At 38.9% G+C, this 101,787-nt stretch overlaps 1 protein-coding gene across 1 annotated transcript; it reads left to right on the forward strand.

Moving 5' to 3' along the window:
* The first annotated feature begins 41,038 nt into the window (after positions 1 to 41,038).
* LOC140314382 (cGMP-inhibited 3',5'-cyclic phosphodiesterase 3A-like) lies at positions 41,039 to 100,758 on the forward strand. The gene is made up of 16 exons (XM_072392548.1): positions 41,039 to 42,213; positions 70,600 to 70,650; positions 76,941 to 77,186; positions 82,371 to 82,516; positions 82,596 to 82,711; positions 82,801 to 83,044; positions 83,286 to 83,362; positions 83,554 to 83,750; positions 83,944 to 84,084; positions 84,550 to 84,661; positions 87,046 to 87,153; positions 87,516 to 87,715; positions 88,398 to 88,601; positions 88,808 to 88,969; positions 91,889 to 92,150; positions 93,854 to 100,758. Exons 1-16 carry the CDS (start codon positions 41,293 to 41,295, stop codon positions 94,165 to 94,167), a joined length of 3,501 nt encoding a protein of 1,166 aa, XP_072248649.1. The 5' UTR covers positions 41,039 to 41,292; the 3' UTR covers positions 94,168 to 100,758.
* The last annotated feature ends 1,029 nt before the right edge of the window (positions 100,759 to 101,787 follow it).

Genomic DNA, 101,787 nt, shown 5'->3' on the forward strand with positions numbered 1-101,787 from the left:
TTGTGTAATATAACCTGTTGAGTAAGTATTTTTTTTAGATATACATTTCAGCTCCACTTTGTGCTGAGTGTCCCAATTTTGTAACTTTTGTTGAGGGAAAGGCTGAAAGCAGGCTGTGTTCTTATAGCCTCTCATGCACAATGCCTTTCTGCAAAGATGATTTGTTTTAGACTCGGTACATTTATTTATTTCTAACAACATCCCTGCTTAGTTTCCAACTAAAACTCTCTGCGATATGGAATTCAGACATCAAATAGCAGTTTAAATGGAATAGTTATTAATAACCAATAGAAAGAATAAGAAAGATGAAAGGGGTCAGTATCGTTGGTTAAATATATTATTGGTAAGATTTATTTTATTCGGCAAAACAACTGAACCCAAGATTATTCAACAGTTGCTTTAAGAAATCATTTAAAACATTGTTGAAATGTTCAGTTTGACAGTCACAAATAGCATTTAGTGCTACTATGTATAGTATGTCACACTGACGGATTTGATGAAAAGCAGCAGCTTCGTCAACTATCAGGTAGGCTCATGTTGTTTTCAACACTAATTTAATCAATGGCAGAATGACAGAGTCATTTGTCCTGACCATGAATAAATGGTGGTGCAGACGCACAGTGTGTGCCAACATCAGTAAACAAACCTAAACAGAAACTGACAATATAGTAGACCATTGTGTATTTGTTCCACTTTTCAGGGCTACGTCATTCAAGTGAATTAGCTGATGATAAATGAAAACAAATAGCTGTTGCCAAGCCAATGAGTAGAGGATAAAGACAAATGAGTGGCTGCAGGGCTCATGATAGCATCTGAATGCCAGAGTTGAACAGCTTGCAGCTGGTACACTGAAGATCTGAGAGGGGGAAGTTTCTATCGTGCTAATTTACTCAACTTTGCAGTTACAATGCCGGATTGAGACGTTTTCCCATTTGTACAGTAACAAGTAAATTAATGTGGGAAGCTAAGATCACAGTTATTCTACATCAAATCGAGCTTCACTAGACTGAATCCACCCCAAGAGAAAAAAAGCTAAGCTACACCATGATGAAAAATGTTGAATATTGGTGCAGTGTCACTTCTGAACACGTAATTGCTATGTTGGTCCACAGCACACAACACATCAGTTTCACAACAAAGATATGTCGGTAGGTAAAAAACAGAAGAGTTCAAGCCAGGAACACAGTCAGCATGGTAAACTCTACAGATATGGTTTGGGTGGAAACAAAGTCCAATAACAGACCGCTGGTCAAAGATTCAGAAGCAATCTAAAGATATGCTAACTGAACAAGCTGCGGTCAAAAATGAAAGAGATAATACACACGGGAAAAACAGTTACTACAACAGACACAGTCAGTGTGGCAAGAGGCTGTTCATCATCTTGGTAGAGGCCTTTGGGGAAGAGTTAAAAGAGTCATTAAGTTCCAGTACAAGTTCATATCCAGGCGGGACATTTCTGATCATTGTGTTAGGTTTTTGCACAAGCTTGAAACTTGGAGACTGAGGAGACATGCCAGAAGATGAAACATCCAACTGAGCTCTTTGTTGTGTTTTGTCTATTTCATTTTGTATTTTGCGGACATAGTGGTCATACATTTACTTGACACTGTGTCTTTGATTCATGATTTTATAAATGAATTAAGTTAATTTTTTTGTGAAATTTAATATTATCTTGTACTTCTACTCTGAATAAAAATCTATAACATATGTCACTTGTTTTCTCCCAGAAAGGGCTGTTGACTTTTGGAATCCTGATCAATGAATATCCCTCCCACTTCCCCAATTAAGGAACAGTATGGAAATGACACCATGTACCACTTCTTAGCTGTACATCAAACCAAAAATATGTTTTTTTTTTACCTTTGTACCAAAGCCATTTTCATTAAGATTCATTCCCAGTTTTGCCAACATGAGAGGGAAAATTAAATGGGTGAATCATATGAGATGATGTTGAAGTCATCCAGTTCCCTCTTTTGTCTCCTTTCAAATAAAGTCTATAATTAGACAAATGTCACAAGAAATGAGACATCTGGACTGCAATAATACATTTTGCATTGATGAGAGGAGGCAAGAGGAAAAAGATCAATAAATCAACTTGAACTTTAGGAGCAGATAACAGAAATGACTTGATTAGATAAGGTTTGAACTGTGCATGTACTGGCTGTTCGTTGGATCAAAGACCTGTGCCGTGTGTAAAGCCCCTGGAAATTTTCATTCAGGTTGTCACAAAACAAACAGGCAGTGCTGCCTTTGAAGGCCTGACCCTCATCTTTAGGTTTACTGACAACTGAGAAAACGATTCGTTTATAAGAGCAGTAAATACTGGAGACAAAGGAGGCTTGTGATGTTGCTCGGCCATTATTTTGAGAGAGTGGTCTGATATTTGAGCCGACAAATCTAAAGTAAACTGTATAGAGGTGAATTTAATCTCCGGAAGTTGACGTAACAACTTTGTATTTACAACATTGGAGCCATAACGCTAATAACTGACAGTGACAAAATTATACACACACTCCTCCAAAGTTGAAAAGGATTCTATGAGGGTTTTTTTTCACTCGGTGGGGCAATAAAGCTTCAACCATTAAATTCAGATGGAAAATGTACCATCTGGAAAACCCACACGCGCATGCGCACAAAAAAAGTACAATCAGACACTATGCTTTGCAGAATGTCGGGGTCTTCTCTCCAGGAGTGCTGACATAATAGAAAAAGTAGGCTACTAGGCCAAAATGAAGACACTGCCCAGAGGAGGCATTTTACACATTAAATAAATCAGGTTACCAGGCTGAGACTTCTGCTGACATTTACACATTTTCACTTTTGAGGAGTAAATACAGCCAGCACAAAGATGTAAATAAGGGCACAGATGAGATTAAATGACTTACGGTGATATTACAGTCCAATTATGAAAATAAAATGGGATTAAGTCAGACTCTTGCTTGTGCATTTGTTTTGAAAGAATGGGATGATTTAAATATAGAATATGGCAGGTATGACGGAAGTAAACCCGGCTCTGTCCAGGTCTGCCTACCACATATTCAAACCATTTCATTTTAAACCATTTAAAACCATACAGGACTTTACTTGCTTTAAACCATATCATTTTGAATATCTTGAGAAATCAATTCAAATAAGCCAATTTTGTATTTTTCTAAAAATATTTTAACAGAATGTTGAGAGTCATTTGACGACAACAACAACAAGCCTTTATTTTTTGCAGTGTTGTCATTCACTAAGTTAGGCCATTTTGTTCAAATATTGTGATCATACAAAGCTGGTTTATATGAAGCTTTTGGTTTAAATTCAATAAAGAAGATTGTTCCATCACATCTAATTTAATCTCTGGAAATATGGGCCTTTATTTGTCACTCTTTTTATCACCTCTGTATACAGTTTCCCATGCAGTCAAATTCACTTCCCTCTAAATTCTTACATCGCTTCTCTAATCAAATGCTCTTCATACCTCCCTTTTTTCTTTTTGGAGTCAATCAGCCTGATTCCCAGTGGCATGGTGGTCCTTGGAGAGGCAGATATACTCTTTATCTATGTCCTACTTTTTTAAAGTTAGATAAAAGATGATCAACTCATCCAATGATGGCAACTCGCTCCAGCCACAGAGAAGCAGAGACATGCAGGCTGTGTCTTTGCATTCTCAGAACAACAAAAAAAAAGGAAAAGCAGCACACTGCTGAACATGACGCACATTAGACCGATAGCTAAAACATTCACGGGTGTATGTCATTAAAAATGCGTCTATCTTTCAATATACAACTGATGATCCGTCTTTTGCATTTGTATTCCGTTGTTCTGTCCCCCGACTGCCTTTTAACATCTCTCCTCATCCCTGTCTCCATCTCAACATGGTGCCTCAAGGAATCTCATCTGAACTCTCAGTCAGCTGCTAACAGTCAGCTGATAACCATCATTAGCATTTAGGGTGCGGTGGAATAGTCAAACAAATACCTCCCAGTCTCCTCAGAAGAACGCTTCCTCCTTCCTTGTCAGAAAACATGAGGAAGTAAAGAAAAGTTGGAGAGATTCTTGAGACCTTAGCCAAAGATGACCACACTGCAATGACAATCTGACTACACTCACACTAACCTGTGATGGAGATTTGCTGCTGTGAAACTAGAGAAGCACGAGAGTTATTCCACAAAAAGCCTACTAAGAGCTTCACTTAAAGTGTGTGGTATTTAGTAATTAGTAAGGTGTTGCATTACAAAAGTGTTGCCCATAGCTAATATTAAAGATTGAAAGCTAATAATAGATTTTTCTCCATCATGTAACCATGAACTAATGAACTAAAAACAAGCCATTGCTTTTTCAGAGTTTTAGCAGCATTGATCTACTCCTCACTGAACCTTGAGACACTCAGAGCTTGCAAACACTACTTGTCACTCAGGCTCATACTGCATTTCTCTTTAGTGTTATTCTTGTATTTCTAACCCACAAGTTCAAAATAATACAAATCATTTCACATTGTGGAAGCCTTTGCTCTTCATCTGCCATCTATTTAGCTTTGATACAAAGGACTGGAGCCCTTCTACAACAGGAATAGGAAAAAAACCCAATAAACAGTAAAAATGAGTCTGGAATTTTCTCCTCTTTCACTGTGGTAACTAAAGGAATAATTACCGATATAACACTTTAGAATTTATAAATTGATTATTTGGAAAAATTTTCAAACAAGTCGGTTTCTGTCTGTTTTGTTCCAGAAGCTCCATAGAGGTGTGAATATAGCTTTAGCTATATGAAGATACAAGAAGACAAGCTGAGTCCTGGTTTGTATTTTACATTCTTACATTTCATGTGTGGGGTCAGTTTTGAAATCCTGATTCTTCCTGTCTTGCTTCAGAATGAAATGATGTACTGCCATTTTGTGCCTTTATGTATTGATTTTCTCAGACAGAATACTGATGCGTGGCTGTTTTGGCCTCACAGAGTATCCTTGCCCGTGTTACCCTGTCTCCTCTTCCTCCTCCTCTCTTGGCTCAGCCCCTTGTGCAGTGTCACCATGGCACAGCCACCTTTAACATCAGAACAAACAGTGCAGTGACTGTGCACCAGTTTGACACAGATTACAGTAATTCAGGAGAACTGGGGCAACATCTTTCCCCGGACTGTTTTAGGGGTAACTTAAGATGGAGAATTATCACAGTCACCTCTCAGTCAGCCCGCTTAATGGCAACCATATGCAGACTTCAAGCTTTTTCAACCATGAGCATCTCTTTATGTGGTGATGCAATACGTGTCCCTCTCTTGAACCCTGACTGTGACGTCAATCTTGTGTAGACTGACTCATATCTGTAATCAAACAAATGTGGTCCCTTCTGTTGGTAAAAATGTAATGTGCTGCATTCTGTAGGTAAGTTGGACAAACCAGTCCAAATTATTGCACCCCCTTCACATAATCCTTTTAATTATTAACGATTAATAAATCACACATGAAGAGTGTAAATAACCCTTATAAGAGTAAAAGAGAATAACATTTAGTGAATAGTGTATGTTTTTCTAAACTGCAGCGTTGCAGCCCATCCAGCCACAGCATTGCTGTCTTCCCCTCTAACACATGACCACATCCTCAGTAGCGGCCTTCCTGTCCCATTTACGTTTCCGGTTACATGAAATTTAACACTTTACCGAAAGCATAAAATATTTCAAGCTGTCAAAATCTCCCAAGCTGAAGGTGTATGATGAAGTCCACCATGCTATCTTGTCAGAATAAAGATAGAAGGAAGAATATGAGATCCAATAAAAGCCTTTTGGGAAATGCATTTAAAAACTGCTGGGAGTCTGCTTACAGTTGAGGTTTGACTTTGACTATTGTTTGATATTCAGCTCTGTGTGAGATATTAGCAGTGTGAGAGCAGCAAAAGCAGACTCCCAGCTAACTACATCAAGGCAACCACCAAAGCCCTGTCCTAATTTTAAAGCCCATCAACAGGAAAACCAATCTGAGTCTTATTCTCTGACATAATCATTCCCTCAAGAGTGGGACTTCAAATTAAAGAAAAGATGAGAAATTGATTGAGGGACAGAGATAAACTGGTGGAAAGCCAAAGAAGGAAAGGAGGGTGAAGTAAAACAAAAAGAGGAAAAGGGAGGTGGATGAACAAAAGAGAAGCCAGAAAGTGATACACAAAGAGAACATTGAGCTCGTATAAATGACAGTGACAGGAAAATATGCAGAATAATACAGATGTACCCTGACTGCTTTTTTCATTCTTTGACCTTCTCTGTTGTGCCAAGTGAGTTGCCTCATTGAAAAGAGATTACATGGAGATTAGTGAGTCTCTTCTGGAATTAGTGGTCTTGTCTTCTCAAACAAACTGCAAGCCACATATAATTTGGAGAAACCACACCAACCTTTAAATAGAGCGTTAATAGCTTATTATGGTACATGCACTAATGAATGTAATTTTCTTTCATTAGTGTTTAATGATCAGGAGAACTTACATACCTTTATCGTGGTTCTTAAGACACCCGTTGTAGGTCATTTCCTTCTGTTTCACCAACTGAAAACCTCAAGTCTGCACACTAGAAATGATACTTCCAAGAATATTTATTCAGCTGGCACATCATGGTGGTGTTCCTAGCATAAACGGTCTTTGTCAAACAAAAAAACCGAAATATCCAGAAACCCTTTCATTTTCTGGTTCACCTTAGAAGTCAGGTGAAATCCAGCGACATAGTGGAGCACAAAGAGATTGTTCTGACATCAGTGTGACAACACAGTGGCAAATATGAACAAGATAGCAAGAAGAAAGAAATAATTATTTACAAAATTTGTCATACCTGTGTCTGTCAACTGATTGAAAAATCTGCATCTGTAATATGATCAAGGAAGCCTACACAAGACAGCTACAGAAAAACACAGCTGCTCCTGGCCATCAATAAATCATTCATGGCTAGTGTATATAAAGCGTAGTTTTCATCAATTTGAGTGTCCTCCATTGTGAGAAAGCTTAACCAAGCCAAGGCTTCATCCATGCATTGGAAGAGAAATTATGAGATACTACTGTGAAATGTGCTGCAACTGGACTTCTCTTTGGAATTAAGTGTTGTGATCTTATTGTTATGAATGGTCAGTCAGTCGAGAGGTTATTGTGGTCTGTTTATTCCACTGTGAACCCGGCCACATACATGTTCATCGCCTGTTAAACATTCACAGGTTTAAAAATTTCACGACCGCTGAGTTTCCGCTCAACTGACCAGCAAATCTAAATCAAACATTTGAAAGTTAGCTTCATAGACGTGTGAATAAACTATTTGTGAATGTGTCACTGTAAATGAACTGAGTGCAGTGTCATCAGGAGAGTGGTCGACTGTACATTAAAATTTGAGAAGAGAGAGCTATTTAAAAATCTATGTTCAACATTATGGATTTATGGCTTGTGTATTAATATTTTCATTTGCTGTAAAAAGTAATACCAGTCTAAAAAAAGAAAAAAAAAAGGCTAGAGAGATTTAGTTTCAACATCAAGTGACATCTATTATCACTTAAGTTTCATAAAGTGTCATTACTATGTTGATATTGCCTTAACTGCTTGGTTGAGATTCTGAGTCAGAACATACCAGGAGAAATACAGCCGGGGTGAACTATGAGGGAACAACATGAGCTCATAAAATATCAGATGTCTGCTATGTGGGGCCCTCGGCTCAGAGCTTTTTCTTGTAAAAGTTCTGTAGTTTGAGTTCCAGCTTAGCAACAGAGCTGTTTAGTAAAAAACAGACAGCTCTGTCAAAATCCGCTCTGATGAGAATTTTCTTTACAATTTCACACGACAGAGTCCTGAGAGGAAGTCTGTGATGGCAAACATGCGGTAGGACAGTCATCCGTCCTCGGCATTCAAACTGGTAGTTTCTAGTTGCCAAACATCTATGCAATGCATAAACACTTTAATTGCAGTTCTGTTCCTGGTTTAAGGTTCAACCCTCGTCTCTTCAAACTTGGCTCGAATGTTTAAGAAGTTGTCATCCACCAGACTGTTATTTCTTGATGGTATTCCTACTGGAGGTTAGGAGGGGGACCAGCTCTGAATTTCTGTTCTCACAGTGTCACAGTGACCTGACAACCATCACTCAGGATTGACTTAGTACAGAAAAAACGTTTGAATGCTTTTAAAAGGCCTTTCAGTCAGTATGTGTGTGATGTAGTCAGACAGGCAGCCACATGGCCGTTCAGGCTGTGATAAACACTGCGATGTGTGAACCACTTGTCCAGCAGAGGGACCAGATTTTCATTTAATAAAATGGCATGTACAACGAGAAGTCAACATTCACATAATTTACCATGTTTTGTTGTATTGTTGTGATGATAATACCTTCAGAGATGTTCACTCATATAGTTTAGGAGGAATAGATTGTTTTCTAAGGAATTAGTGTAGAACTAATCTTTGGTTGGCTCCCGGATTGAATGATCAACTCAACAGACTCAGAGTCTGCAAAGCTTATTTATCTAACCTAGTTCATACGTGAGGTCGCTGTATCATTTTGAATGAACTTGAGTTTGAAAATCAAGGCCTCATGCTTGGGGTTGCTCTCTTAGTGAGGACAGCTTTTGCCATTGTTCAAATAAAGCTTGAAAGAGGATTAGCCAGTGAGTCACACGAACAAGCGATAAACAGATGAAAAACTGAAAGATGTTGTTCCAACTACTTTCCTCCCTAAAATACAGAGCTGTCAGAGTAATTTTTATCTGGTTGAGAAACAGCTTGGCCGCCTTCTTTTTTTGCCACACAGTTGAACGGGTTGAACTGGGCAGACAATATAAATGCAAACAGGGGAGGAATTCTAGCTGATAGTGGTGGAATGGAGGGATCCGAGTTTCAAAGTGAAAGTATAAATTCAGTCTTATCATGACTGAAAACTGGAACCCTCATAAAAAAAAAAATTAAAAAAAACCACAAGAACATCACCAGAGCCTGGGGCCCTTCCATCGAGCCACCATGACTTGAAGACAGCAGCACATCTACACAAGATCTTAAGCAATCATACAAAATTGATTCCAACTATCCACATAGTAGATGTGAGAAACAAACTAAAGCTGAAGAAAAAGGATGAGAAATAGATGGTTTTCAGTTAAAGATGTGCCAGCGAGAAACACAGTTTGGGAACTTAGAGTGCTATCAAAGCTCATGAAGTCTACTGAAGGCTTGATGTATGTTATACCTGCCCTTGTTATCTCTTATTTCTTGTTTTTTTCTGCCGCCTGGAAATTGTTAATGAAAATAAAAGCATATGACTGTACATATTATACCTATACATATCATAGACGTTGAATTTAGAAATACACCACAAGAAAAAAAAGACAAAATAGAATGATAAATGGCCTTTAAAACAGGAAATATTCTTCTAGATCCCAGGCCATGATTGTTGAATTTACAGAAGTCAAACAATTTTAACTTCAGTTCTCAAGTAATGCCAGAATTGCCCACAATATGCTGCATATAACTCAGTTTCATGCTCTCACACAGAAAGAATCACACTCACGTCACACCATTCTCCATTTAATTAAAGAGAGTTCACAGCTCCTTTTGTTGTGAGATCTTTCCCCTCTTAATCCACTCATTGCACATAAATTTAATTGCAGTACTGAACTGTTATCTTGACAGTTAAGGCTGAGCATGAAGCAAGAAAAGCTGGACTGTCTTTCAGTTTCCCAGCGTTCAACATTAGACACTAATTTCCTGAGGAAAATCCATTCAATTTTGAAGCACAAAAATCAAACATTTCATTCATGTTAAACCAAGATGCAATCATTGTGGCGGGGGAAATAAAATAAATTTCTATTTGACTTCCTTTTTATTTTTGTGAATTATATACTATAACTATTTATAATACATGCTCACTTTTAGGCGCTGGGATAGTAAGCAACTCCTGAAACCTTGGCGCTGGATTTACGCCCGTTTTATGATTCGATCACAGCTGCCTGTATAAACAAAGTGCCAAGATAACTGAAGGTTTGCAGATAAAGTGCATGATAAAAGCATTTGTAGCTCACTGGCACCATCACATTGGATGTGACATAATCCGACATTTGCCTATGAGTCAGAACAATGAGCTCAGAATAAACACAAGCAGCCATTATTGACAGTCAGATACCTTTAAATTCAATCTTTCAGTTACTCAAAATTCTCCAGAGATAACATTGAAAGGGATTATTTTTCACAATGTTTTTTGACTCAATATCTGTGGAACCTATTTGTTTAAATAACATGTTCTTTGATGTAATTCTCTTCCTGTTTTTTATGTTATTTTCTTTTATAAATCCATCAGAGGAGCCTTCATCGGGGTCTTACCTCATCCAATGCACAATCACCAAACAATTCAGTCTTACAGTATTTACAGAGCTCTTGTCAGTAACACAATAATGACAGTGTGCGATGTGCTCTTGAAATAGCACCAGTGACATCAACAGTGAATGGTAGGAAGGAAGTTCAAACACGGCGGGATGAATGCACGCAGAAAATGGCCTTTGACAGAGTCCCACACAGCAATAAAGTCACATGAGCCCATCCCAGCCATGATGTGATAAAGAAAAACAACAATAGGAGTCTGTGCTGACCGGATTCACATTCACATGAGATTTGACGTACAAGAAAAAGACAAGTTTTTTGTTTTATTTTCTGCTGTGGAGAATCTCTGAGAGCACTTTGATGTTTACTTGGTTGTTCCACTGACAGGTCTCACTGGAACAGTGCTGCTTGTATGAAATGAAAACAGTCTTTTGACATGTTAGGTAATATTCTTGATGAATAAATGATGTTCGCCTTTAGGAGCGTGAGAACACATAAATACTGGGAAATCAACTGGGATATCAACCTTTCCAACAATTTATTTTCTCATGTTTTCTTAGATTAATTTAAACTTCTTGACTCTTATCTTATTACTAGCATGGGAAACATTTTTGTAAGATGAGAGGTTTTATTGAACTTAAAGAACATTTAAGTTGAAAAAAATGATAACTCCATCTTAAATGACTTAAAGGTGCAATACCTTAATGTAAGATAAGTCTGTACAGCTTTTTTACTGTATGCTGAAAATGCTTTTTGAAAAGACTTCATGTGTTCTTAGTTGAATTTATAATAATGCATTATATCTTAAAGGAAGTTAATCAAATAGAATATGTTTATTAGATCTAGATTTTATTCACAAAATTTAATATTTATGTGCAAAATACAACAATTTTTCTAAAATCATATCAATAGATGCATGACATCTTTGTAATAAAGAGCAGTACTTGGTGTGTGTTCTGTTACACCATATTAGCATAATGTGAAATAAGAACAATGGAAAATTAATTTCTTTCATACTGATGGACACGACTGATCTTTTGTCTGTGACACAGACTAAAGCTGGTACACTCTTCTTTTGTGACATCTTGACTGTGATCGTATTCTTATGTAGTTTTTGTCTCTGTAGACGAAAAAAAAAAAAAGAGAAAGTCCTTGACCGCATATCAACAACTTATGTTTTGTGACACCAGCTGTTGTAAGACTGTGTTGAACCTCGTAATTTTCTCATGTCTAGAAACCGCTCAGGCAACAGGAGCACATGCCTTAAATGAGGTTAGAAGGGTGCCTGTGGGATTACTGAACCTGCCCAGTCTCACCAGAAACTGTGAAAGAGGAACGCGTGTTCATACATCCAACGTGTAGTAGTTTCACAGTTCAGGGTTAAAAAGGGATCCGATAACACCCTTTTGGTGGGCTTTTTTTGTGTGTGTGTCTGGTGGCATTGTGTCAGGTAATGGAAAACCCACTGTGGAGTCTGTGACAATGTATAATTTTCTATTTTTGAACATCTAAAAGTAACCATGTACTTTTAACTCCCGACAGGAATTATTAGTGCGTGGGAGCAAAGTAGTAAAGTCAGTAATTGTGGTAGTAGAAAAATGAAAAGACTGCGTATAGGACAGGATTCACAGGAGCAAAGTTTAAAAAGAAACTACCAACCCCTCCTTCCACCTTGTTTGGAATTTTTGACCTCATCAGTATTGACTGTTGGCATCTGTCGACATCATTATGTCACAAGCGAAAGCATTGCAACGTGGCGACAAGAGTGGAAACCCACGAGTATGATGGGAGCTATTCAACAACCTTTTGTTTCACTTGAAATTGCAATGTACTTTTCCATGGACCAACACAAATATTTTATTATCTGTCATAACACTGGTTTCACTAAGCAGACCTTTGTTCGAGCCGAATTAGACTCTTGTGGGAGACCACTAATTTTATGTGTTTTGATAGACATCACGGCTCTGTCTTGTGAAAGCATTTTTCTTTTCCATTTTCTTCTGCTTTGGTGGGAATGGACTGCAACAACAACAAAAAAACATGGCTTATTATGTCGAGCCAGAATAATAATAAAAAAAAAGGGCTCTGCAGAGAAAAAGTGAACTTACAGACTCTTCTACTTTTCAGCTTTCTCCGTTAATGACGGACACCACAGCTGTAACTGATCAAGCCGGCTCATCTCTAACTATTTCTTGTCCCGTGGCTAAATTAAAAAACAACAGAGCAGTGATATCATCTGTAAGTCACAGTGACTTGCTGACTGATCTTGAGCGATGAATGAAAAAAACTTATTGTCTTTCAGTAATCTGTAAACCTCTGACAAAGCATCATGTCACAAGTTGGAAAATACTCTGGGATCATTTTGACTAAGAAATACTAAGATAGCACTTTTTAAAGCGGCGCTGATATTGTACATATCTGTGGTTGTAAAGAATGAAATAAAATGACCATATTTTAATCTGGCAGCCGGGCTGTTCTATGAATGCATACTATATTTGGTACGTCTGGTAACATTTTATTTGGAAACCTCCAGAATTAAAGCAAATTAAAGAAATGCATTCCAGAGCTTGATTTATATTTCCAAATTAGGGTGACATAAAAGTCTAAAAATCCTTTTGGATTTGTGGATAGAAACATAACAGCTCAAATATACACTAAGTCCAGTGAAAGAGTCGTGAGGGTTAACTCTGTTCTTTTTGGCATCCTGCCTCGGAAAACAAATTCTCCCGGGCTCTCTACAATGCACATTCTGTCTTCTCATCTCTTATTTACATACACACATCCTGCCTCTGGATACACTGTTTATGTCACTTAGCACCCATTAGGATTTTATCCTGTTGTAGGCCATGAATAAACATTCATGCATTGCACAAATTAGTGAAGGTCATACTGGGAATTAAGTGTTGTGATAATAAGATGGTTTATTCTACTTTAGAATGATGAACACTATAGGGTTTTATAGACTTAGGGAAATTAGTTCTCTACGCAGCTGTTTTTATCTTTAAACAGTCTCCATATGCATTCATGTTCAAACTTACAGAAAGGGCAGGATTATCTGTTTGACCACACATGAAAACTGCAGTGCACGGTGGATTTATTGCTATTCTTGGAGGTCATTCAAATAGATGTCATGAAAAAACAGCTTGTCACTTTTCCAGCTTGAAAAACACTGAATACTGACACATTATCGATAAGGGATGCATGTAAAATGTCTTCCAGCTTTGTCAAAGATAGTTTAGTTGGAAATATCTAAACTAATTCTCATTGGTCAGTCTTTATTAAATGGTTTCAGATTCAAACTTACTGGCACTTTTCAACAGATGTTACAGAACACAAATATAAATCCTGCATGGAAACAGAGAACTTAAAGCAACTCCTCATGAAACTCTCTTCATCTCTTTTCTTTTTGAGCTCTTCCACCAAGCTCATACTGTTCACATGTGATGTGTACCTGCAAGTTTGCCATTTTGTCAAAAGAAAAAAAAAGGGAAAGAGATAGAGAACGAAAGGAAAAAGAGAGCAGAATCAAGAGCTGAGACTAGAGGGTGGCGAAGCATAAGCATCTGCTAGTGATGAAAACTTAATCTACTAATTAGTTTCCACAATTTTAACAGTTTTCTCGTGCGACAGGACAGAAAAACAACTCCAGATACACAGTAACACAGTAACACTGCATTTCCTGAAACAGGCAAAACAACTGTTGCATCATATTTTAGTCCACATTCAGAGGTTTGGGGTGAGGGGGAATGGAGCTCCACACACTGATGTTTTAAAGTAACTTTTTTTTTGACACGTCCTTATTGGATTTATATGCTGTTTGACACATTCCATTGTGTATTGATTCAGTTCAGGTCAGAAAATTTCATTGATCCCAAATGGGCAATACAGAAAAAAAAAACTGAAAATATTAAAAGCCTTTCAATAAAAGCTAAACTCAAATTCGATCAAATATTTATATATATATATATATATATATACAAATATAAATATATGATATAATATAAGTATAAATACAGAGTTCTGATTTTGCATCAAGTGAGTTCCTTGTTGTTTAGATGTCTAAATACACCTAAAGTTGAGGGTCTAACAACAATTTGGACTTCCTCTCTCTGTTAGATGCTCGCTGTCATTTTATCAATGTTTTATTTGTGTATCTTTTCTAGAAAAAAAAGAGAAAAAAAAACAGTACTCAAGTCCTGCCAAAGAGAGCACAGTTTCAGGATCGTGGATCTTTATCACCCTACTGTCCACTTTGATGCAGTTAAGGACATTTTTGGGGTGGAAGAATGACACATCAACATGTCATCAAACTTTGGTCAGCTATCATGTGTGACAAAGAGATAAAAGATTAAAGGGCAGGTCGGGCTTCCTGTGTGCAAAAAAAACTGATCAAACTTCAAAATGCAGTTAAGTGTACATACAGTCGGCAAGCACAGTTACAAAATATATAAATAGTCTATAGTCTCTATTGTCACTGGACTCCAGTGTTCAACTCAGGGACACAGCACCAAATGTTTCCAGAGAGCATGATATTGTTTGTATAAAAGGAAGCCAGTCAAGGCTGAAGCTATGAATAATTAAAGGAAACTGACAAATGTCATGTTTGTCACCCAATGTTTTATTTAAGTGTTCTGAGTGTGACCCTGAAAAACATGGCAAGTGGAACCTTGTGGTTAATGTATCTTATACAAATTACATTAATGTCATAATACTTTCACTGACCTCATCATAGAGTTTAGGAGAACAGCTTTCTTCACAGTGTAAAACCGCAAAAGTGAAAGTAAACATACTGCCATCCACATGAGAATTTGGTAAGTTTTTACTTGGAAAAGGCTTCTGAAATGTACAAAATTGGAACAGTAACATCACAAAAAGGGAAAAACTGTTACGGTATAGTATAACAGAAAAAAATCCCCAACTGAACAAGACTGTAAAAGATAAGATTACAGCTTCCTCTTTTTGTAATGTCAGTGTGAAAATGCTAATAGAGTCAATTCAAAACAGCTGATTCTAAGTTACTATGTCACATCATGGCAGAGGTTCTCTAACCAACCAATGGGCCTCTTTAAAGCATCATAGAACAAAAACCGTGAGGAAGAAGATGAACAAAAGTGAGAAAACAGAATTTGTATGAACATGGATTGAGTGGGAACTCCATACAACCTTACCCGAATCCTTTCCCAGATTTCAGTCAACTTCACCTTGTTTTAACATAAAAAGATTGGTAAATCTTGAGCAGCATTACATCAATTTAGATAAAGCTGCTATGCTAAAACAGAATTGAATTTGTAATCACTGGCTGATTACTGGCACATTTTGGGATATTGGGATATGTATAACCAGCTTTCTCATATTCTATGTTGACACCATGTCCGAAATGTAATCAAAACATGACTAAGACTCAAAAACGTGACACCAATGTGCCTAAAAGAACTGTTGCCACATTTTTGTTTTGGTGTGATTACTACACACAATAGCCCATCCTCAACAGAGACAATGTAGTGATTGTTAAAAGGAGGCTATACTATAATTATATATAGTAAATTAACTGAGTGAGTGATATAAACAATGTTAATTATACAGAAATTTCAATTAAGCTTTCAAGCAACTCTTTGCATAAGTGGTAGAAGTGTCATCGTGAACCACACAAAAATCTACCAACATTGGCCATCATAAGCCTCTAACGAGAATGGCTGTGGCAGCGAAACTCATAACTATATTGAGAACAGCGAGAAATATCTTCTTTGCTTATAAATCAGCCTTTTGTTTGCAAGATGATGAAATTCTTTGTCATTTTACTTTGAATAGCCAAACTCTGACACAGAATCTCAGTTCAGTTATTTTTTAGATGAGTCAGTAAACACTTATATGCAACACAGAAACAGGTTCATATTCATGCATTCAAACAAACGTGTAGTATCACATAAAAACACTAGCACATTGTTTTGCCATGGCTGCTATTTCATTCTTTTAACAATACCAAACTATTATTTGTGAAAAATAAAGAAATCCTCAGCATCTAGCAGGAAAGAGTTTACAGTTCACGCTGCATACTTGATTTATATTACCTTAATTAACTACGGTTTTATTTGCATTGCTCAGATTATACTCTTTGGTACATTGGTTTTGTATCTCATCACATTGAAAACCTCCATTTATAGCGTAACAGTAATACTGCTAAGCTCTGTTACTTGTTTAATGGAGCAGCCACAGATCTAATCGAGAATAAAATAGGTTGAGCGTGAGCTTCCTGGACAGATGGATGTCTAGTTCTCCTAACATCATGCACAATGTGGTCGAGATAATGCAAAAGAAGGCCAACAATAGACCAGACATCCCAGGGAAATCAATATTTAACTTATGTCAAAGGATTTATCTTAAAAGCCCATGATAACACATTCTTTTTTCTAAACAAGACTAAACATGCGTATATTTTGAATGTATAATTAAGAGTTTACTGATTAAGAGATTACTGTATACATGGTTTTTGCAGTGTAGTTCATGGATGAGTTTTTTCACAAACCTACCTTTCACGGTGATGCAACAACAAACCTCTGGTTAGTTAGTGTTACACAGGTCAGGGTAATGAATTGGAAAGGGGCAATAGTTCACTAAGAGCTCTATATGCCAATCGGCAAATGGGCCAGACATCCTCTCTCTGCATCTCCAAACAACATGATAAGGCTCTGTAATTTGTAAGATAGATAGGTATAGTATGAGCCATAGATTGTAAAAACTAATGGACCAAACTGACATCCATTAACAGGCCTTTGGAGGGATTTGGTCTGTGATGGAGTACTGCAGGTCATTTCGAAAAAGCAAATAGGGCCGTAGATGTTGCCAATGTTTTCACAGAAAATATCCAGCAGATGATATGTAAAGCATTGATAACTACACCACTAAAAAAACATACTTTTAATCTTGTTTTTATGATAATTGAGTCAGGCTTTTGAGAAACTCATTTCCATATAAGATATATTAAAGACAACCAGAACAGCAGAAGAGTGAAATTTGGTTTCCAGAATCTGAGGTGCCTTCATTTGCATTAATAACATCCAGTGTTCCTGCATAGATCCACTTGTGTGTGGGTTCAAAGCTCTGATTCTTGTATCAAACTGGGGTTTACAGTTGCTGTTGAAGTAGAACTTAAAACTCCTAAGATGTAAAGAAGTCCTTTAGTTTTGATGTAACTTATACACACAAACATGAATACAGATGTGACTTTAAGCAGTAAAAAAAGAAAATGGACTAAAAGAAGAAAACGGTCTCTGTTTGATGCCCCCCACCCCCCACACCACCCGGCATCAAACAGAAAGACTATGAAACACAGACAATCCCAACCATCAAAGTCCCACCCATTTAGTGACATCAAAGATGAGGGAATCAAGCAGTAAACACAATGACATTGATGATGTAAAATGACAGCCTGTTTACTGAGGCAAGAGAGTGCAAAGGCAAAGCAATGGGGAGCACTTTGGTCTGCCATCAGGGTGGCTGCTGGAGCTTTTAAGAGCTTCAATGAGGATTGGCGTAACTTCATTAGTGTCCCTGGACAGCATTGACAGCAGGTGGGCTGCACTGAGAGACTCAGGGTAGGAGGGAGGATCCCATCTGCAGCCAAACAAGCAATCATAAGCATAGAGTCAGCCACCTGCTTATGCTGTGTTAAATAAAGGCTAGACGAAAATTGCTGTGTAATTATGATGCTATCAAAGCAATCTGTCTGGGTGTTTACGGTGCCACCGTTTTGTTTGTCAGGGCTTGTTGTGTTCATATTTATTAGGGGTTTTAGTACTCTCATGTGTCAGTTAGCAGAGGTGGATATTAAGCAACAGCTGAACTGCTGAACAACAGGGCCACTGATTGATCTGTACATTTGACAAGCAAACACACACACACACACACACACAAACAGAGAGAAGGGAAGTTAACTGTATGAAATGGAAAGATTGCCAATTTGTTACCATAACAACAGTTACATTTAGGTCATACGTATTGAAGAGTGCTCCAAAGTAAAAAAATCCACCGTTATGCTGATGAGAGCAAATATAAGCTGTCACTCTCTAAGATATAACATTATAAAAAAAGCTATATGGACTATGTACTATGTTTAAACATAAAGGGTTAAAGAAGAGCACCACAGAACATTTCAATGATAAAGGCATTTAAAGACATAAAAAAAAAAAAGATTCTATCATAAGAAAAACTCAAATACTCAATGTCAAGTGGATGTAACTCATTTTAAATAATTTGTGGGGAAGAAATCAAACAAATTCATCCTCAAATGATGTGAGGAAACTGACAGCATTTGACCTACTTGTATTTCACACATTTGACGCTCAAATAAAAGGAAAAGGGTATGTGGCAGCAGGGTACTGGTGGCTGTTTTATTTTGTTTTATTTCAGATCTGCAGACATTATTACTAACATTATTGGTCTGTTATGTTCATTTCATAATGGGAAGTTGTATCAGAGGCTACTTTGTTTTCTTATAATGAAGCTCAAGGGTCTCAGTTCTCGGCTGAGACCTTTCTGTTTGGATGTTTTCCTCTGTTCTGACCTTAGGAATGAGTGTGAGTGTGACTGGTTGTTTTTCTCATTTGTTGCCAATGGACTGCTGATGTGTACAGGGTGTCATATTGCCTGTCTGTACAATCTGTCCAGGATTAACAAAGTATCTGCCCAATAGCAGATAGGCTTCAACCCCCTACAACCCCGAACAGGATAAAGTGGGTATGGAATATGAATGAAGTTCAAATGGCTCACTGAAACCTGTGTTTTTTGTACTGTTGTATCAAACAGTGAGGAGTGGAAGTATTGCCACTGCAGATAAATGTCTTTGCCTTTAAGTAAATCACGAGTATGGTTTGTGAATTGCAAAGTAAGAGCACATGTTGTAGACGCTGTGCTCAATGCTGTAATTGGCTCGATGAAATACACAAACACATAACATAGATAAATTAGAATACTTTATAAACCATGAACCGAACTGTTACTAAAGTCAACTCTAAAATATGTTTATGACACGCATTCGTATTATAGTGTGTATGACTTTAAGGCTTTGAGAAGAGTTATCATCTGAGATTACTGCAGTGACATTTTCTTCAGTTAGATGTTCTCTGACCCGAGAGAATGTCACTGCGTTCATGGGTTGTTCCACTGTGACACTGCTCTCCTGGAGGTGGGCAAAAAACAAATTTAATGACAGAAAAGTAAAAACAGACATAAATTTAAAAAAAAGATTAAAAACATTTGTATTAATTACCCAAAACATTTACCCACTTCTCATTGAAATATCTGCTTTTGAAAGCGTTTAGCCTCAAATTTTTTTCAGATTCAATTTAGGCAGAACAAGCAATAATCACTGACTGATAAGCTGGTTAAAATGGACTGGTTTGACTGGAAGGTTTTGATATTTTCTTCAGTTTGCCATTAGAGGGAAGCATAATCCTTTCTAACAGCGAGTAGCCTTGAGGCAGCTCATTTCCTTCACTCTGGCCGAAGCAGCAATTAGATGTTGATCCAAAATCAAATTTAAACCATAAAACAACAATGTTTCCTTTACATAGAGAATAATTGTATAGTACACCGTGTTCTTCTTGCTCTTTATTCTTTTATTGTGTGCATCACACAGTGCTTCATTTTCTCTACATTTTCCTGAGTCCCTCTCACTGTAATGACTTTACATTATTTACCCACGTTCAGATTTAGACACGTTCAGTGTCATCAGATGGGCTTCTTTGTATGAACTCTGCATGGTGGGGGAATTGTGATATACACTTTTTCTTTAAATGACACCAACAGTGCCATCGTGTGGCTGGTTATAAAGCATCCATGGTATACTAAATATCTGCCCAGCAGCCCCAAGATTGCTTGTTTAACAAGTTAGAAAAAATAAAAGGGTCCGCCACTGGACTTGCAAGCCACCTTTGAGTAGGTCTGCTGCGATTATGACATTTTAGGAAAGAGCTATTTGTCATTCAAATAGTCGCAATTAAAGATTTAATCATCTCTGTTTGTGCCAGAATTATATTACAAGTCGTGCAATGATTCAGTAAATCAACTAACTTCCCTTATTTAAAAGATAACAGCCATTTAATGAAGCCATTTATTGAAAAATCAAATCAAGTTAAATCAATTTTAAAAAATGCTTTATCTATCCCAAAGGGAAATAATGCTGTTGCTGTAATTTATTATTAGTTTTCTAATTTATTTTTAAACAATCAACATAAGCTTTCATTGTGAAAGGTTATTGCTGCTGGCAGGAAGGCCCTCCCGTATCTCTTTATGCTGCAGCAGAGCTAGAACGGGTGAAAACAAAAAAAAATTGTGATTACACAGTTTGATAGTCTAATTGCAGATGCAGTTATTATGGGAAACGATTATTTGTTGCATGTCTGCTATTCCTTCCCACCAGGAAACAAAGCATTCTTAAAGACCCACTTGTGAGTACATCACGATATTATCAGATCATTTGTAAAAATCAAACAAAAACAAACCAAAAGAAAAAAAATAAACAACTTTCCTTACATATAACCATACAGTTGGCAGGTGTTTGCTCCTTGGAGGATGCCCTCACCATGTGGCATGCAAACATTTACTCACTTATGCATGGCTGCCGAAGCCAACACACAAGCAGCGCATCTCTCATGCAAGCTCCAGCATTCATACACGCAAAAGCACCAGCACCAACAGCACACACCTGCTCAGTGTAAGTGGTAAACCATGTGAAAGACCACTGATGCTAAATGACCTGGTTTTCCTCATTACCATTTGAAAACTATGGTAACTGAACTATGACACTGGGTCGGATCATTTGATCTGAGAACACACACAGAAATATGAATCAAATTAAAAACTTTGATTATCTCAGTTATTGCTTTAATTATCTCGTATGTAACACTGCCATGACATCAACCAGGCCATTTACAGTAGGTCCCAACTACACTACACCCACTTACAGATGGATTAATGATAACAAATGAAGTGCTTTTCATTGGAGAAATGTTACAATGTCTCAGAGCGCTGATTCATTTACAAAGCAGCCACATATTTTTTGACAAAATAGCTCCCACTGTTACACACAGACACACGGAATGATGTGATCAATATGTTTTTGCATGCAAGGGAAGCATGAACTGCAGTTCCATAAGCCACAGCCACCACCACTGTGCCCCATTCAAAGGCAGTCAGCTGGTTTGAATGGCCATTTGTACATAAAGTAGCCTGGAAATTTGTGGCTGATGAAAAAAAAGATACTATGTCTGTCTGGGTATGTTTGAACATTGCAATTAGCTTGAACTATTTCATTTTTTTCCCAATGTGGTGGATACCTGAAGGTATAAGCAGGTGGTCGGGGTATGTATGATTGCAGACACTATAACACACATAAAAAAATGAGGTTGCTCATTATGATAATAAAGATAAATCACAAGACAAGCATAAGCGGGAAAGTTAATTGATCAAAACAAGGATTTATAGTAAAACTGTGCAGTGCATGGTTATAATATTAAATTAAATACGAGATATAAGGATAAAATAAAACAGAACGAGATTATGTATAAGCATGAAGACTATAATATTAGAATATATGAATATACCAATAATCATAAAATCATAAGACTCTGCAGACTCACTATCTTAGTTCGTTTGCTTACTTTTAAATGTAATAATATTTCATCTCCTCTTACGTCATCTGTAAGGTTGATCCACCATTTTGGAGCTTAATGGCTGAAGGCAACATCGCCAGATGTTTCTGTTCTGATTTGTGGAACCACTGTACAGCATTGTTTAGATCAGCCAATGCTTCTACAAAACATTATTTTTGGAAACACGGTAAATTGTAGAGGAGTTTCTCTCTGCGACTCTGCTGCAAATCTATGAACTTAGCACATCTATAATGCGCACTACACTGATACATAATGCAGTGATTCATATGAGTTCAAAAGGATCTTAATCCTGAAATCTTAAAAGTCTGATACAGTATATTCACTTGCATTCAGTCACATACATATAAACCTTAAGAAAAATGTGTATATGCAGTGAATAACATGTAGAAAGTACAGGATGGGAGACAAATTTTAGTCCAGCATCTCTGTCACTCCATCATGAATCCCTTCCAGTCTGTTAAAACACAGATTACTTTGAGATTCTATGTCAATATGTTACATTGTTGTTTCCAGATACTTGTGTCACTTGTGTCCAAAACCGTGACTGCCTAGATTTTGTGCAAACTACCATGAGACTGCTGAATAACCTGCATTCTTTAAATCCAGAATAATGACCACTAAATTTCACCATGCTACATTTATCCGCTGTTTTATTTTCAAGCAAATAATCCTGCAGTCACAATGAAAATCTTACCAGAGAAATGGTAGATTTATCTCCACTGTACTATAGGGAATAAACATAAATCTCCCAGTGTGAAATGTTCTTGCCTTTCCATTCAAGTCAGTTTTGTTACTCTCCATTTTTACCGTTTCGAATTTCATGTTATTACTCAATCTTCCAGATTTATTATTTCTATCTTTATCTATTCTGAAAAATAACCAGCTAATACTCTCAGGCAGGTTCTTCTGCTTATTTTGCTGTAAATCTGTTCATTGGTCATTTTTTTCTTTTAACTCCTTTCACCCCTTAAGCATTATAATAATATTTTGAGAAATGGACTTCTTGAAATGAAACCAGAGACTGATCAGATGGATCTAGACGTCAGCAAATCAAGACCATGTGAGAGGGCAAGCACCAGTAAACTCATGTGAACACACACTCAGACTGTGAGGAGTGATGTATGCACTTATCACCATCTGTGCTCATAGCAGGCTCTCCTCTGTGATGAGAAGCGGGATATAAACATGGCGAGAACAGTCAGACACACACGCACATGAGTTCTATTCCTGTTTCTGACAGCTACACACATCACTGACCGGTTTTGTCTCGACCAATCAGCAAATGGCTCACTGGGTGTTTCCTTTTACTGCAGCAGGAGGTACGCAGAGCAGTGCAGACGAAAGGCTCAAAGGTGTATGTGAGAGAGGGGAAGAGAGATCAGGCCACTTACTACAGTGACGTGAATTTGTTAATGGTACGTCAAACAGGAGAGCAGTGTCACAGTGGAACAACCAATAGGAGGCAGATAAATGGGGCCACTTATGACATCAGTGCTGGCTTGGGATGAGAGCTAGCTGCATGAGGGAGCTTTCCATTGAGTAGACAGACGGAGGGAGCAGAGTGATACTCAAGACATCAGTGATACAAAAACCTATGGCCATAAGCTTTCTGCGCTTGTCACCTTCAGTTGTGCGTACAAGCGGCTGCTGGATGCTCAGAGCTGGAAGTACATCAGCAGATTGTTGTTCTAGCAAAAACCTTCCATCCTGTGGATATGTAAGCTTGGTAAATATGTTGATGGGGGTTGAAATGACTTTTTATATCACATCAGAGGCAAAAGAGTTTCTGGTAAAAAATCTCTCATGTAAAAATACAAATCTTTATCCTGTACACAGTGCAATATATATGATATATGAGAGGACTTTCATATTAACAACCCTAATTCAATGATGGGAAGCCGTGTAAAATGTAAATAATGATTTGCACATCTCATAAACTAACATTCTATTCACAACAGAACATAGTAAAGATATCAAGTGTTGAAAGTAAGACATGAAAAATATTAGTTTCTCTTTACTTTGATGGCAGAAACTAGTCTAAAAAGTTGTCAGAGGGCCACGTTTACTACTGAGTAACATGCCCCCTTCTTTTAACAACTGTCTGTAAATCCCTGAGAACTAAAGAGACCATTTTCCTGACCTATGTGTGAACAATATGTTGCTTTTAAACCTGTGGATACATTTCAGCATTGAAGGTGCATTTCCTGTGCATGTTTCCATAGGCCCTAATGCACCCCTGTACCACTAGAGATGCAAGCTTTTGTAATGAATGCTAACAACAAGCACAATGGTCCCTCTTTCTTTAGTAAAGAGTATTTATGATTTCCAAGAATATTTACAGATTTAGATTTTTCAGGTTTTGTCTGACCTCAAGAGAGTTTACTACTTTCCACTTACCACTTAAAATAAGCTTTGGTCCATAGAAGATGGCAGCATTTTGGATTACATATGGTTTATTCTTTCCATGATTGAGCTTTAGTCTGTATTTATTGGTAGCACAGCAAAAAGTGTAAGCAAGGATTTCCATCTCAGCCTGTTTTAAACGTTGTGGCGTCGGAAGCCTGTATTTTTTTCTGTGTCTCTTGTACAATGAAGTGCCTATAGATTCTTTGAATTATTTAGATGACGGAATATTCAAATTGGGAGCATTTGGAACCATTATTCCAAAACTTCCAAAATTTACAATTTGTAGATGCAGTCTTTTGCTGCTTAATCTCTGTCCATCTTTTTTTGACTCTCTTTCTCTAAGAAGCTCTTTTCATACCCAATCATATCACTGACCTGTTGCCTATGAACCTTAGTAGTTTCTTTTTGGTACCACTTACTTTCACAGCCTTTTGCTGCCCTGTTCCAACCTTTTCGAAATCTGTTTCTGCAATTAAATTCAAGATAGGCTTTTTTTTTCTTTCATGAAATGGTAATAAGTCTCACTTCGGTTTTTGAAATGTATAAATTGTTGTGCAGTTTTTTACATTTTTCACAACTTCCCAATTTCTTTGAATTTGAATTCATATATTTGTATTATTAACATTCATATGTTTCTCTTCCTGTTGTACAATTTTATAATTGTGTATTTTAAAGAAAACATTAATTGAAAAAAAGGATACAGCGTTACGTGCTACATTTATATGAACAAAAACAAAAGAAAAGGTAGACAATGCGTGCATAGTTGTACAAATAATAATAAAAAAACACAGTTTTACATTAAGGAAGATAAGGACGATGCAGGAATCCAGGTAACCATCTCATGTTTCAAGCCTTAATAAAGAACTCTTTTTCTGTGACTATCTCCTTGATTCTCCTTCTGTGTCACACACAATCACACAAACACTAAAGGCTCCTGTTCATACCATCTATTATCTGTAATCAAGTTACTCATGAGGAAGAGACAAGAATGCAGAATTATCTGTAGGAGATTATTGTCATCAATATACAGAGGTATTTATACAGAGATGCAGTCCTCCAGATGGTTATCGTAACCACAGAACTTATATATATATATATATATACATGCTCATATGTATCATGTATCATGTATCATGCTCATATATTCATTGTTCAAAAACATGATATAATGGATGTGTGTTTATAATACACAAAACATGGTTTCCAAGATAATAAAATATTACTTTATGTTATGTCCAGCATGTTTGTGTATTTCATTTACCTGGTCCTGGTCCTGGTCCTGGTTCTGGTCCTGGAACCTGGTCCTGGTCCTGGAACCTGGAACCTGGTCCTGGTGCTGGTCCTGGAACCTGGAACCTGGAACCTGGAACATGGAACATGTGACTTGGAACCTGGTCCTGGTCCTGGAACCTGGAACCTGGAACCTGGAACCTGGAACCTGGTCCTGGTCCTGGTTATTTACAATGTTCATACTATATATCTAAATGTTGGCTGTACTATATATATATATGAATTTTATTGTTAACATATTTAAGAAATACTATCCATCTTCAGTTAATTTATTTATTTTTCTCCAGTCACATTACACCATAAACGCTAAAAACAGAACATGTTTTTAGAAGGAACTCTTTCAAAGTGAAGGCATTTGACTATGTACCCAATATATATTGCATCCACAAACCCTAACTGGTAGGTAGATTATGAGGTGCTAAAAAACCAAGTCACACATGCAAATTGTGCAGATACACTCTTGGGACTTGGGAAAGGCAGTGTAAGTGGCCTGCATAATCACTGTTTTCAAACCTCTTCCCGTTTGTAGAGGGTTTCAACTTCTTGGACCATATTGAAGAGTGTGGTCAGTGAAAGGCCTCACAGGAAGAGATTCAACAACAGGCAGCTGTGACTCTGGAAACAGCAGAGAGAGAGATTCTCAGACTTACTATAGGAACACCTCTGGGAAATGTGGGAAATTTGTGACGTCATGATGGACTGATGTGAACCAGTCATTCTTCTCAAGAAGCGACTTGCTGAGTGAGAGTGAGACGTAATTTACGGAGTGCACGGGGTGCAAAATGATGCTGGGGAAAAAAACCCAAAACAGGCCCAGAGTGTCATCGAAATGTACAATAACAATGGGGATTTTTTCATGGTTACCTGTTTGAACAAACTGTTAGTAAAGCGAAGGGAATCCCAAAGATTTAGCGGTAAGTAAATTCATGTCTCTGTCTGTTTTCTTTCTTGCTTTCTCACCCCCCCCCCCCCCCCCCCCCCCCCCCGCTCGCTGTTGGCTTGATCCCGCAGCTCCTATGGGAAGGTGTTGGGACGATAAGAAACAGACAGACAGCAGGGAGAGGCAGGAAGGGAGCGGAGGAGTGGAGTGATGAGGCCTTTACAGCTGGGTCTAATAGTTTATTCTCATTCTATTCATGATATCCACATGTTTCCACTATTTTAGTGGAAGAACACATGTGAACACGTTTACACAGACACACAATGTACATGCAATGCCAAGATGAATGGCTCAATGTGTCAGGACTGCATTTACGTGGCTGAAGAGTCTTATCACCAGGAGGTGCATTTTCTTGCATGACTCCTTTCTTCTCTGATTATTCTACACAGAAAGGAAGCACAGAGACTAAAACAGGAGGGCACATTATAGGGACACAGGAAGGAGTCTATCAGGTAATGACATCACTGGCGACTTTGTAATATCTTTCCAAGCCGGAAATAATATTGTTAAACATGACCTGAAAGCTGCTCAGCACAGCCACATTTTTTTTCCTGTTAAGTCAGCGTCACTGTGACGGTAGCAGTGAGGCAGCAGGGTGTGTTGCTCATTTACTTTCTCTTCTGTTGCTTGCTGCTGTTGCTCTGTGGACTCAAACAAACAACCATCTGGACTCAAGCCCACTGCAGTAACTTCTTACATTCCCAACTGGAGCACATAACATCATTGGTCTTATCTGAATGTGCCTTTGTTTATGGGTGTGTACTGCAACATTCCAATACAATACATATGTATATAATATACTGAATGTATTAATTTATTCATTAAAAAATAGGAGCCGTGGAACAGACCTTACATTGTAGCTAATTGTGGGGTTTTTTTGTCCGACATCATGGAATGATTATAGACACAAGATGGACAACATGAAGAATTAAGAACTTATAAATTATGCTAAAACAACATGTATAGTATGTGCAATTATACACTGATTTGTGTACTATGGTTGTGATACATGTGTTCTCCCTACTTGCATAGTCTAGATTTATGCAAGAGTTGCACTTTTCTGGCCTGAGCTGCATAATTTCAGCTGAGAAAGAGAGGAAAAGCAGAAAACCTGGTAAACCTGGGCCTCAACTACAGAGAGAATTTTCACCCATGAGGAAGGTTCTGTTGGGGTCACAGATCAACAATTACATCATGTAATCATATCTTTATCTTTAGTCATCCTCTTGTACTTTACTATACTGCTCTCCTTGTGCAGTCTTCTTCATCTCCTTCTTCTCCACTTTTTCTGGGGTCACATGAAACCAGCTGCCTTAGCCAGAATTCACATTGAGAACTTTGGCTAAGGCAGGTTTAACTCATTGAGTTATAACATAAAATAGATCAATAGATTATTTACTTGATTCTTATTGCTTCTAAATATATTTTAAATTAAAATGGTTTTGAGTGACTAAAGATAGATCTGTTGTTTTTTTGTTCCATTTACTTACTGAGCATTGTGAAGTTACACATTTTCCACCCTGTTATTCATTCTGTATTGATTACCTGTAATTAGAGCACCCTCAAATTGGTCCACATATAGTTTTCAAGGAACTTTTCTCTTCACTGTTCTGGGTGCATAGTACTGGGTTTATGGCTTTACAAATAAAGAAAATTACTCGTGCGCTTGCTCAATGTGAACCAGTGGGATACTGGTACAATGGGGAGATAACGACTCTCCTGCTAGACAAGGAGCCCATGGGGATGATAACTAAATGGACTAGTCTGCTCCTAATGTGCGTATGTTCACCACTGTTATTTGAATTTCCCCCACGGGGGATGAATAAAGTATTTTTCTATTTCTATTCTATTCTACTAACACTCTTTTTCGGATTTATGTAGTCTTTCTTCTAAGCTGTGCATGTGCACACACATTTGCTTATCCTGGAGAAGCATGTAATACAGTACTTGTATGTGCGACTTATCATGGTTAGATTTACTTGAAATCTGCCTCTTGTCACTTGGGGAGTTTACTTTTCATGAATATGAAATGAAGCATTAAATAATGTTATCTCACTGGGTGCAAATGTATGATTGTCGGCATCATTAGAACGGTGCAAAAACAGCACAATTCAAAACATAAATATAACATAGTTGAATAGATATATACTGTAAAAGAAAATTAGAAAAACAGAAAAGTGTTGATTATTCAAAAGTTTCTGCCAGACTTTCTGTAGAAGCACTTTCCCTCCAAAGATCTGATGTTGACCAAAGCCTTGCTAATTTCCCAATAGTTGACATTTATCTGCGGCCATAATCAATGCCATCGTAGAATTGCTCAAAGTCTGGCCCACTGTGGCAGCATTGCATGTGTTTGGAAATCAACTTAATTAAATCCTTCGAAGGGTGATAGCGTAATATTGGTACCAATCCAGAGCAAAAAGTGCTGCAGAAGCCTAACTACAGTACTACACTGGGCCTGAGGGATGGTTTCTATTTGAGTGTAAGTACACTATCAGCTACTGGATATGTATGAGGTGATTAGAGGAGGCTTGTAGAGGAGAGAGATGGGAGTATTTCCTCCCAGAGCAAATCAGTTTGGCAAGTCCTTCTGGCTGTGAAGACGATGTTGTATATTTTAATTGGAATGCTTAGAGTTGAACAGATTGAATGTCCTTTTACAATGAAATTATTGGTTGAATATGCTCAGATGTTAACAACACTGACCTACGTCCACACTATTTGTCTAGATCCTCAAACCATTCGGTCAGATCCAAACTTTGCAACTACCTGGAGGATGATAAGGTCGTTGAGTGAAAGTAGCAAGACTGTACACTGAAGCGTGTTTAATACACACACAGTCTTATGGCTTAACAGGCTGAATAACCCTAACAATTAAGATCACGCTCCACCTTTTCATTGTGTTGGTTATCAACTCAGTGAGTCAACAGTCGTTTTTACTCTGGATAAATGTGCTGATATAAAAGTACTGCTGTTGGCACCAGACGAACAAGGTCATCTTTCTTTGGGATTAATGAAGTGTTATTCATTCAGTTCAATTAAGTTATACCCATGGATCTGGAGCTAATTATCTCTCACAAACAGAACAAACTATAAAGTTAAAACTAATACGAAGAATTTAAAGACACAGTCCAAACATGCAAGCATCCAGGGCCAGATAAAATCAAAACTAATATCAGGATCCCAATGAGGCATATATGTATTTGACCAACCTCTGTAATGCACCAAAGTTTTTTTTCTTTATGAACCTATTTTCCACAAGATTTGATTGGTCTCTTGGTGGTTCTTTTCTGAGCATGATATCTTATTTCAAAGATATCCAGCATAAGTTACCATGGTGATACACCCTGCTAAGAAGCAAATCCCTTTTTTGACACTTAAAACCCAGAGTGAAACCTAGCTTATCTCGCCAGTCCAGAATCATTTATACTGTACAGGTCTCCTGTTTAAAATGCTGCATGCGATGCTATCGATAACATTTATAACATTTGATATAAGACGTTCATGAGACTAAACACTGTCCCACAGGCTCTGTAGATATGTAATTATTACAGACAGTCAATTATGTTAAACAAGCTTCAGTCTGTTTTGATGTCACTTCTCACACCTGCTTCCTATCACATCATTCTGTTCAAGCTGTTCAATTCATGTCAAAGGCGACTGCAGAGGTTCAACATAACTGCTAATAACACCATACCATGATATTTTCAGTCTCTGATTTCTTTAACAAATAAATGTCTATTTTACAGTGTGTGGGGACACACCATAGATATCTTTTGATTTTATTTATTCAATTTCACCTTTCTGTGTTATCATATTCAATATGTGTGGGACTGTAGAGTAATTTTCAAAGCATCAGGGACAATAAAAGAAAAAGTAGAAAAAAAAGTAATTCCTTTGGTTTAGGATGTTTTCTTGGAATTGACTCACAAAAAAGAAAAAAAGTCTTGCATATCTCCTTGGCCTCTGCACTTGAAAACTTTTGTAGATGCGGCGGAACGTAGATTTCCCTTGACGGCTTGTAGCATACCTCAACTTCTGTATTTACTGTGGCAGCCGGGATTACATTTGATTACATTTCCTGCTGTCTCCTATTCAGAATATTAAAAATAATAAATCTTGCAATCGGATTTGTTATGAGAACTGATAACATAACTTTACTGACACAGATGTGGATTCCAGCATTTTGTGTCTTCAGTTTGTACATGGGTATCTGCGGGAGTTCGAGCTAACAGTGTTAATGAAATGAGGGCAGTGTGCAGTAACATGCTGCAAGTGCCGCGGTGCCTCATTGACGGAGTGTGTGATGACGAGGGAGCTCAAGTCATCAGGAAAGACAGATGGGGACATAGAGGGGTCTGCATCATAAATAAAGCTTGGACAGCTCACCAAAGCTCACCAGAGCTTAAGCAGGAACAATAAGGGGAAGGACCTAATGTTAAGAAAGGAGAACTGTGCTAAATAGACAGTTTCTGTCAAACATAGTAAGTCTTGAGTGTCTCACTGAGGACTCAGGACCCCCAAAATAAGGACTTTGACTTATTTTTCCTAATTTATGTATATTTACTTTTATGTCTACGTCTGCATGGATCTTAATATGTGCTTGTACGTGCTGGTGTTACAGTTCAGGCCTGTGCAACCATGCATGAACGAGTACCTTCAGCTGTCTGCCTGAGTGCATCTTCCTTTGAGTATTCTGTATTTGTCGGGAAGTGCTTGAGCATGATGACTGCAGTGTTTCACTGTTCAGATGGTGAGATTATGGTTAGGTTAGGGGAAGTACAGTATTTTCATAAATTTTCCAAGGATTTCTGCACCTTGTTAGGGGATTGTAAAAACAATGATTGGTGACAAGAAATAGGTTTTTATGGCTAAGCGAATCACAGAGTGGTTACAAGTATATATCGCCATTTGATGGCCCAAATTGCTGCAAAACAGAATATAAAGTGCTCTGAGTAAGTGGTGTAATTAAGACTGTATACGCACATGCATGTGATGTGTGACATCAAACTATGAACAAAACCATTCAAAATTCTCAGTTAAAACCTATCAAGTTGGTACGTTTATAACTAAGAATGAAGTTACGTTAACAAATGTTTTTTAACCTTAGGAGTGCAACATTTTATTCCTGGATGGGTTTCATTCCACTCGGTTCATAGTTTTTTTTCCTTTGGTGCTTTTTCCTTTACTTTCTCACCACATCTCTCTTTCATACTATCCTTTCCCTCTCCCAACCATTCTCTCATCTGGTCTTCACCATTTCTCCCTGAAAAACCTTAAAGTATTGCTATTTTTGCATTCCTTTTAATTATATTTCTTTCTTTGCTCTTCATGTTCTTTTGTTTTGTCTAAAAAATAATCAATCAAATGTAGGCAAATGTGCTGCTCTATCACAGTATTATCAATACTGCCTTTTAAATAATTTAAGCAAGAAATATATATATTTTTTACACAGATCAGTTTGAGATACACATGTAGCTCATTATGTCACCAAGCTGTCCAGCTGGGTATCATGACAAAAATCACTGAGCAACATGATTCATTAGTACAACAAAACCCCATAAACAAGTCATTGCACGTCCTCCGCCATTAATATGTAAATGAAAAATTTTGCATCTGTGTGGAACGTGTGTTGAAGTGGTCTTGAACAAAAAAGAAAAAGAAAAAAGAAATCTCAAATGTGGTTAATTTGGGCTGAAAAAAGAGATGACACAGCGGTGGTGCTAAGGGGTCATAGAAGCATATCAAAACAGTATGTGTTTACTCCACAGGCCTCTCCACAGGCCCCTTCTCCTCCAGACAAGTATCCCATTGACGTTCTTTGCCTTTGAACTTTATGCTAATTGTGTCTTTATACCTGTTTGCAATTCACAATAATGCTTTTTTTGTTGTTGTTGCTGTTTTCTTCAGTCCAGACCTTTCTGTATGGACGGCTGAATGAATAACATCAGCACTGCTACCTCCACATTATAATAACAAAGCTTGTCCTTTTTCTTTCTTTTTTCTTTTCTTTTTGGTAGTTTATCTGTAACATTTGTCCCCATCACTCACTTGGACCTCTACGTCAATAGTTAATGACAGGTTTTAATAACTCTGGAAGGATTATTTTTAAAGGTTAAAGTGCTTCCAGGAAATATCATCATTAGTTTTCCATCCATCCATCGATCCATTTTCTATATACATTTAATCCTTCGGTCGGGTCGCGGGGGGCTGGAGCCTATCCCAGCGGTCATCGGGCGAGAGGCGGGGTATACTCCGGACAGGTCGCCAGTCCATCACAGGGCCACACAGAGACAAATGTGACAAACAACCACACGCACACAATTTTAGAGACACCAATTAAAGGGGAACACTAGTATTTTTAAACTTAGAAATTATTTCTGGCATGAAATATGTTCATCTACTCACCGAGAGCAGTTTGGTGAAAGTCGACGTCCTTCGGAAGATATTTAGATTTCTCGAGATCCATATAACGGAGTGAACAAAGGCACAGACGATGCAGCCTCTAAATAAGGCATTATCTGTCTTCATTTCACCAATACTTTGATGAATGAATGAATAAATGAACGCGTACTATTGCTCTGTTAGTTCATAGCTGCAATGTTGTTGTTATTGGCGGCTCTCAGGGGGCTTATAGGGGGCTTGCTACACACTTGTCTACTGGGATGACGTCATTCTTTTCCAGTGTCTAAACTAGAATTAATGTTCTAAACTAACAAAACAAAATGAACAGTTGGTGAATAAAAACTTGAAATTAAAAAAAATAGCTGTCCCATGTTGGTCTCATCTGGGTTTATTTGTAATGCATCATCCATACATTCCCATCCATCGGCCCTAAAGGAATAATATAACCCACCTCTGCTGTGACAAAACTCCAGAAGTTTTATTTTGCAGCATTAATAGTCTGGTCAAGTAGATAAAGAGTGGCATGCTGTTAAATATTCATGACATGGAGCTATTCTATTTAATTCATTGGTATTTTCAGATCTAACAACTCCTCACCTCAAACCACTAATACAGTCACACCAACTTAGCTTTTCTATTTATTTAAGCAGGATTTATGAGACACAATGGGATGAGTAGCCCTTCTGCATGTGGGTGTAAGTGTGTGTTATCCCAGAGGATCACAGAGGTTTACAGATAACACGCAGTGAAGAGCGGCTGAGAATAGAGGTACTGTGTGCGAATAAATTGGACTGAGACCGGTGGTGAAACACAGGTACAAACCCAGTCAAACAAATCTTTCCTTTTCTCTGTCTCTCTATCCAGTGTGCTCAAACCAGGCCATGCATACAGATAAAGGAATAGATGAATACTCTGAATACTGGATTAACACAATCCAAGGGGCCACAATGGTCATGTTTATTGGGAATACACCAGAATGTAATAAACCAAATTTATCCTGAAAGTGATAAACACATGAACGCACACACTTATCTGACTGTTATCATAGTTTTTTTTTTATCTATGTGTTCCTGAAGAGTTAGCTGCCACAGCTTATCATGCTTCTGATGCAGACTGAATAAGCTCAGTATTTTGAAGAACTTTCTGCTCGTGACACAAATTTAAAACCAATTTTTCCTACATGTAATATATGAGAACATTTAAATGCTTGCCGGTAATTCACAATTTCTCCTCTCTGCTACCACATACACACACACACACACACACACACACAATCCTATAAACACAAGGATATTTAAGCTCTATGTTCCAAGTCATTAGTGGTGAGAACAGGCCACTGTTTAAGATTTATGCCTGTTGGAGAGAAACAAACAGGATATGGTGCATTTTCTGCTGCACTGACTCATAAACAACTCCTAATCCATCATATGGAAACAGTTATGGAGAGACTGAGGAGGCCTGAATGAGGTGTGTGTGTTTGTTTGTGTGTGTGTGTGTGCATGAAACTCTGGGGTGCAGGTTTTGATACTGTATCATTGTATAGTGTAGCTTCGATATGTCCTGTTTAGCAAAACAGTTGCACTGAATAGAATTTTACGAAATATATCATAAAATTTGCAAGTGATGTCCCACAGCGATTTTACACCGTTTACCATTTCAGACACAAACACATAATTGTAGGTCTCTCATTTAATGTCGGGGGAAACTGTGAAGAGGAGTGGAAAATAAAACGTTTTTTTCTTTATCTTAGAACATAAACTCAGTCCATTTTCAGAAAGATATAAGGGACCAATTCAACACCCTGATAGCTGAATAATTACATCTTCTGCCATGAAGTCTGTGCTTTTGGTCTGAGTGTGTGTGTGTGTGTGTGTGTGTGTGTGTGTTTGTATGATAAAGCAGTGATGTTATGAGCTCCACCTGTAATAATAATGTATCTATTTATCATATCTATTGTTTTTCTGTGTTTGATGCCAGGTGGTGTTCATCATTTGCAATGCTCATGTAACATTTAGCCAAGCCATTTGAAAAGTTGCAACATCATAGTTTTTCAATAAACAATGATGGTGCTCTACTACGGTGCAGCTCCTACTCCTCTTCCAGTGATTTGTCCATGATCTCGACATTTTAATGACGCCAGTTGCCAGTCTTGCCTTGGACAAAAAAAGGGAGATGTCACTGGTTCAAACCTCTTCCTTCACAACCTTTTTCTCAGTCCATTCACTTTTGTTTTTCTGCAATTAACTGTATTTCTACTTAATTCCCACCTGCAGTTACAATTAGGAGTTAAGAGTATATAGTTAGTTGTTAGAGTTTGTGTGCATGGTTCTGTATACATACACCATGCATATGTGGGTTTTCTGTGGATACCTCAGCTTCCTCGCACTGTCCAAAAATATGAGTATTTGGCTGATCGGTAATTCTGCATTGACCATCAGAGTGAGAGTGAGCATGAATGGTTGTTTGTCTCGTTTGTCTCTGTGTTGGCCTTATGATGGACTGGCGACCTGTCCTGGCTATACCCTGCCTCTCATCAAACAGCAACTGGGACAGACTCCAGCCCTGACTTGTATAAAGCGGGTATGGAACATGAATGAATGGGATACGTTATGCAAGAAGTTATATAATAAGTTTTATACTCGTTGGCTGTAGTTTCTGTCACTTGATGAGCCACTAGACTGCAAAACAAAATAATAAAACTGGTGAAACTGGGCAGCAAATGGTCTTCGTAAATTGTTTGAAGTGTCAACAGAATTGATTTACCAAGATGATGGTGCCCCCAAAAAATGTAATTTCACATTATTATTTCAAAGTAACGCTAAAGAGATATACAGAACAAATTCCACATACAATAGGTACGATAGCCTTCCACTCTTATATGTCTTTAAGGCTTTCATTCCACATGCACAGACAAAGAAATTCATTACAACTGCTCTGTTTTCACCCTCCAAGGTATTACAGGCTTCTTCTTTTTGAAGCTCGTCTATGATCAATCTCAGCATTTTCTGTGACAACCTCAGGTGATCACTAATTGAGTGTGCTTTGTTTAGAGCATGGAGTCATTTGCCTTTGAAACACAGCTTCTCCTCAGTCACTGCATGAGTGTGCCACTGCACCCAAAACAGTACAGTGGCACACGTTACAGTGTCCCCACCAGAGCAGGAGGGGGTCAAAGCAGTACCGGGAAATAATATTTCTGGCTGTTAGCGAAACATGGAGAGGTAGAGAAAATAAGCGAGAAAGAGCAGTCATCTCACTGCTGCCAGCCTTCACAGACGTGCTCCTCTCTCTTTCCTCACATATGCATATGTGTACTAACTTAGGTGCACTGAGTCAGGCGCACACGTCTATATACACCAACACAGGTTCGTCTACAGGTTCTACTCGTAACGGCCTACGAACAGATATTCTGTTTTCTCCGGTAGCCAAACAACTCCCCATGATGCATTTGTACCTCAGTGCATCGGAATATGTTGGCTCTTCACACAGACATTCTGTAATGTCTAAAATGTAGAAGTGTACACAAAAAGACATTCACTATGATCATGTGCAGTGCCGCTATTGATATAACTTTGAGATAAAGCAAAGGAAGTGACACACTCTGTTTTGGTTCACATCTTCACAGCTCTAACATAAAACAGTGATGTGTCAGTGTATATTTGAACGTGTGTGGGTGTTTATTAAAATGAGCTAGAAATACTTAGCTCATTAGCTGCAATTAGATGATTGCTTGAGCTGATGGGTTTAGGCTTCGTATTCTTTATTTATTTTTTCTTTACTGAAGAGAGGAGAAATCAAAGTCCACTCCCGATTAGTTTCAGGTTTTCCACCAGTGCTTCGGTCTCATTTTCTGCTCAGCCAGATTGTCACGGCTCAAAGATCAAAGTTAGTTCCGAGAAAGCTTATTACTCACAACTAAATTAAACTGAACTATTGTCCTTGTGAGTCACTCTGGAATATTTTGAGATCTGTGTCTCTTTTATAGTACTGTTTGTGCTTATGATTGCCGCTTAAGTATTTTTCTCTGCATTTTTATTGTATTACGATTATTGCAGCCATCTGTAAAGAAAATATCAAGACTTCTCTTTCAATGGAGGGTATGTCCAGTCCGTTATAATAAGTTGATGATAATACCTGATCTGATTTTGACAGCATATCAAGCAGTGTTGAGGCAGAGGAAAACACTAAAACTTTTTTCTACTGTCAAAAAAAGCTTAAAAAATGTCCCACGCCCACGTTCTGAAACTGTCACCAATGTGGTATTACACAACTACAGTATTATATGTCCCAAGAGACAGGCGTCAACGACTAATTATGCAAATGTCACAAGTGTTAATGTGACAGTGACACAGATCAAAATCTTTTGACTGAAACCTTTAGACGTGACAGTCTTTTTTGCCAAATTGGCAAATAAACATTTACACATAAACATTTAACACAACTGAATACAAGAAAAGAACACAGAAACTTACATTTGATAAAACTGAGTGGCTGTTGAATCACAGCAAAGCTTTTTTCTGTATTTTATACGTCTAATGGATTTAGTTTTTTGCGAGCCATTATAATAGCATTGTGGTGAACGTTAACCTCCCGGTCTTGCAGGAACATTTTGTGAAGGCATCCAGACATCCTTTCCTTTAGGTCCAACCATACAGAGGAACATTTCCATTTGATGACAGTACAAATATAGCGCAGGATACATTAGTAGGACTGTGTAAGCAACCACATACTGATAACTTGAAGGCAACCAAACTCGCAGCACATACACTCATATCCAGTTCTCTTCAAACACTTCCCATTGACAGATGACACCATTAAACCACTTCCTTGATACAGCTGAAATAGCGTGTCTGGACAATTTCTTTGAGGGGAAGAGGACTATGAATGTTATTATCATGGCTACCTATGCCAAGTGTGATTAATAGCATATTAGTAGTGATGCACGGCAAAAACAGGACAGAGTACAGTGTTCTGCATATCACAAATAAGTGACAATGTCTTTATTTTCTTTGACATGGCAGCAGGTTGTCAAACATGTGCTGTTGACACATGTTCAACCAGTATAAGACAATAAAATGAAGCAAAAACTGAATTATTTGACCTCTCCCTCTGTCATCCAAAGTAGCTTGAACAACAGCGCACAATCATTTTGCAGATTTATTTGCTGATTGTACTTGACTTATTGCACTGACTCATGTTGTGTAACTCCACTTTATTTCTCCTGTTACGTCACTACTGAAACAAGTAATGAGAGAAAGAAAAGCCTTTGTACATGTTTAATGCATTTGTATGCAAATGTTTGTATTGTAATGTATTAGACAGATGTTTTTGACCTCTTTTTCAGGAGATCAGAGATTATCCAGCTGTTGAGAAGCAATTTGCTTGACTTATTGAATTGTTAATACAACAGAAAGAGATGACAGACTTGAACAGCTTTATACGACAGCAGTGGTCTGCTCTGTGGTTCTTTTTAATCCTCTCAACAAATACAGGGCAACAGATGAAGACTGCTAATTTGCCCTGCAGTCTGCCACACCGGGGGAAGAGGATGATGTGGTTCAAGATTTTAATCCAGAATTTAAAAAAAAAGAAAATTAAAAAGAATAGAACCCATATCATTAATACAAGGACAAAAAATGTGCTCTTCGTTGGATGGTGCTTCTCATTTGGTGGTGGTATAACTGCATACAGCTGCGAAAAACAGCAATAGAAGAAATATTTTGATCCATTACAAAAGTAAAAGTACTAATATACCAATGTGAAAATACTCCAATAAAAGAAAAAGTCCTGTATGAACTGTCTTTAGCTCAATACGTCCAAATGGGGTGTTTGCTTGTCCAGGCAAAAACAACTTACTATACATTAATATTTGAAAAAGATGGGATGTCTACTGGTTGTGAAAGCAACTGCATGTGAATTGTAATTGCCTCCATGAAGGTAATGATCATGTTGTAATGAGAATGCATTTTAGAACTTCTACCTTAACCGAGTAGTTTTGATTTCTGACTCTGACCAAGTAATTGTATTTCTTAAACCCTACCAGGAACTAACAGAGATGTTTTAATGTGTAGTCGTGTTCATACCTGAAGCTAATTCAGAATTGAAGAACCTATTTTCTTGGTTTTTCACATTAAGAACACTTAAATGATGTAAAGCACTGTACCTTATGTTTCTTGTATACTTGCTGGTCTCCCCCTGGAGAAGGGTGTCAGTCTTCAAAACTGAAGTCACGATAGCTGTTGCTGTGGGGCCTTTGGGGTCGTTTCGGCTGTTTGCGTATGCATAGTGTACTTTCCTAGTGTTCCTAGTGTACGACTTCTTCTAAAGCTGTTCCTGCAGTGTTGTGGCTCCCATTTCTCAGTAGTGATGCTGACTGTGTAGAAAGAAAACCACAGTGATTCCAGCACACCTGATGCTGCGGTATAAATGTCTTTGGCATTGTGTTGGCATCACAGTTTGTGCTGGCAGTGACCAATAAGGCGTGTTTAACTGCAGCTTTACTGCATCATCCAACCCCCCTTCTTACATCTTGATGAAGCTTTTGGGATTTCTTCTTTTCTCCAGACCACGACATATTATGAAATCACTTGGCAATTAGGGTGAGCTCGAAAATTAGTGGTTCCTATGTTGATGCCAAATTTCACTATTCATCATTGCAGCCATGGTACATCTATAACATTAAGTCAAGGCATGCATGTGCAATTCTGTGTGCTTCGATGAGTTTAGTCTGTTTTTGTCGAGCACAGAAAGTGGCATCTGTGGGCATAGATAAGTTTAACCAACTCTGCTTTAGCCAGTGGCTGCCCCTCAATCGGCCCCACTGTTTGCGGTGACAGGAAAATTTAATAGGCTGAACTGACAAAATATATTTCTCCGTCACCGTGAGAAAACAGTCTGCGTTATCTGAGACAGTGACATAATTAGCCCGTTGTCACAGCAAAAAACTACTTCCTCATTTTGAGATAATGAGACTTTTAATTTGTGATCATGAGATAACATTAAAATTGTTCCGCAAGCGTGGCCTCTCTCGGCTTCTGTAGAATCGTGAGATGAGGGGTCAAGAGATTATTAAAAGGAGAAGAAAGAGGACATAACACAGTATTAAATGCATTTATTAATCAATTTATCCTGCTGAGATACTGAATCTTTTGAAAGGTTATTGAAAAATGATAAATGTCGAGGGGAAATCCCTCTTTAGTTCTGCTGCTAACAGCTCAATACTGCTGGCTGCAAAACAAACCCCCCATCAAAAAGATTGGAAACCACTTGTTTAACAATAAGATGTTTGTGTGTGTTTTTTTTAAAGGTTGCTATATCATCGTCATCTTCATCTTCATCTTAAAAGTGGAAAATATCCAGTGAAGTTTAGAGTGTAAAGTAGCATAAGTACACTGGCTTGCTTAGTAATTCAACTTAGTTTCCACCATTGGACAAAAGGACTTCTGCATGTTCTCAGGCTAAAAAAAAGTAAAGTAAATCATTCATATACTAAGTAAATCATCCATATACTAAATCGATCCTGTGATGGACTGGTTACTGTCAAAGGTGTACCATGCTATTCACTCACTGACAAAACAAATCCCACTGGTTTCCACATTGTGAAGTGTTTCTGATATGTGCCTTTTGTGTGACCTTTCATTGAAAAATCACATTGTTTAAAGCCATGTGGCACCAGTATGATATCCATTTTCGGTGTCCTATCATTACAGTGTGCTGTCCTCCTAAAATGTATTACAGGATTACTATAGTCAATTCTCATAATGAACGGCTCCATCTTCCAGAACAAGCCAGGAAATCTTCATGTAAACATGGCAGGCATCCACTGCAGACTGAGTCACATCCACGACGGACTGCAGCCCGAGCAGAGCTGAAACGTGATGGAGTAATCACCGGAGCGGCACAAAAAAGGGATAATGTCTAGTGGGAGGGGAGAGAAGGAAAGAGAGGCTGAGAGAGAGTCCGCGTTAAGGGGCAGAGGCTGTGGCCTAGATGTGTGAAACGCCAGGGGTTGCCTTTTTGGTTCACTGGTGACAACCAGCGGCAACTCAATAGTAGAAGTGGGAAGTTCTGACCCACAAAACTTGAAAGAAAAGTTACGCAGCCCAAACTTTAGCAATCTTTCAAAAAATGATGTGCAAACTTTAGTTTCTGACCAGTGTGTGAACTGATCACATGCGTTATCATGGAGATTATTGTTGGGAGATGTAGACTGAAGCATTTACCGAGAAATTAAATATAGTATTTATTCGGACGGTCAGCGCTGCACGCCGCTTGAGTGATAACGATGGCCTTGGAGGCAGACAGCGACAGGGGTTCATCAGGAGGGGCTCATGAAAAATATCCACGGGCAGCGTTGGAGCGCAACGGCTACGTGAGGACATGTGTCACCCCTTTGGGTCAGGACGAGGGGAGCCAGTCGTGGCTGAGACTCGCCGTGACATGGACTTGCCGAAGAGTGTCGTCTGCTGTCTGCGTTGCCTCCATCTCCGTTATTCTCGCTCTGCTGCTCAGATTGGTCGACTGGGATGCAGGCAGCAGCAGCAGCAGCAGCAGCATCGGAAATAGCAGCGGCTCCGGCTCTCGTCTACATTTAGCAGCGGGCTGCGCTGTGGAGCTGCTTTTGACTGCGTGTTACTGCGTCTCCCCTGCTTTTACACTCGTATGTGCCTTCTTCTGGGTCTGGCTCTTTTTGATTCGCTGTGGGGTTCTGATCCGGAGTGCGTTGTTTTTGTTAGCGCTGTGCCACTTGGGCGAAGCTGCGGCACAGTCCCTCCTGCGCGGCGCCGAGGAGCAGCTGCTGTCCTTAACCGCAACCCTGGTAGTCCTCGGCTGCCTAGGCAGCGGGGCTCTGCTGGTCGTCCGGCTGGGACAGGGAGTGTCCATCCTAGTCTTCATTAGCGTCATCAGGGCCGTCTCCCTTGTCTCTCTGAGCAGAGTCCGGGCCAGTTGGAGACCCTACCTGGCCTACCTGCTGGGGCTGCTGGGGGTTTTGCTTGCGAGGTATGCTGACCGGCTCTTGCCGGCCTCAGGGACCAGCGGGACGGGGTGCTGTGGCTCTGTGACCGGGGCGAAGGAGGAGGACATCCCTGTCTTCAAGAGGAGACGGAGGTCCAGCTCCATAGCGGCCTCGGAAATGATGGCTCACTCTCAGAGCAACAGCAAGTCCCACCGCAGGACTTCGCTGCCTTGCATTCCGCGGGACCAGGTAAGACACGTCCAACTTTGGACATCTGGACCAGATCGTATCGGATGTTTTAGTCCTGCTTATGACCTTTCAGCTGTAGGCCTGGGATGATTTGTGCTCTTCTCTTCTTCACTGATGGCATGTGTGGCAGCTTTACGCGTGTTTGCTTCATTTAATCGGGACAACAGGAATAACAGATTGTAAAAACAAGACACTGGCATCATGGTGATGATGTCTGTGTGCTCTGCAGGCCCTCATCTGTAGGCCTAAAAATCTTCAGACTGGTTTCTAGAGTAGAGTATTAATATTATTATTTATTTATTTATTCTAATTAAAGCTTGCTTTGGTATTTTAACTCTTCATTTCCCCCATTCTCACAAACACTAGTGTTTGCATTTACATTGGCTGTTAATTTTTTGCTCTCATCGGTGTGCTGTGCGCTGTTTGTGTGGCTGATAAGCAAATGGATGGTGCATTTTCTCATGCCAAGTTTCTGAGTGCCTGCGAGTGTGTGCGTGCGCATGCATAGGTGTGAAGTCTCATCTAAATATTTTGAAAGCCTTTGCTTATCCTGGTTGCTGGCCAGTGCTGTGGTGCCAGACATTACACGTTATAAAGCCTGTTGTGTTGATAGCAGAGAAGACTGTGAAGTTATATTCATATTATTTGCCTGAAAATAAATGATAGCTCTTGTGTGACCCATTGATCAACTGATTTAGAAGGAAATTCTCAGTGCAGAGAATGGTACTGATACACAGAGATATTTACAAGATGTGGCTTAAAAACTTCTGAACTTTATAGATGCTTGACTTAGAAATGGAAGTCTGTTTGCAGACTTGAATTCCTGAAGATACTTTCACGATTAGTGGAATTTTGAAGGAAAATTATCTTTCGTTGACATGTCATGGAAACTTCAGGTTTGTGTTCTATGACCTTATTGTTCGCCCCTACCCAGACTTACGCCAACTACACTGAAATGATGTTTTTTTCCTCAGTATACATGTATTACTGTATGTGACAGAAAGTAAAGTACTAAAAATATGTGACCAAAACCAAAGCAATTTCGGCAAGACATGCCCTGCAGGCCTGATCCCACATCAAGTCCTTTCAAGGACAGTCAAGTCATGTTTTAATCTGGGAAATAGATGTGTTGGTTTAAAACGGGTCAAAATTAATTACTTTGATAACAAGGACTGCGGGGAAATTTTTTACTGTTGAGAAAAACCTAGCGTAATCGCGTTTAGATGTGTTTTTGTTTTGCGACAAATGTGTTTCCTTCCTGCTTCTAAAAGTTCACCAATCTTCCTTTCCTACTAATGAACGCCACCTGGCTGCTGTGAATGCTCATCTCCTGTTGTTTGCTTTCATGCTTTGTTTTCAAGTTATCCCCAAAAGGGAAAAAGAAGTGGGGTTTCATGCTCATGTACCTAGCCTCCACTGGATCTAATGCAATGGATGGCTTTGCTTAACATGCAACCTCAGCCTGACTCTAGGCTTTCAGACTGAAGAGGGAAAGCAAATACAAATAGCAGGAATTTAACAGCTTCATTTGTGGTGTAGTTCGCATGGTGAATCCCTCATTTCCCTTACACTTCAGTACCCTGTAAGATCGCCATTGGTGACGGTAATTTGTGGTGATTGTTCCATTGATCTGCGGTGAGACTTGTGGTGGCACACAGAGAAATCCACATGAATACTACTTTAAGTTGATCTAATGTAAACTAACCAGTAAGGCACTAAAACAAGCCTCAAAGGTTTTAGATCACATTGTCATTTAAAGTTCCTCTTCTATACCATATTTCTGTGGAGTTAAACCTCCTCTAACTTTGAGAGAGTTAAGAAGTCATGCAAACAACTCATTTTTATGGTCATGATCAGCCAATAAATGCCCTGCTATGATAGAGCACACACACCTTTAAAGACCCAAGTTTCACTCTCTCATCTGGAAACTTGAGCAGTTCGCCCATCAGCTGTCTGACTCTTGATGCTTGGTTGTTCATTGCTAATTGGTATCTAGGGAACGCTGACTTAGTGCACTATCTGTACTATTAGAACAGCTCCATTACCCATTCTGCCTCATCATGCCTGGAACAGGAATGATGACAAATTGAACTCCGAAACTTAAAGAAAAAGCCTCTCAGCTGACCAGATGCAAAGGACAGCTCGTCCTCCTGCACTCTGCCCTCACTTTGTAATCTGTATGATCAGTTAGCAGAATGGAGAGATTGATGCTTATATAAGTGAGATACACTTCAATTAAAGAAGCTATCAAAACAGCTCAAATTCCTAGATTAATAATTCATTTTGGCATTGTCATTGTGCACAGTGCAATATATAACAACAAAAAACACAAAACCTGCTTATTCTGTTCTGGCCAACAGACAGCTTTAAGACAGCTTTAAGAAGTGTTGAGTATGATCTGAGAGAGCATCTGAAGAGTAAATGTGCAGCCTGCAAAGTCATCACAGTCAGTAAGCTGTGAAGCTAAAAAGTTTTGCAAACCCATGATAATATGTCATACATCACATGTGAATAATTGTTTATCTAAAAGTCACTTCATGAGACTGTGGACTTGGTATGTAGTTACTTTTATCTAATGTAATGTGGATATTGGCTTGATAGAGTAACCAACAGATTTCTGGGCAGCTATTCAGATTTTATTTTCACACAAAACTTTGGCTTTGAACTATTATGAAAGCAGTGTTATTGAGGTTTATTGATTATTGTTCCCTGCCTTTCAGACAGTGATAGCTGGGGTAGGCCGCAGCCCATCTGTGACCCTGAATTGGACAAAGCGGGTAAAGAAAATGGATAGCTGGATGATCATTGTGCCATATTCCATAACACAATGATGCTCTCATCTCATGTTATTAAATCCAACTCACCCCTTTCCTGAGTGGTACCGTACATTGTGTTAAACAATTGCCACGTTAACCAAGATAATCATGATTCTGATTTTTGCTACACATAAGCAGCACTCCCTTCAGATAAAGGCACTGTAGACAGTGATGGATGCTTGTGCAATAAAAAAAGGAGTTTTTCTGTAACCCCATTCTGTCTTAAATCAAGTGCAATCAGTTAAGTGCACTCGATGAACATTCCATAATTTCATTTGGACGAAGTGTTAAGTGTACTAGCTATGTATTGTGTTTAAGTTTGCTCAGTTTGGTTAAGATCTAACTTTTCCCTTTCACTAAGTGTAAGGAAAGGTTATGTAGCACTACACCTGCCTTTCAAGGATGGTGCTTCAAAATGATAAGGATTAATCCATGTTTTAAACTTGTAACTCATTAGTTAAATGATCATAAATGCATATGTAAAAAAGCTTAAAGAGGAGACTGAATGCTACCAAGTCTGTTTGATTCTTGTTGGTGGGACAAAGACCTCCAGGTACAGAAAGTGAGACACAGCCCTAATTTATAATATTATGATATAATAAAACATTATGTCAGGAACTGATTTTACGTCTCCTGAAGGGTCTCAGAGTCACTCCTTTTTGACAAACCAGCATCATATTCTGACTTTATCAACAAACACACCTGCACAGATTTAAAGTATAGAGTTACAGAACACTATCTTCCAACATGTTTAAAAAACACTTGATTTCTTCTATTCTCCTCCTTCGTCTCACAGTCTCTCTCTGAAACAAACACATACAGTTTGTCAGGATAGTTTATCCATACTGTAGATAATGAAGCTCTCCAGAGTGCAGTTGTACCTGAGAGAAGCGGGGGTTTTCATCAACCGTTGCTTGTGCAGTATTTATGAAGCAGGCTGGTGCAGCCTGCCAAGCCAGAGGCAAGACAGGCACTCTGCTGATCTGGAAGCTGGGAAATAGCATTGACTCAGCTTCATGGCTTTATTTCTGTATTTTTTCTCTCTGGTGAATGGGATTTCGAGTTTCATTTATGCACTACTTCTTTAGAAGCTTATGTTTCTACAGTCAACATGCTTGGAGACTTAATATTCAAAGATTTGACAAGAATTTTGTCCTGGTGTTGTCCTGACAAAAGTCTTGTTGCCGGGGTGTCAGTCGGTTGGGGATCTTGGGAAGTTGTGGTTTTTGGGTCATATGTATTTGTGACGCTCTTGCTGTCTACAAGATAACAACAGCCATAAATAGAATGTCTAAAAGAAGCAGCAATACTTAACAGCACTTTGAATTTTGATGCTTCACCTCAGAGTTTTCGAGCCGTCTCTGTTACATGACGGCAAAAACTCACAAATGCTCTCGCATTTGTTTCAAGTAAGGGCGGTACGACATGTTGAAAGTTACGGCAAGCTTCACACTATCACACGAAGAACAAGGCTACTCTGTCCTGCAAAGCATAATCATCTTCTCATCAGCGCACCGAGTATCTGTGTCAAACTGGAGGGGAGTGGAGAGAGATGGATTTTAAAGCAGAAACATGTGCTCCCAAATCTATTTGAGGGAAGGCCCACAATCTCTCACTGACGCACATACTTTTCCAGGGAGACACACAACCAGCTCCAGTCGCCAGAGCTATTGCACTTTGAATGGGATCCAGGTTTAATATATCTTTTTTAAGATAATGGAGAATTTTTTTTTTAATTTGTAATGGATGGACGCAGCAAGGTTTTAACTTCCGAGCATTTGCCAGAAGGAACATTGATACAACATGATTCTACAGTTACAAGGATTACATTCAGCAACTGTGTTTCTTTTTTTAAAGGAGTTTTTTGTCCTGGAAATTGTGTGCACTGTAAATATAATAATTGATAATACTGATAACAATTGATAATAAACGGCATTATCTAGGCAAATAAGAAGTGCAAACATTCATGCAGCTCTGACAGGACACAAAGTATAGTTTTTAGGTTACATTAATCTCTTGTCCTTGATTTTGTCTTGAAGTTGTTACTTTCTTACTTTTCATGTGGTTCAGTGTGCTTCATCAGAAATAATGTTGCCACCTCTGTAATAAGTGGACACGTTTTTGCCGTCTGCAGAAAGAAAACACGCACAAACCAGACCTCAAAGGTTCACCATAATTAGTTGATGTAAATTCATGTTGGATTTACATAATATCTTGTAAATTACAGGTAAATCCCTCGCATGGAAATTATTTGCGGCTGATTAACCAGTGACAGTCGATAGCAGTAATTCAGCAGCATAAAACAGCATTTCATGTCAAACAGCCTCCCACACAGACTCACTGACACCATGAGTGCAGTAAGTTGCTGGATTAATGGCAGGCCTCATTTTATGATTTAACATGGCGATCTGCACCTGAGGAGGAGAATAACCTGCCCCGCAGACTTGAATCAGGGCATATTTACCTTCTGCAATATTGCCTTGACATGGTTCAGTTAGAAATGTTAGTGCATAAAGTTTAGTAATACTGTAATGATGAAACCGAGTGAAAAATGTTGTAATAACTACACAAATCCTTATTTTCTAATCTGTTACTCCCCAAAATAGGATTAGAATTGATCCTCCATTTTTTGATTTTTTTAATTCATGTTGGATTTATATGAAATGAATGTAATTTAACATACTTTGATGTTATTATAAAACAAATGACAGTAGATGCACTATAAAATCAGTGTAAATGTATTCAAAAAGGTTTTATGGAGCAGGTCTTAATTCAGGATTTGTGGAACATGAACAAAACATTTAGAAAAAGGGGAAATAATCTGTTACTTTTCTCCTCTGCATGCTCAAACATTCAGGTGCTACTGACATGAGTAATGTGCTCTGCTCGTTTTATTCCTCAAACAAGCAAAATACAAAAGTGACACTTGTGCCTGCATGTGTGTGTACCGTATCACATGCAAAGCTAAACCTTTCACATGAGCTCATGAATTACTTACAAAAATCTCATGCCTTCTCATAAACAGTAAAATAAAAAAAATATATTAAAAAAATACACATCTAACACCTGAAAGTGCAAAGAAGCAAAAAACCTTTGATGAACAATTAAATGCATTTTTAAATGCATATAAATCCAAAATCTTACAAAATCGAGCTTCTCAAAACCAAGCTAACACATCCAGATAATGCTACATAGGATCAAATCACTCAGATGGGTCAAGGTGCTCCAGACATGATCATAAATTCCATCTTTTTTCTTTTTTTTTTTGTAAAAACAGTCATGTGTAAGTGTAAATAAACACAGACAAGCTCCCAGTAAAGCTGCTCTCATCTGCTTTTGTCAGATGGAAATTGTGGCTGAAAATCAGCCCATCAAGATTATGTGTCATCTTGTGATCTCTTTAAGCAACTCCAAGATGCCACTCTGCCTTAATAAAATCCTGATTTTCTTAACCACAGTGTCACCACACAAAACTCCCATTCAAATAGCTAAAGGAAAACATCTGCGCTGTCAGTGTAGGTATATTTACATGTTTTATGATCTCCCACAGAGAAAGTTCGAAGCAGCAGAATTTCGTGAACATTTTATCACACACTCCACACCACAACAACTCCAGTCAATAACTCGATTCTGCTCCCGTGCGTGTATCTTGGAACACGTACGTTTGTCTCATCAAATGGCCAGGTCGAACTCTGACTGTAGCTCGACTCAGCTGTGCATGTAACCGTGCTTAATGAGGGAAGATTAACAAAAGGTTAAAGGAATGAGCACACTGGCATTTGGACAGTTTCATCTAGCTCGAAGCAGCACTCAAATAGCCAAAGGTGGGTTAATGTATGTGTGTTTACTGTTTGAGTGTGTGTGTGTGTGTGTGTAAAAAAGAGGAATGGGGGGGGGGCAAACACGCTGGAGGGGACCTAATGCAGGAGCAATGTGAGAAAGAACGAGGGAAGGAGTGAGAGGAGTGCAAAGCGAGTGTTGAAAGATTTTCTGAGGAGGGTGAGGAGAAAAAGGGGGAGTGAGAGGAGGTTTGCTGCCAAGCACAGGCGAAGTGTTGATGGTAATAGGACAACAATCTGATCCCTGCGTTCATCCTCTCTGCTGCAGTTCCAAACACACCATTGCTCTGAGCTCCTGCACGCACACAGACGTGCTGTCAAGGCAGGTTTGTGTCCATCGCTTCTGGTTTGCTCGACAGATATTGCATATGTGAGTGTTTCTGTGTGTTGTCGTGTCCAAATAACGAGAATATGGCCCCATGCCACCTGCACCCACAGAGAGAGGACAGGGCCAGGGAAAGAGGCAAAGAAAGAGAAAAATAATGTGTGAGAGTAGCCTGCACAACTTCCTGCTGAAAGGCAACAGCCAATAATTTTAACTTAGCCCGGCCACTTCTGTAAACTCCACACATGCTCACACACGCATACACGTACAGTGGCTTCCCCGCTGGCTGTCCAGACGAGGTTTGGTGGCCTTGGACAAGGATTGCCTTGTTACTTGATTCAATGGCGTGTTTTAGCTCCAAAATATGTTTGGCGAGAGTGGGGGAGGGAGGTTGGGCTGGGGAGGGAGCTGCGCTGAGGAGCAGGCTCTAGATCTGTCCATACATCTGTCTGTATGTCTGTCTGGCTTCTTTACTGTAAACACTCACCCTGCGACAGACTGTCAGCAGGGGAGAATCATAGACATTCTTTTTTTTTGTTTGTTTTGTAAATGTGAATGAATAGTTATTTCATATTTTCAACCCTTTGATTTTACAACCCTTTGAGTCAGTTTGGGGATGAGATGTAAGTTTTAAAAGTATTTATGCAAGAATTTCTGGCATTTTCTCTCACTCCTGTTCTCCTGGTTTATGCCTGTGGCCTGTGAACACACTCACATACCTGGGAACAGCCCTGCAGTTTCAAGTGGGACTGACTGAGCTAACTAGCTGTTGAGAATGTCGCCATAGTTGGAGTCTCTGTTTGTATAATCATCAGCGGACCTTATGAATTCACCTGTTAAAAAACAACATCAGTTTGATACTGATAAAAAAAAAAAAACCTGTGAAATCAGCAGGCAGTTAAACTGTGTTACATTTTTTCATTACGCTGATGACTGCATTTTAATCATATGTACAGTATATTCCCTCGAACAGAATATATATTTTAGATGGCACTCTGGGTCCAAAAACGTCTGACCATTCTTGACCGCTTGCAGCATGTGCCACCCCCCTCCTCTCATCACTATGACTAAATGTAGCTATAATATGTAGAAAAACAGGACTGGAAATAATAAATGAAATCGTGTATAGTAGAAGACAGAAGATAGGAGTACCTCTTATTTTAAGTTGGCATATGTGTTCGCATCTGCACTTTTGATCTTGCACAACGCCCCTTTCAAACAGCTCAATACAAAACTTGTCTTAGTGATTGAATGCAAATGAGCGAATACAGCCATACACAAGGAAGAATGGGAAATATAGCTATTATACTGTATAATTTTATGACAAATTGGTTACTTTTTGTTGTGAGGTAATGAAGGATTAATTTCAAATATTCAGCCACTTAGCTGATCCATTTTGACTGCCAAACGTGTGACTGAAGGTTAAAATGTAACAAACATAAATGATCTTAATGTTGCTTTAATAAGCAGCAGCTTTAAGGTAACTTTATCAGGAGTGCAGCTATATTTGTCCATAACAAAACAGAGATTAACAGACAAAAGGTAATGATGTCCCTCACATTAGTCTCTGTCATGAGGGATGTTCATATTTTCTGTGAATTTTTAAATGAAAGAGGCAGTTTTCATTTGACAAACATGAAGTGAGTGCAACTCTGTTTCGGGACATCGAAAAAACATTCCTGTCGATAGTGAAAGGATGGAGCAAAGAAACTTGAATGCCGTTGAAGTTTTTGTTTTGGCCTTGAAGTGGACACATTCAGCAGCTCTGTCATCACCTGTATCGCGCGCTGTCATTAAGTAGGATTTTTATCTGCTGTGGTGCTCCCACACCACATTTTGTCACACAGCTGCAAGTATGTTTTATTTTAGATGTATGACATGTTGCTGCTTTTTACCTCGAGGGTGATTTTAACTGTAAGACTGAAGCATATGTCAGCGGGCCTCTGCTGGCTTATGTGCTTTTATTGGCATGCAAAAATGATCAAATAAAGTAGGCTGTGCACTAAAAATATAATGTCTTGATTGATAGTAATTAAAACAGAATATATCCTTGTGATCTATCGGTTTTGTGATAGGTTTCTCCAAACCCCTCGTTCCTCTTCACACCTAAGATCTATCTATCTATCTATCTATCTATCTATCTATCTATCTATCTATCTATCTATCTATCTATCTATCTATCTATCTATCTATCTATCTATCTATCTATCTATCTATCTATCTATCTATCTATCTATCTATCTATCTATCTATCTATCTATCTATCTATCTATCTATCTATCTGTATGAAGACTAGAATTATTTCAGAGTTTTGCCTTTTTTACAGGGTGCAATGATTTCAGATACGAATCACATCATGAATATGGCTTCAAATAAAAAAAAAAAGGGAGAAAAAAAAGCAAACTTGCCTTGATGTATTTCCCTGAGGTGCAACGTCCTCATAGACCTGGATTCAGGCTCCCTAAAAGTGACATGCTGCTGGCTGCCAGCCTCAGATGTATGTAAGTTTGTAACAAATGTTGCGGCACGAAATGCTCCGTTTTCTTAGTTTCTTCTGTAACACTGACTCGCTCCCTTTACTTCTGCCTCATTTGTACTGTGTAGATGCTCTGCTGTTTGCACAGGAGATACAAATACAAATGTTTAGGGAACAATACAAATAACTGCTGCCTTCATCTGAGTCTCTCAGCTTGGTGTTCACTATACCTATGCATCATTGAGCACATGCTCAAATATAGGTGTCCGTGTGCATGTGTGTCCTTGCTTGTGGTTTATGCTCGGTCAACAGTCTGCCGACAGCATGTTTGTCTTGGACGGCTGTAGATTACCCAATCAGATAATCAAGGGTATAATTGCATCACATGCATCTGGGAGTGTTTTTCCCTTCCATTATCCCTCATAATGCACACATACATGTCTCACTCACACACACAGGCATCCTGCAGACACACAGTGATGACGTACACGCAGCAGCTAATTGCCAGAGGTTGTCTCTGTTGAGAGATTAAAAGTTCTGCCGTGGTTTCATCTGGACATAAAAATGCAAAGCTGTCTTACTCTGTCTGAACCCGTGTTGATGGAAGAACATGACTGAAAACTTAAGGGCGTTCATACAAGAGACGTTTTACAAGGGCATACCTGCTCTTTACAAACTGCTTCTGAAGTTATTATAATGATGGGAAAGTAGACCATGAAATGACAGATAAGAGATTACAATCATATGTTACGCCTGGTATTTATTAGAAGGGACATATTGGTTTGAAATCGGTCTGTTTTTCAAGGTGTGATCCATTTTGTTTCACTGATATAATGTATCAGAATTTCAATATTTTTATTCAATGGTGCTTTAAAGTTTGGGAACACGTTTTTTTCGCCTTAATCATTCTTAAGGAGAGGGGGTTGTGTGTGCATACTTATTCTCTTGTAGATGTCCTGAAATTTTCCTTTAGAATTCACTGCTATTATTCATAATTAATTCTTCCATCTGTGATGGCAATCTGTGCTGAAATGTGAACAAGTTTGACCAAATCATGATATTCATACAATCATGTTTCACAAATGGCATAAACATCTTCTGTTAGCAATGTATTGTGTTCTTTTCTCTCAACATATTGCAGTGTTTTCCTCATGACAGATTGATGAACATTACTATTAGCCACTGTTAGAGACCTGGTGGCTTTGCGATTTTGAAGAATTTCTGTCCTCCAGTGATCCCTCTTGGGTAAACACTGGAGATGAGTCTTGAACTCTGCTCTTGAATTTACTTCATTTGTAGACAATCTGTTGGACTTTGGATTGATGGAGACCAAACTCTTAAGGGTTGATTTTGTAACCTTTTTTAAGCTAGGTTTGCTTTCAAAGGGGGGGAAAAAACTGCCTACTCTGAGAAAAAATGTTGATCCTTCTCATGTTTCTTGGCACCTAACGTCAAGTTTAAATCATGCTGCATTTGCTGTATCTTGGAAGTGGGAAGTCAAACATCTTTTGCTCTTGTTTTTACTTTGCATTTAACAACAAATTGTCATCAGTAGTTATGTAGTTTGCTTTAGACAAAAACGTGAGCTACTTGTGCTCTACCAAGACTTTGTCTATTGTTTCATGACCCAACATGGTAATCAGACTTCTAGTTGGTATGCTTTGTTCCCCTCCAGTTTGAATTTGGAAATTCGTTGAATGCACTACCAGCAGCTCAGCCCCTTCTACAAGAAACTTTTTGACTTTGGTGAAAATAGAAAGTTGGAAAATACAAGAAAAACTTCTTAATGTTAGCTTGTAAAACTTAACACAGAAGAATGATCCAGTAGGGAAGCCCAGGGGTTATGGAGCCGATATGTGATGGAGGAATTACTGCGAGTTTTGCTCAGAACATAAACCTTCCAGCTGGTCGTTGCAGTCTGCAGTTTAGCGTTTTTGACAGCCTTGGCCAGTTCAGTGCATGATTTGCAATGAGATTGTGCCAAAAACAGGAATCAGTACCAACTGTCTGTGGCTGATCTGCATTTGTGGGAAATTTAAGTATTTGAGAATAAAACTGCCAGTCAAGTCTCTCTGTCTCAGCTCTGTGTGATCTGAGCTGGGTTTGCAGTGTGTGCTTAAATAGCCTTCAGGCTATTTAATGTATGCCCAGTCCAGTGGCGGTCCTGGCTTATTGTGTGCCCTGGGCGAACACCCCCGTCTGCGATGTAAATTCACATTTAAAAAAGGAGCTGTTGTCTTATATTTCTTTGGTATTTTAACTAAAACATGTCACAGAAATTTAACCGTAAAGTCAGGAAATTGTGTCAACTTTAAAAATGGCATAATGTGTTGCCTTTACAGCTGTAACCCATAAAATAGAGGGGTTATCCACCAGTTGGTGGTTCGATCCCAACCCGCCTGCTAAAAGCTCTTTTCACATATCAGTTGCGCTTATCAGCTCAAAAAATCCATCCTCGCTGACCCGCCGCTGCTCCTCCTTGGTAATTAAGCCGGTGCTGTGGAATCAGCTGAGTGCTGACATCATTGTTAGAGTTGCCAGTTCCAACAACAGTGATAATGCGTGTAAGCACACAGTGATGCAGGCCTGTATTGCCTCTATTACCACCTCCTTTGCTGGCTCAGAGGCGTATTAGTGGTGGATCAACTTTGACCCCCCGTGCTGCCTCAGTGCTTTCACACATGACACTGATACGCAACAAATGTGCATCATTCCCCGTTTGAAAAGTGTGTGAAAAGAAGCCTAAAGCACTAAAATGCACTTTGATGTGAATATGTGTATAATGGAGAGAGAGGGGAAAAAGAGCTTTGTGTGAATGAGAAACACCAGGGGTAAAAACCTTGAGTGACCTTGGAGTGAACTTTAGTTTGCTATAGACCACATAGGGAAAACTTTTGATCCCAGTCATAGAGTCCAATGACAATTTGTCTCATTTGGTGATGTCGGCTTTCTTTATCTACTTTTAGGGTGTTTTAGATGATATTTATAGATAAATACAGAAATATTAAAAAGTGTTTTCAATCTTCAAAGCACCACAGTAGTCTTAATCCTGAACTGGAAGAAACTGATTACTGCAGTGGACTACATTGCTTGTTTTTATTACAGCTAATGTCAGTATAATGTCATCAGTTTGCAAAGTTCCTTAAATGAAAATTACATTGTTCAATTTCCAAGTTCCTACTTACCATAGCAATAAAAGACAAAGTTCATTAAGATCGTTAACGTGACCTAAAAGAGTATTAAAATCTCATTCCCAAATCTGTGTGAGCAATTTTTTTTAACTAGCACAAACTTCCCTGTCACTTCTGTTGCTACAAACCCCCAAATGCATGTTATTCTAGGATTATTCTAGGAAGTGTTTTTAAAAGCATGCTGCTCTGCTGTTAACGAGGCTAAACCACTTCAACCTAGTCATGGTGTTTCCATTTTGCAACATAGCTATGCTATCAAATTTCAAGTGTTTCCTGCAAGCAGAAATGTCCACAACATACCTTATCATGAAGAATCTATTTACAAAACTGTGCTATAATCTTAAAAGCATATAAAGCCATACCAGCCCAACTCCCCCTCCCCACACACACTTAACCAGTGGCCTCTCCTGGAACCTTTAATTGGTCTTCAGACGCCCGAACAACACCCTGGATGGGACACGTCAACCTCACATTAAACACCCCCTGCAATTATTGCACAAACACATTTACTGTCTTACCAAACCATGGCCAATTTACCACCTGCCTCTAACACCTGTTTCCTTCACAGGCAGCTGCTGCTCAATCAACCTGGCAGCTGGGTGCTGTCTGGATAACAGACCTTCATAAAGATTACATGTTAAAATGTTCAATAAATATTCTAATAAATGATCTGAGACATCGTGTGTAAATGTTTACCTTTGTGTAAATCACTGCAAACTTAGAAGTGCAACGTGTTAGAGTGCAAACGAACCTGAGAGAATTGCCTCAAGTGCGATTAATATTTACACAGTGTTACATATTCCAAGTACTGAAGTGCTCCTTCATTACAAGACCTTTTGAAAAGTTTTAAATACAATTGATTTCGTTGGACTTCACCATAATTTAATTACACAAAACCCAAAATGGCGGCACACACCGGCTGCAAGAAAGAACAAGAATCGACCTGTTTGATTTTCACCTGCTGTAATAGCGAGAACGACCAGCCCTGTGCTCACAGTGTCTTTCGGGACAATACTTCACACAGAACATGTAAGTAGCTTTTTGTATTGTTTAAACCTCGATTTAACCTGAATTACCACGGTAGTGTGCGATTTGCGAAAACATGTTTCTTTTATTGAAGGTAAGCCCCGTTGTAATGTTGAACAACTAGTTAACTTGACCATAATGTTGTTTATGCTTTACTTACTTCTTTTTATTAACAAACGTTATCCTGTTTTACTCTTCGGGTTCTGACATTTTAAACGGTAAATGGACTGTACTTGTGTGTGCTTTTCTAGTCTAGTTGTCCACTCAAAGCGCTTAACATGACATAAATAAAGAAATAAATTGGTCATTCTTTTCAGGCCTTACGAGCATCAGGCTAAAAACGTAGCGTCCCGCCAAAGAAATTTTTCATTTCTGTCTCTTTTTGCCTATTACCTCATTCGTGTGCAGATGTTTCATTTCTATGTTAAAGTGTAATTGTAATATTCATATTCATTGAGGTTAAATTCTAATCAGTTTTACAGTGAGTGAGTCTCAGCAACCACACCTGCAGGCACACTTGGTGTCGAAAAGACACGCTGGGAATTTAAAAAGGAAAGTGGTCATTTTTTTTACCTGTAATTCCTAGAATTTATGGTATATAAAATTAATAATCATTTTTGTAATCGGTCCAATGTGAATGAACGCTGTAGCTTGTTACCAACAAACAAATGCTGTGGAAATCAAACGCAGCTTGTGCTCACTTGGAAGTATATGTCCACTAAAGTGCTTGTATTTCCAACAGAAAGGTTCAGAATATAAGATTGCTGTAAGTGTTGAGATTTACCAGGGACCATACAGGGGTACCGCACACCACTGGGGGTGGGGTGGGGGGAGCAGGCTGATGGTGAGACTTTTAGTTGACGCGTATTAGTATTAATAAAATACTAAATAATTAGTTATATTTAGTATTTTGATTCCTATTTTTTCCCCTCCAGACATTCCACTTTTTGTCACAACTAGAGCTGTTCTACAGCTGTAAACCTTACTCTAAAACTGGGAGTACAGAGTATGTATGTATGTATGTGAGGATATTATCCTACGCAGCCTTAGGGGGTAGTTGTTCAACCCTTCAATAACTTGTTAATGGAACTGATACAGGTGGGGCAAAAGGAGCTCAAGGATAATATCCTCACATTGGTAGATGTTCAGTTGTCTTATGTAGTTATCAATGTGCAAATTTCTTCCTTCATTCATCAAGGCATTGTTTTGATAAGCTTTCCATTTGATAAGCTTTCCAACACAGGATTTCCATCCACAGTTGCATTCATTTCTCAAAGATTTTGTTGTTGTTGATCCGTCTAAACTTGCCAAAACTTTTGAGGTCTTTCAAAGAGTTTTTTGGCAGACTCAACACACTGCATCCAGAACCAAGCTCCGGGTACATGACTCAAAAACAAGCTTGTTGTCTTTGTGGTCCTGTGCTCAAACAGCTCGTGTTGTGTCTGTTCAAGAATGTTTTAAAAGTTTGGGACCTTGATGAGTGTTTTACTGGTTTGGCTTCAGAAGGTTTTATATCAAACTACAGCTCATAATTTCTGGTGAGTAGATTGAATATTTATACACACTAAAATGCACTAGTGTGAAGCTGCAGTTGAAAAGCTGTGGCCAGTTCTGATTTTGTGAATGTTGAAGTTGACGTTTTAATAAATTGACACTAAAAGACACTGCTGTAAGGGTGTTCTGCTACGAAGTCTGCCCTTTAAAAGCTGAGGTCAGATGTTCTTAAATGTGTATTGTAACAGGCAAAATGTTTTTAAGGAAAAAAAAAATATGTATGGGAGTGAAATAGCCACATGTTCTCTTTTAACATTATGTGCGTTGTACTGTGAAGGTGTTTCACTGATTTACCTTGTGAGGATGATGTCAAGAGAGGCAATAAGTACAACTGTACTTCAATCTTTAGTTCAGCTCATTAACTCTGTACTGGAAATGGATTACTTGTGTATTTCATATATTTGTGCTAGTGCCAACCAATAACTTTAGGCAGTTTAAATCTTTTAAACTAAAACGGAGAACTGGTCAAAATGAATAAAACAGAGTTAATGGATTAGTTCTAATGTAATTTATTTTTTAGAATGTTACTTGATTTTATTGAATGTGATGTGTTTCAAGTTGGTTTTATTGAATGTACTGGTTATTTCTGACGGACTCTGCCTAATATTTCAACTAAGTGAGGATTATGAGGTGTTCCCAACTCAAAAAATACCAATTAGTTCACTTAACATTAATGAAAAAAACGTTTCAGGTCTCAGTAAAAGTTTTTGCAATGTTAACGTTGGTCTTTTTTCTTTTTGAATCTCACTTTCTAAGAGCCTTTCTCTGCACCCCTCTCTTGTACCTCTCTTTTTCACTTCCTGTCGTTTTTTAGTCTGCCTGTCCCTCTCTGTTATGTCTCCCACTCACCCAATCTTCTCTTTGTCCAACTTTCAGGACAAATGCCAAAGGCAGTATTATTGTGTCCCCAGTTGCCATCACTCTCTATGTTATGTAAGACACTACTGATGTGTGTATGTGTGAGCTTGTGTCTTTGCCTGCCTCACTTCCAATAGGCCTTCTCTGAAGTCACACTGACTATAGCGTACCAAAACGTAAGCCTGTTTTGAGTTCTGTAGATATAGGTTTTGGTTGGCAATTTAATTAATTTCAATTGATTACAATTACTTAATGCCAAATTACCACAAAATCAATCTATACAGTGAGAACAAACCAATTTAGTCGTGATCCAGTTCATTGTGATCTGATTAAATCAAATTCTATTCAAATGATACTTGTACTCATAGTACTTAGTGTCAAAAATGTAATCTTAAGGCACTTAAAAGATACAGGTATTCCAATTCAAGCCAGTTATAGTCCAATTCATTGACTGGCCACAGCGAACATCATGACCATAGTGGATAATGTCAGACCCCAATCAACTTTCCTTCTTCACAGAGGGTAAACACTGAATAACTCGGGAGAAAATTACACATAGACACAAACTCCATCACCCGTCTCGCTTCCTGTCTCAATCACACAAACATGCTGTATATGTGTGACATGTGCGGTTTCTTCATAAGTGAGGCAGCAAGTTACCTTTATTTCATTCAGCTCGCTTTCTCCAACAGCCCTGAAATGGTCAAATATGAACGTTTGCACACACATCTCATACCTTGCAGTTTCCAATCCAGGCTTCGAAATGATGAGATCGCAGTATAAGACTTAGTATGAGTCTAAGACTAAGTACAAGACTTATTTTACTTATAAGTCATATATAAGACCTTATTTTTTAACACCTAAACCTAACCATGTGCATCAGTTCTATTCCTAACTGTGTAATCCTAACAGTAACCTTTTCAACTGTCGAAATAAACACTTATATTTTGTTAATGTGTGGAAACGTTATCAGAAGCATGATGGGAACCGACATACAAATTTTTTGTTCTGCCATGAGATTGCTTTTTCTTCAGTATGTTTCTCACTTTATTTCCATTTTCCACCATCACACTTTTTTTCAGTTAATTATTTTCTACTTCTTTAAATGATGAGATGCCTGTTGGATGAAGTTGGTGTATAACATAATTAGATGTCTGCGATTTAGCCCTGAAGTTTTATTTCGGATTTGATCTTCATTTTTCTGTTGGTTTCTCAGAACATTTGAACCTATTTATATCTGTTCTTGTATCTATATATATGCAACATCAAAACTCAGGATTTTGCACTCATAGTAGTCTGTAATTGCCTGCCTGGGTGAATCAAGAGTAACCTAATGAACTGATATAAATAAATATATAATTTATTTATTTGTTTAATTCATTGTATTTTTACATGGAATGATGAATGCCATCAAATAAAGTCTGTAAAGATAAAAAAGAAAAGATTAGGAAATATAAAAAGTCAAATGTATGTAGACAAACGTTAAACTACTGCATATAATGCACATAAATACAGCAATAAAGGATAATGATGCTATAATTACTGTGCCTTAATACGTGTTAATTTGTTTATTCTTTCCTTTCATTTCACTTTTTTTTCCTTATTTTTCATAATGCATTTTTGAGTCTTGTAATAAGTGTAACAGAAAACAGTAATCGACACGTCTTTAGCATCAATGCAGTTACGCAAAATTTGTCAAATATGTTACTCAGAATGACAGCAAAAAGATTTGTTTAATCAGAAATGTTTTTTATCAGCTTTTTTCCTGAAAAAAATCATGAAGGAGGATAACTTAAGGAGGTACAGACATAGAATGGGATGAAAGTTATTATGCATGCTGCTTCAAATGGAAGACCGGTGTCTGGATGCTCACGCTGCTCCCACAAGACTCAGCCGGAAATGCTAATGCCCCATAATGTCAGTGTCAGTCAGTCGGAGCAGAAAGCTGACAGAAAGGGGTGGGTCACGGAAGCTGTGACGCACTAACCTCTCTCAGTAATAGGAGCAGTCAGTAGCCTTACATGGTTACAACAACATGAGGGGAAAGCACTTCACTTAGCTATGGATAACCTAGAAGAAGGGTGGGAGGAGGGTGCTTGAATGAAAAACTGTCTCAGATGAGAATTTTTTAATTCTTGAGGGCTTATTTGGGTGTAATTAACCTTATTCATTGCCGTAAAGATGACAAGGAAAAAGGTACAAATAGATACTGGAACATGAATTTGAATATAAAGATTTGAGAAGAATAGTATTATGTTACTTATTGTTAGTGAGCTTATTGTTTTTCTCTCTTATTTTGTCGCAGTCATATTTAATTAATTTATTCTCTGCAGCACATTGTGCCGTTTGAACATTTAAATCTCAATGTTAACATTCTGGTTGCATATGATAAAGTTGCACATATCTTGTTTTTGAGCGAGTCAAACAGTCGGCAGTCACTGAGCCAGCTGGCTTTTCGCCACTCAGTGGGTGAAACCCAAGAACAGTAACAGTAACATGCCAGATGACATCACAGGTAAGTCGCAGCCAGGTCAGCTAATCTAATGCATTTGATTGACTGATCAGCAGCAAGTGTGAGCACCTCAGAAGTTTTGGTCTGGTCTGGAGCATTCATGTGTGTGTTAATAAACACACATGGAGGAACGACATCGGCAATGATCATAGAGAAGCTACTGTTTCAGCCCATCACAATGGGAAGGGTTATAACTCCATTTCCAAGCAATTTGGAGTTATTCATTTTATAGATGTCCAAGCAAGTTCACTTTAAGGTCAGACTGTGCAATGCTCAGAGAAAATGTAAAAAATACCCAAGAGCTACATCTCAGACTCTACAGGCCTCAATCAGCATGTTAACTGTTAAAGTTAATGAGACAAATATAAAATTGACTGAACAAGTTTGGCTTATTTGGAGGTGCTGCAGAGGAAGGACTCTTCTCTCTAAAAAGAGCATGGTAGGACAGCTTAGGTTTGCAAAGTTGCATTTGAACAAACCCCAAGATCTGTGGAACAATGTTGTTTTGGACAGACTCGACCACAACAATTTTTTTGTGTAATTTACTCAAGGTGCAGTTATAGCGTACATCAAAGCTGAAGCTGGAGAAAAAGGTCTCCTGCTACAGTACACATGATCACATGCAACTTTCAAACCACTTGTGACAGTTCATGCATCAAACATGAAAAGGGGAATACAAATATTAGATGTATACATTTACACTTGCTGACAGATGCACGCACTTGACAGCACACGCAGAGGCTTAGTCATGCAACCCCACTTTGGCTGCCATCAACACAAGCCATGCAAAAAGAAAGAAAGGGGCAGTTATTTGAATTAACTGATAAATATAATTGATTGCTTTTTTTTTTTACTTTTAAAGCCCAAAAATTGTTGGACTGTCTTGATACTTAGTCAGCATTAACAGAATTATCCTTTTAACACCCATCGCATATTATACTGAGAAGATCTTTTGTAAGTTCATTTCCTACTTCCTAAATCTGAACAAGTCAACTTACTTTGACTTGGGGATTTACGGTTATACTTAGATGATAGATTACATTATTTATTAGGTACTTATTAGTATTTATTAGTATTAGGTACTCATATTTGTCTCTCTGTCTTTACCTGGTAAACTGCCATGGTTTTGGCACTTAAAGTCAAAATTTCTGTAACTGTATATATCTAAGCTAATAAAAAAGCGACCTAATTCTAAAAGGCACAACACATAAGGAATCAAGGTGAAAAAAACAAAAGTTTGGGCAAACCGTGTGTTGCTTCTAACATAAATCAGTTTAGATGTGAATTTTTACCCTAAAAACAGAATTTTGAATATGTTTTCTATTGATGGCTCTCCATGTGAGTCAGTGACTGGACTCTCCGTATTTGTCCACCTCCTCTTCATAATTTCAAAATCTTCCTAAAGATCCAATGCAGTCAAATGGTAGTTTGATTTACCTTTCTAAGCAAGCAGCTCTCTCTCACCTTTTCATACAGAGGCCATGCCTTATTGGCCCTAAAAAGATGCTGTTCCTCTTTGGTTGTTCAAACAAATAGAGGAGACTCAGCACCACATAAATGTGTGTTCTCACACAACAAGCTGGAATCAGCTGAGTAGAAACAAACTAGGTATGAGTGATGTGTCCCACTGTACTGGCTTGTCCTTACACACACTGACCAATTCAGTTCTGTGCCAAATCTGTCCTCAGATGCTGGCTCAGAGGTGTATCAAGGGCGCCTTAACTTTTACGGCCCATTCTGCCTCTGTGCTTACACACAAGAAACCAAAGCAGATAAAGGTGCAACAGTCCCACCTTGAACGGACTGTAGGACCAAGGCTTAAGAAAGAAAGATTGTTTTGATCTTCCACACCTGAGCTTGACCTCAGTTTTTCATTTCTCAATTACATCACGAATTTGAAAGTGCTTTAACTTCTTATAGCTTTAGCTATAGCTTTGTGCTGCTTGTGCTGACAGCGTTGCTTCAGTTAATTGAGGTTTTGGGGACATTTGTATTGGCACAGCTCTCTTATGGTACTGCCACAACATTTCAGCAGGGCTGATCAAAACTTTTGTGACTTTAGGTGTGTGATGCTTCTGACCTGTGTTTGTCTAAAGGTTGAAGCATAAAGGCTTATGTAAAATCTGAAGAAAAGGCATTTGTATGTCCTGCATGAATTATCCAAAAGTTAAAAGTGATTTTACACATTTAGTCAGATGTCAGAACGTCATTTTTAGTCCTCTTTGACCACCTGAATAGTTGCGTCATTGTGCTCCGTTACTGAATGGATGTTTCAGCCCATCGAGCATCTAAACGCAGACACACAAGCGCTTCCTTGATGGAGTGACGTGAGCTTGTAATGAGATCAATAAGCAATCGCTGGTGAGGTCTGGTTTCACCGTGCATTGACAAGACCCCTGATGTGCTGACTGGGAACAATTAGCATCAGTAAGCAGCGCTAACAGGGTTTTGAGTGATGACGGTAATGACTGGATGTCTGAATTCAAGTGTGCGTGTGTGGGTGGGTGAGTCATCATCATCCAACCACAGGAGTCCCATCTCTCCCCCTTGCTCACACCCTCACTCGCTCTGTCATAAACACACACATGTAAACCATTCATGCACATGCAGATTTTCCAAATCCATCTGGTGAGCTAGCTCTGTTGAGTGGGTAAACGATGATCCTCACAGTCCAAATGAACTGGTCTGTGCAGAAAGTACCATCTGCTTTAACTGGACAGTGCAGGATGCGGTGAAATTAGGATAATGAACAGCAGAGGGGGAAAAAAGAGCTTAATGATAGCCCTTAAACAGATCCCAGAAAACTGAATTTTCAAGTAAGATGAGATAAAAAACAGAGATGAATGAACTTGCTTCTAAAACAGCTGGTGTGCTGTGTTAGATGGGCATAAAACAATTTGATTGCTTTCTAAAAAATAATAATGATAAAAAAAAAACTGTTTGAAACATCTAACTGTCAACCGGTCAATAACATGATTTGGAAGAAAATTTAAAAAAAGTCTCAGAAAAAGAAAAAAACTGTAAAAGGTTTCGTGAAGTGTTGTATTGGTAAGTAGTTTAACAATGAGAATAATATTTCATTATCTATGATACATAAAATAATGAAAAAACAATTTGAGAATCAAGTTTAAGCTGCCATGAAAAGATAAAAAAAACCTGTATCTAAAAAACTATCAGAAACGCATGTTTTGGTTCGAGCTAATTTAGGTTGGACTGAGGTGAAGTGAAAAACTGGTCTGACACATTAAAATTTGTGAAACATGTTAAACATGTTGCTTTAGTTTCAAATTTTCGAAAGTGATTGTTTTTTTTGTCTTGATTTATATTTTACACATCATCCAACATTTGAACAAAACAGGATCTACTCTTTAGTTTATTATTTCTTTGGGGCAGTGAATACTGTACTCACATTGTACTCCCCCGCCTCATAAACCAGGCTACCGCTCTGTATAATGTAAAACTAGAGCATGCACAATGGACAATACTCATGATATAAATAAAGATTATAAGAGTCTATGATTTTGATTGGTCACAAATCTGACCAGAGGAGATTGTCCTCTTTATGAACTCTAAAACTGAGCTTATTTCAACCTTTAAAGTAAAGAGAAAAAAAAAGTGATACAATCAATCATGCCATCTATATTGGATTAAGAATGTCTGTGCCCTTGTTTGTAGCCCTTTTACTTAAACCACTAGATGCTGTCAGTGCCAATTGATTCAATTCTACAGACAGATTACACACTCACTATTCAGATTTATATCAGTCAATTCTCAACTGACAAGTGTCTTGATGGTTTTTGGGTAAACAAAGTAACCTAGTTGTTCATTCAGAATATTTTAACCCCACCATCATCTTTTCCTATACCCTTTTTTTGTGCCTTCCCCTAACCAGGAAGCTGAAACAAAAGTTGGAACAAAAGAGCAAGTGTACCACATAAGTTAGTAATCTACAATACAAGCTGAAGCTTTAATCTCTCCAGTGTTTCATATTTACGTTTGTGGCTTCTTTAAAAGTTGAGAAAGAAAGGTTTTATTATGCAACGTCAGTTCTATTGAGTTTTATTTCAAGCTAATCCTCAATTTTAAGGAGCTTTTAAAAAACTTTTTAAAAAAAATGGTGTTTTGGAGTGATGTAATTGTTGTAATATTGTTTAGTTTCAATATTTTCAAGACTCTCGTGCAAAGGAGGCCAGATTTAGGTGCTAAAGAAAAATAAGTTAAGTTTGATTAACTTAAGTGTTTACATTTTTTTAAATTTCTCATGTAGTTTGATGTGCTGTACAAGCCGCATTGAGCAGCATCTAGCTTATACCTGTGGTCCAGTCTGACACTGTACTGGTCCGCCTGCTGTAGAAGTGGTAGTTAATTAAAACCTGTTACTAAAACATTAAGCTCTTCTCATGGAAATATGTCACAGAGCTACAGTGTTTTTTATTTTTAATTTAAAAATTTTTTTGTGTTTGTTATTCTTTACTTGTGCCAGTGCCAACGTACCTTCAGATGAGCTGGAGTGAGATGAGCTGGTATACCGTATCTTTGCTAATACTTTACCGTGTATGCTCCTTTTGTTCGATTCATTTCGTCTCACTGTAGTTATTCACATTCTGCAGGAGTTCACATAGTTGATCGAGAATATCAGAGAAGAATTATTTATGCTTTCATCTAGTACACATGCTTCTGTGTAAGAAGTCTCTCCATACTTCCTTTTATCTGGCTCAGATGGGATCAAGTAAAGAACAGTTGCAAGCCTGTAGGGGTTTTGGTCTGGCTTGCTGGGTTTTTCGGGACTCGAGTGTCTGAGTCGTGACACAAATCACGTGTGTCAATGTGTGTGCACAGTGTGTGCCTTTGGCTCTGTGGGTGTTTGTGTGTGTAGGTGTGTATGTGTGAAGATAGACTCACATACATTCATTTGCAGGTTTTGTCTGTTGGTTTAGGACTTACATTTGTTACACTGCAGCACACTACAACACACACAGTCACACACACCCTACTGTTGATTTAAATACAGATTAAGGTTTAATGCGTTTTTAACCGGAAACAATTCCAAAGGGAGTAAATTCATTACATTTGAGAAAAGTGGGGATTGTATCAAGCACTTTGTAATACCATGTTGTACCATGTTGACAAAACCAGCAATTTTACATTACAAAACAAACAGCCTGCTGGGCTGCTGAAGAAATGCATCTTCTTATCTTGGGCTGCCTCTTCTCCTAAAGAAGTGTGTCAGAGTCACTTAAAAGTTGCAAGATTGTGGTTTGAATGATGCTCATATTCATAAGTTACAATTATGAGATTGATGAGGACATGCAGTTCTACACTTAAGTTACAACTAATCAAGATGAACATAAGCCATTTATTATACACTGATAAGGAAAGGCACGTCTAATCACTCGGGATTACATTTGGACTCAGTAGAATTGGACCTCGTTGAAGCCCGTTTGTTACAGAGTGAGTCAAAGTTCTCAAATCTAATTACTGTTTTTTTTCCGGCCCTTTCTTCATGTTTGTTGGCCCTTTTAAATGCAAATCCCACAAACTGTGAACACTGAAAGCTTCCTATTATTTGTGTTTGTTGTGGGCACGATTTCTAATTGTTTTTTGATCATTTGGGGTTACTGTGGCTCAGCGGATAGCGGCCGTCCTCCAGCTGGAAGGTTGAGAGTTTACTTGCCAGCTCTTCTATGTGTCAACGTGTCCTTGGGCGAGATACTGAGCCCCATATTGCCTCAATTTGCGCAGTGATGTGTGGTTGTAGAAAAAAACCCCAGAACAAAACCAACAAAGCACAGCACATATTGTACTGTATGTTATAAGAAGTGCTGTATGAGCGTATGTGTGAGTGGGTGAACGAGAACCACACTGTAAAGAGCTTTGTCAACCCTCAACATATTTTGAAAAGTGCTATATAAGTACATACCTCTACTTTTAAAGGGAAGCATATAGTTTCTCTCGAGTGACAAGGACTAGATTTGCCACATGTTGGTGGAAGCGATCACTGCACAGTTGCACTGTACTGTGCAAAAGTGTTGAGCCAACCCTCATTACATTTTACTGCTAAGGAGCCAGACTTTAATGTAATCTAATACAGCTGTTTTTTTTTGTCCAGTTACTGCCTTTTCACTCAGTTCCGTGTGATCTTTGCACCTGCTCATTATCTGAGCGTTTCTGAATGGATGGATGAATCAAGTTTGTTTCGACACAAGACAACTTAGGAAAGAATCTTTTGGATCTAGGAACAGTGTTTTTTTCATCAGTCAGAACATGCCAAAAGAACTATTTGCCAAACACTTGGCATATTTCAGCATGGTTTGTAGTGTGTCCTTAAGAAATTAGGAAACCGCTCAAAAGAAGCCCAAATCCCTGTTAACACTCTGCGCACCACAAACACCTGTAAGACTAAAACAGCTCAAGTCAGCTAAAAGAGCTCCCTCTGCAGCGTACAGTTTGTTGTTGCATGTGTGTGTCTGCCATCCCAGCAATAAGAAGTAACTCTGCTGTGTGAGTGGAACATCCCTGCTTCCACACGATGCTGCCTTTATTTATTTATCTTTTTTGCAGGACAAACTGTATGAGTGAAATTAGGGGCAGTGTAATTAAGACTGAATGATGGAGCTGTCAAAGATTATGTGGCTCTGAAGTACATTAGGCCACAGATTTCTCAGCCTTGACAAGAGAACTGTATTTGGGCAGTAATGGAGGCTGTCAAGGGACAGCACAGCGCAGAAGAAGATTTAATAGCCTGTGGAGGAGATGGAAGCTTAAGTGTCGAGAGAGCAGGCTTTTTTTCACATTTGATCACTACCATGGAGAAACTCTGGACCTGTGCATCCTTGCTTTAACATCGCTCTTATTATCTTAAAATAGAAATTTGGATTTTCAAAAAATTTCTATCTATGTATCACATTTCAAGTGTACACGATGAAAGAGTTACGTGTGACTCAGCAATCGCTTTTTAATTCTTCCAAACAACCGTTGATCCTGTCCATGGTGATTCACATTAAAAACACAAATCCTCTGTATTAGACAAATTATCTCATCTGCCATTCAAGATGCAAACTCATCTTCAGTGGGTGAGGGTAGCTCTGTCATGTCAAACCATTCTGTGACATCGCCCTAAAGGCCATGTTTCATGCAAATAACATGTTACAGCTGCAACTAACGGTCATTTTGTTGCCATTTTGATTATTCATGGGATAGAAAGAATAAGCTCTTGGACAGTGCTCTTTTAAACAACTCAATCTATATCTTGTTCTTTAGTTGATAATTGTTGATGTTTAAAGCCAAATGATTTAGTAAGATAAGAAGGGGAGCAGATTTGTGTGCATTTTTACAATCAAGTGATTCCAGGTTGATTTATAAATAAGCATAGAAGTAATATAATCTACTTTTCTCATACTTGTCGTATTTATCGTCTCAGCAAGGCATGTAACTTTCTAAAGTATTAACCCAGGAAGCAGCATCACTGAACCATGGCAGAGCGGCAAGAAAAAGATGGAAGATTTGTTTTGTCAGCCTTTGTCTTTAAATTCTTCTCAGCTTTAAAAATGTTTGACGCTGCTCTTTGTTTAACATTACTTCTGTTGTCTCTCCTCACCACTTTATAAAAGATCGTTCAGCATTTAGAAAAAAAAACAAAAAAACATCCATTTTCCAAGTAGGAAAATGCCAGAAGAAGTCTGATTTGCTTCATGGTAAATCAGTTGTATTTCATGCCATTACCCAAAAAGGCAACGGACACAGTAAAAGCCATATCTTTCATTTGTTATTTATCAACTAAAAACATGTGACGGGGTACCTGTCTCACATTTTAAGCTGTTCCTTCTTTTAAGTCAACTACATAAATGTTGACTAGTGTTCTTTATTGCAAGGCCTTGTTTTTATCCTGTTAGGTTCATCCAGTGTTGCTGCCTTTGAAAATGATGAGTTCTGACTTCCAACCTCTACAGTGTGTTGGATGCAGCGCTACTTCAGATTCAGAGGGGAGCACAATATTTCCTGTACGTCATAAAACACAGGAGGAAGGTTGATGGGCCAGTATACAAAACCCAGAGATACTTAAACTCCTAAACTTGGGGCAACAACTTGAAGGGTGTTTTCATCTGTTTTAGCTGCCTTTTGCTCAGCGCAACCCGTGGATGCCACTCAGTCCAGTCTCACCAGAAAATGTGCGATACATATGTTATTTCCCTTGACCAAAACATAGTCATATCACAATCCATGGTTGTAGATTGTGAGATAGTAATGTTTAAGCTTTTCTATTGCCTAACTAACAATTTGTGGGTGATAGTAGAAAAGTAAGAAAGCGAAGTTGAAGTTGAAGAGAAGTAGATAAGTACAATGTTGGTTGAAAGCAGTGAGTCTGGGGCCGGAGATCCATTACACAACAGGTTTCTGGATTAGCGTCTCTGGTCATCCCTTTCTTGCTCTGCTACGCTTTTGTGCTCATGTTAATAATAGAGAGGCATGCAAAGTGGTTGTCATCACACAGAAACTGGTATGGATTTATAGGATGAATAAAGAAAATGCGCCTAAACATTTTAGCCTTATCATGGCAACCATCAGTAAATTCAGGAGTACAACAAAAGATGAAATCATTGTTTCCATTTTGTTGTCTACAAACTGTCATTCATGTTTTTTCCAGGCTGCTCCTGAGCACCACCAGCCTCCCTCAGAGTGGATAAGCAGCACGTGGGAGCTAGTCTCACCTCACTGCTCTGTTTATCTGTTGTATTGAGCACTGACTTTAAAATTTCATAGCTTGTTTCTGAATCACTGAGCGCCCGTGCTCCATCTGACATCATCGGCCTCCTCGCCCCTTACACTCCCGCTTGTGCTCTCAGATCTGCAGACCATCTGTTGCTCGCAGTCCCCAGGGCTTGAGACATAAGGGCTTCACAACTGTGGAACAACCTGAGAATTAAAAAAGATAACACTTGATTATTTATTTAAATAAATAGAATAGCTATAAACTTGTATTTTATGCTTAGTAGGATATGTCTTTTCACTGTTTCTATCTCAGGGTGGCTGAGTGTCATTTTGTTTTTAATTTGTACAGCAATCCAAGTAGGACTGCTTCAATGTATTATCATTACTAGTGTGATGCCCTCTAAAACAAATGGGAACCATAAAAGCTAAACCGTAGTCATTGTGAGGTACAAAAGGATATGAAATATCTGGTCTTCGTCACTACACCAGCTGTTAGCAGTGTGAGATGTAGGTCAGGGAAGTACACTTTACTCTACTGTTGTTGCATTACATCATTTTTGTGCCTTCCTCAAGTCAATTAACTCCAATAATGACCTCTTATTTATCTTTGAATAAAAAAAATTTCTGGAGGATTTGAGCTTTTTACTTGTTCAGCTATTGATATCAATTCATCCTTCGATTAGACAACAAATTTACTGTTGTTTTTAGAGTAATTTAAAATCACTTGAAAGCCATCTGAATGTGACTCTGAATAACACTTCTCTCGTACTGCATCAAAATCTAAAGTCATTACAGAAAAGGCAGAGATAAAGGTTATGGTGGCTGAGGGGTGAGGAGAGGCATATGTGGATCAGCCCTCCAGCATTGAGGGCGATGCGTCTTTCTCTGTTTCTTCATCAGCAGCGCCTGTTCTTGTTTTATTTTTAGATGAATTGATGTAGAGAGGGATAGAGGAGGCGTGCAAGAAGGAGAACCAATAGAAGAAGAGAAAAGAGGTTCTGTGCTCAGTCAGCAGTTTATAGTGTCATGAGGTGGACAGACCTTTGACAGTGGCTTCTGTTTGTGTGCTTCTATCTCTAGATCATGGGCCAGCCAGAGTGGGACTACAAGAGACCTCTAAGCAGATCCCAGGTCAGTGCACACCATAATGAAAGAGCAGGAGGCATGTGTGTGCCTTTGGCATAATTCGTAGCCTCTAATTTGATTATTGGCTAAATGTCTAAGTGGCAGAGATGTAGGTTTCTGTTTAATTGGCGAGATTAAGGTCACAATGTTTTTATTTCCTGCTCTCCCACTGACTCTCCAAATGGGAACGAGTGAATTATTTTTATTCGCACAACATATCTTGTCTGTGATACCAAAGAAATTTTTGCCCCAGCAAAGCCCACATCTGCAGCTTTCTTCTGGTCATGTTCAACCTTATATCACAATGTTGACCCAAGGTGAGCGCTGCTGCTCATACTAACCAAATATCAACTAGACATGACCCAAATTTGCATTTTCTTTGAACTTTTGGGCAACAGCTGGCCCTGGCAACACTTGCTACAACCAATATCAAAGCCAGTTATGACATTTGGGCCAGATTGTGCTATACGACACATCTTTGGCCCTTAAAACAGTGACTTTTTGTCTTTCACATTGAAACTGTCAAGACTCCTTATTATTGGACATTTTAACTTTCACATAGATGATTCGTCAGATAATGTGCTGCAAAATTCATCAAACTTTGTGAGTTCCCCCACACAAAACAAAAGACACGTTTTAGATCTTGTTTTTACTCTCAGCTTAAATATCAATTCTCTCCATTCTGAAGACATTTTAATTTCTGATTGTGTTTGTATTTTGTTTAATTTGTTCCTCGATCATTCGAGGTTGCACCTCCTAAACTATGGAATGCACTACCGTTTCATTTGTGATCTGTGGACTCTATTGAAACTTTTAAAAAGCAGTTCAAGACTTAGTTGTATAGGCTTGCTTTTAATTAGTGGATAATGTTGTTGTGTTTTAGTATTTGCATTTTGTACTGTTGACTGTTGTGAAGCACTTTGTGATCCTTTTCTAGAAAGGCACTATATAAATAAAATGTACTCATCTTATCCAGATAAGTGAAATAATGAACTGAGAGCTACTAAAATATACATAAAGCAGCAAGGTTGAGTTTTGATTTTCTCAGCATTGGTAACATATTTACATGACTGAAACTAACTTAATTTTGCGCTGATATAAACACAATTTTAAAACATAACACTTGTTTTGGTCTGAGGCTCTCAAAATTTTAGAATTTAGGTTGGGAAGTGGAGCCATTACAAATGGGAAGTGAGCTCATGCAAGAGTCAGGTTAGCTAGAATTAAGATAGCAAAAATTAAATGAACCACTTTTTTATAGTGAAGAAAAAAAGAAACATATAAATATCCTTTACTGCATTTCTTGGGGTGAATGAACCACCACTTAACTAATTTTGAATAGGTCCTCCTCCTGCTACCAAAGCACCCCTGAGTGGTCATGGTCTGTACAAAAAGCCTCTTCGGGTGACACTTGATTTTCTAAATGCTCAACATGAAACTGCTGCTTCAGCTAACAACAAACCTGCCTTAGCAGACTTTTACTGAATCAATGTGTATCTCAGTTTCCTGATGTTGAAGGGGCTTTTCCGATAATATACCTCACTCACTGCTTGGTTGTCATGCATCAGCTGCTATCACAGGAAACACTCGACAAGTTGTAGGCGTGGGATAACTGTGGTCAACGGAGCCCCAAACAACTATTTTATGGTCCAGAGACAAGTCGCTTTGATCTTTGTCCTGTGGTATCCTGGCAACCAGGTATTTTCAATACAACTGATGTCTAAGTACTGCAGGTCTTCTCATCCCTGAGCCACTGCTGAACATTTGCAATTGGCAGACACAGAGGCAGGGGCGGGTGAGAGGATGGAGGGAGGTTCATGAAGCAGCAGAGGAGAGGAGGAGAGAAAGGAGGAGAGCAGGCGAGGAAGTGCTACTTTAAATGTCAGCGGCTTTGAACTGAGACTTTTGTGTGTTACTTATTGAACCAGGTTGAAAGTAGGGAATGAAAGCGTAAGACTGCGTGCATCTACAGGAATCTAGATTGCAGTTTCGCGGTTGAGAAGTTCAAAGTGAATGCAAAGGATGCAGAGGAGCCACTCAGAAAATACCACGGGTAGACATCAGGATAACGCTCATCTTCCCAAACAGGTTCAGTATTGGTTCGATTCGAGCTGAGTTTATACTCTTGTGTGTTTGCGTGCACAAAGAGGAGTGTGTGCAAGCCTCATTTAATCAGTGATGATGAGATGGTTTAAATAGGACAACTTGAAGCAATGTCTAAATTCAGCTCGTAGTTTTTAGGTCAATTACGCACGTGGGAGACCAGTGACGACACTGTGAAGAGAGTCAGTGTTACTATGTTTCTTAGGTTGGGTAGCTTACTATTTCTCGTGAGGTATGTCATATGAAGATGGGTGTGTTATTTGAGCCTTATCTCACTCTAGCACAATGGTTTGCATACTTATTTTACATTTGACTCAAAAGTGAATGATTAATAGTCATTGATTTGGCCTTAGCAACAATTTTGCCCATTGTGAATCTGAGTTGAATATAATTTAAAAACACGAAAGCTAAACGTAAATGAAGTATTGTGTTCCTTAATCTTGTCCAGCTCAAAGATACACGACTCACATGCCATGTGGTTCCTCCATACTTTGCCAGTCATTATTAATAAATCAATTAATTAGTCTGTTAAGTTTGATATATAATAGAACATGAGCTTAGCCCCTGGCATGCTGTGTTGACAGCTTCAAAAATGGTTCTTAAAGCTGAAAGAGAAACAAGAACAGGAAACTCTCTGCTGCAGTGTCGTACTTACAGTAGATGTACTGTAGACTCGACTGTGGAGGAGCTCAGCTGGTCTGCTAGAGTGAGCTGTTCTCTTTTTCACTTGACTGGCCATGGCCTGCCTGTGGACTCAGCTCCCTTTTTTCTTGTATGTCTGTCACTGCCTCTCTCTTTATCTCTCCCTCTCTGCTCTCACCATCTGCCTTTATGCCTGATCTGCCTCCATGTTTCCTAACTGTCTCTCAGGAGAGCGCCCGGGTTAGAAAGGAAAAACTGAGATAGGGGGGCAATGGCAGATAAGAGAAACCAGAGGAAAAATAATTGCCTCAAGGAGAGGAGAATAAGGGTGGATTGCTGGTTAGGTTTTTTTTCAGCAAGTGTCAACAGTGAAAATTTGCTTCAGTGTCTGTTATATTTGCCATTAGTGTGAAATTAGCTTTGAACTTGGAACTGGTGTTAAAGAACATGGTCGTAATATTAACATATTTTCTTAAAATTAAATTGTAGCTTTTACAGTAGACTTTCCGTTTCTTGCACTACTGGCTGCTTTAAAGTTAAAGTGATCATGGAGTTCAATTTACTGGACAGTACATCAAATTATCCCATATATTAAGGTGTTTTTGTTGGCAGTGTATAAGACTGACTAAGCTTTGTGGTTAGAGTAAAAACATCTGGTTATCGTTGTTTTGACCACCCTTTGTGTGTGCCAGTTTAAAAGTGAAACCCTATCTCAACTGTAAATTGGCATTAGTTTACCTTTTGACATTGCTGCTGTGGCTTGACAAGTGATACAAATCAGCTTTTTCTATTCTTAGGAGCTTGATATACACAAATCTTGTTTCATTTATCTGTGTACATCAGAGGCCAGACTTTGATATTGTCTTCTGTTACAGTGCACTGCATTTGTTGAAGGATTACGACCCATCTTTCTGTGTGCAGCATGCACTGTATTAGCCTGAAAGCCTGATAGACTGATCCCAAGGGGCACTTCTGGTACATTCATGCCTGTTTGTGTGTATATACACATACACACACGTTCGCCTGTGCCCACTGTTGATTTACTCATTGACCATCACTCCCCCTGCTGTATCCTGTGGGCCTTTATGCTGGGAGGAATCAATAACCTTCTCCCTCGCCTTTGCCTCTCCACTGTGTCTCTGGCGCTCAGTGGCACACCATCAGCTGCATGTTATACCTAAAGCACACATATACTACAAGTTGCGTTTTAAACTTTAAAGTGAAACAGTATCGTAGATGATCTGTAAAAGCCGTAGTATAAATCTGGGCAGTATAATATCTGAGAGTAACAAGGGCAAAACCATAACACAGGTTCAATACTCACATCTATGTTTGTATGTGTGGGTGGGTGGGTGTCTGTAGACACACACAGATTCATGCTCCTACTATCCCACTCACTCCCTGACATTAGCTAAACAGAGTCCATTACTGCCAGGTAATAGGTGAATGTCACAATAGCAGGATGTCATAAAGCTCTGGAGTGGTCTAATGGGTTTTGTTCAGGTTGAGGTGACACATGCACCCTCTTACATGCACACATAAAGCCACATGCTCTTCCAGGAAACTGTCGTTCTTTGTGCTTGATACATTTACTCATCACATCACAGCCCTAAGCCTTGACATGTTTGAAGAGCTAATACAATCTGTTTAAAGAAGCAAATTATGGGAATCATCAGTCACTCTGTCTCAATACAGAAAGGGACAGTTCTCGTATTACTTTCTTTATTCCCACTTTTTCCTGCGAGCTCATCTTCATACAACAAATATGTGTGTATGTAACGGACAGCAGAATATGTCAAAATGTACACAACTCACAAGCTCGGGATATTTAAAAGAGTACAAACAAAAGACAACCACAGTGAAGAAGTTTAAAAGCAAAGTGGCAAAAGCAGAGGTTGCTGCCAGTTGTCAAGCCTTGTAGCCTCGGGGGAGCAGGCAGATGGGAGATCGGAGGCTTATGGATGGAGTGATCATGTGAGCTCATTTGCTTCAAGTGCTGGCACAGTGGGGCAGAGAGAGATGCAGAAGGGGAGCAGAAGTGGAGAGAGGAAAACAACATGCTTTGATTCAGCTGCACTAATCAGCTGTTTCATAAGGTTGGCTATTCTTCCCTTTCAGACCTGATGAATGAATGAATATTCTAGTTCATCTCACATTTAAAGGTATAATGCATAAAAGGAATGCTATTTTCATGCTGTTATGTTTTACAATTACAACATAATCATATGTTATGCTGCGTGACTGTTTTATGAGAGCAAACAGTGTTTTTGTTTAGGTGTAGGAAGACATTGGGGTTCGGTTTGTAATACACCGTGTGACAATTATGTTAATCACACGTTACAATGAACGGTACTCTTGCCTTTATCCCGTTAAACAAAATGTTGTCTCTTTCTTAATCTCCTCACTGCTTCCAGAAAAACAGCAGACATGTAAAACAAAGTTATTTTTTGAAAACACCTATTTTTTTAATCGAGTACAGTTGTAGCAAAGTTTTTAGAGGGTTCCGAATCAAATTTACCAGATGTTTCAGGTGTATTCTTCAGTCCAGCCAAAACAAGTTGCTCAAAATGGGTGTACAGTGTTTTGTCATCGTAATGATACTCAAACATAATGATCAGTGACATCACTACAATCCTGATCTGAAGTTTAGAACAATGTCAATGACACGATGCAGAAAAAGAGAAGAAACCAAAAATGATTCTCCTCTGGATATATTCATCATGCATTGTCTGAGGTTTTTTAATGGCTGACTTGCATGTTTTAAAAATAAACTTTTTGTAATAGTTGAAAATAGCTTCAAGATAGTTGTTGATTTTCAAACAGAATAGCATTTTTGTGGGGTTTATGAATTATGTCCAAATTCTGAAATGTCAGCTTATTTTCATGTGCACTGCTTGCGTCTGACTTTATGTCTGACTCAGTTATATGGACCATCTTGGCAAACTACAAAGCCTTGTGTATGCTTGTGGCCTCTTGTATTCTATAGCGAGAGGAAATTGATTAGACTCTAAAGAGTAGCTAATTAGCAGATGCTAACATGAATGATGGATTCCATTACGGAAACAACACAAGGTTGACCTTTGACACAGATGAGTCTCTGAGCTTATCAGTCAATATGTGGAATGAGTAACAGCTAAATTTAGACACGAGGCAGTGCTGTGGGAGTGGTGCATGCTATTCTTCATCTATTGCTGGATGTCTCTTCTATGTTGTCATTAATTACTCCCCACTAACCTACTGTTCTTGTACAGTTCAACAGCAATCATAGTTTTGCTGTAAAGTTCTGTGGAATGTTTGTACTAAAGTGTAATGTGATTATGGCTGTAGTATAAAGACACAAAACTGAGCTCACACAACACAGTGGTGTTGTTCTGTCTCCAGTACACACTCATGTTTTCTTTCTATATGATAAAATAGCTGTGTATACCAATGTGGTGTAACAATTGTTCCATGCATCATCCTTGTATCAGATCAAAACTGATAGATAAAGAGTGCTCATCTCACCGTACGTCCTTACTTTTGCTTTCCTTTCCTCTCATTTTGCCACACAGTCTTCAGGCACCAGTATGGTAGTTGACATCTCGGTGATGGGAGAGGCCCACGGCTTGATCTCAGACCTGCTGGCAGACCCCTCACTGCCTCCTAACACCTGGAGCTCTCTGAAGGCTGTCAGCAACCTCCTCAGCACCCAGATCAGCCTCCAGCCGCTCCACAGACCTCGCATCCCCATAGACACACACACCTGCTCTGATTCGGAGGATGGGCCTGAAAAATCAGAGAGATTGGCCATTCCCAAGGTTAGCATTTCAGCACTTTGTTTATTCCTGTGTCTTTGAACTTTGTGATATTATCAAAGTATATTAAGAAGTAAACTGAAGGTTTGCCACCAGCTAATAGGATTGTATTGACTGATTAAATAGGATGACTTGGAAACATTAGCATTTATTGCAAGAATTACAGAAATTACATTCATACACTGCTAACTCTGTTGTACAGAACAGAATCATGCAAATTGGAAAATCAATACATATGTAATTACTGACAATGGCAATGACAATTTTGGTTTTGAACTGTCTGGAGCATGCTATGAACAGCTTTTTGTGAACTGGTATGTAGTAAAATTGTATTAATGGACAAAGATTTTTTCAAGGTGTGTAAATTCTTTACACATGTCGGTTGTTTTTGGCGTGTGCTGCTAAGTTCAGGAGATATCTGCATTCCATCGAATATTGTGGAACAAGATGGGAGTAGTCTTGTGATATTCAAAGTGCCAAAAGGTACATTTGAAAACCTCAACAACAGCATCCCTGTCCATAAATCATGACCCAACTGCTTATAAAAGCACGCTACGTTTGCGAGAGGTGGTTTTGGAGAAACACCTTTGCGTCTGACAAGGCAAAAAATCAAATGAGGAGACCCAACAGCTGTTTTTAGTCTCAGCTGACAATAACCTAATAATAATGACCTTGTAAGAGATTAAAGAAATCTTTTTTTTTTTTTTGTAAATGTCCAGGGCAGTTTTTTCTTTAGTTTTTTTCCTGGTTTGTCAGGTCATTTACTTCTCCTACTCAGTTACAACCACTGGCAATGCAGCCTCTGCCAGCTCCATCTGACAACACTGTTAATGACAACATGTTTGCTTCTAACCGCTTTATGGAAACATGTTCGATTCATATGTTTTCTCTTTTGAGGCTAATTGCTTCACTAACAAAAGGCAATCCAGCTATTCTATAACTGCACCTATGTGTCTGTTACAATTATTTTGTCTATTCTGACTGATTGAGCTTATGGAGAGATAGGTTCAAAGTCACCTAACGCCCATCAGCGAGCAAACATTCTGAGTTGAGCAGTCTTCTTCAGGTTTACATTCATGTTTACATTCATTACAAGCATAAGCCTCTTATTGAGAGTAGATGCACGCTTCTTGCTGTTGAGTTTTTCTCTTTTTTGTTGGATTCATTTTATTTTTTGAGCTTTGAAGGCCATGTGCCATTTAGTTTCATTATTTGCAAGAGAGGAGAAACATTTCTACCGCCTGGTAAGTTAGTAGTGTCTGTCAGCTATAAACATGTCGCCATACTCATTTAAACCAAGTACACATTTTCAGAATTGTTGCATACGGTTGCATCAAGATCCTCACTGTCTCCGAAATCATTCACCCCTCACAATGTCATGGACTAGATAGTGAGCTGACATTTGATTATGCAGTATGTATGTATCATGACTATATTCCCTTTATAGTGTATACCTTATACAGTATAACCTTTATACTCAGAGTTTACACAATTTACTGTGAAAAGTAGGGTAAAATCTTTGGTCACCAATCCACCAAATGCAAACTACTGTGCATTGCCCTGAATTTAAAAAAAAAGAAAAAGCATGTAGACAAAAAATGCACACCAGCATTGACTTGATGCATTAAGCTGTGCGACAGCAGTCATTCACTGTGCAGAGAAAACAAGCCATGTATTCTCCAAAAAGCATTCTTTCTTACTGTGTAGTCTTCTCCATACACTATCTAAGCAGTCAATAGTGACACAGCTCCTTTCAGCTGTGCACACACACAAGCTTTTTGTAATTAGTAAATTTATGCATCTGTCTACATGGGATTTAGTTGGTGAGTTTGATTTAAAAAAAAAAAACATTAAATCAGAAATAGGAAAGACCTACAAACCAGATATCCAAAGCTCAACAGCTCACACCAAAATAGTCTAGATGGATAGAGAGCACAGGCCACCAGAAAAGCCTGTATATTTGATGTGAGAGTGAATGGTCCCCATAAGATACAAAACCATTTAAAATGGGCCACAAGAAAAAGCAGATTTTATAATTAGTGGGGGAAATTATTTCAGAATAAGTGGAATACCTTAACTGTGGTCATAACAAGAGAACCAGCTGTGTCAAAGTTAGGTTTTGTTTGTATGCTGCACGACGTACGCAGGGGTGCCCTCATCTCCTCTCTCACAGCAGGCATAGTGTGGCTCTAATGACGCAAAAGCTTCTAGAGGGCTTTTTAATCTTTTACAAGGCCAGTGCTTCAAAATGTATGCAGGCACTCAAAGACAGCAAGGAAACTAAATAAAGCGTGTGATGCAATGCAGGATAGCCTACCTGGAAAGTGACCTGCCACTTTAAAGATGCCTGAGTGCACTTAAATGTTCGATGCATGCATAGAATCTCAATGATTTGCTGCCTGAATTCAGCTCATTGGGGATTTGTGCGTTTGGATGCGTGTCAGTTGATAAAGTTGGTGATTCATCTCACTGACACTGCCCTATTGCAGGGCTTTGAACTAAAAACAGAAGGAGGAGTTACGTAAAGGTAATCAGCCGTGCTGTTGTCTAAAGGGCATTTCGTACTTAAGTTGGCAATTTCCTTAGCAAAACAGTAAATTTATTTTCCTTTCCCCGTAATTCAGCTCCAGAATGTCAGGGTATCTGACAAATTTACAGCAGATCCCGGACTTTCACCTGCTGTTGTTCAAAGAAGTACTTAGAGTTAGGACTAGAATAATGTAGACGCTGACGGTTAATCTGCACCACAAAAAATTCCAGTTTCAGTTATAATGAATATGAGCTTGAACTGCAGATTCTTATTTGAGGCGCGTCCAAATAAGGAGGGTTCAAGAATCACAGCCCTTTCATTCATTTCTAAAATTTCATCTGCTGATACTGTATTAGCTGCACCTCAGGAGTGGGTAGTTTACACTCTTTTGGTCTTGCTTTTTGCTTTGCTTTTAACATAAAATATCATCATTGGTTTCATAGTTTACCCCACTGAAGAAATAACTGAGTGCTAATATTGCTCCTCCAGTTCTGTGCTTATTGTTTTATGTCCTGACAAGGAAATGTGACTCCCTAATTAGCACTCATCAAGCAGAAGTCAGAAATTCTGATTTCTCAGTTATCACTGAAAGCACCATCGGTACACCTTCAGTAATTTCCATTAAAGAAACAAACATCAGTAAAATATCGCCCATATTAGCAACAGGTCCTAATGTTAGCTGCTAAAAGTAAACAAACAAAGGAATGGAGCTACAGTGAAGTCCAGAGTTTATTTAACTAATATCTGACGGAGGAATTAATATGTGAGCTCTGACACTTGTTATTACCCAGCCAGCAGCCATTAGTTGCTGCAGTGTGTGCTTCAGAAACACGAATCTGCTTTGAGAAGGGATCAGTATCCAACCAGTTTCCATGGTCCAACTTGTTTTATTTCAGTCGGGTGTGTGGTCTGTGCTCTCAAGCTCCTTACTGGATGCTCTCTCTCATACTGTAATAATTTGCTCCTTGGAGTCTAGAGTCTACTCCATACACCATTTAAACAAATGCTTTTCCATATCGTCACATTGTCTCCACACATTTTACACTTGATGTTATATTATTTACATCATGAGCCATTCATAATCTTCTTTCTTGTTATTTCTCTCACTATTTGGATAAAGGTTCATCTTAAATGAATCTCTCCAAGACTTCTAGTTTAGAACTGCTCTGGCTTTATAAGTTTTTTTTTTCTTCTGTTCTTCACCTTGTGGTGCTACACTTTAAGCTCTCATCTTTGACTCCATGTTGTCAGTTCACATCAACAGCTCCCAAATGCTAAAACCATTGAGATGCTTAATTGATGTGGAAATAAATGAGGAAAAGCTAAAAGCTGGCCATAAACAGGATCTGTGACAAACTGTCCAATTACACCGATCGCTTGAAAAAGACTGTTCAGCAAATACAACATCTTTGATTACTGAAATCTTTTGCTAATTTAGATGCAAATTCTCTTAAATTAAAACTCAGAGTCTAGACCATCATAAAACTGTAAATGTAAAATGTTTTGGTTAACAAATGAAAAATAAAGACTGAATCTGTCGCCAAGCATTTCCAGACCTCACTACACTTTTCCTCTCACTACCTCCACGTTGCACCGTGATGTTGTAAGATTTGAATTAGATGAATTAAGTTGAAGTTTTCCTAACAGAAATATTGGAAAAGTAGGTCAAATGCCGACCTTATGGACATTATTTTTGTCAGCAACTTTGTTGTTGCACAGTTCTACACTTTAGATGTTCAGACCTGCACAGATTGCCTTCACTGTTGGGAGAACAGCCACAGAGAATCATGAGAGTGCACGTGTACATGTTGATGTGTTTGTGTGGGATCCATGCTTAGTGGAGTCGAGAAGATTGAAATTTGATCCTCTGCTGCCCTCTATATTCCATTGTGTATATGAGTTTGGGGGTGGCGTTCAGAAACGGGCAACAGAACAAACATTTGCATGGCTTTACGACAAAGTTTACAACACTGGATAGACTGACAGAAATAATACATCTGCAGCCTGTAGACAGACAGATGGTGCAGCTGTGTCACACTTCAGATTGAATCAAGTTAAGTTTCAAATGTCAGCTCCAAAGTCTCATTTTTGTTGAAGTACTGCTACCTCGATTCCTCTTGAAAAGGATACAAATCGAGGGCAGCTGAGTATGTGCAGACTGTAAATTAGTTAATGGACCTCCCTCTAACTTCGCAGTCCTGTTTCCTGCTTCTTCCTGCTGTGGCTTTCTTTCTTTGAGAATAATTAGATGTTTTGTTTTGTGGATTTTGCTTTTTTTCCCCACTTTCTTTTACATGTTGAAGTGTTCTGTTTTTTTTTCAACATTCTGCATTCAGTGTGTATTCGTCACATATGGATCTTATAATGAACTAAAATCTGATGATATGTCTCGTTTGACGTCTTCACTTTTTTGCAGAATTAACAAATTCATATCACAACCTCCAAGGCCCTCACATGATTACACAGTTGTATCGAGACATGTTGGCATGCGTGGATCTATAAAGCAAAAGTGCCAAAATCCTTTAAGGTACCGTCAATAATCAGGGACAGGGCTGTGCCTGTGGTGTTCCTGAAGAAACTCGTAATAAGATTGCGTAACACGAAAAAGATTTGAGCCTATAACTGTGTTTTTGTGTATATGTTAATCTGTACTGCAGCGTCTAAGGAGGAGTCTGCCTCCAGGATTGCTGAGAAGAATTTCATCAACTTGGACCACGACCACCTCAGCTACAGGGCTGCCTACCATTGAGCCAGGCCCTGTACGCAGAGACCGCTCAGCCAGCATCAAACACACTCCGGACAGGTGACATCACTCATCCAACATCTCAAACACTGGGATTACTGTAATTTCTTATATCTGATAGTATCTTGCATCAAAGCAGTGATTCGTGGAACAACTCATTGATGATGACCATCTCAAAGAGCTGCTCCATGTCTGCCTCCTGTGCTGCCTCCGTCTCCTCCAACCACCTCTACAGCAAACCACTAGAAAGACCAGGTGTGTGTTTGCATATTTACCTCACACACAGTGTTGTGCACATGGAGCAAGCTCTTGTTTTAAATGACTATATTCAAAATCTTTTTCAGGTTTCACTCCATCCAACATATCACCTCTGGGCTCTCCGTGCCCCTCTCCTCCCGTCCAGGGAACACCTGTCTCCAGCCCTACGGTAAAGACATGTTCAGTGCAGCTTCCCGAACCGGCCGGGCCACTCACAGAGCGGGTACCTGTCTCTGTGGCCCCCAAAGGCCATCACAGAGCCTTAACTCACAGCCAGAGCGCCCCGAGCTCTACCACCATTCACTGGCGGCCTCCGTCACTCTGTGGCAGGTAATGCACATACAGTCACACTCTTCTTACGTTCTGATGAGCAATTGCAAATGAAGAGAGTAAAAAAATCACAATGTATGCATGAATGTTTGTTTGTATGGAAATGAAAGCAATCTGCCACTTTCTTTAAGTGCTTTGACAGGAAAGGGACTCAACTCTTAATAATCAGATTGAAGGGAATGATCAGGATGCACCAGTGTGTAACCTCTGAATGTGTTGGTGTGTCTCAACCTTCTGCCAGCTGTGGTAGGCCGTTCAGCAGTCGACTAAACCACGGGGTAGAATCTGGCGGCAAAGGAGAAAGAATACCCCATCCAGGTAAACAGCAGTCTGCAAGATTTCCTGCTTCTGCTCAGTACGATTCTCGCCCATCTGCCCCCGATGGCAAAAGAGACTTTTCTTTGCAAAAGATTTTTTTTGGGGGGTAGAAATTTGTCTTCACAGAGTCAGTAAAATGAGAAATGTTAGCCAAAGGTTGCACAAACCTAAAGAGTGCAATCTCTTCCCAGATGAGCGTGCGGTAGCTTCATCAGACTACGACAGCACCTACGACAGCACCTATGAGACCAACCACAGTGACAGCAGCGACTTTGCACAGAATGAGGAGGATGGAGAAGGAGGGAAGAAGCCGCCTGAAGCGAGGGAAGGTTGCAGGGAGTGTCCGACAGAGGGCATCATTCTCCATCCGCTTCTGCCATCGCCACAGGTCGGCAAGTTTTAAAAAATAAATGTAATTCATTCGTCATAGTTGGTGGTATCTGCACACCATTTTGATAACTTTGCTGGCTGTTGGTGATTATGCTTCAGAAAAGTTGAGTATGTATTATTTTATATATCTCTGGAAGAACGTCTCTGTGTCGTTCCAACATTGCCTTTGACTTTTTACCATTACATGACAGAAAGATGAGCCCATCTCAGTCCCAGAGGCTCTGGTAATGCCAGGGCTGGAGCATCTGATGAGTCAAATCAACAACTGGAACTTTCCCATTTTCAGTCTTGTGGAGAGAACCCACGGCAAGGCAGGCTGCATCCTCAGCCAGGTAAACACTTGCTAATGAGGACATTTTGCAGCCTTTATGACTGTCTGGCAACATATCAACTCAGACTAATTAAAACCCCCAAAGTAACAAAAAGGTCCACATGTGCAGTATGAAATTATCAGTGATTTGGTGGCATTATCTGGAAGTGTATGTCATTAGATTAGATGCATACAATTTAAAAAAAAACATTGTTATTGAATGATACAATTGCCACCAAAACAGATAATATAACTCTATAGAACAACAGCAAATCTAATAAAGAAATGTAGATAGAAAAACTACTAATGATCCACAATATTTTTAAATGCTTAATTGTTAAACATGACGCTATTAGTCTTTATCATTTCAACGTTTGACATGGAGTCTTTTCCCTATTAGGAGTAAATATGGGGTTTAACACAGGGTCTTTGGAGATAGGATTGTGATCCTCCTCACAGATTCAGTGACCGTGTTCTTATGTCCCAGGTTTCTTATAGGCTTTTTGTGGACACGGGTCTGTTTGAGACCTTCAAGATTCCCATTAAAGAGTTCATGAACTACTTCCACGCTTTGGAGAATGGATACAGGGATATACCTTGTGAGTAGGTGGTCCACATATTGATAAAAAGAAAATATTTGCATGTAGCGTTTCCTGTGACTGCCACAAGATGGTGGTGTTGTAAATAAAAAGGTGATGGCAGGACTGTCTGTGACATGTTGCTACAGAACAATTGGAAGGGAGCATTAATAACTACAACAGAAGAATATAATTATGTCCAATTTCCTGTGATGTTTTGGTAAATTAATGCAACACTGAAAATGTGCTGATACCTGATATCTTGTCACTTATAACATCAGGACTTTATACAATGCTGCACAATCTTTAATCAAGCAGGTTTTTTGAGGGGCAGTTTTTTTTTTTACATATGTCCATTTTTAGATACTATAAAATGTTGATTACAGAACAAACCACAGTAGTCCAACTAATTATGGGACAATTATGGGCTCTGAAGCATGTTGCAAGTAGGAAAGGCAATTTCAGACGATACGCTGAATTGAGGCATGTATTGTTCTCCCAGAAATCAGGCGATCAATGACATATGAGGCCTCACCTCTAAGACAGACACTCGATTAGTTCGTCTGGCGATATGTGCATAGATATGTGTCGCATACTTTTTTTCCCTTCCCCATTCTTTAACCAACATTTAATTTTCTTGGACAATGGTATTGTAAAGTAAATTAGTTTAGCTGAAAAGGGTGAAAATGAAAAAATGTCTATTTTTCAAAAAGTTAATCAAAGTTGATCAGCAGGGGGCACTACTGAGCACTCAAAGCGTTGAGAAATGAACCAGTTTTCCAACACAACTGACTGGAAAGCCTCAGTGTTTCTGGCCATGTCTTAGCAAAACATAGCACATAGAGGCCTTTTGCATGGAGAAAAGCGTTTCAACAGATGTCCTGCGTGTAGATTCAGAGACCAGGTCATATTTATATAGAACATATTTGCAGTAACAGTGAATTTACATGACCCCACCTCTGCGTGAATAATTAATCTCATGGAGCTTTGAATTAATTGTGAACATCTCCTTTTGGATCCCCATATTTTTAGATTCAAATGCTGCCTGAAGTGGAACAGGTTTCAATAAACAAACCGTGCACGATACGGTGACCCCTCATCAGATTAGTAGCAAGTGCATTTTTGGCTCATCCTTCAAAGCCTTCTATAAGTACACCTAGAGGGTCTGCTTTTAGATCTTTGGGAAAATTGGAGGACGTACTTCGAAGCAGGGCATTAAAATTCATCCTATAATTTGTGAACATGAGGCATGACCAGAAAATATGAGTGTGGTTGCCGTTTTTTGGCCCATGGCTTTGCTTGTGTATGACAGCTTTCAAACTATGTCGATCGTATTCTAAATCCTGGAAAAAAAAAAAAAAGTAAGTGCACTTTCTATGTAAAAGTTCTTCTTCTTTCTTTGAAACACCTGCATGATAGGTTTTAATGAACTTTACCAAATATGCACACCTATTATTAAGTGTATGAAGTCTGAATTAAATAATCTATACCATTTTCTGTTGAAATTGAAATATTTTATTTATTTATTTTTTATCTTTATTTTACGCATATCATGTAGATTTGACTAATCTCAAAATCTCAGCCCCTTTAACGGGACCTGATCATTTCTGACTGTAACGTCACTACAGTCATTCACATGACTGCTGACGAAAACCTGTTTCCTCTGTTGTTTCCCTCAGCTGAGAAATATCAACAAAATCAGATCTCGTTCTTTGCCTTTTATGATCTCTATCTATTGACTGATTACCTGAATTTCCCTTCATTTTTACAAATGATCTTAATTAACTCTTCACATGCTACATTCAAGCTTAACCTAAATGGATTACAGTTCATTCGACGTGCAGCTAATGGGCCATTAACTAGAATTTCTTGCATTTCTCCCGTGGTTTCCTGTAAATTTGGAATAAACTACAAAATCCTGTTTATAACATATGAGGCACTGCATGACCAGCCAGATTTCGAACCTGTTGAGCCCGTTCTTGACCGGGAAGATCCCCAGTTTGTTTCACCCCACACCAACTGCAAAAGGCAAGGTGCTTTTTGTGAAATCACGATAATTTATCAGGTTTTTTGAAACTCTGGACTACTGAATGTCTATGAAAAACCTACCTTAACGGAGAAACTTTTCATTGACCTTTATCCGTGTCATATGTTGGTTCATCTTAGCATGTCTGTCACTGTTCTCTCTGTCATCCATAGTGATACTATTTCAGCTGACTGAAATAAAGATCAAACTCTTTCAAAAAAGCACTGGCGGCTATATATACTGCACCAGTTTAACCTAATGCAATTATAATTGAGAAGGACAGAGTGCTCACATCATTGCACCACAATCTCCATTGAATTTCATCACTGCATTCTCTCTGCTCCTATGAGAGTAAGTGTTTTATTTTCCATCTCCCCAGATCACAACCGGATCCATGCTACTGATGTGCTACATGCTGTCTGGTATCTCACCACTCAGCCTGTGCCAGGCCTGCCCACACTGGTGACTGAGAATGGAATACACACTGGTACGGATTTTTTTTTTTATTCATACAGCAATTTCTTATGATTTAACCCCAGTCTTGCTTTTCATTTTTTCTTTTTTTTTTACCCTCATGTTTTATTCAATCTAAATCTCGTGCTTTGATCTCGAGCCCAGATGCTCAAAGAGGCAACACCAATTTAACTCCCACACACACAAGCATGGTAGACAATCAAGTCTTCATTCAGGGGGTAAAAGTGTGTGTAAACAGAGAATTAAGAATAACATGCATTAATTCCACGGCTTTTTTTCTTTTAGACAAATTGATCCATCACTTCCTGCTTAAGTGTATGTCTCTCCTACTCATATATTCAGCCGTATACTCAACATTTCTCTTTCTGTTCATAGACTCTGCAAACGGCATCACACCGAGAGCAACAAGGTTCCTGGTGTCCAAAATGAACTCTGTGCAGGAGGAAGGCTACGGCTCCCTAGCTGCTCTGATCCCCGGCCTTGAGCTGATGGCCCTGTATGTAGCCGCCGCCATGCACGACTATGATCACCCTGGAAGAACCAATGCTTTTTTGGTAGCCACCAGTGCACCACAGGTAAACAAGTTGTGTGTGTGTGTGTTTCTTATTACAGCAGATAAAAACAACTTGCTTTGTGAGGACATTGCATTGTGTTGACGCTCTCACCAGTGTGCAGCTTCTCTGGCCCATTCCTGCTCTTAAGCTTTTTGTTCTTAAAGCAGGGACGTCCGTATCTGCATGTTCGAGCTAACACTGTAGGCTACAATGTTTTACTCCGCTGAATAACCCATCCTCTTCAGTTAAAAATTCTCCCACAAATATACAGAATCTATCTGAGTCTACATTTTTTACATAAATGAATAAATCCACAAGCTTTTTTTTTTTTTCCAAGTATTGAAATGAATAGGAATGAGTCTATGTGTCTAATGTGTATTTCCAGCAGAAACACGGGGAAAACGCTAAGATTAGTAATGCTGAGAAAAAAAAAAGTAGTCATATGTCAGAAAACAAAAAGAATGCAGACCAGCGGCCAACAGCAGCTGCTACGAAATAGGATTTCATTATAAATAACAGTTTTGTGCACAAGCAGGATTTCAATAAAAAGAAGCAGGCAGCAGAATTCATATTGTTCACTGTGAGATCTCAAGGACTTTAAACTACGCCATTACATATGCAGTAAGGCCAAGGAAGCTCCTGTGAAAAAGCTACTGAATACTAATGCTGCATGTTATTTTCACTTTCTCCTCCTCCACTGTAGGCTCTTTTGTACAACGATAGATCAGTCTTGGAAAACCACCATGCGGCTTCAGCCTGGAACCTTTTCATGTCTCGACCCGAGTACAACTTCCTTGTTAACCTTGAGCACGTGGAGTTCAAACGCTTCCGCTTCCTTGTCATTGAAGCTATCCTGGCCACTGATCTCAAAAAGCACTTTGACTTCCTCGCGGAGTTTAATGCAAAGGTAAACATTCGGATCAGCTACATAGACAGTTGGAAGAGTGACCATCCATGATCCATTTGTAATACCTGTTGGGTCACTGGTCATCTCTCCTCAGTTCTTGTTAAGTATTTTTTCTTGTTTCGCTAATACCAATAATAGGAAAGCTCTTTTCCTGCAGACTGTCCAAATCAATAGACATTTCTTTCGCTATCTTTTTATCTCATCAGGTGGGTGATGAAGGAGTATCTGTTATTGATTGGACCAATGAGAACGACCGATTGCTGGTGTGCCAGATGTGCATAAAGCTGGCTGATGTCAATGGACCACTGAAGTGTAAAGAGCTGCACCTGAAATGGACAGAGGGGATTGTCAATGAGTTCTATGAACAAGTAAGTTTACAAGGTTTGCAGTCTGATCGGATCACATCGTTGCTTGAATTTGGTTTTCCATTTTAGGAGCACCACATAATTGTAACATACTGTTAGATCAGATCAGAGATGATCATCACCTATGGGCATGAACAACGGCTCTACAGCCGCACACACATGACACCCGCTGTCTTGTTCCATAGAGTCGTTTAAAAGTTTGCCAGTTTACAACATAAATCATACATTTCTGGACACACAGATCACATACTATGTTCATTACTAATGAACACACTATTCATTCATTAGTTTGTGACAGGCTTTCAGTCCAGAGGAGTTTGAATACATATATTATTGAATAGTGTATTCATTCGTATATGTATTCAAACCCCTCTGGGCTGAAAGCCTGTCACTAACTCATTCAGTGCAATCACTACTGGAAGTGAGCCACAGTGCATCATTACTTGGAAAGACTGGGCCATCAGTAGATGTTCCTCTTTTTTTTTTGACTGAAGAATCTCTCACAACAATGTTACTCGTATATTGCACTCTATTCCTCGATGAAGAGGGTCATAAAGATACAAGAAATAAATTCTCTGTATTTGTGTTTGTTTAATAAAGGTCCAAATGAATAAAAAAGTTTAAAGTTCAAGTGTTCAAATGTTGCAGTCTAGAAATCGTTTCTGGATATCGTGTTTAGGGAAAAAAAAACATCCTCATAAATAGCTGCATTTATGACTTGTTCTTTATAGGTTGTTGTGAGTTTGGACAGACATGCTTTCATATCAAGTCTGAAGCATGAGTCAATAGAAAGTACATGAAAGCAACAGTGCCTGACTTTTCTTTAAGTCTATTCTATGTAAGAAGACTGTCTGGAATTTCCCCAACGAGAAGAACAAGTACATTCATTCTTTGGAAAATTATATTATTTGTAGAGGCAAAATGTAGCATTAATTCTGCAATGATCAATTGATATTTTGCATGGCTCCAGAGGAGGGGAACCATAGATCAGGGCTAAAAGCAAAACATGTATCAGTGTATGACAGTGCTGTGCTTTATGTAGGATAGACCCACATGGACAAGCTTTTCTTTGTTCAACTGTTTTGAATACTCAAAACCCTTAGTAACTCATAAATTTGACCATTGAAGACAGATGCCTGGCAACAAATCCTGCTCTGAACTACCGAGACCATAAAGATAAAATCTGATCACCCAACAGCGATAGAACAAATTTCCTAGCAACTGTAATGTAAGCAGAAAAATCCTGATTTGAAACTATTGGGCGCATTTTCAAAATATAAAGATAACGGTCTTTAGATTTGCACAGAGATGTTCAGGCTGCAGCAGAAATTTGTTATCCTAAGGTTATTCTGACGATCCGCAAACTGGGTAGAAGCGTATGCGATATGTGTTAAGTCAGTGTTAATGAAGGGAACTTGTGTTGCAAGGATATCAAAACACTGTTCAGCAGTGGGGGAGGAGGGAAGGGGTGTCGACAGATAGAGGGTTTGCGTGTGGTTTTCTTTTTCAGAGGGGAGAAGGATGACCTAAATGTGCCATACTTGACAGCACTCATTCACAGTCACTGCGGAGGATCTCAGAGAAGGCTTTCAGTGGCAACCGATGTAAACACACAGACACTCATCTTTACTTTATGCTCTGCAATGCACCACTTTAACATCCTACACATTAGCAATATCTGGCTAAAAGATTTTTTTTCCCACTCTCTGATCAGGCTGTGACTCAACATACACCCCCCACCCCCCCCTCTCTCACAGTAACCGCTAGTGCTGTGCACTGACGCCATCCTGATTTTTGGTTGCCATAGCAATTTGGAGCTCTTGCCCCTCTGTCCTCTTTTTGAACGTATTTGAAAGCCCCAACATCAGAAGAAAAACACAACAGCACAATCCTGGACTGTCATAACATTTGAAAAACAACAATGCAACCATTTTGTCTGTAGGTTGTGCAGTGTACACCGCAGAGTAAGCGGGCAGAATCTGGAAGTGAACACGGAGGCGGTGATCAAAATCGGTTTAATTTAAGACAATCAGAGGTACCTGGAATTCATTGAGCAGATTAGATTCCAAATATCTGAGATGTGCGTTCATCTTTCTTTGTGGATTGAAAATGGGAAACACAAAACCTACAACTGTGCCAAGGACAAGAAGGGAAAAGAGTGGCTCCACTTAGGCTAAAACTTGATCTGCCCCACATTTACACCAGATGACGGTCACACAAATGGCTTCTTCAGGAAATATGATTAAAACTTATCTGATAAAATGTAGAGAGTCTATGCATTATTAAGATGATTAGTCAGAGTATGTCTGTCACCGTTCTTTATCTTTGTTTGGGCACAAATAAACAGATTGTAGTCATCGGAAACTGCAGCAAATCTCCTCAGACCGTCTTATTTGATTAACTTATACCTACAGATCAACCATAGTTTGAACCAATGTTTTTCTATTTGTAGTCCTCTTGACCTACTTTCACAAGACTGTAGCCAGAGGCTGAGTATCTGGGACTCTCACTGCTTGACAGCTGTGTTTTTGCCAGTGGAGGGATGGAGTTTACCCACGATTGCCTGAAAATATTTGATTTATTCTATATTCGACATAAAGTGTTGTCTTTATATTGGGGTACTTTCTTGTTTTCTGTCATGTATTACTGACAATATCACTGAAAATATCTCTAAAGAGGTTAGCTCAGATGAAATTATGGTCGATGATCGTGACTTTAACTTCACACAAACAGAATCCCGCCTGATTTATCCCCGAATTACTTTATATGTGAAATGTGTGAAATGGATGAAAGCAGCAGAAATTTGCAATTTATGCATTAGGCCTAAAGATAATGTTAATCAAGCCATTTTTTTTTCTTCCAAGGTCATTAAACTCTCTTACTATATGATGCCTCTCACATATGCATCATTTTTGTTCCCAGGGTGATGAAGAAGCAAACCTGGGCCTTCCCATCAGTCCATTCATGGACCGGTCCGCTCCACAACTCGCAAAACTGCAGGAGTCTTTTATCACTCACATAGTGGGACCTCTGTGCTCTTCCTACGACTCTGCTGCTCTCATGCCAGGGCGCTGGGTTGACCCGTCAGAGGGAGAAATGGAACCAGAAGTGGGGAAGGAAGGACAAGATACAGAAGAGGAGGACACAGCAGATGAAGAGGCATCGACAGGCTCTGACACCTCCCGTATGTCTAAACTCTGTCTAGACTCTAAACTGCCTCTTAATAGTTGGTTTTTTAAAAGGGAAACATCTCACTTATGTTTATGGAGCCTTTCTGAATAATAATCGAGACATCGCTGACAACTGAGATCACTGTCCTGTTGTTTGATGGGATCTGGGGAGATATCATTTCCAAGAAAAATTTTTTAAGAGTTGCTGATGTATAAATATTTTATTTAACATAATGTATTTGATGTTTCTTCAATAGGTTTTTCTTTTTACTTCATTTATTGAAATACCTTTTTGCTACCGAGCTTACCTTGAGCAAGAGATTGTAACAATAATAGTAAAAAAACAAAAGGCACTGGTTTTTACCAAGTAAACATAATTAAACCCTTTAAACAAATAGTTTGGGAGATGTCTTTGATTTCTCATCACAACTTGTCCTCATACCAAAATAACCATGTTGGTCTATTGTAGCCACAATTGCAAGAAATTTGCCAGAGATAACCCAGTGAAATTACTTTTGAAAAATGAATAACTGACCCTTTCATGGTGTAACTATGCATAGTGAGAGATTTTGGCTTTAAAACAAATCAATGTGACTAGGAAGAGGGAGAGGGTGTGGAGATTTTTTCACTGTTGTTCAAGTAATAGGTCCACCACTGAGGCTTTGCGGTGGTCGTCCTTAACAGAAACTATTTCTGGCATGTGCTACATGTACAGTGGAATGTCTTTGCAAAACTCCAGAGATTGCTCGCCCCATCTCACCACCCCAACCGCCAGCTGTCACTGTAGTTAAATAACAGAATCACCTCATCTCGCCCTTTGGTCATGTCATTATTATTCCAGGCAACATATGGCTTTTTTCGCATTCGTAGAAACAAGTTATTATTGCTCACTGCTTCTAGACATCACTTAGTTCGAAATACACTGCCGGCACAATCAGCCTGTGGGTAATTTTGAAATGGTAAGGCAGATTTGAGGAAGCAGCTTGCTTGACTGTGGTCAAAGATAAAGAGAATCCTCCAAGCTCTCAGATAGACATGCAATTACCCGATAACTCCTGTTTTTTTTGTCAGATTTTGATGTAAGCCATGTTTTCCAAATAACTGTCCAGCTCATGTGAAGCAATCTTTGAGATGTTTTAAACAAATTAACAGAACAGAAGAAGAGGAATAATTAGAAAAATACCATAATCAGTATCCTAGCCACCAAACAAGATTATTATTATTACTATTCTTCTCGCCCCCATATGGGCACAGTGTAATCTTGAGGCAGAATAACTGATATTTAAGTCACACAACCTGTGTGACTTAAATATTAATTACATTAGCCTTAATTCAAAAGAGGTGATCCCATCTCCAACTGAGCACTTTAATATAAAAAAGGCAAAAACCACCTGAAGTGGGTGTGAGAAGCAAATTTTGGTGCGCCCATGAAACTTTTCAGGTGCTTAAAATCATTGATAAAAGCACCCACTGACCTAGCCTACACAGGCATATAACTTCCAGGGAAATCAAACCTTGTTGAGGTTGTTTCAGGTTTAGAGCTTGATTAGCTCTTTGCCCATCCCCTGCCCCTCTGCTATGCTATGCATAGAAGTGTATTAAAATCTTTCATGTAACTCTGAAGCAAACAAGCATGCATCCCAAAATGTAACACTTTTCTTTTAAAATCAGCTTCCTTCCCAGGAGCTTGTGTAACCGTTTGCTCTTTTTCTCACAGAACAACAAGAAACCAAAAAGGCACACCGGAGGAAAGTGTTTTGCCAGATCATGCAGCATCTTTTGGAAAATCATGAAATGTGGAAATGTCTGATTGCTGCGGAAGCCCCGGAGGAGGCCCAGGAAGAGAAGCCGAACTGCATCGGCAGCCCGACCGATCCAATCACGGCAATTCGCGAGGAGGAGGAGGAGCAGGCAAGCAAAGAGGAGGAATCAGCTGATGACCTTGATGAAAGGGAAGAAGCGTCCCCTATGGAGGAGGGAATCCCTCCACAATCAGAGACTTCAGGAGAAAATGAGCAAGAACCAGAGTGAGATTCTAATTTCAAACTCCTCTTAAACCAGGAATTTGAACATTGTTTAAAAATGTTTGTTTCTTTCCTAACTAAACTCTTGATATGGTAGCCAGCACATCACTTTGACACAACACTGTAGAAGATGTTTTTGGTAAAATGTGCCTAACAAAAACAGGACTGAGGACTGGGATGACGCATTAACCAGTGCGTCTGACATGGAGAGAGATGTGAGATTAGCAAAAGAAGAAGAAGTGACTAAAGAAGAAAAGAGAAAAGGCAAAAGATGATGAATATAGGACATGGACTGTGTTTGTTTTAACTGTAATGTTTGTTTTTGTGTGGATCTGGCACTCTGCCTGTACCCAGACTGCCCATCCTGCACTATGGGCAAACCACACTCATTCACAGAGTCACTCACATTCTGTCACAGCTCGCCGCTGTCCTTGCTGCTCTCAAGCATCAACACTCTGTGGAGCCACCCAGCTGGTCGAGGATGTGCAACAAGCCCCTTCTTGAGGACAATGGGAGGAAAGCCAGGGAAAAAGCTTTGTCCACTCAGGCTCGGCCATGTAGATTATATAAGAGGATGGAAGAAAGAGCCAGTAGTAGTGCACTGTGTGTACATACACCCACACAACCTTCACAGCCAACACAACGCAGCGCTACAGCACAAACTCATTCCACACTGTAAACACTTTAACAAAGAACCCTGTTGCTCAAAAACCTTTATTCTTATTCAAGGAGAAAAAATGCAAAACATTATTTTGTCCGTGACAAACAAGCTGGCAGACATTGCCTTTTGTTAGTCAGTCAGCACGGCACACCTACATTTATCCAGGCTACACAGCTCAGGAAAGCAGAAACCTGTAGCAAAACAGAAACACAAAGGACTTCCAGTGTCCTTGTGCATTTTTTTGTCACTTCTACTGCTTTACTTTCTTTGCTTTCTGAGATGTCAGTCCACTAATGCCCCCCCCCCAAAAAAAAAAAAATGTAGCTATCTTTGTTCAACACTACGGGAACCACAAGGGATAGCACACACATTATCGTTAATCCCAGTAAAACTAATTTAACAGGACACAAATCTAGATAATAAGGCAATATGTTCGATCCAGCAAATTAAATTTATCTCCACGTGTCTTATTTGCATTATCCCCACAGTTAATATAGTAATTAATGACACAAAATGTTTTTCTTTCCATTTAATTCAAATTGTGGTATTTATGTCAAATGCTTCAGAATGTAAAATAACCATAGTGGGCCAAGCCTCAGCTGAGTCATAGCTCCGTATCACCTGAGAAGATTTATATCAATAAGAACCCCCGTGCAGCCTGTTGACATCCGGCAGATGCCACCAAGAAACTATGTGGACGTCACAGTCTAAGCAAATTATCCGTCTTTGAAGGTAAAAATGTAGGATTTATGTGTCTGTTCATAGTCAGTTCTCAACGTTAGCCAACAGAAAAAGCTGAATGAGTTGTGTAAACACTTCACGCAAACCAGCGAGGGAGGGAAAGGCCATAACAGCTTTGTCAAAAGCTGCCACAAGCACTGTCACTCTGTGTGATTTGGCAAAAAGGGCAGTGAAGTAGGGGCAGTTCCAAGAAATCATTTCTAATGACAGAGCGCTCTCCTTTGATGTCTTCAGAGAGTCAGATTGGTGGTGATGGAGGACAGTGTGAACAAGGAGAATAGTCTTAGTAATGAGGCTTAGAAATGAAAGAGAATAGCGGGTGAGGGAGGAGCCTTTTAGCTTTCAATGTAGCTGCTTCTGAAAGGTACGAGGGGTCTCAGAGCTCTCTCACAACGCAGCAGATTCTTCCAGATGTAACTCTTTGAAGATGAGCCAGTTTGGTAGAAATCAAAATCATGTGACGATCTGTTTCCCACGATGCAAAACGTATTAAGAGACAGACATTACACCATATTTGATCTGACATCACAAAACCAACTGTGACCCTCTGTCATTTAAATCTGGATATTAAAGTATACTGTGTTCACATATCAATCTGTAACAGTTAGATTTCATGAAATATAATACATCTGAAAGACTCTCTGCACTTTTTGTAGAAACTGCCTGAGACTTGAAGCTGGCTGTAGAGAAGACTAAGAAAAGACAGGCAAAGATAGTCAAAGCAAAGTAGGATATAGTTATGCAAGCATAGATGTCTAAAGCAATTGAATAGCATCGATGTATGCTTCAGCTCTGTAGCAGGCAGGGAATTTTAAACAACATGGTTGTAAATCCTTCAAAGATTAGCTGGAATGCAAGATGAGCCAAAATAACCACAAGTATTGACCACTTTAAGCCATGCGAGTCACAAGTGACAGGTGGGTTGCTGGGTGACAATTGATAACTCCAGTGAGTAACTATCACACAAACTCATACAGATACAGATAAGGCAACATGAGATAGGCATACAAACGTCCACTAAGCAAAAAAGCAGAACGTGTTCACATGTGCTGGATGAAATCAGGCCAGTGAATCTATTAAACAAGCACTTTTGCTTATATTTATTGGTGGGACTTGCCTTGCTGTGACCCGATTTCTTCACTCAATTACAGTTTGCTGATACTGTTATAAAACTGTATAAATCCTCACTTGTATCAATTTCACTGCTATCAAAATGCCCATTGTGCAAAGGACGGCTAAACTGTGCGGCATACAAATACCTTTGGGACTTATTGCCTTTACTTATAAAATGATGCAGTAGTTCAGCTTGTTTGTAATAACATGAAATAGGAAGCTTCCGTTAACTTCATCTTTCACTTTTACTTTCAGGCACTGAGGTGTTTTTTTTTTTGTTATTTTTTTAACGATAGCTACTATGTACATTCAAAGGAGGCACTGCTTAACAGGACATTAATTTACAGACTATAAGCCAGTATAAGACACAAACAAAAGCGAAGAGCATTAACGTCAATCATACGTCTTGGACAAATGTAGTCTGGCATAGAAGATCTCTAAATGAAGCGAAAAGCTAAAGTTAAATGTGATCCTCTGCCACAAAATATGCATATGCAGCCAGACACATTTGGATTTTACATCCCCTCCTGGACCTGATCGTCTTCCAGTGGCCTCACCTTCCATTGGCTTGCCATGATAAGTCTGCGGATAGCAAATAAAAATGCTCCGACTGATATACGCAGCTGTGAGTTGGGGTATCAGCTGGTGTCTGTCGTTTGGGCATATTTGAACCCCTGTACAGCAAGGTATCTTTATAATATAAGTTATTATAAAAATAATCAAATCACTGAAAGAAAAAAAAATAATTGAGTATACAAGCTTGAGCTCCACTCACTGTAAATAACCCAGGCACTATACATTATATCATTACCTCAATTGCGACTAATTATTACAGTAATTACAATGGATTTTTCATGTCGCACACTTGTACTATCTCATACTCGTCAGCATTGTTTGGGCAGTTTTCCAGACTCCCTCCAAATCTTTTGCTTGAATTTTACATGATCTAAGAGTTCAAAGCTCATTTGGGATTAAGTCAGTCAAAAGAGACTCTTCTCTTTTCTCTCAGCGCAGCCTCTAACTGTCTACATTGCAGTGCAACAATCAAAGAGACTTGAAGAAATCAAAGCTGTGATCCAATTTGGGGTGATTATTTTCATTGCAAGCCATCCAAAACATGAGCGCGTGCCAGGCCAAAGATATACTCGCTTTTGAATATGTGTCTCCGGACGTGCGATCGTTGCCTTGCATGTTCTGCGTCCGTTTGGAGAATTGTTTGTGCACATCCTCAGAAACCAACACGTCTCATCCACAATGAGCAACATGCAGGTGATCACGAGGGGACGTGTCGGGGCAAATGTGAGCAGATGTCTCGTGTCACAACGTCAGCAGAAGTTTAAAGAAATTAAATACAGCGGAAGGTTTTCAAGTTAAACTCACAGATCACGTTCTTAGTTATCCACATCTTTATGATGTGTCATTTCCGCTGCACATTGATTAATATACTTTACTTTAGGAGCCATCGACGATACACCTGCTGTTGCTTTTTTCTGCTGTGATCCCTCCACCATCAACCAAATGCTAATTTTCTTTATTGTCACAACGTTTACTGTTTACATCCTGCAGATCCGTAAGCTCTCCAAGGGTGTAACTCCTCGTGGAATACCTCGTGGTAACGATGGTAACGCATATGCCAATGTGCGGCTGGTTATCTGTGTTACGTGTGGCTGGAAGAAAAAATACGTAACGTGCATTTCTGGCCTTGACACGTGTAACTGTTTTAGAGAAAACTGAAGGAGAGATATTTACTGGTCAACCTTTTTTTATTTTCAAGTTTCAAGTATTTTTGCAGTCTTTTAGCATGTGTTTTCTTCTCATCAGCAAATTTTGTGTTCTTGACATGGTTGCTCACATTCAGAAAAGTTTCGATTTTTTTACAGGCAGCAACTGAATCAGCAGACTTTTGGAGATTTGCTGGATTAATGTTGTTGTTTGTAGAATGTTTTAAAAGCTTTGCGCAAATGCATTGATTTGGCAAAGAAATGAATGCGGAATGAAGCTGTGCTTGACTTGTCCACTCGTTCACTACCAGCTCTAGACCACTATACAGTGAAGCAGTCATTACACAGTGCTGTGTGAATTTTCAAGTTTAAGTCTTCAAATCCCATATGGTGCACTGCAAACTCACTACATGCTGCACAAAAAGCAGTGCACAGAAGCAGTACACTGTCTTTCGATGGGGACCATCGTGCATTGAGTCAGCAGTGCTAACATTAGCGACTACTAATGTTTTTCTGTCTGGCTTGTCAGTCATCCTGATCACGGTCATCCTGAAAGCCTTAAAATCTTGTGCCTGTGTACCAATCCTGCTGGCGTTTATTTCTGCAACACATAACTGTAGATATCTGGCATATAATTATAAAATTGATGAGAATTCGGACACCTGTTCTCTTGTGTGTTCTCCATGAAGTGAACACGATAGGATGAGTTCGTGGGAACGAGTGGACAAACCAAACGAACAGCCCGTGTTCACAGGAAGAAATTAAAATGTATTCAAGTAATTAAGACCATTGGATGTTGGGAGATAAATACACACCCCCATTAAGAGAACACAGCTGCGTTGCAAGCAAGATCATTTCTTTGATATAAAGTATACGGATGCACACGGATTTTTAGTAAATGGGACCCTAACGTAGATGGGAAACCACTTCTCCTGAGAGGCTGAGCTAAATTTTACTGACAAAATAGGTTTTTAAGGAGATACACTAGAGGCAAAACAGGGCATAACATTCTCTTTATATTTTCATAATATATATAAAAGTTGAAAATAGTTAATGTAAGTATTCATATTCATTTGAAAGATTGACCTTTTTGCCTGTCATGTCTCACCTTAAAATTCGAAACAGAAGAAGAGATTGATTGAATATTCAAACGTTAACATCTAAGTTCTTGAGGTCGGTTGGCTTCTTTCTGCTTTGGACATGATGCCGAGCCTGTCATTGGTTGGCAGTCACGTGACATTCATAACTTTGCTTTTCAGTGGTTCACACAATATGTTATAAGAGCCTGGCGAGAAAACAAGAACAAGTGCAGGGCTTAGAAATCACAGAAAAACTATTCAATTGCATCAAAGTCAGTACGAATGCCGTCTCTTAAGTAATGAGAAGAAGGGGATTGTTGCACGCTGGAATAACTTGTGCAAACCAAAGAAACTTTTTCAACTTTACAGTTTTTGGTGATTTGCACAAAATGAGCCCTAAACGAAGCATGTTTTGTTTTGTTTTTTTGTTTCTTTTCTGTAATTGTTATTCAGAACCTTGCAAAGCTTTCTGGATATGCATAGATCTTGTTCTCGTGTGAAAATAAGGCAGAATAAAACTAATGAAAGCTCGTCAGCGCTCATCTAACGGACTGCAGCTCACAGCACGTCTTTACGGTTTGTTCTTCTTTCACTGCCATGTCAGCGGGGCACCGGAGGAAGGGCAATGTAACTCACCAACTGTTCTGATCTCAGATTCAAGCCCTTGTAAACCAAAAACATTTGTATTTTGTATTGCTTGCTGTTTCAGCCCATTCAGAACGGGCCCATGCTCCTGTGCCATAGCATTTTCCACACATACGTATGTGCACATTGTCTGAATGCTTTGCTCTTCTGCTTTCCTCGTTTGTCACAAAAGAAAAGAAACCAAAAGAAATTTTCTTTTTCCACCACCTTTAAAGCAAGACTAACAAGGCTGGTATGTTTTTATCCACAGTCGCAGGCGCTTCACAGACTCAATTCTTTTCTTCTCTCCAGTATCTTGCACTTAACATATGTAGCAATACCTACAGGATGGGGAAATTGTGTGATTCACCAGTATTTAAGTGGAATATGACATTTTATTTCTAGATATTGTTTGACTTTGTATAAAAAAAAATATATGCTGTACAGATTCAAAAGTATATAATGACAAAAAAATTTTAGAAAAATATTTATTTTTACTGTTTTGTAATTTAGACACAATACTGTAGCTCCTCTATTGCCAGACTTACTGGAAGTGCCTCTCGATAATGTATTAAAAAGTAACTATACAATATACTGGGATTATTAGAACCTGTCACTAGCAAAGCATTGTTGATGTCGTATTGTGACTATTGTTGAATAATAAGATTTATAAATGCTGCCTGTGTCTCTTCTGTTCTTTGGTCATTTTTTTTTGTCCCCCCACGTGCTTCACTTTTACATCACGTTTGTCCGATTTCAGAGTTCAAACAATTGAATAACGCCGTGAAGCACCGTCATCGCTTCAAGACGAGCGTTTCAGTCGCGGGCTCATCATCTGTTCTCGGCTTGTGGTCTGTAACACTGACACGAGGCGCCATTCTGTGTCTCCGTTTTTAGTAAACATGACATTACGCAGCCAAATCTACCCGAGACACTGTGAGGCTTTTTAGTTTCTGCAGTCTTTACCATTTTCTACATTCTGTTTAAATCTGACGAAACAGCATTTGGATTTTACAGTAGTCTTAAAAGTAAATAAAGTGAACCCAATGAAAACACACAAGATCGAATCTAACACTTGGGACATTGATTGTGTCAGCAGCAGCATTAGACCCGCGGTTGTAAAAGTTCATACCTGCTCACACAAGTGAAGAGTCTAAACAAGACAAAGGAGCTCTTGTTTAGGCTTCTTTTGGTTATTACAATAAATTACAGGCTCATCTCATTTGTCTAATTTATGCCTCCACGTCTTCTCTCTCCTCTGTCCTCCAGCTTGTGACCCAGATATCAATCTCTGCAAAACCTTTTGAAGGGTGTCTCAATTCCTACAATTCAACTGAAGGAGACAGAGGAGCTAAGAGAGAAGCTTGCTGGGGGAGCTATAAGCAAGGACACAGTTGTGTCCTGTGCAGAAATCTTTTTGATAAAAACATCCAAAGGTGGCGTGGCACACTACTAACACATATGAAACTGATGGAGTGATAAAAAGAAACAGGTTTGAGGCCCATCTGACAGAGATAATGCAACAAAGCTGTAAGCAGGGGATACAGTTTTATCATATGTCATATCTAATTGATGCCAGTTTAAAATGATGACTGAAGCCAAGATGTGTCGGTTACCTCACCTCCTCTTTCGTCATGTTTGTCTTTGCCTCTTCATGGGCAGGACAAGGACACAAGGAGAAGAGAGGA

This window comes from Leuresthes tenuis, unplaced genomic scaffold (genome assembly GCF_036924035.1).
Source record: "Leuresthes tenuis unplaced genomic scaffold, fLeuTen1.0.hap1 SCAF_9, whole genome shotgun sequence".
NCBI lineage: Eukaryota > Metazoa > Chordata > Actinopteri > Atheriniformes > Atherinopsidae > Leuresthes > Leuresthes tenuis.

Excerpts from the sequence above, each read along its gene's own strand:
- LOC140314382 (XM_072392548.1), top strand. The coding sequence starts at position 41,293 with ATGGCCTTGGAGGCAGACAGCGACAGGGGTTCATCAGGAGGGGCTCAT. Across the intron at positions 82,517-82,595 it reads ATCAAACACACTCCGGACAG|TGATTCGTGGAACAACTCAT; the intron begins GTGACATCACTC and ends GCATCAAAGCAG. Across the intron at positions 84,085-84,549 it reads CAGGCTGCATCCTCAGCCAG|GTTTCTTATAGGCTTTTTGT; the intron begins GTAAACACTTGC and ends CTTATGTCCCAG.